General features: G+C 39.8%; 1 long non-coding RNA gene across 8 annotated transcripts; it reads left to right on the top strand.

The window, feature by feature from the left end:
- Nucleotides 1-34,075: 34,075 nt before the first annotated feature.
- On the top strand, nt 34,076-139,819 carry LOC110473198 (uncharacterized). Of its 8 annotated transcripts, XR_014951950.1 has the most exons (10): nt 34,076-48,814; nt 51,180-52,277; nt 57,303-57,332; nt 57,409-57,515; nt 71,075-74,961; nt 88,700-89,022; nt 90,638-90,907; nt 93,498-93,744; nt 100,532-100,607; nt 102,456-139,819. It is a non-coding gene; the product is annotated as an uncharacterized LOC110473198 (long non-coding RNA). The 8 variants fall into 8 exon arrangements; XR_014951951.1 differs by having other exon boundaries at nt 52,161-52,277; nt 57,303-57,515; XR_014951949.1 differs by having other exon boundaries at nt 57,303-57,515.
- The last annotated feature ends 4,360 nt before the right edge of the window (nt 139,820-144,179 follow it).

Raw genomic sequence — 144,179 nt, 5'->3', positions numbered from 1 at the left:
ACAGCACAGAGCTTCAAAACAGCAGGCTCTGAAATCACCAAGTGTCCAAACAGCTTTCCTTGCGCCTCTCATCCATTCCCCACGAAGTAAGAGCGGCGGGGGGAAGAAGCTGCCTCCGTGCATGAAACCAGAATAGCAAAGCACCTGCTGGGGCAGGAGCTGTACTTGTGAGGTGCATAAATGAGCTGACAACAGGAGGACCTTGCAGCTGGTCCTGCAGCACAAGCTCTGCTAACACAACTAACACAGCCCTCCCAAGATTCTGATAACAGCCGAAACCTGGCTATTAAGGAAGGACGCAAAATGGGTTGTGCACAAGGGGTACAAAATGCTGGAAAACTGGCCCCTGTCTCAGGGAGAACCAATAAAAAAGATGAAAGCAACAATTTTAGAGTATCCAGAAGGCCTAGGAGACTTGCAGATGTCCATCTATAGGAGCTATACTAAGTGCCCAAACCTGTGAAGACCATCCAGTCCCAGCTTTTCCCAGCCAAGGTCTGGTGGTTTATTTTACCCAGGTGTGTGGGGTTAGGTACCTGGGAGGAGACACTGCAGGGTCAGATGAGCAGTGTCTCCACCAGCACCTCCCTGTTCCTCTTCCCAAATGCTGGAATTAGAGAATGTCCCAGATCGAAAGGCAAGATTTATTCCATTACCATCTCTATGGCAGTTGTCTTCTGTTAAGTGGGCAGCTTTTCCTTATTTCTTTCACAACCAGTTCTCCCTCTGGGGAGATATCTGCTGATAATAGGACATTGAATGTCACAGCATGACTGATAAGAACTATAACATCCCACTGGGAGATTCTGTGTCCAGAGGGAGGAGCCAAGCATTCCCACCTGGATATAATCTTGAGTTTCTGGAACACCAGCACAGCTTTTTCTGCACTGGATTTCCCAGAGGAACAGCTGCCTCTTCAGAGGAAGACTGCACCCTTTTCTACAGGATCACTGCTCCAACAGAACCACACCTGGCACTGCAGGAGGACTGCAGCCACAATTCCCACTTGGACTGCTGCCATCACCCTGTCCAGTAGGGTGTCAGGTTGTATTCTGACTCTGTCAGTGTTGTTTTATTTCACTGCATTGTTTATTTTATCTTTTTGTTTTCTTCCCTAATAAAAAATTGTTATTCCTGCTCCCATATTTTTGCCTGAGAGCCCCCATTAATTTCAAATTTATAACAATTTGGAGTGAGGGGATTTACATTTTTTTTTTTCCATTTCAGGGGAGGCTCCTGCCTTCCTTAGCAGACACCTGTCTTTCCAAACCGAGACAGAAAATGAGTGAGGGAGAGGATGAGATGCCTCACCCAGCTCTGAATCAGGAGCAGTAGAGCCATATTAACAAAATATTCCTTTTCAGGGCTCATTCCACTCCCACCCCCTGGGTTAGATTAATCTTTGCCTGATCCTTTATCCTGTCAAAATGTGCCCTGAGATCTGCTGACCTCCTGAATTTCTCCATGATACTGTCAAACAACCTGTTTTGAATTCTGTTAATGACATTGCAAAGTTACTGCCTGATTTCCGCTGTGTTTTTCCCCCTGAAGAGAACATGTAAAGCCTTTATATCTAGAAGTTAGATATTTTTAATATACTGTAAACACATTGCCTCCACAGGGAATTAATGTTATTTTGGTGGGATTACTGAAGGAAATAATACTTATCCAGTGGAAGTAAGCATGGTTTTGACAATTAGTTTCAAAATGATTAAATGAAAAAAATCAAGTGATGGATCATATCAGCAAGATACAAGATACATATCAGCATATCAACAAAATGCTGCAGGATTTTATTTGCCAGAAGTAATTTTTGGTTCCAGCTGACTTTTTCCCCATCTTGCAATTTTTTTTTTTTTTTTGTGAATGTGAACTGGTATATTTATAATGAAAAGGGTCATTAGTCCTTTTCTAGGACATTCTTCAATTAAACTAAATGTAGCCATAAAGTCCTCTGTTAGATAAGTTAATAGAGCACTGCAGCAACTATTAACAAGATCATTTAACTTCTTGAGAGCATCAGAGGGGCTGGGACCTTTAAACCCTTCAAGGACAGTTATATATATATGGTCCAAATTAAAAGTGAGGCAAGAGTGATATAAAAGTATATGGTGCAACACCTGCACAAGCATTTAAAGGTGAATATATTTCAGGTGTGGCTTTTGAAAGCATAATGCTGATGAACAATTTTTTTTGTTACTGCTTGTATAGTGCTGAAATTATTTTTGTTTGTGCCGGTAGATTCCTGATTTGAGTTAAATGTTTGATTTAGATCACAGGAGATGCTGATTGTTTGCCTTTGGAAAAGTGTGAGCGTGGCTGACCAGACATTTTTTTCCTTGGGAATAGACCCAGATATGGTGGTGGAGCAGAGGGAGTGGGTGAACTCACAGCTCACAGACTATTATTAAAGCCTTGTCTGCTCAGCCAATGTTTCCTGTTGAACATTATAATTACACTGTTGTCATTGTATGGAATGATGCAGTATGTACACAAAATAGCCTGCACACAGCCTATTCATGCAGTCACAAGCACAGCATGAAAATGGCAAAAGGAAAAAAAAAAGAAAAAAAGAGGAAGAGAGAGAAAAAAGGAAAAAACTGAAAGGGGAAATGGAAGGGAGAGGAATGTTCCAGCACAGTGAGGATTACAGAGGTCTGTCCCTACTGGCTGTGTGTTTCTGAGCAGGCAAGAGTGAAGGCAGGTGTAGTTCAGGGGGGGCAATGATCAGTCCTGTCACTTGGCTGGACAGGGAAACACGTTCCCTCCCTTATCAATTCCAGCAGTATTTTAAGCCCCCAGCCTCTAATTTGTCCCCAGTGTAACTTCATCCACACCAATCCTGAACTGACAAACTCTGTCATTGGGATGAATTTGGGTAGGAAGCTTCTAACCCAGGAGGCAGAGCAGGCAAAAAGATTCAACACTGAGAATATAAAATTCTCCACCTTCTGAAAAGATGCCAGCTGACTGTGAAGCATTTCTTCCTCCAACATGAAGAGTTTGACTTGGTGGCTGCCACTGCCACACATGGATGAACTTTTGAGTCAGAATGGTCAGAACCTGACATTCCAGGTATCATGGGAGAAGATGGGAATGCTGCAGAGTTGAGGAGAGAAATTTGGAAAGAAGCTTACACAACCTGAGTGCTCAGGATATTTGCCAGCAGATAGAATGGGGGTGTGTGGATGAGTGTAGGAACAGAGAATGGATTGTGGTGCTTAGCTTGGAAAAAAACTCAATAGACTCATGGCTGTACCAACTTTTCTTTTTGTATTTGGATTGTTGCACTTATCTGGGCTCCCAAACAGGTAACTCTACATGTAAACAGGAAGGACAGTAGTAAGCTTTGTCTACAGAAGAAACAAGGAGAAGGTGGAGTACCTGGATATACATGGGATGAGCCAGTACAACAATTTGTGTAGCTGTGCTCTGCTATGCTGACAGATAAATGAGAGGCTTCAGCCTACTCACAGTTACTGCTATTATAGAATATACCACCTGCAAAGTGGCCTTCCTTTAATTTGGAAATTTGGAAATTCAGCTGCGATCCCTCCCTTCATGGGGAAAGTTGGATGAAGCAATGTGGGAGTGTTGGGTGTGCAACAGATGATTTATTTGGTAGCACTTTACTGTTTGTGGGCATAAGCTTATTCTGGGATGGGACTGCAGGTTGAACAAGCTGGAATACCTTTCTGGAGTGCATGGATCAAGTGCATCACCCTTGATTTATAGTCCACAGGGCCAGCACTTGCATTGCCCCTGTGTGCCAGGGGTCATATTTGGCCATATCTGCACAGTGTGGGCAGCACCCCAGTCTGGAATCACATCTCTAAAATTCTTTAAACAATGAGGTGGCTTTTTTTTCCTAAAAAGGGTAATGTGTAAAGATGAAGTACAGGTGTGTCAGAGATGTCGGGAAGAGGATGTGAGGAAGAGGAGCTGGAACAAAACAAGGATGAGGGATGGAAGAACAGGATGGCTGTGGGCTGCTGTGTCTGGCCAGTTTAAAACTAGAAAGCCTGAAGCACTCTAGCAATTCTCCTTGGAGAACCTTCCTTCTCTGGGTCTATATGGCCAGGGAAACCTCCCCACATCAAAGAAACCTTCATAGGGGGGCTGTAATGGCACAAAAGGACACCTTTGCCACCACCACTGTGGCCAGAAAAGGGGACTCTGCAGGCCTCACCTCTATTTGGTTTGGAAGTGCTTTGCCTCAGGGCTGTGACTTCAGGAACAGCTGCCCAAAGGCCTTTTAGGTGTTGATTGTCTAATGCTGGTTCTTCCCAGACTTTGGACACAACATGAGTCCTGCAGGTATCTTACTGGAGAATATATCACACCATGCATATGACAGATTTAAATTGCCTTCTTATAAAAATAAACCATTATATGTACAGTAGGGTTCAATTGTCTTGACTGAATGTCGGTCTCCTCATTTATTTGAATTTTGAGAAATCACACTTAGACACATTCCTGGCCTTTAACAGCCTTTGCAACACTTTAGATAGAAATTGCAATGAAACAGTCCTCAATTGTTATGTCATTGTCATTAAAAATAACAATGCCAATTTATGAATGCACTAAATGGTTACAAAGAGAGATGTGTACTATTTACAAAGCATTTTTGTAGATGTCTGATAGTTCAAGATACTAAAACACTTGAGTGTCTCTGGGAAGTAAAATTTAATTCAGTTTCTTGGCACGTGCAATTAGCTGGTTGCCTTAGCTACTCCTCAGATGAATCTGTTATATCCAAATTAAGCTGAACCAACACACTGGCATTGAATTGTTGGTTAAAAAGGAGATGGAGAGGCCTGCACATGTTTGGGTTTAAGCAAGATGAAAAAAATCCAGTAATTGTACTTACTTACTTTGTTTGGGTTAGTGAGAACATTATAATTGTGCTTAATACATTCAGCAGTATGAAAACTTCACTCTTCAGTGTTATTTGCACTCAGGGGTATCACTTTTTTTTTTCTTTCTGATGATCTATTACAAATGGATTTTTAAATGTGGGATATATTGAACACACGTGCTTGGACAGATTAAGGGATGCCAATTCACCCCATCCAAAGCAGTTTAAAGCTTATAGTGGAGAGCCTATTTCAAAGATTATGTTAAAAGAATGGGAGATTGCGCTTTTAAAATTCAATCTACTGTTGAAATACAGGAAGTTTAACCCAATGAAGTTCTTGGATTGCCCTCAGACCACCTGCCTCGGCACCAGCTGCCACCCCAGAAGAGTTCCTGAAATTATGATGTTCCAGGCAGCCTAGGGCATCACAAAGGCACCAGGGGATTGGGATGACACATGCCTTTTCCCCTTTTTTGACATATCTGTAGCTTTGCATATTTTAATTTATAGCTATATAGCTTCTAACTTTTTGTTGCTTTAGCATAGCAAGTGCACTTTCTGTTAATGTTATGCTATCTTTTGGAATTCTGTTTAGTTGTGGTTTTTAGCCAGCAAGGACACTTTATTTTCCATCATAAATCATAGACATAATAAAATGTAGGGCAAAGATGTAGGGGGGGTGAGCGCTCCAATGGAAAATTACCTAAATTACTCCAGAAATTACCCAACCAACTGCTCTCCTAACTGGACAGTATTTGCCAGATATGCTAATTAATTCACAATGTAAAAACTGTATGAACCTGAGACTGTCCTCAGAAGTGTGGGTGACTCTCCCCAGTTTAATGCGGGTCCTGTGTTCTAAATGTTGCCATGTTCATGGCTTGGCTGCTCTGCTGGAAAACAAGTGTGAGCTGCATTTCTCTCCTGACTCACCCCCCTGAAATCTGCAGGTCCTTGCCCATACTGCCTGTGCTCTCAGCTGGCTTCAGTGATGCAGAAAGACCTGTCTGTAACTGAGAATGAGGCTCAGATTTCTGCTGCTAATGTGATAAAAGAGGTACAATTTATATGTGGGCCTTTGTACCACTTCAGTTACCACACTTTATAAACTGTATATAATATATTTTAATAAATGCTTACATGTGCAAGGGTAGATAGAACAGCAGGAAAATATTAGGGCTTCAACTGACACTACTTATTTAAGTACACTTATCAATTTTATCAATAGAAATGCATTCATTTTAAAACACAGAGTAAATGTCTTGAATTATATGGTAGGAAAAGAAAGGTATTTAAAGTGACGCAAAAATTACACATAATTGTGGTCTAAAACAAGACAGGATTCAAATGAGTCTGAATGGCAGAACTCTTCCATCAGATCATGACTTTTCCCAAAGTCACCTCTCGGAATAAAATTGTACTTTAAGTACTCTTCAACCCACTTAGGTTTCACAGTTGTAAAACGCCTCTTATTTTTGTGAAGTTTTTTTTGTTGCTGTTTGTTTTATTGTATAAACATTTTTGTGCCTTCCAGCTTACATTACTCCTTGACAGGCTGAACTTAAATAAAAAAACCCAGATGCTTTTGTTTTTCTTTGGGAATCTTAGCAGTAATGTGTGCTTGTTTCTTAAGCTCTGCCTCTGACAATTACTGGCAAAAAAAACCCAGGAAAATGTTGACTAGACCAAAGCTCTTTTTCAAAACTACTGTTTGCAGTCAAGAGGTAATTAACTCCCTCTCTGGATTCAGAGCTCCTGGGTAGAGGGTGGGAAATTAAGTTATCAGTAAGGCTGTTAATGCAGATTTCTAATTTACCAGCATTGCTTGCTAAGAAGGACTGCATACTATTAGAGATCTGAAAAATATTTTGCCTATAAATTTGAAATATCTTTATTTAGCTTTGGCTTTAATGGCTCCTTAAATCTTAGCTGTACTATGAATATGCAAATAGGAAAGGAAGCTTATATAAGCAGTGACCACGATTTATACTAGGAATATAGGAATATTTTCCTATAGGAAATAGGAATAGGAATATTTTCCAGTAGGAACAACGGGATTTGTTAGAATTAAAAAAATAAGGTAAGTGGAGGTAAGGAAAGGAAGCCAGCAGGAAGAGGATATATTATAGTATTTTGAATATGTAGGGTTGAATATTCTGAAGTGATGAACAGCATAAAAGCTTTTTAAGAAACCACCCTGGAAGTTTCTCTGTCAGTTTAGGATTCTCCAGATTAATCTCTTTGCTGTCTCATGGATAGAGGCCTGCTCAGAAACAACTGGAATTTACATGTTCCTACTTATTGAGAGGTCCAGAACCTCTTTACTGACCCTGAGCTTCTAGAACACCATTTTGGTGAATGCCTGAAGTCTTAGTTAAGGCAAGGTCTTGCAGAAGCATGTAGGGCAAATTTAAATTTAGTTGCTGAAATGAGTGTCACTTATTGTGGTGAGAACTTTTGCTTTCCTATTAAACTCCGTGACTTTACACAGCAAAGGTAAATTTGTTATAACACATAACAGATAACAGACTGAAAGAAGCATTTCTTCTACTTCTCTAAACCCTGTTTAATATAAAAAACAAACGCTGGATGAAACCAAGAAACCTCAGGAGTCACATAATTATTGTGTGTCTGAACACTAGACTGCCACAGCACTTAGCACTTTGAGGAATAAAATACTTCCCAGATTTGGGGTAACTCTAAAAGAACTCATTTGAGAAAGCTGTAGCTGAAATCATTGTTCTTTTTTGGTGTCCAGACCCCCATTGCTGTGCTGGGATGCTGTGGGAGGCTCAGGGCATATTGGAGTGTCCCATTTGATGAAGCACTCACGGTGTTGGTTCTGCTGAGATGTAATCTTGGGTCTGAGCTCCTGACTCAGAGCACATTAAATGATCTGGAAATCATGAAAAAGCCTTCCTGAACTTGTCACAGAATTTCCAAGTCATGAGACAGACAGATTTTTGCTCTTCGAAACACAGAAATGGCTTTTCATTGAAAAGAAATTCTTCATTATGCTTAAAATATGTCTCAACACTATCCAGTTTCCTTTATTCTGAATAAGTACTGATATAAGAAAAATATGGAGGAGCAGTATATCTACAAGGAATAGAAAGCAGTCATAAATTGTGCTGTGTCAAAACAGAATGCAAGTCATCTATATCACTTAAAAAATATTTTTCAGTGAAGTACCACATTAAAAAAAAAGTGGCAAAGGAAATAACCCAAATAAAAAGATGGACTGATCCTCTCATATGCATGTTTCTGCTCACCCCTATCATGTTCTTTTGATCCTTTTCCTCATCTGACACATCCCAGACTTTGTCCTCTGTTCTGCCTTCCCAAAGCATTGCTTTTCCTTGCCATAATGCGAAACAATTTATTCCATGTGGCCTGAGTCCCTGGAGAGGGAAGGGAGATCCCCTGGAGTTTGTTTCATCTGCTGCAGTTTGAATTTTCTCCCTTTTCTTAATGGTATCAAAGCTTTTGCAGGTTTGAGTCCTCATAACTTCTCCCAACAATTTTTTCTAAACTTTTATACAACAAATAAATAATTTATTACATACTTCTGCCAAGAATGACCTGCCAAAGATTTTACATTGGTAACATTTATTCCTCCTTTCTCTTATCCTTCTCCCTTTTCGAAGTGTAAAAAATAGAGGTGGGGAAGGAAGAAACTGTTAAAAAGCAAAGCATTGAAAGCCAGACAAGGAAAATAATTTTTGTCACTTGTGTAGGAAAATGAAAAATGGTTACAAGGCTCCATTGAATGACACTGAATGCTTCAGTTAAAGTGCAGTTACCATTTGTCAAAAGCTCTGGCTTAGAAGTGTGGTTTTTTTTTTTTTTTTTTTTTTGTTGTTGTTTTGTTTTTTTCTATATGAACTGCAAAGATATTAATTTAAATAATATGAAAATTTCTAAGCAATGACAACAGAAGATTGGGTAAAAATCTAAATTTGAAATCCATCATTTTGCTGAGCATCATGCTGGTAGCTCAGTTTTGATTCTGGCCAGTGACCATTGGTGCTTTGCTTTTGCAGATTTTCTGGTGTTATGAGACACTTGCTGCCCCAAGGAGGGCTGGACTCATCACAAACAGGGTGTGGAAAATTGCTTTGCTGTGCTGAGCTGGCCAGAGAGGGAACAGGTACAAAGCATTGCTCCCCTGTAAAGAAAACAGTGATTTATTAGGTGAAGTATTGGCTTATTCTGCTGACAGCAAGCACCTCAGGGACTGCAGGCAGGGGAGAAAGCATTCATCATCAGGACAACGAGGTGCAGGCGTTTGCAGCTCTTGTGTACACAAAGGCAGAAGGTTTTGGCCAGGTACTGATTGGAGAAAACAGTCAGTTGTAGTTCTTGGCCTCCTGTCTTTTAGTTTAGCTGAGCTTCATGAAAAAAAAAAAAAACAACAACAAAAAAAAAAACAAACCCAAAAAACCAAACCAAAACAAAACAAAAATTCAAGTTTGGCCACTGTTTTAGGAAGTGCTGTTCCATGAAGTCATTTCAGCTCACTGATACAGCCACTGTAAACGAGATGCTGAGATACCAATCCAGCAGGTAAAAGCCCCTTGCTGATGGCCATTTCACATTTTTTTGATCTCTCCCACTTGGTTCAGTTCCTCAGAGCATAAGCAGAAGGTATGTCTGTCTTTCCTGTGGGGCTCCTTAACTGCATAAGATGGATCAACAGCACCAAATGAGATCACAGAATCATTAAGGTAGGAAAAGACCTCCAAGACCATCAAGCCTGAACAAACACCACCATGCTCACTGTGTAATATAGAAGGAAGAGGCTTTCTGAAGGGTGTCAGTCACAGATAATGCAAAGGTTTAAATGTAAACATGAACCATGCCATTGGGGGATCAATCCCCAGCTCCTTAAAGAAATCACTGTAAATACTGATAAAGAAGTGATGAGAAGGTGGGAAGCTTTGGGAGTGAAGCATATGGTTAATGTAAACACACTTGTTATTTAACCCTGCTCATGATAAACAACATTAAGTAGATAACAAGGGTTATCTTCTGCATGTAAGCAAAGCCTACTGTTCCTAGAGTGTTATCTCTCAACATTCTGCAGGGGGGGAACATATAAACGTTTCCATTTTAGAGACAGGAATGGGCACCTGGTGAGACGTATTTGTGCATCAAGCTGCTCAGCAGACAAGGAATTAGAGTTCATTCTTCTTAAGGTCAATTCAGCTTTATATCCACAAGGTATTTTATTTACCATTAAAATACATTTCTCTGTAAAACATATATTATAGAAAAAAAATCTGTATTAGGTCAGAATTCTGAACTAAGGGAAAACACTGTTAGGGGTGATATTGCTTCTTCTGCCACTTAATATACTGGAACTGCAATAAGCTTGTGAGGCACAGCATATATGTAAATGCCAATGGTTTTCATTAAACCCAGGCTCTGAGAGGCAGAGCCACAGCCCACCAAAATGTGTAGAAAAGGAAATTTTTGATTTTCACGGGCTTCTGAGGGGAGCTGGTCAGGCACAATCTCCTTTCTTCTCTGGCTGATGCACAGAGAGATCTGAGCTAAGGGGAACCACCGACATCATGAAGTCGTATCAGGCAAAGCATCATAAGGAACCAGGCAGAGCAGCCATGCCTGAAAGATTTCTTTTCCAACTATGAACCTTATTTCATTTGTGGAACTCGGTGTTTGCCTGTGCACAAAAATTATTCTAAAGGAAACACACAGCAAAGAGCAGGTGTGGCTTATGAGAAACCATTCCTGCAGTTCCTGTGTCTGATGTGATGAACTTTGCTTTAGGGGTTTGAAAATGCCCAGCTGCCACTGCTGCTTTGGTTTAAGCTGTGTAACCTGTGTCCTGCTCCGTCGGGTTATTTTGCTGCGAGGCAGATGCTTCAATACAAGGGCATTCTGCAAAAGGCTCCTTACCTCAGCATGGAGCAAAACTCTGTCCTCAGCAGTTCACTGCTCATAGCTCCTGCCAAGGGCAGAGGAAAAGCAGCTGCTGGATCAGGTTGCCCTGGCACAGTCCATCAGGGGTGGAGAGGCAGCACAACACTCATCATTTGGGTGTTACAGACCCGTTGCTGTTTCGTAGGAAATAAGAGATTTTTTTTCCTCCCTTGTGAGGGTTAAGAGGGGGATATGCATCAAAAGTACCCCAATGTTGGAGTCTGAGGTATTGATGATTCCGAGGTTGTAGAAAGTCTCTGTCTGTCAGCCCCCTGCCAAAGCAGAAGCCATAATTGGTCTGTGCTGGTTCCAAGGTTGTTTATTCTGTTTATCTCTAACATGTTCTGCTGTCCTGCCCAGCTCTGTCCTGCAGGGCAGCGTGTGGGGCTCTGCCCTCAGTGGGATGTTACAAACATTAAATACCAGAAACTCCCTGGGCTGGATTTACAATAACGTGCCAATATCTGTCACCTATGTTGGACAGTGTGTCCCCAGCCTAAACCAACAGAAAAATGCCAACACTATAGTGAAACATGGAGGGCATGGAGAAGGAGAAAAAGGACAGAACACACCCAATTTCCTCCATCTTGTCCCCTTTGGACCCCTCATATAGAATCCTAAAATTTTACTTTTGCACCTGTGCCACGCTTAATTATGACTTATATCAAACACTCAGAGCTGGTAATTCATCCTGTAAGACTGAAAACTCTTTTCTATGGACAGAGATCACAGACAGTGTCTCTGGGGGCTCTGTCCAGGGGGTTTCCTGACCCCTGCCAGGGTCCCAGACCTGCCAGGGTAGCCAGAGGGAAGCCCTGGATTCCCACACCCCCAGTCTGGTTACTGCTGAATGTCTTCAGAACAAGTCAAGCAGACATCCTGGCTGTAGCAATGTGGTGCCACTACAAAAGGCTGTAGGTATTTATGAACAAAAGAGAAAAGGGAGGCGGTTTCTGCACGGCAGACAGGTGACAATTAAATACTTTTAAACGCTACCTTAATGTGCTAGGGGAAGGCTAGAAGGCAGTTACCATGCTATTCCTACCATGCTAAATACTAATTAAAGACTTTTATCTCATATGGTTGTCTCATCCTGCAGCACTTCAATGTTTTCAGTTTTTCAACAAAAAATTTAACACCCTCACCCCAAGCTGTGGAAAATGATCTTCCACTGCAGCATCTGCTCCCAAGCTTGCTCTGTGTTTGTGGTATTAAAGCCATGCCTTTGTGCCCTGCTTTGTCAGGAGCTAAAGGACTCTGAGATCTCCCCTTTCCTCACCAGTTTTCAAATGAGAGGTGTTTGGTTGAGATAAATGTATGTTTGCAATATTTTAAAGAGAAGCCCCAGGGTAACAGTCCTCACTTGGCTCCTTGCAGGGAACACCATCTTTGGCTGCATGGAGGAGAATGAGAGCATGTGTTTATTCTGAGAGGGAAAAAATTTCAGCAGAAGAGCAGTGAGGTCCTTTTGCTTGCAGTTCTAATTTATTGTGCATGATATTCTGCTCTTCACTCACACTGATGTGTGAACATTTTGCTGAGGATACTTTTCAATTAGAGCTCTAAAACCAGGGCTGTATGCTCCACCTTAAATACTTTTTAAGCCTGGAATATCATCTCCCCGAAGTAACTAATAATGTTAGGTGTCCATCTGTTAGTGCCTTGAAAGAACATATTTTTTCCAAGGCTAGCAAGTCAGACTGTATTGGGATTGGCAGAGCTCCTGATCAGCTGTTTTTTCTCAGAGCACACAAACAAACCAGATGCACCTGTGGCTCCCGAGGAGGAACACCCACAGGAATGCTGTCAGAACATCTATTTATCCTCAGATAAGGAGCCTCACACTGACAAAGGGCTGAGCTGTGGCTTTCAGGTGAGATTAAAGGTTTTTTGTGTCCCCAGGGTGCACTCCAGGCCACTTTCACTTTCAGAGGCTCTCTTGAATAATTTCTTATTTCTTCTAATCATAGAGGTCTTCTAATCAGAGAGGTCTCTCTCTGAAAGGAAGCCTGTCTTGATCTATTTTGCTGTTAATTTCTGCAAATCTTACTATGTATGACCTCCTAAAAGAAAACTGTTGCATGTTAGGGAGATGTTTAATTGGGATTGAATGAACTATTCCTATGCTAATCAAGAAGTGCCCTAGCCAAGGGCAATGGCAGGAGTCAAAGCTTTTATGTGAAATTGCATCTGGATTTTGTAAGTCTGAGGTAGGATGGCCTTAACAACAACTGTGGCATTGTGGTCAACATTCCATGGATTTAATTTTTTAGCCTTTTTTAAACAAGGATGGCAAAAAAAGAGAGATAACTAAACTTCACACTATGCTTTCTATTAAATCTATATAAAATAGCTCACAGAGACCCTGTTCCTTCAAGAGAATTTCACGTGTAGATGATCTTGTAATAAATGATGTCCCATTATGAAGTTATTTTCTATATCTCTAGTCATTAGTAAAACACAGCTCTAAATAAATTAGAACTCTTTGTGCAAGCTTGAATGCTTCAATTAGAGAATTTCAATTTTGCAAAAGATAGATAAAAATCCTTAAATATTTTAAAACAAAATACCTTGGTGAGTAGTGAGTATCTGGTGAGCTGAAAGCAAAACTTCTGGAAACTCTGTCGCTTAAAAGAATTTATATTTTTTGGCTTTTCTTTCATCAGTTCAGGAAGTTGATGATTTATTTGTTTCTCAAAGACTTGCATTTTGATTCAAGATGTAATTCCAGAATTTTTCATCATCTTTAGTTTCAAGAGACCTCTTATGATTGGCTGATTTTCTTTACTCAGGATTTTATATAGTATTATTCATGTTGTTAAAAAAAATACTGAAAGCTGCTCACAAAAAAATCATTCTTCCCAAGATTTAGGAGTGTTTATAATATTCTCTACTTTCAAGTTCACTTTCAGGTTCACGTAACTGCCCAATTATACTAATTTCATTTACATTATAGCATTGTTCCTATGTTATGAAAACCTATTATTATATTTCATGATCTCATTTTAAAACTATTCCATGTATCTTTGCAGTTCTGTGTTGCTACCATGAATATGCTGCACCTGCAGCCTGTGATTAGCTCTTTTATACTCCTCATCATATTAAGAAGGTGATACAGAAATTTATATCACAAGAAAGCTTATGCCTCTAACATACATATGATTTTATTTTTAAGTTTATACATGTTTATGATTTAATGCATTTATAGCCTCTGTGGCTATAAAATTCCCTTGGTTTTGGGAATCCCACTAAGCTACCCTGAGTATTTGGAGTCTGGTTTCATACATCATCCAGAGCACTCAGGGTGGGTGAGGACCTTGATGATCAGAAGACATGGCACCTATGGGAGAGCTGCAGTTCTCCCTGTCTCCTCAGATGGTTTTTCCAATAGGAATTTTGGGGCACATATGGGAAGCATAGGTCATGCAGGTGCAGTTTGTGCTCACCTGACCATCCCAGGCATGTAATTCCACAACAAAGAGATGTTGCAGTCAAAGGACATCAAGTGAAATATATTCATTTTTTGTACCTACTGGCTATATACTTTCTTTGGCAAGAGCCTGTCTCATTGCTTATTAAACAACCTGTGTTCCCTTCTTTTTGTTGAAATCTTCCTCCCCTCTCAATTGCCCTAAGCACTAAATTTTTAAAGGACTCAGCCTGGCATCATCATGGTATTATTTTTAACCTGTTTCTTCTGTGTGGCTCAGGATTTTGCAAGGCAATGTGCTTGAGGAAGGTCATCTAAGCTGGACATATCCATTTTTCTCCTGTGCAATAACACCTTAGGAATGATTGTGCTCCATCTGACTTGGCTTCTGAAATCCATGACTTTGAAGAGCCACCCAGCTCATATGGGGAGAAACCACATTACTGGTGGCCAGCTCATCTCCTGCCTGGGGAAAAGCTCCTCGTGGTTCAGAGATCAGCAAGCTCCCCAGCTGGCCTGCAGGGGAATTTTCCTCCTGTAAAGCAGCATTGCTTTGTCTCATCTGCAACAACAGCTGCATGCTGGTGACAGCAGTTACTAAAAATCTGAAGTACCCTGTTTATTTGATACCAAAGTGTAAAGATAACAACCCAGCCATGCAGCAAATACAATGAAGGAATCTGTGGCATGTCAGAGCATTTAACTGTTGAAATACCACCAAGATTTTTTTTTCCCTTGGAATTGAAATTGATACAGACACTTGAAACATTAAAGATGGCAATAGCAATGAAATTTTGACAGGACTTGTATCTGAATTATCAGTAAGTCAAATGGTCATTTGCTTAGTGAGGCAAGTCTGATAAGGGTGGCAAGCAGATGAGGGTGGCAAGCACTAATTAGGAAGAGGGTTGAGAATGCCCTTAGAATTGGATATTGTTGCATGTTAATTTGATCACAGCATCATGACACAATTTTTTATTCCTTTAACAGTGGCAGGAGGCCCTGACTGGCAGCAGAGTTCCCTGAGCTCAGTCCTGCCTGGAAAGGGAAGTGCTCCAACTCAAGGGTTTGGAATTTAGCAACTGGAGGGACTCTCCCAGTATTGCATCCAATTTCCTGGTAAGTGAGGCACCAAATTTCATCTGGGAGTTGGTTCCAGGGCAGGCAAATGCCAAAATGGGTGTTGTTGTTCCAAGGCTTGGGCCAAAGTGGGTGACTGCAGATCTCTGGGCTGAGTGACACCTGCATCAATCTGTTGCACTGACGTGGCAATCATTTAGCCATTCTTGTATGTTTGCTGCCAGAAGTGATTTTCCCTCTGTGTTTTTACCTTCTCAGACGTTTGCATCGCATTATAGCCCCTTCACATTGTTTTCCCATTTACAGTAAACAAATGTAAATCTGACAGGTTCATCTCGTAAATCTGAGTTGAACATTTCTCCTGTCAAGCATTAATGCAAGTTCCCTTTCAGACATAATTCTCCAGGCCTTAAGCAGAAAGAGAGATGGTGGATGTTTCTCCTTTTAGTACACTATCATTATTATGACACCTTAATTTATTTTCTTATCATTTGTCTCTCTGTAGTGCCAGTTCCTATGTGCACAACTTGTTTTTCTCCAGTAGACATCACTGTGGGGATCATAATTTCCTTTATCCTGCACCCAGGGGCGCTTTTTTCACCCTGCTGGGCTCTATTCCCACAATCTATCCACCAGCTCCAGGTGGGAAAAGGACAGCACTTGTCCCCAGCACTTGAAACCCTTTAGGTTGTAGCTCAGCTGCCTTGCTCACAATGAATGGATAAGTAAATGAGCAGCCAGGCATATTTGTTTTACATCCTTAAATCCCTGCAAACAGGATTCTGGGCTCAGAGAGGGTCCTACACGCAGGCCCAGTGACTGCCAGGGACCCCACTGCCCATCCCACCCTGCTGGAACATGCTCCATCCTCCAGCTGAGTTAATTTGAGCTGCTCCTCAGCCAGCCCCTGAGCTGAGGCTGGTTTCAGCTTCTCTTATGATAAACTGAAATGAAAATACACTGGGGTGAATTTGGAACTTGGTGGTTCTTCCTCCCATGGCTCTGTCCAAGCTTCCCTGACATGAAGACAATGTGGAATAACCACAGGGAACCTTAACTGCATTTATTTCTATTTAGCATGAAGCACAGTCTTGCAATCATCACTCCTTAAGCAGCCACATAGATGAAGCAAGCACATTTCTCTCCCTCTCAGGATTTTTCATAGAGGTGCACAGAGAGAAATGAAAGAGAAAACAATTTCTATTTCTACTCCTTCTTTTTCCTATGTAGAATGTATTTAGAGAATTGTTTACCTGGGGTGAGTGCTTGATTAGATTCTGGTGAGGATTGTTTGAGCCTGATGGCCAATCCAACCCACCTGGGGCTGGGCTCTCAGAGAGGATCACGAGTTGTGTTAGAGTTAAAAATAGAGTCAGAGAAAGTAGTATATAGTTTTAGTATCCTCCTTTTACATAGTATATTAATGTATTTTAGCATAGTTATAATAAATAAATAATTCAGCCTTCTGAATTGAGTCAGACATCAGCATTTCTTCCCATTGGGTTCTCCTGAATTTACAATACATAGATAGGGATTTTGGCAGATGAAAAGCATGCAGATGTGTAAATATGTGATCCACTTGACTGACTTCATAGCTGCAAATCAGACTTTAAAACACCAAGGTGGTTTGGGGGAAGGCATTGCCAAATGTGATTTCTAACATGACAGACCATGTTTACTTTGTACATCTGCTGTTTCCTTGCTGTTGGGGCCACCAGAGGATTTATCCCAGCGCTGTTTAGCAAGCAGGAAATGCAGATTTTGCTGTGCCCCTCTGAAACAGAACTTCCCAAGCCAGCAGCACTCAGCTCCTTGTCCCCCTCCCACCTCCATTATCAGTTTCTTCTCATTTATAGGTGCTTTCAGCAGACCCTTTATCAATTTATTAGATTATTTAACTGGGTTTTGTATGACATCATGGAATTCTTCCACTTTGGATACAGCCCCAGTTCCCAAAAGGCACATTTCCAGGGGAGGGTTGTTAGTGCCAGGCTCCTCTCACTATTTGGGTCAAAACTGCTCAGTCCTTATAATTCTGTTTCTACAAAGTACAAATGTTCCCAGCTCTTACTTAAGTGAGCATTCCCTTGCTGTGTCTGTGGTCTTTAATTCCTTCTCTCCATGCACAGCAGCTTTAGGGGTGTGCAGCAAATGAAAAGATGCAGACATTTCAAGATACAACATATCAAAAGACAGATCTTTTAAAAAATAGAGGGCTCCATTAAGAGGGTAGAGACGCTAAATTCAATATATACACTGTAATTTTACCTTCCAGTCCTTTTTGCAAGTGTTTGGGAAAGGATGCTTTGCAGCTGTTTAAAAACATGTCAGATACGTATTCAGCTCTTGTTTTAGGGTGGAAAAAGAGGAACTCCTGGCACATCCTGCATGCATTTCATACCACTTGCAGCTGCTGCACAGCAGAGGGAAGGTGGGTACAGAAAAATGAGCCATAATTGCACCCCACACTGCTGGACAGTGGCAGCACTAAGCAACCCACCAGATGTATTTCAGTCTCAAAAGGTTCTTAGAGTGAAATTATCACCTCTACCAGGATGAGTAGTCTGAGGAATGACACACTAGAGGAATGTGTAGAGATGACGCTGCACAAGAGGTTGTGAAAGGTTTCCTTTAACACTGGGACAAAACTTGCATAAAAAGGATGGCTTCTCAGAAAAAGCTGCTTAATAGTAACTCTTGCTTCTGCCACACATCCATTTACAAGGCTTTTAAAGAAAGCTTGTAGTTTGTCACTCCCAGGCATGCTATTTATGACAGCAGTGGGCAGATACAGCCAGTCCTCTGTGCAGCTTGTTAAAAGCTTTTAAAAATACATGAAGAGCCAGGCAGAATAAAGGTCAAGTAAGTAACAGGAGTGTATAAAATACGTTGCATTAAAAATTAAACTAGTGGTTTTCCCAGTTTCTTTATTTCATGCCATTCCTTTATAATACTTTAGGAACAAATTTGCCTGGCGTTCTTCTAGGCAGACATTGCAGATGAGGTGAGAGTGGCTGAGCAGGATGGGCACAGTGGAAACCCTGGTGATCTGTCAGCTCACACTTCTCTCTTACCCAGCTTTTGTCATCTCCTGGTAGCACAGAGCTGCATCACAGCACTGCCACACACAGAGGCTGGCACTTTCAGTGACACAAAAAAAATAAAACAAAACAAAAAAACCCCCCAAAAAGCCCCAACAACAAAAAACAACCCCCAAAACAAACAAAAAAACCCAAAACCAACCAACCAAACAAACAAAAAAACCAAAAAAACCCACAAAAACAAAAAACCACAAAAAAAACCACACCAAAACCAAAAACAAGGAAAAAAAAAAAAAAAAAAAAGAAAACAAGTGCTTTGCAACCAAAAAGAGAATTTCCAGAGGCTAAGGGTGAAAGACAGTTTGATTTCTCTTAATTTCTGGCATTGTTTGCACTTTACAATTCCCCTTAAAACATTGAATGGCAAATAAGGAAATCTTGAGCAAAAAGGCCTTTGAATTCAATTACTGGGGTTTATTATTGTTTCCTCTTGTCACTATGGAACATCACTGAGTCGTGGTGACCATCTTCCCAGCTATTCCATAAAAATCCTAATATTTTCAAGGTAAAAACCTGCAATTCAAACTCTATGGGGAAATAACCAATTATAATCTGAAAATTTTGACTGTTCTATATCACCTCATGATCTGGATATCACAAATTGTGTTTGTTTCTTGTGTGTGTATCAAATTCTGCCTCATGGTACCCAGCATGGACAGAAATCTAACACTGCACCAGGAAAACAGGTTTAAAACAGGAGGAATTTATCAATTTTTAAACTCTTTCATGGCATATGGGGGTCAGGCATTCTGTTTAAATGGATGTTCAATATGCTGGTTGGTAGAAAAGGAAAATTGTGTAAAAAGAACCTAAGGAAATTTCTGAAAGGTCTGTCATAAAATATACATTGTCTTTAGCCCGTCATCATCTCCTCATCATCATTTTCAGGTAGGTTATTTTGGTTTTCCAGATCTATATTTCCATATAGGAATTCTGACACCTAAGTTTAATTACCTCAGCCAAAGCCTATGCCACTAGATAATCAGGTACAGCTGTATTTAATCTAACTTGCTTGTTGGGTTTTGAAGATATAAATATTATTGCCACAAAAAAGGAAAATGTCCAAAATCTACCATACAGGCCTCAAATGTTCAATAACTGTGAGTTTCCCAAAATTATCTTTCTTGCAAGTAGCAAAACCAGAAAATATGATTTGAGTTCTGACTGAGCCCTCCATTAATGACTAAAATTAACCAGTTTTGAGCCAAGCTCTTGAAATGTAGTTAACTATAATTCTGGCATACCTTAAAAATGTATTTGAATAGTATTATTTATATTTATAGAGAACTTCAGCAGAAAAAAATTACAGCACTGAAGAACAAATTGGTCAGATTAAACCCTTCCATACATAAGTGAGTATGGAAGCAGATACCCCAAATCCTGTTTCATTATTTGTTTGGATGTTCAAGTGACTGAGTCTCACTGAAAATTAGGTGGGACCCAGATTTCTCACAGTGTCCAAATATGCAGTTTCTTCTAGGAAGAATGAAGGAGGAAAATTATTGTTATTATTTTTGAAGAAGTTAGAAACAAAAAAGTAACAAAAAAAAAGAAAAACAAAACAAAACCCAAAAAAACCCAACAAACAAAAAAACACCAAAAAATACCACCCAAAAAATTACTCCAAACTCTCCTCACCAGAAAAAAAAAAAACAAGAAAAGCAAATTGCTTAAAATAGTTATGGGTTATATCTCATGATCCTGTTATGGGTAACATGCTGGGTTTGTCCTTGCTGCTTCCAGATGCGCTTCCATCAGTTGCTCACTGCAACAGAATTTGATAAATTTTTCTCTTTGTGAGGACAAACTGCCTTTAATTTTCTTTTCCCAATCTGGAAGGTCACAGGGATCACAATTAGGGATACATTAATTTTCTTAGCTCAAACAAGTCTCCCTGAATTTCTGTCCAGACTGCAATTAGAACTGAAATTTTGCTAGACATTCAGCCTTGGTTTTCCTTTTCTATCCCTTTTGTTCTGTTCTGTTTCTTCATGGTGGCAGAGCCTGTGGGTGTGCAAGAGAAAAGCAAGATGCAGATGCACACACAGCTTGGACAGGGATTTTTTCAGGTTACACTTAAATTGTCCCTGCTCCCTGCCCAGCCCTCTTTGTGGGAGTTGCTTAAAGTCACCAGAAAGGAACCAGTTGCTTCTGTAGAGAGCTTGGTTCTGTCATATCTGGTACTGGCTTCTGACAAAATGTTGTAATCTGTCTAGAACCTGCCTTGCTAAAGGTGCAGGTTCCTGTACTGGAAGGCTGCTGACCTCTGGTAGTGAGACTGGAGATAAGGCAGGATTACATTTTAAACCTCCACACTAAGATTTACCACAGCTCATCAGTAATTTTCCTTTCTTTTCCTCTTTTTTTTCTTTCTTTTTTCTTTTTTTTTTCCTGCACCGAATTGGAGGTTGGGAAAAAGGGGGATTGCTACTTTTATGCCAATAAATCCCATTCTTGTCTAACACAGCTGGATTAAATGCTCTTTGAGCTTTATGATCCAGAATTACTGTCTCCTAGCTATAGAATATATGCCTTGATAATTATTCCACAAATTTCATAAGCTTCCATCGAGCTGGGCCTCCAACCAGATTGGGAATTATAACCTCATCTGAAAAAAAGGGATTATGACTACATCCTCCCCTGCCATCACAGAGGAGTTGCTCCCTGAGGACCCACAAGACAGGGCTCACAGATGCTTAATTTCATGAAAGCACTAAGTCACAGTGACACAAGTGCCAAAAGGAAGAATTACACCCAGTTTTTTTAGCTGCCTGCAGAAGATATTTGAGATTCACAGAACAATATCAGCTTGCAAAGTCTTCCTTCACTGTCCCAGGGCTCTCACTGCCTCTCCTACCCCTGCAGACAATGCCCAGCTCATGTACCAGCTTGTGGAGGATCATTAACTCATTCCCAAGTGATGCATGCCTGAATTATTTTTCAAAAAGTAGAAATAAGGCCCTTCCTGTGACTGTGTTGCCCATAAATTTCTGGAGAGCCATGAAAACACTCTGCAGGGACAAAATAATTGCTGATGATTCAGTCAGAAAAGCGACAGTAAAGGTTAATTTCCTAGAAAAGAATATTGCTCTAATTGAGGTGCAGTATGAGGAAACTAAGGTCAGAATTCTACAGTTTCAGAATAGAATTAGACAACTTTCTAAAAAGGCCAATAGAAACCAAAACCTAATTTAAAACTTTTAGAAATAAAAGAATTTAAAGACAAGTATCCCTTTTCTACAGCAGGTATAACAAAAGACACTGGTGTATGGGGGTGGAAAAGGACTTCTTTAGTAACAACCTTGGGACCTTCATGAATAAGCATAAAGCTTTTTAAAAGAAGCTCTGTGCAAAAATCTACCCAAAGGTTAAGACCCATTTAACAATCATGTAGCAAGGGAAAAAAAAAACATTCAAGACCCATTTAACAATCAAGTAGCAAGGAAAAAAAAATATCCATTCTTTTCATCTGAGCGGACTGTCACATTCAGCAGCAAGGAATAATTTGGCCTGCAGCCTGCTTCCCGTTTGCCCTCTTTTTTCTCTTCCTCTCTTTTTCTCTTTTCCTTTAATTCATTTCTCCCTTTTCCATTAACCCCTCTAATGTCTCTATTCTCTTTACCCTGCCCCTTATCCAAAACCCATTGCCTATATAGTAGGGCAGGAACAAACATGCCAAGTGTCTAATTTACTAATAAAACCCTCTGACTGTTTGCAAACCCTCTGAATTTTGTCCTTCCTTTCCACCAGTGAGCATTTTGAATCTTCAGTGCTTAACCTTAAACCAATACCTGTGACAAGGCCGGAGTGACGTGCAAAAATCTATATACAGCTGTTACATTTCTGAGAAACCACTAGAAAACTATCAAGAACTGACAAGCCAACAACTTCTGACATTCCCCGAATAAGAAAATTGACTAAGGAACGACTGGAAAGGTCTGAGAGCAAAAAGATGCATTGGAAATACTGGAGAGAGGAGATGAACAGCAGTGTTCCAGAGCTGGGAGGGGAACCAAGAGCTTTGCAGTGAGGTGGCCCAACAAGATCCTCTGGGCTTCAGCACTTCAGAAACCATTCTGGCTCTGCAGGAAAACTGGGGATTGCTCTTGGCTCCTTCAACCCATCCCAGAGAAAGTTTCAGAAGGCAGAGATTATGCAAAAAGTACTGTGTGGGAATCCAGGGCTTCCCTCTGGCTGCCCTGGCAGGTCTGGGACCCTGGACAGAGCCCCCAGAGACACTGTCTGTGATCTCTGTCCATGGAAAAGAGTTTTCAATCTTACAGGATGAATTACCAGCTCTGAGTGTTTGATATAAGTCATAATTAAGTGTGGCACGCGTGCAGAAGTAAAATTTTAGGATTCTAGATGAGGGGTCCAAAGGGGAGAAGATGGAGGAAATTGGGTGTGTCTTGTCCTTTTTCTCCTTCTTCATGCCCTCCATGTTTTACTGTGGTGTTGGCATTTTTCTGTTGGCTCAGGCTGGGGACACACTGTCCAACGTAGGTGACAGATATTGGCACGTTATTGTAAATCCAGCCCAGGGAGTTTCTGGTATTTAATGTTTGTCACATCCCACTGAGGGCAGAGCCCCACACGCTGCCCTGCAGGACAGAGCTGGGCAGGGCAGCAGAACATGTTAGAGATAAACAGAATAAACAACCTTGAAACAGCACAGACCAATTATGGCTTCTGCTTTGGCAGCGGGGCTGACAGACAGAGACTTTCTGCAATCTGAGAATCATCAATACCTCAGATTCTGACAGCACTGCTCAGGTTTTGCATTTTGTGCACCTCAGAGAAAGCAGCAGTAGTCCTGCAGGAGAAATGTCGCATGTCCCAGGTCATCCATCTCTCTTCACCTTTTTGTCTCTGAGCTGGCATGTTCCAAGGGTTGTGTAACATCCCTGTGATCTCTTCCCTCCATGGAAATACTTAATTTAGAGTCTACTGTCCATGGAACATTAAGATTGCAGCCAGATAGATTTTATGGGATTATAGCCGCTTCAAAGATAATTCCCCAAGCAGAGGTGCTGACCAGAACTGTAACTATGTGCATCCCCTATTCAAATTAAACCATAATTGTTAAAACCACACTGATTTTGACACCTTTAACCTACTCATTACTCGAAATCAACCATCTGCTGGCAAGGATAAGTTCCAAACACCAATGGCACTGGAAGCAGACACTGATGCTCTTCATTGTCCTTCCCTGCACATACATTTGAATTTTGAATACTACTTTTTCCTCCCCAGCACACAAAATGCTGCAGAATAATGGGTAAATATTGAAGAATGGTTAGATAGACTAGAAGGCAGCAGGCAAAGCAACAAAGACAAAGCAAGTGAAGTGCGATGACAGAGAAAGTAAAAAAAAAATATTAGAATAAGGAATTGTAAACTTCATAATATAGACAAAGTGAGAGATTTAGGTCAATTAAAGCCTAATAAACCCCAGCATTGATAGCCTCTTTTAGATTTCAAAAATTTTGATTACAGTCACATATCTGGAACCAAAGACATGGGCTTCTTATGTGAACCCTAGCAAAAAAATGTATTTTTTCATGCCCTCTCTTATATGAACATGCTTGAACACTGCTACTTATTATTGCCATTTAAAATATGTATTACAGTTATTGACTTTAAATGCCTATATACACTGACAACTTAATTGACTAAAGTGAAATATAGCATCTATGTCTCTAGTTGCTAGGCATAGTCTCCATTAAATATAGTGAAGATTTTCAGTAGGAAGTAATATTTGCTGCTTAATAAAAGTGAGGTTGGGCAGTGATAATTTATGTTCTTTGTAAGCAAGGAATGCCATAGAACGTAATGCTTTGATGAAGCTCAAATGAGAAAAAAGGGACAGATTTCAAGTCAATTATACCAGCAGCTTCATTAAGGTACTAGAGAAATTGTGGACATCATTAATTAAGTTTATTTATACCTCCCTCCTTCCTTCCCTATCTTTTTCTCCCTCCTGCCACCTTCATCCCCAAACACCTCTATATTATACCAACATTCCGTGTTAGAATTAAAAAATAACTCTTCATCCCTGGTCAAAAAAGGAAAAGTAATTTTCCTGCTCATCTTCACTACCACAGTTTTGCTGTTATCACTGTGCACTGAGGTGCTGGGCTTCCATCAGCTTGGCCAGCAGAGATTTCCAATCTTCCCAGTAAAAAGCAAAAAAAAAAAAAAAAAAAAAAAAAAAAAAAAAAAAAAAATGGGAGCAGCAAGCAGAGACAGCTAGAATTTGTGCAAGAGATTGGCATCCTGCTCTTTTTTTGGTCTTCCCATGTTCAGATCCAAGGTTTTAATCTGATCCTTTCTCTGTTTCTAGGTCTCCAGGGGCTTTCCATCCTTTGTCTCTTTATTGAAGGACACCCGGTGTGGGACAGGGTGCAACAATTCTCTGGATGTTGACAGGGCTGGAGCTCCTCTCCACCCTCTTTTGGGTCAAGTTCTGACACCACCTGAAGGTCTGCACACAGAGGGGACCCAGAAGGTGAATCTCTGATTGTAAAAATGGGACCTGCACCCTCCCTCCGTGTAAGATTTCTGGAAAAGGCTTGGAGATCACACATCTTGTAATAATGCTGAAATAGCAGCATCGTTTTCTGAGGCTGAGGGAATCTGCTCTCTGTGCTGCCCAAAAGTGATGCTAAGCTCAGGGAGACACCTTACTTCAGATTTAGTTTTAGTGTTTTTAAGCTCACACTGCTCACCACTCTGCCACAAACGCTCTCCTTCACTGATAGCACCGCCATGTGCTTTGTCTAGTCAACACCTGGTATTCCATTGGAATGACCAAAAGGCTCAAAATCACACTTTAATGAAAAAAAAATGTCTCTGAATGGCTCTTCTTTTGGATCATGCAGGTGGTTGCTGGAGCCACCTGCTCCCATTTGCATTTTCCCTCGCAGCTGACCCACTTGAGCTAAGCAGCACCACATTCAACTAACACGATCCTTGGACCCCAGTGCAGGAAAAAGGGAGCACCTAATCCTCAGGAGAAGCAAATTTGCTTTTTTTCAGGAACAATTTCCAAGGAGGGGTTTGGAGTTAGGTGTCCAGTTCTGCCTGAGGGCTGTTTCCAAAGAAACAGGGAAGTTTTCTCCTTGCATTGCTTGAGCATCTGGCACATGCTCCTCCATACATTGAACTCTGCCTTAATTTGTCATTAACAGCAACCAAAGTCCCCAGGTGCCACCAATGCAAACTCCAGGACTGAAATATGAGGGTTAAAAAATGATCCTGCTGCTGCCTGCCACTGAAGTGCCTGTGTTTTATTTTCACCAATACTCAGCAGTATTGGTGAAACAGAAACCTCGTACAAACACAGCAGCTTTCACTTCCTTTGAGCCACAGGGATTATGTGATTTCTGGAGGCTGAGGCTGCACTGTTTATGTATTAAATTGATATTTTGAAGAGTTTTGAAGAGTTGAATAATTAGCCCTGCCTGGTCAGTGCTGGCAAGGAGTCACCAACTTCAGTAAGAGGAAAGATGAGCTAGCAGTGCATTGAAATAAAGCTCACAATACTTATATTTCAATTAATTTCTGACAACTTCTCTCTGCAACCAGAATATTTTAAGGTTGATGCAGCACACCTTTTTTATTTTAGGGGCTTTTTTTTTCACAGAGCCAACCAACATGGGAGATTTGGAAATCTCCACCTGAGTCTGTTAATCCACAGAAGGACAAATTCTGTATAGACTTGACATTAAATATTAAAATATTGAGACACGTGCTAGCATGAGAGAATAGAAAAATATTCATGCTTTTTTTCTTACAGCAATATTTATACCAAGTAAGTCACTAATCAAAAGCCTACATACTACTTCTGTAGAAAAAATGTTGCATATATTAGGACACACTGTTTATTTAGGCTAGATAGACTTTGAGGTTATTTAGATTTTAGTCTTTGATAATATCTCACTATACATTTTATGTCCTGATCTTGTATAGAAACCTCAGGTTGCTCAAGAAGAAAAAGCCATAAAAGATCTTTATGGGGCATGAACTGTTTCTAGTGTTTTCAATCCACTGAAATTGAGGAAGCTGTTTTGTTTGTCCAGAAAAGGATTAAAATTTCATTGCAATTTCACTTGCTCAGTAAACTTGGGGTGAAACTGGACACAGCTGTTTCTCTTATATTTTGAGGCCAATTCATGTGGTCACATCAGTCCTCAGAACAGGATAGAATCTCATAGATAAACTAGAATTAGCACAGTATGCTTTCACAGATTTTTTTTTTCAGTCAGTTAAATCGGTTTAATTTTTATTCCATGTAGAATGAGTGGGTATGTTAAAAAAACCTACCATATTTTCCAAAGCAAATTACCATCTCAGGCTAATACCAGACATTCTTATTATTTAAATGAAATGTTCAATATTGATGGTAGGTGATTGTTTGTCTTTGCATAGTGTCCTTAACACAAACAAATCTGCTAAGAAATCTTCTAAGAAAAGCTTTTCAGCAGAAAGTATTCAATCATCAAAGCCAAGGCTTTTAGAAAGGAGCAGACATGAACAAAAACATCTGGAAAATACATCTTCATGGCAAAATTTCAATTATACCTTGTTTTAACATTTTTCTAATTAATCTTTTTAATTTTGTTTCCAAATTTCAGCATCTATGACTTGTATATGGATTAAAAATGGGCAAAATGTGCAAATGGCTGTTCAATAATTTAGATTTGAAAGTAAATATTTGGATACTAGTAACGAAATCAGAGCATAAGCAGACAAGTTTTGAGATTGGTGAGGAACAAGGATTAGAGGTGAGAATCAGGCAGAAATGTGCTCTCATGCTGTCTGTGCTCAAGCAGTCATTGTGACTGCAGAATCCCAACAGGGAGGCTGGTCATTTTTACACATTAAACACAGCTCTTTTTTTTTTTTTTTTTTTTTTTTGGTGAAAATGTGCTACCTGATAAAAAGGATACCAACTTTTTGCTCAAAAGGCTGCATTTTTTACAGTATTTTTTTATCAATTTAAGGAATGTCTTTTTTCTTTCAGGTCTTTCTATGTATTCATTTGTCATTGTTTGCCTGTGAAACACCTCACCAAGTCCATTTTTTGAGTAAAGGCTGTGTACTCTTTTCATCCCTGCTAGCTTAAGAAAGAAGAAAAAAGGCAGGAAGAAAAAGGGAGGAAAAAAGGCAACACCTTCCCACATATTCCACCAGGAACCCCATCTGGAAACTCGCAGGAGATCCACGTTTGGCCTCCTCAGGAACAGGGTAGGAATAGCAACAACGGTGTCTTTGATGTGCTGGAACTTTTGTGCCACCAACATAAAAGCTCCAAAATTAGAAATTTCCTAATTTTGCATTGTATTTTCCTCCCCAAGAATTCCATGCCTCTGGAATCTGGGTTGGAGGGTGACTTCAGAGTTAGTGCAGAACATGTTGAATAATAGGAGGAGGAGGAGGAGGAGCTGCCCACCAACCCTTCCTCTCCTGTCCTGACACAGAGCGCGAGGGAACCCAGCTCTGAATGCTAAATGACTCCACACTGTAATTAGGGCTTTGGGTTTTAATTCCAGTTTGCACACTTAACTCCTTAGCAGCCTCAGGGGGTGAGTCAGGTGTAAAACAGAGATGCCCTGTGTCATTTTAGGGTGCCCCAGAATTCTGCAAAAGGCTGCCAGATCCTGAAGGGAGCTGTAGAAAGCACAACTCTTTCTGGAGTTGCAGTTTGGAGCCTGATGCACCAAAAAATGGAAATATCAATGCAAGACTGGGCACCAGAATCCCTCTTCTCTATTTAAAAAGGCAGACTAATGAACCCATTGAAATAAGTCAACTTTCCTGGGTAGTCAGGCTGTTTTCTGCTGCCTATTGCTGGCCATGCATTGGCAACTAAGTTTTCATCCAGACTTCCCACAGTACTTTTGGGAATTGCTGTACATGTGGAGTAGGGGGACAAAGGAGGAAGCTGCAGCTTTATGGATGTCACACAGTGGTGATGATGATAATAGAATAACTACAGATATTAATGATAGCATCATTTTTATACAGCAGTTAATGCCATAGCACAAGTAAATGAAATGCCAATATTTTACATAACTATCAGATTATGTTCCCCAAAATCAAAAATACACATCTGCCCCTCCAGCTTTGTGGAGAGGTATGAAGCACAAGCTCAGCACTAATCCCAGTGTCCTCATCCCTGCAATACCTGCCATTCCTTACTCCATAAATTCCCTAGAATAATGAGGCCCATCATCTTTTGATGGGACTGTGGGAGTTGATATTCCCAAAATACAAGATTACTCTATCACATAATCACTAGTAGTTAATATTGCTCTGGGAAGGCTATTTCTGTGAAAGCTGCTGGGAATACAATAGCAACATGGGGAAGTCAATACAAGGCAGCATGGCTCCATTTCTGCAGGGGATAAAAAAGCCAGTTAGAAACACTAAATAATTATAAACCTGCTTCTATGAGACTTTATAAACCTACAGAGTTGGACTAGGATTAGAATACAAGACAAAAAATATCTCACTACATGTGCCACAAAAACACCTGCTGGCAAAGGGCCTCCATTTGGACAAGGATTGGCATCTGTGGACAAATTAGGCATTCCAGCAGTAGTAAAAAATACACTTGAGCATCTTCTAGCAGCACAGAAATGAGAGCAACACTGTTTCTTGCTGAGAAAAGAGGTAGCTTACAACAGATATGGAGAAAAATGCAAATAATCAAAAAGTACTCCTCCTTTCTTGAATTATCATAGTTATTTTTCTAGCACCAGGAAAATATAATCAATAAGAAGTTTTAGAGATCACTTGAAGAGGTAAAAATGAGTTTCAAGTTCTCCTGGCAAGATTTTATTCAGCTTGTCACATACCATTACTGACCTAGGCTGTTCTGCAGACAAACAGAGATGGAAAAGATGCAAACACAGAATCCTCCAAGTTTCCATTGGGAGAAGGAAGAGACTTCAGAGTTCACTGTGCTAATGCATTATAGAAAACAACTAAGCATGTTTAATTAAATTTTCATGAACTGCCAAGCTCTTAGGTTTTGATATAATCTTCTGGTAAGAAATTTAGGGAGGGTTTGTTGAATATCTCTCTATCTTTTAGCTAGAGAAATATTCAACACCCAAAACAATCCCTCCAACTGCTCTAAACTTCTTGCAAATCCATATCACTTTGATGAAAGGTTGATACTTATTTGGTAAGTTTTGTGGTTTTGCAGAGACCCACGTGGTACAACATCTGTGTATGAAGGAGGTAGAAATGTTTGCACAGCAGCAGAGTTTAAGATTAATTTTAGGCTGAGCAACCCTGAGGGAAGGACCTGTTGAGCCCAGAGGGGGGAAAGAGGAACAAAGAATTTTGGATTTATTTTTGTTGTCCCATAATTTTTAGTTATTACTCCACATGAGCTCAATGAAACAGATAGTTACAAAACATGGACAGTGGGAAGAGGTTCTGGGAGGGACTGGAGAGCAGCAAGGGCAGCAAAAGGTCTCAGCACTGCTGTCAGCACTGATCCCAGCCACAGAGGTAGCAGTTATCATCATTAGGGCTGTCCAAATCTCCCAGGGCACTTTAAGAATTCCAGGACCCCTTGTTTGAAGGGGTGGAGAAGGGATATCCATCCTTCTCAAAAGGGTAGTTCCTTAGTACTTGGTGTGCAAGGTCAAGCCTGGCCTCTTCAGTGGCTCAGACAAGCTCATTCAAGTAGAAAATAATAGGTGGAGGGTGATGCATTAAGTTTTAGCTTTCATATTTTCCAGATTCTGTACTGCATTTGTGTGTGACTCTGGACTTCATATAAAGTGTTAGCAAGTTCTCTTCACAGCTGAATTAGACAAACCAGTCCTTTTCCAGCCTGAGAACCAAGGACACTGTTACAGCTTCAGGCCCCACAAGTACAAACAGCAGCAAATTGAGGAGAGCAGCATGAGAGAACTGGACTTCATGTCCTGAAGCTGTAATTGGACAATTAACCCCAATATGTAAATGGAGAAAAACTTATAAAAGTGTGAAAACTCATGACCTGGAGTCCATCTTCAGTGCAGCCATGGCTGGGCTCTTCTACTGCCCAAAGTGTATCCTTTGAAGGCCTTTTTAATAAATACCTTCTTTATTCCTTGAACTGTGTTTAGCCTCTGTTCAAGGTTAGCCTCTCTAGGCATCAAGAAGAGATGGATCTGGGTCAGCTTTTACTGAACTCTCTGTCCCTGCAGCCCACCACAGATCCCTCTTCCACCTTCTGTCCCTGAGTTTTTGGTCTAACCATGGATAGTTATACAGGGAAGCATAAAATGAAAGAATCATCCAGAGCCTCCCATGCTCAGACAACTTGCAGCTATGAATTCTGGAAAATCAGGAAAAAAAAATAAAGGGATCCCTCTGCAGGACTCACATCTGTGATGTCAAGCAGCCCCCTCCAATTTTTTCCACAGAACAAAAGCATCAGGGCAGGAACCACAGGCAGCCTTTGAGCCTAATGACTTTACAGAGCAGAACCACAGATTATGAACCAGGGAAAATGGTTTATTCTTGCCTGTTTTCTCAAGCTCTGCATAACACAGAGTCAAATGATTTGCTGGGGTTTTGTAAAGATTCAGTTTCAATAAAATGCTGTTGTTTAAAAACAGCAAAACAGAATCCACTGCGAGTTCCAGTACCTTTCGGAAGCCTGCTGAAGTACAGACCTAATAGAACAGACTGTGTCTTAACACATGGAAGCAAAATTACAAACACAACTAAATCCTATCAGAATTTAATATCAGCTTTGATACAGTCTTAGTCTCATCTCTTTATATATTTATGCAAATCCAAAAAGTATTTTTAAAAATTTTTAAACCATTGATAAACCTGTACATTTTGGTTGGTTTTTTTTTGTTGTTGTTGTTTTTGTTTGTTTGTTTGTTTTTGTTTGTTTGTTTGTTTTGAGAAGGGAGGTGCCTTAAATTCCTTCAATATTTACATGTGTAGAAGGCATGGAGCTTTGAGCATCTTGGTTTTACTCAAGTCCTTGAACGAAACTCATCTGACAAAGAAATCATCTTAATCTCACAGCAGAGCCTTAGATTACCCTAATGCAATCATGACTCACTTGATCAGGCAATTTGTAAATTTTAATCTTATTGTCATAAATCCCTATAGCCCTGGAATATTCTTTCATATTTTGGCTGGCATTTGCTTCTTTATAAAGAAAGAAATCTACCTTTCTGCTTTCCAATTTGAAGAAATCAACTTTCCATTTTAAAGGTTGAATTATAAAACCCTATTCTCAAACACACACAAAACCGCCCCAGTAATCCTTAGCTCCCTTCAGTCATTCTCTAAAAGAAGTATAATGAATTATTATCCCTACTTTATCTATAAACTCAGCACTTGAATTGGCCAAGAGCATTAGACAGAAACATTTGAAGAAATCTGAAATTTCAAAGTGTTCATCTCCCTAAAGGCCAGGTTTTTTTTTTCTCTGTCTGTTGAAGCAAGCTAGTGCAAGGTGTTTCACTTTAAGATACATTTATATTTTATTGCTTGTAATTTTATTGCTCATGGCTTGCCTCTGAAGTAGAAGAAATATTGCTTTCCAGGTAATTTCATTTCTAATGCTGACTATAAACGGGCCATGACAAAGATTGTGCTAGGAAAATGTTCTGCTAAAAGCCAATGTCATTTAGAAAAGATCAAGTGCTTCAGGTGAAACTTAGAAGAAATGGGACTTAAGAGTCAGGCTAGTTCATGTAGAACATTATTTTAAAAATTATCTGTACAGCAACTCTATTGAAATGGGGCAGAGAAGCTGCAAAGGTCACCAATTTCATCATGAGATTTAGAAGACAACTCTTCTAAACAAAGCACACACATTAATTTAAGGCCACTTTTTCCCCTCATAAAGGCTGGTTCTCACCCAGGCTGCAGCAAAGAAGAAGAAACCAAGGTGTGCAGGATGATTTTCAAACCCATCAGTGTGGTGGGAACTGAGGACCAAGTTCATCTGTCGAGTAATTAGTGCTTGTGATGGCAGGGAAGTCTATCCCAAAGGTGCATCAACAGCCTCTTCTGCCTTAGACAGCTAATGAGGCATCCCCCAGTGACCACTGGAAACTGCAGCTGGAGGGGAAGAGGGAGAATTCAGCTCTTCTTTGCAGCAAAGCCTTTCACTGAGCCCTTGGAATGGCTGTTTCTGAAGCCACTAAATGCAGTGCTGTTTGATGGCACTTAGTTATGCTCCTGCTAAGAGACAGGAGCTCCCTGGTTTGTTCTGTGGGCAAGGGGAGGAGGATAACAGTGATGTATGGGTAGGACTTGAATAAAGGAGATAAAAAGACAATGAACTGTGAACCAGCTAGATGAGGAAATGCAGGAAGGAGGTACTGCTCTTCCCGAGTAATTAATTGCTGTAATTGCTGTCTCCCTGCATAAATCCTCCCAGGTCAGTTTTATTACAAAACTAGTGCAATTTAACACCTTGGAGAAAACCATTTTCTTCAGGGAAGAAGGTTTATTTATAAGTGAAGGAATATCAACTAATTATAAATTATTTTAACCAACATGTATCAGTGCACTTAGGAGAACTCTCAAGCTCCCAGAACATAAAATGGTGGGATGTAACCACAGCTGTGCTGCAGTTGATTTGCCTTTCTCTGACCCTACTCAGAGGCTGTAAAACTGCCTTAGCTTGGGCTGGTGTAATTTTACAGCTCTCATGCATCACCAAGTCTGCACAAAACAAGTGAACGCTGCTAAATTCAGTATATTGGCTTGAAAGCATAATAAAAGGAACGTGGAAATGATAAGGCTGTGATGCAAAGCTTTAAAGAGGGGGAGACAAGGACAATAATCAGGTTTTGCTTCAAGGTCAGCTTGTTAAGCCAGGCAAGTATCAGAAGGAAGTTTTATTCCCTTTACCATTCCAGTGATTTAAAAGCACCAGGGATGTATGGGAACCAAATGCTGCAGCCACAGCAGTGTGGATGAGATGTTTCGTTCTCCTACTTCTGTCCCATTTTGTCAGAAATACCAGCCTGAGGAGCAACTGGCATTGCACCTTACTGGCACTTATTTCAAAATCATATACACAGGAAAACTTCATAGGTTTTTGTCCATCCTTCAAGAATTCTTTCAGAAACATTACATTCAGTACCTCTGTAGTAGGTTGCTGGTAAGTAGGTGCTTGTCTCTGAGTCCTCTCTTAGTCAGGTCCAGAACTTATTAAACCTTCATTTCAAAACCTGTGCTCTAAGCTCATACCAAGGGTATAAGAGATTAATTCTCCTTCTCCTTTATTTTTTACATCTTGCTAATAAATTTCAAAGTCAGGAGAGCATTAAAACGACTCTAAAAAGCAACTTTTCTGTTGTTTTTTTCTAAACCCAAAAAACCAAACAAACAAAAAAACCCTCAAAACAAATCTGCAGCTACATAAAACATTGGAGTCTTTCTAATACAAAATTATTGAGGAAAACACTCCCTGTATTTTTACCACACACAAAGACCACACACAAAGAAAGAGAAGTATTTAGACTGAGTTGCAATTCTTAAAGGGAAGGTCTTAACTGTGAAATTGAACTTTTCTTGCTGTAACACAATCCTATTAATTGGTGAGTGTCCAGAGCCAGTCAATATGATGACCCATACATATGGTAGAAGAAAATTTGGCCACTGTGATGGTTTCCTGCCAGCAGGTAAATGTTAAATTCTCTCTAATATCCTGTGAGCAGCATCATGTTCCTGATAAAACTGATGCAGGCAGAAAGGAGGCTGTAGAATGATTGAAAAAGACCTCAAAGTTTTGGAATCTGTGGAATTGATGATTCTGAGATTGTAGAAAGTCTCTGTCTGTCAGCCCCACTGCCAAAGCAGAAGCCATAATTGGTCTGTGCTGGTTTCAAGGTTGTTTATTCTGTTCATCTCTAACATGTTCTGCTGCCCTGCCCAGCTCTGTCCTGCAGGGCAGCGTGTGGGGCTCTGCCCTCAGTGGGATGTGACAAACATTAAATACCAGAAACTCCCTGGGCTGGATTTACAATAACGTGCCAATATCTGTCACCTACATTGGACAGTGTGTCCCCAGCCTGAACCAACAGGAAAATGCCAACACCACAGTGACACATGGAGGGCATGAAGAAGGAGAAAAAGGACAAGACACACCCAATTTTCTCCATCTTGTCCCCTTTGAACCCCTAATCTAGAGTCCTAAAATTTTACTTCTGCACGCGTGCCACACTTAATTATGACTTATATCAAACACTCAGAGCTTGTAATTCATCCTGTAAGATTGAAAACTCTTTTCCATGGCCAGTGTCTCTGGGGGCTCTGTCCAGGGGGGTTCCTGACCCTCTGCCAGGGTCCCAGACCTGCCAGGGCAGTCAGAGGGAAGCCCTGGACTCCCACACTTCTGAGCCCCTCACCATTTAATAAAAGAAGGAATGGAAAATAGGGCAGTCAACAGCTGCTTGAGCATTGTCACCTTGTGATTTCGTGTTGAACAATGCTTAATTCCCCTCAGTGCCTCAGCTTCAGAAAAGACCTAACAAAGAGCCTTTGCTGATTCCTTTGCTTACCCTAAAATACCTTGGCCTCCTGCAGGTTTGAAGAGCAGGTGAGTATTTTACAAACATATGTTTTATGTCAGACAATATTTGAGCTAACACAGGCTGTTAGTATCAGGCAAATGAAAAGATTCACCTCTGCAGGCAACAAGGAATAAAACTTGTTCTTTTTAATTGGCAAAGTATGCAATAAAAAAATAGTAACATGGCTTTAGGAACAGCAAATCTTTTGACAGTACTGTTTTTACGTGGTAAAAAGGACTGAGATGGGCTTTAATGCATGAGGCTATCAGTCTTTTGTTCTATCTAGAACTGCCTTACCATTCTCAATAACCCCCTACCTGCTTGTCTTTCTAAGATGCACAAAGGAAAAAGGGTTTGTGAGAAACTAATCCATATCTAAATTTCAAAAAGCCTTTCACTGAGGATTTTCTGTGGTCCAAGGTAGAAGCTGTGCTTGAACCAAGAGTAGGGTAGGACTAGCTCTCCAGCTTGAGAGTATAATGTCTAAAGGCAGTTGTGTTTTCATCGTATTGTTGTTTGGTTTTGATCTTTTTATGGGCTGAGGCAGGGGGAGTTATAAGCCAGATCGCTCAATAATCATTGTAGCTAAAAAAATGTATCAACTTTTATCTTTTATTACTTGTAGAAAGGAAGCTTTAAGGTACATTTTTTTGACTCTGGAATTTTTGGTACCATCCATCCACATGGGCTCAATATGGGGGGCTTCTGCAGTTCTTGACTGTCTGGCCACACATGAAATCACACTTCCTAAACTGGAAAAATCAAGATGATGCACTCCTTTCTGATATCAGGATCCCAGCCTCAGGAACAGCATCAAATCAAAGCTGTCAGGGTCCACTATAATGTCCAAATTATTTTCAACAACTGCCTTGATGTCACATTTTAAGGGAACTTTATAAAATTCATATCCAAATATTCAGCTTCTAGAGCTGTGTCAGATTGATTTTAATTTTTTTATTCCTTCAGTTGTTGATGTTATTTTAAGAGCATGTCTGAAGGAGTCACTTTGCCACACCAGAACATTTTCCTATATATTTTCATGTGGTATTCCAAATGTTTAAAAGATAATTCTAGTTCTTGTTGGAAAGTTCTTTGAAATTCCAAATCCTATAAAGTATTTATTTTTTAACTGTTGCTCAATATATAATTTCTATTTCCCAGCTCTTCCACACTTTTTGATCTCTTCCCCTGGGCAGCAACTGGCAGAACAAGAGGACACAGTCCCAAGCCACGTCAGGGAAGGTTTAGGTTGGATATTAGGAAAAAAATTTTCACTGAAAGAATAATAAAATACTGGAATTGTCTTCCTAGAGAGGTGGTGGAATCACCATCTCTGGATATGTTTAAAAAAGACTGGACTTGACACTTGGTGCTATAGTCTGGTTATGGTGTTAGGGCATAGGTTGGACTTGATGATCTTAGAGGTCTCTTCCAACCTCATTATTCTGTGATTCTGTGATTTCACAAGTTCAAGCCTTCATCTGCCTGGCCAGTCTTGCAGAAATGTTGTAGCTCAAAGGACACATGGTCCAAACTTGGAATACACATAAAATTTCAGCTCTTAAGCTTTCAAAATTTAAGAAATGCTTCCAGATTTTATCCAGGGCCTGCTAATGTAGCCAGAAGAAACTTGTATTTGGTATCCCCAGTGCTTGAGACAGACCATATGTACAGTGGTCCTGTTCCCTTCCAGGATGGGTTGACAGAGCAGGGCAGAATTAGCACTCTATTAATCCTCTGCTCTGCTCGTAGGCAGCTCGAGTCCTGGCACAGCAGGATCCACCAAGCAGCAATTCTGGAGCCAATTGTCCATCTGCAAACATCAGAGGACCTTTGCAGAAGTTCTTGTCACTGGCTTAATAGTCAGAAAACTGTCTCGTCCTCGGAATACACTTCTTCAGAGCAGAGGTTTTCTTCCTTTTCCCAGGGTGGTCACACTTACAGTAAAAAATGTGTCAGACCCCAGCTCAGGGAAGAAATTATGATGTCTGGCTACAGATCAGAAAGCTGAAGGATCTGCTTTATTAAAACTATACTATATTACATTAATATAGTATTTAAAGAGATACTTCACTATTCTACACACCTACTTGCCTATCTAACTAATTAACAAACCTGTGACTCTCTGCTGAGAGTCCCAGACACAGCTGGATCCAATTGGTCACTGAACCCAAACAACCTTCACCAGAATCCAATCCAGCAATCACTTCAGGTAAATAAATTCCATACCAAATGCCACATGGGAGGAGCAATGGAGCAGGGATGAAGATTGGGTTCTCTTCCCTCTGTGCTTCTCCTGAGGGAGAGAATTATGTCTCTCTGTCTAGAGAATGTGGATGCTGCACATTCGCCATGGAAGAAAGCAGAGGCATGGAAATTCTTCAGACTGCCAGGTTAGTTCTCAGTTTCTCAATTCCTTCCTTGAGCTCTCTCTGGGCAAAATCTCTCCAGGTTTATCTCCAGTGTCAGCAAATCCTGTGGTAACAATAGCTTCAGTATTCACTCATTAATAATCTACAGGCAAAAGAAGCTTTGCAAATTCATCAGCCCTAAACCTGCTTCAGCTTTTGGATATCACATAAATGGCCATGTTTATTTACTAAAATAAGGAAAATCAGCTCTGATTCTTTGATCTCACCAACTGCCCTGTCCAGTCACACCAGAGGCCACTTTTCATCACCAGCAGGGACATTTGCTGATGCTTTCCAAGGCAAAACACTCAAAGAGCAATTATTGTAGAGTATTCCCAAGGTGGAGTTTCACTGTGATCTCCTCCTAGCTCATGGCTGAGCCAATTTCTGGCAGCATGGTTGGGTTGTAGAGGTATGTTTGTCATGAAAAACAGTTTAATCTCTGTTTCTGCTTATTGTTTCAGTACTCATTTTGATCTGCTTTTAGGACTCAATAATTATTTCAGATGGGGCAGACTTTATCTGGTCTGTATTTGTTAGACAATGATAGATTTATGTTTCAGTGCTAGAAGTTTTATTATTAAAGGTTTCATCCAAAGGCCACTGCTCTTTTCTTTGGAACACATCGAGGCAAAAATGTTCACATTCATAATGAAACTCCTGTGCAAATGTGCTCTTTTCCTAGAAAATGGTGCTTCCTTAATATCAATATCCAGGAAGTGAGTGCTATTTAGCTATTTAATCCTTAACCATAAATTTCAAGCCACTGAAGGAATACATGACTTATCCAGTGCAGTCAATATTTTTAAGACTTTAACCTGGAATCATTTTCCATTGATAGTTGCACTCAGGCAAAGCCAGACTGACTTTTTACTTGCTTCTCTTGGCATTGCATGCACTGTGTTTCCTTAGCACTGTGAGAGGCAGTTCTGGTTGGGTTTTATGTTGTTGTCAGTTTTGGTTTGGTTTTTATCTTGTTTGTGGGGTTTTTTTTCTGTTGCTGTTCTGGATGGATTTTATTTGTTAGAGTGTTGGGTTTTTTTTGGTTTTTTTTTGAAACTAGAGTACTCTAAGTTTGTATTTAATTTGGACATGTAGAAATGAAGCAGTGTTATTTACATAAAAATATAAAAAGAAATACAAATTTTAGATTCCATGGCCCAGAATCAAATGCAAATATATTCCTGCTCCCTTGCCCCTAGACAAAGTATTGCTGCAACAACAAAAATCACAAGAAAACGATGATTCCTTATATGCAAAAATCGAAGACTGCAGGTCAAACTTGGAGTCCAAGTGCCAAAGAAGTTTCTAGTTTATATGAAATATTCATTCTGTGCTCTGAGCAATGCAGCTCAAGACCTGCTCTCTGGTAAAATGCAGCATTTTTGACTCTGCACGAAGTTGCTCAGGCTGATTTTACTGGTTTGTTTCCAGCCAATTAACATCAATGGGATGGTCAAACATTGTCAGCACCCACTGGTGGGTCTGGCTCTAACTCTCAATAAAGAAGTTAGACTTGATGAAGTCCAAGTTTTTTGGAAACCATAGATTTGCACGGGATAGAAAGCAAAACATGTCAAAACTAAATTGTGGGTAAGCTTCACCAAAAAAAATCCTATTCAAGATGCAATAATTAGAACAATCAATGCATTTTGATTAACTGATTACCAGCCTTCACCGGTTGTAGAAACAACCTTCTTCTGTAAAATCAGAAATGTATTCAGATTAAATTGGGAGCAGATGGAAAGTTGTTTGTATTACTGACATTTCAGTTCTGAATATCCTTCAAAAATGTGTGGTACTGCTACACTGCAGTGTAATTAAAATAAAGCAACAAAATCAGTCTCTCTTCACTCCACAAATACAAAGATTATCATCCAAAAGGTCGGCCTGGCATACAACAAATATTGTCAACACTTTCTAGATGTCACTTTGCAGTGTTCTCAACACATGTAATCGTGACAGGATGCAATTTCATTCAGAAAATAATACTTAGGAAGGAGAGACCTACAAGGATTTTATATGAGAAAACAAACTGAAATCAGACTGTAAACTCATGAATCCCAAATTAGTTTCAGCAGGCTTTCAGCTACGCTTTACAGCACAATATGGACCACAAACAAATGGTTTTTTTGTGAAGCAAAAGACAGCTACCATGCACTTATGTTTCTGTAAGTTGTTCTGGATAGATCATTCAGCCTTCAACAGGCTGACTTTGGATTATTTGATGTTGACCTAGTCTGCTTTCACTGAAATGGCAACATCGTTTTGTTTTAAGAAATTAACATGAGCATAATATGTATTGGATTTAAATGTTTCTCTGGCATACAGAGGAAGAAAATTGACACATCTTACAGAACAACTTATGTTACTTGGAAGGCAAAGTTTTCAGCAGAACCACCTGCTGCCCAGTTTCACAAACTTCTCAAAAGTCAAGCTGAGTTTTAAGTGGCACTGAGCACATGGGTTTGGTCATGAACTCTAGTTTCAAAAAAAAAAAAAACTCTAACAAACAAAATCCATCCAAAACAACAACATAAAAAAACCAAACAAGATAAAAACCAGACCAAAACTGACAACAACATAAAACCCAACCAGAACTGCCTCTCACAGTGCTAAGGAAACACAATGCATGCAATGCCAAGAGAAACAAGTAAAAAGTCAGTCAGGCTTTGCCTGAGTGCAACTATCAGCCCAAAGGAAACTGATTCCAGGTTAAAATCTTAAAAATATTGACTGCACTGGATAAGCAAGTACATGAACACAAAATAATAAATGGTCATGTATTCCTTCAATGGCTTCAAATCTATGGTTAAGGATTAAATAGCTAAATATCACTCACTTTCTGGGTATTGATATTAAGGAAGCACCATTTTCTAGGAAAAGAGCACATTTGCGCAGTAGTTTCATTATGAATGTGAACATTTCTGCTTGGATGTGTTCCAAAGAAAAGAGCAGTGGCCTTTGGATGAAACCTTTAATGATAAACCTTGATTGCAGGTTATCCTAACCCTACTTAATGTGGTTTCTGTATTTTCCTTTAGATCCAGAGTTCTGACTCTGGCAGGGATGTGTGAGGCAGCTGCAGTGTGGATAGTTCTCCCAAAAAATTGACAAAAGGGAGCATCCTGAACTCTGTGCCATGTTCAGCATAACAGGGCTGTTAAAATGATGATTGTGTAGAGGATTCTGCATTGTAATGAACCCACGGAAGTATTTGGTATTAATTGTAAAAATCTTTCTAAAAAGGCTAAAATGTAAGGATTTTAAGTGACAGAATTGTGTGTTAGAGACATCCTGGGTGAAAAATTCTGTTTTCTGGCATACAGTCTCATTTAAGTCTGTGCAGTGTCACTTGGACTCAATGAGGCAAGTGGGGAAGGCAGAGATTATGTTAAATTCTGAATAAAACCCAGCCCTGAAGAATTGAGATGAAGTGTAATGTTCAAAATACTGCAGTGCAAAACAAGTTAACTAGAATTTTAAGAGTGTAAGAAAAAAATTAGTTCAAATCTATATTTAGAATATAATTTAGAAAATTTAATAAAATATACTCCATTATAACAATCTTCTGACTGGTAGTTTTTAAAATCTCTTGATTAATCCAAGAGGATTGTTACTCTTTTCTGGATTTTGAGAGTTCTTTCCGAGAGACCTTTATAACATGTTGCTTTAAGATGCTTTCTACAATAAAGTCTCAAAAGGTAAATATTTAATCAAGGGATTGCTCTTCTTGTCAACCCTCTGATAATATCTATTAAATACAGTACTTTGTTTGAGCAGGAAAACAGATTTTCCCTAAGCACCCTTGCATCTATAACCTTGCTTTAAAGGAATCCAAACTCCTGCAGAGTTTGCTGTATAAGAAACAGGTACATTAATCAAACTGACAAACCATTTTCAGAGTTACTGTTCTGCGCAGCACAAATTCAAGCTGATATGAAAGATTTGCATTTATTAGCATCCATATTACATCCATTACTCCAGCACCTTGGCATTAGTACAGGACTTACTTACTGCGATTTATTTACCCAGCTGTGGCTTTTAAAAGACTTTTACAGGTTCCAGTAATTGAGAGGCAAGAAACCCTGACTTGTGGTCACTCTGAACTTGTTTTTGGAGGTGTAAAGAGGGGATGGCCAAGAGAGCCAGGGCACACTTGGCAGGGCCAGACACATCCTCAAAGTGCCCTGGCACAGATTTTGCATTTTCTCCAGCATTTCCAGAGTGCTGCAGAATTAAACCTTGGCTTGGCTCAATGTCAGGAGATGGTGCTGTGCTCATGTGGTCACTGGGTGTTCAGAACAGCACCTCTACATGTGTTTTACACAGAAAATTTCTGCAGGCTTTCAGAGGCTGGAACAAAACCTCAGGAGTCCTAAAGGACCCCTTTGGTCTCCACATCCTGGTCGAGCAGAGGAGGCTGTCCCAGCTGGGACAACAAATACCAAACCAACCACTCTGGAGGTCTTGTCCTGGAAGATAAGGAGAAAATATTGATTAATAAGAGGGAATCCAAAGTTTTACTGCTAATTGCAGTTTCCAAGGAAAGCCTATAAAGAGGAGCCATTTGGAAAAAGGGAGGTTGGCTCCATCCTTGCAGTAGCTCCCTTCACCTCTGCAGGATGCAGAAGTGAGCTGTGCAGTGTTCCTGCACTGCCAGGACCTCCTCAGAGCTGTCACCAGGCATCCTGCAGGGGTGAGGAGCCAGGTTCCTCTCACCCTCCCCAAACCTTGGGCAGGGGGAGTAAGGGATGCAAATAGAAAACTCAGTGAAGCATCTTCCAGGTGAAACTGGGAAGTTTCTGCTCCAAAACCCAGTGCCTTGTCCTTGTGAGGTTTGCATGGGAAAACTCACACTGCTGTGAGCTGCTGGGACAGCAGAGAGGCAGGGGAGCTGTGGAAACTCCATGGGTTGGGCAGCAAAGGCCCTAAGGCACAGCTGAATTTGGGCACAGGGCGAGGAGCATTTCTGAACCAGGTGCACCAGCCAAGGACTGGAGCAGAACTTCTAGCAATGAGAATGACATCAAAGTTCTGACAGAGCTTTCCCACTGGTTTACAGACCTCCCAGTCCTGTGGGATTGGAGCTGAGCATTAAATAGTTTAACAGCTTTAAATCTGAAGAACTTTTTTTGCTCATTCTGCAAAAGCTCGCTAATAGGCACCACTGTAAAATCAGGAACAAATGCCAGGGAATCCCTTCCCCGTGCTCCAGTAACACCCATTAATTTCAATAAGTAATCCTTTCACACCAAACAGTACTTCTGCTTCTGGTTTTAGATTGGGCAATTTGAAATTTTCCTCACTAGGTGTCAGAATAATTTGTTTTCTATAAAAACCAAAAGAGGCAGGAGTAGAGATGGACTCGTTCACTGCCTCAACAACATAGGGTTTTTATTTTTTAAATTTCTACACCAGTCTCCTTTCTGCAAAGCCACTTACAATTGACTAAAAATTTGCATACTCAGAAAAGCTATTAGTGAAAGCAATGTAATTTTTTCTTCTCCAGTGCCCTAGCTGAGTGCCTAATTCAGTCTTTGAATAAATTGAACATTGGGTTGATTTATGAATCTAGGGAACATTTTTCCTTTTTTAATCAACTACCACTAAACTGAATTGTCTGCCAGAGAATTTAAATTAAAATGACAAAAGTCCTATTTAAATTTTATCCACACCTAATTGTGTTGAATTAAATAAATATTGCATTTTATGGGATGTGTTATTACAGTTAAAGTGTCTAAACCAGAGACGAGTGGTAAAGACTGATTATAATTCAGAGATTTGTGCTATGAATACTAAAGTCTTTTCATAGAAAAAAGACTCCTGGATGTACCAATAAATTGTTTTCCTCATCTTTCTTCCTGAAGAACAAAAAGAAAGAATTCTTACTGATGCCAGCACGGTGAGATACCAAACTGCCACTTTCCCCAGGTCTTTTTTTGCCTATTATTTTGGAAAATGATGCAGGTATAGTTGGAGACCTAGAGACCACTTTCCCTTAATGGCAGATTGAACTTTGAATATCTGTTTGAATATGGATGCCTTAAATTAAATTACCCTTAAATTAAAAATAAAGGGAGCCCATTATGCCCCTACCCCTGCATCATAACAGCTTTTTATTGGAAAGAGAATGTTCACACTGGAGCCATGTAATGATTTATTTTGGAAATGGCTAGTATTAAAGCTAAAATACTTCCCATGTGGATGAATCCTAGAACAACTAATGGTTTTAGCTGGGATATTTGACAGTTTTAGTTGTAGTTTTTGTAGGTGCATAAGGAATTCACATGGAATTTGTAGGTGCATTCATTCAGGTGATATTCTCTTAGTATCCACTATTATCTATCTGAACTGCTTGCATTTGATTCACATTTTCCAGCCTTTCTATACAATCTTAAGAGCCAGAGACATAAATAACCTAAATATTAGGGTCGAGATGATAGGAAACAAAAAGTAGCTTCAATTTAATTATAAGCACCCAGCATCTGTTTGAGGCTTGCTGCTTGAAGGTTACAAAAGTGGCTGGGCAGAGCAATTATTGGGTGGTTCTCTGGAATGTTAAAAGGGCTCCTTAAGGCTGGGACTTCTCCATGGCATTTGTACACCACTTGACAAGACACCGCGCAAAAATAGTACTGCTTTAGACTGAGCAAGGGAAGCAGGCTGATGTTCCAAACAACAAAAAAACATGAAAGCAACACGGTGCACTACTTAAAACTCACATTACAGACTGAACACAGGGATGGAAAAACACAAACTAGCTAGAGAACAAGTCACATATTACTCATTTCATTCAAGTTATGTCAATATATCAATTTTCCACTGTTCCAAGCAAAGCTATTTCCAATAATTAATGTAGTGTCTCTCAGAAAATGCTGCAGGAGTGGTTTGGTTTTTTTCTTTCTGTGCTTTGTGCTGCTCTGGAGACAATGAAGCCTACAGTTCAGGGGTTAAAAGGTAGGCAAGGACTACTCTCAGCTTGGCTGCACAAGCCTAAATGAAACCACGTTACAGATCAGCTCATCCACCTGAGAGTTATTTGGAATGAAATAAAGGTTTAGAGTGACTGGGCCAAAGGACTTGCACAAGAAAAAAAGGCATGGTAAAAATTAAAGTACAAATGGTGCCAGTCCTCCTCCCCCCACAGTTAACTTGTGACACAGGTGAGATGCTGATGGGAGAAGAAAAATCCTTCTCTTATTCTCTCCTCAGGTCTCTGCTGGATAATGCCTCCCATCCCCCTGCCAAAACACAGCCAAGAGCTCCCAAACCAGCATGGCTCCACTGCAAAATGTGGTAAGTCACATTGCCTGAAGCCTCACATCATCTTAGAACATCATCTGCAGTTTTTACTGCTGTCTTTCAGGGGTCATCTGCCTTGTGAGTAATCAAATATTTCCTTCTGCTTCATCATCTGTCCCTGCCATACTATTTTATTGGTTATAAAACTTCAGTTTTCTGCTGGGTGTCAGTAAATAGCTGTTATGCAAGTGTACAATATAGAAGCAAGATGACCCCTTAAGTGATATCTGATGTCACTAAGCATTTAATAGAGCCTGGTCAGTTCCCCCATGCCATCACTTCCTTCTGTTCTCTACAGCATCATGTGCAGAACAATTTGTCACAGGGGTGTCTGTCAGAAAGGAGTTTGATTTTACCATTAGGAAATTCAGACTGCAATAGCCTTAATTACTAAAGAGAAATCTTTAGGCCTTTCAATGTAATAAAGGTGTTTGAGGGATAAAAAGATGATGAAATAAAGCCCTGCAGAAGTTTAAATGGTTCTGGAAACAGAGTTCGCTCCTCACAGAAACCCACTTAAAGCAGAAATCAAACCAGCAAAACCGCTTGTGATGGCATAAAGCTGAGGAGCTGTGAACACTCATAGCCATGTTTCTTTAATAGGCACTGTAAGCCCTGATTTAATCCCCCAGCAGAGGCCAGGACCAGCCACGACCTCTGCAAGCCGTGAGCCCTGGGCAGGCAGCGAGTTCCTGCAGGCAGCTCACCCCTGTTCCATCCCAGCTCCACTTCCCTGCTGCTGCTGATTTTCAGCCTCTCCAATACAACCCACAGTGTTCTGAAATTCACCTTGCAGCAGTGCAGAAATATTTTTTTTTTCTTCCCAGGCCATGCTGGAGAAGCGTTTTCACACAGTGCAATGTTCCTTTCAGACAGATTCCCGTGAGCACTTTTAAAAGAAGAGGCAAGGGTGGAAAGTTGTTTAAATACACCCTAAAAATGCTGGTGTATGCATCTGTCTATCAGGAACTCATTATTCACAGCCTCCCACTCTCTTCAGGACCAGCATCTGTATTTCCATCCCTGCAGAGGAGAGCTTTAATTTACACCCTCTTCTCACTACATCCCTTTGTATGGCAAATGTCTCCAAGTGCTGTCCTTAAAGCATTAGGATAACTTCCTGATCAGAACATGGAGACACTTGCCCGTGGTTGAGTCACATGAATTTTGGTCCTTTATGAACTAAATATAATTATTGATACAAACTTCAGACTGTATAGTCTTCGTAGACTTTCAAGATCTGACTGGATTAAGCCCCATAGTGTTTCGAGCAGGAGTTTGGGCTGGAGTTCTCATGAGTTCTCTTTCATTCTGAATTATTCTAGGTTGCAAGATCAGCAAAAGATTTAGCATTCAAGATAGGATTTATGGTTTATTAGGGCATTTCATGCTGGGATAGCACAGGTTTTGTAAGCCTGGGTGTAATACAGCTGAGCCAAGCTGTAGGCTAGGAAGAAGACCTGTGGATAAACACTTGTATTGCTCCAGCATTTCTGTGGCTATCACCCTGGACATCTCAGTCTGATATTTTGGAAATACAGCTAACAGCTTAACACATTCCAGGATAAATTTAAAGAAGAAATTCCAGCAGTTTGCTAAAACCCACTTCTACCTCATTACAATCTCATCTCTCCTATGTCCCCTGCTGAGGTTGCTGAAGGATCACTTCCCTCTATCAGTGATTAATAAAACATCCAATTTTCCATTTTTTCCCCTCACAAAGTTGCAAACAGTACCAGGGAGAAGGGGTTACTAATTTCCTTGAACCCTGGAGCTCTCCACATTTGAGGGCAATGCTCATCATTCCTTTAGTACAGGAAATCTCTACTTGAACAAAAATTTTAAGAAATTTACTTGGCACTTATTTCTGATCTCTGCAGGAAAAGAATCCTCTGCTTCCCAGATCTGGATGTTTATGTTCATAATATTTTAGAAGAGCAATATCATGAGGAAAGCTTTTCATAGAATACTGCCTCTTCCAATTAAATTTTGTGAATATCATTCTGTCAAATGTCTTTTTTCAGTAACATACCCATGAGGATGGTAAAAACAGTAGTGACTCTTAAACATCTAGTACTTCCTCAAACAGATGAAAAGAGACTGGAAGATAAGAAAAAATAATTTTCCTCTAAGTGAAATAATTTTAGAGACAAAACATGACTGTAGTAAGTTTATCCTACTTCTATTTTATATTAGGCACAAGAAACAGAAGTCTTCAGAGTGAACTACTCATTATAATCAACTTAAATGGGAGTTTAAAGGGCTTATCTTCAATTAATTATTCAAGAGTTTCATGGATTAACTGCTGAACTTTTCATGCTTTCTCACCACAATATCAGACCTCCCAGTCAGGTAAAAGAATATTACTAGCAAAGAGTTATAGTGCCCAATTGTTTTTGGTGAAACCATAAAATATCAGCTTTCTAAAAGCATGATATTCTGCCAGATAAATAAGGGACAGAGAAGTAAAACTCATAGAAATTGTGGTTATTTGTATAGAGTTGTGTAACTCTATACAAATGCACTAAAAGCAACAGGGGAAGAGAGCTGTTGTTGCATTGGAGTTGGGGAAAAAAATGAGAAAAATCTTAAATGCAAAATCCTGAGAAGTTTCTTCCCATCTAAAAGATGTCCCTTCACAATTTGCTCTCAAAAAAAAAAAACAAAACATGTATGAAGCAGCCATCAGACACAATCAAAGGGGAAAAAGCTTGTGTTTTTTTTTTTTTTCAGGAAACAATTAGACTTCAAATAATTATAGAGGTATTGGAATAAACTTAATAAAATTAGTTTTATGACTTAGAAATTAAAAAGGAGCAGCAGTTTGCTCTAGTGAAGGCAATATTAGACGTGTGTTTTCACTGGTGTTTTCCTACCTTTTTCTGTCAAAGTTCATTACTGACAAATATCAGTTAGGTGACAGCTATTGGGAATTTTACAGGCTGTATTCCACTTAGGAGTAGGCATTTCTAACATAATACCACGTGGGAAAAGCAGAAGTTTGAAGGTCCTTGCATTCCTTTGCCTTGCTGGTGGTGGACTTCCCTGTGTTATATGCTCCTCCATGAACACCTCTTCACTACCACCAGAAGAAAGAAATTGTTTTTCATTCTTCTTTTTGGCCTGAAGCTAGGGAATAATTTTTTCAGCATGTAAATACTTACTTGGAGTAAATACTCTAGTTATTGCTCCTAAATCCACGATCCTCATGCACTTCTAGATCTCTGCAAGCGTGGAGTGAAAACCCAAACCCAGCTGGACAGTGCAATCCCAGCAGGCATCTTCCTTATGCACAGGACTATTTTCCTTTTCTGCAGACTCCAAGGCATGCAGCACTGGTCAAAAAGGGAAAAAGGAACATTAGAAAATATGGATTTTCTTGATTTACCAAAGCAGCCTGGCTTCAACACTCTAATCAAGATGCTGGGCATCATGTAAAGGCTTTAATTTAATTTCTTTCTTTCAGTTAATAGAGAAGGAACTTAGAGTACTTATATATAGCAATTACACATTGAATTAATGAGCTAGCAACAGGGAATGAGACTTTTCCTTTACTATAACAAACTAGCAAATTTGTAGCTTACAAAACCTTTAAATCCCCTTTCAGGTAGGCTACTGATGGCACAGGATATTATGTAATATATGTGGACACAAATATTATTATTGTTTGCAGTGTAAGCCTCTCATACAGTACAGCTGTTGAGCAAACTACAGCAGACATTTAACCCCTGTTTACCACCAAAGCATTTTATTGGCAGAGATTTACAACCCTAATTCTCCCCTTTTAAATGCAACATACCCCATTCCTTAAACCTCAGTTACTAGCAAGGCAAGCAATCCAGTGGCTTTGTCAAGAGAAATTGTCATAGAGAGGAAGGGAGAGGTTTTTAGGTGGAGAAAAACATGCCAAATATTGTGTCCAAAATTGTTCACATCCAGGTTTTTCATATGAGAAGGAATTGGCTGCTTCAAAGAGATGGTGCAAAATGAAGTTTGGGCTAAATATAAAGGAACACCTGTTCTTGTTATCATTGTGTGTCCAACACCACTAGAAAACTTCCTAGGGGTGAGGTACTGTGCCACTGATACTGCAATGCAGGCTTCAGACTGCATGTCAAAAGGTAGGTGTTTTAGTGCTTATGATTTTGCAATTTGGAAAAATATATGTTTTGTTGAAAATTGAGTTAACGAAACTTCATTGGAGCTGTCTCACTCAGAGCCTGTACAAAGCAAGGTAGGCTGGTAGATAATACTTAGAAAACTGGTGAGAAACTTTGCCTTAGGGGCAAGGAGATGGGATTTTAAAGTAAATTATATAAGTTTACTTAAACTCTGGAATTGGATTGCTTTGAAATTAAATAATCCAGCTGCTTGGATTTACCATATCGACTAAAATGACTCTCATTATAAGGGTGGTTGCTGTATAATAGCCAAGAAGCCACAGAAAGGGATGAAAGATGATTAATTTTTTTAAAATTCAGTGAAAAAGTCACTTATAAGACTGTTTTTTAGCAAAGTAAGGCTGTTGTTGTAGACTTTGTCAGTATTTGAACAGCTTTGATCCATGTTCTGTTACATGGGAAAATGCAACACACCCATAAGCACTGTATTTAACACTTATTTAATGCCTGACGAATAGTCCTGCTTAAATTAGCCACTCCATACTATTTAAATCATGCTGTAGATAAATGCCAGGACCAAAAGAGGCTGCTACCACATGGGTACAGGAAAAAGGACACAGCATATTTAGGTAATAAGATCATGTAAGCATTATTCAACATACTAATCAAATCAGATGACTCTGCATGGCTTATAGCAGATGCACATCTCCTGCTAATATCCATAAAAGCCTCATTTGTCTGATGAAAGAATAATTCTAATAGATGGAGCTGAAAGATAAACAGCAAAAAGCTGAGTGCCACGTTTGTACCACATTTCTTCAGACACAGCCTGCTTATTGTAACTTACCTGTTATGCAACAGAAAAGGATTCCCTTTTTGCATTAATGGATGAGATGCTGCCTTAAATTGATAATGTGTCATTTGAGACCTGATTTATTGTTTTCTATTCAGCGCATGCAGATTCAGGGAGAAAAAGGTGTTTGAGTATATGGAAAATGTCACAGATGAGAGCAGCATAAACCAAAGATGAGATCAAGGCTCTTAGCAGTTTTTAGGAATTTTAGTTTTTAGGACCTTCTTTTTTTTTTTTTTTTCCCCCATGAAATCCAGGCATCCAGGCTCCCAGCAGCTCTTTGGGAATCATGGTGCAAGTGGGCTGATCACTGAAAATGGGCTCTACAATTCCATTTTTAGGCATGCTTGAGTAGACAAGTCCTGTAAGAGGAATCTGCATGCTGGAATTATATGGATATATGATTAACCTGAGTAACAAGAAATGTTAGGAGGAGAGAGTATCGGAAAGGTTCTAAGCTAGCAACTATACTAAAATGAGATAAAGCCATTTGAAATACAAATCCCTGTAGAATTATTTTTCAGATCACCTTTAAAAAATCTGCAAGATAGGGGAAAAAAATTTGAAGTATCCAGTAACATTTTTAAGGAATTGTAGAAGACTTAGCACTAGTCTAGAAAGATGGATAGTTCTTTTTTGAATAAGGTCTTTCTACATTAACAATAAAATCACATGTAGCAGCAGCTGCCTAATAATCCACTCTAGTGTTTGGTTATCTGAACTTGCTTTAAGTGTCACATTCTAACAACTAAGATGCATCTCTGGGGTTTTTTTTTCCTTTTCCTTGGCCAAAAAAGCGAGGAGATTTGAAGGTGTTCCTGATGTTTAGAGCTAGTAACTAAACAGAGAAATTGGAAGGTATAGACCTTCTCTTTAGAGCTACTCCAGCAAATTCTTGCAGCTGAGGTTTCCATTCCAGCACTTAAGGCCAAAAAAAGGTAGCACAACCACTTGGTTGTTATTATTCATGTAAGTGACAGCAGTGATGGAAAGCATCAAGAAAGAATTTGAGAGCTAATTCAGTTTCAATTGAAAAAGATAAAGAATTGTGCATCACTCTATCTGGGAAAGGAGAAAGTGGTAAAAGAGACAGTGAGAAACCTTTATGCAGGAAGGGAATCAAGACTAGGAAGAGTGCCTTTATGTGAGAAAGGTCACAGCCTTCAGGCACTTTTTTTGCAGACCTTGTGCTTTCACACAACCACTAAAAGTTAGAGAGAAGCACAATGGAATGGTTCTTTTAAAAAGGAGGAGTTTCTCCAAGCAGTCCCACTCAGTTACTTTGATTTTGCATTTGTTTTGGATAGAAACCAGGTACACAGAGAGCTGGTAAAGAGAGTTTCAGAAAACATTAGTGATTCACTGGATTTTTTTAAACTTGTTTCCAATGGGGTGGAAAACAACATTTTGCTTGGTCAGAAAATTCGCCTTGTCCAGGTTAAACACAAGCAGGGGTGAGGTCAATGATGTATACCAGAATTTCTCTGGATTTAGTGGATTTTTCACTGACAGCACCCATCTTCTGCAACAATGACAACAACAAAATGTCAATAAAGCTGAGATGAATCACCATGAGAACTGATATGACCAGAGGTGTGGACAAACCTTTTCTGACATGACACTGGAAGTTGGTATGTGAGCTCTGCAAACCTGGATGAATGGTGAAGTTTTGAATTTGTATCTCACTCGGATTAATTTCACTTCACTGCTGCTCAGAGCAAAGGTAACCTTGACGTTTTATGTGGCATATCAGCTAAAAGAAATAAGTTATCTTCAGAGTATTCAGAAAGCTACACTGGAAACAAAGAAAGGTAATTTCCAACCAGAAAAAAAATGTTTTGCTCCCCATTGTGGAACAAGTGTAAGTGAAGCCAATGGTATTATGTTAGCAATTTACCCGACCTCCATATCATCTCAGGTATCTGGAGCATCAAAAATAATGTACCATGGGCTAGAATTACTGCACCTTGGCATTTTTGTGGCTGAAATAATGTACTACAATGATCTGCAGCTCCACAATTAAAACCTAGGCTTCAGAGGCTCTGTGAATGTTAGTGTATCTTCAAAGCACTTTACAGATCAATCCTTTTCAGCATCACTCCAAAAGTGGAAAGAATTACCTTTATCTAATTGAGAAGCAAGCTGCAGCACAAAGACACAGTGAGTCATCTGCCAGTTAAATGCCTGGATACCAGGGGATGATACAAGAACAGAGAACAGAGTGTCCAGAGCACATCACATCATCTGCAGCTGGTTTCCAGAACATTAATCTCATCTCCTTTCTATATTTAGTTTTATGTATACTTGTTCTGTAAACCATTTCCCATACCTGTCCTACGCAGCTATTCAGCCACTTCCCAAAAATGCATTTTCCATCTGCTTCTCTTCTTTTTACATGACCCTTTATTTCCTCTGCTGCACGCAGCCACTACCTGAAAGCTGCAACCATTTCCAGCTCCCTGCATCCCCCTGAGCTTCTTTTTTTTTTTTCAGGGAATCCAAGATCCCAGCAGCTCTTTGGAAATCATGGTGCAAGTGGGCTGATCACTGAAAATGGGCTCTGCAATTCCTTTAATCCCAAAGGGTGTTGCTTTCCACTGAGCCTACAAGGTCAGAGTCCAAAACCTCTTTTCTTCATCAGTTTATATCTAATTCTTCAAGCCTTTCCCATACATTAGCAATATTTAGAATGCTTTCTTTTGGGTAGCCAGGAAGTCAGCATTTTCTAAGCACTCCTGCTAAAGTCACTGTTCACTTCAAATAACATTTCTCCTTAGCCACTGAAATTTGCACCAGTTATATGCAACCCCTAAATTTTGTAGTCATGCACCTCTGTTTAATGGCACAGGGTGACACTGAATACCATCAAAATCAATGTGACCTTCACATGCAAACAACCACCAATATTTATTTCTGTTCTCGAGGATGCATTTCAGAATCTAAATTTAGGCACTTAGGAAGGACAAAGGACAGACAGAATCTTTATTGGAAAACATAGACAATATCCAATGTTTCTCATGCTTTACCAAGACTAATCTGCTTGAGCAACTTTAGCTGCCACCTATTCTACTCAGATCTAGCCAAGATTGCTGTGTTTAGGTTCAGGACAGTTTGGAGGATAATCAGGAAGATTCCCAAGCCTTTTTCAGCCCCTGGTCTGTAAAAGCCCTTTTGTTCTGGTGGATAAGCAGATCTAAGCTTCACATACTTCCTACATGAAATTGCTTTCCATTCCCCAGTTCTCTATCTGTTTAAATCCTATTAAACACCTTGGCACCCACAGAATATGGGGATAAATATATACTGAATGTTATTTCCTCCTCCTCAGATGCCTTACTTCCTGGTCTGCAAAGTACTGTGGTATCAGTAAGATCACAACAAATCTGTTTAAAATTACTGTGTCCTTGTATCTTTTTTGAAGGGCTCTTCCTGCAGGATATTAAGTTCTGTAAAACTCTGCAAGACATATTTCTTTCTCAGGATAAGGTGACCCTAAGGTTTAATGGGCTGAAAATGTTACTGTAACCTGTGGTTTTATCTAGCAGCTGTTATCTAGACCTTCGATAATAGTTTAAAACTATTTTGAGCATACGTTTTTAGTCCTGGTCAACTTCAGAAAAACAGGTATATTAAATGCTTATTAACATTACAAGTGCTGTTCTTGGACACTTCTCCTAAGCCTCTGGTCCAGCTCTGTCTGCCTGCACTGACCTTTGCTATGTCTTTGTTCTTAGGACAGTTCCTTGGGTTTCAGTCAGATTATAACCCTGGCAGAGGAACAGATCAAAAACTGGGCTGGTTCCCTGTGCTGTAGGATACCTCAGTAAAAGCTGGCACAACATAAATTTAGATCAGGTGATGGTGTCTAAGGTCTCTGAAAACAGCCTATCCACCCAGAAATACATTCTGGTAGCAGCATCATTCACTTGCTCCTAAGCTTTATCTTAAAATGATGGCAGCAAAAAAAATTCCATATATTAGGAACAGTTATAAACCCATGGACAAAACCATGCATTGTACCACTGTGGAAATGTCAAATGTCTTCTGGTTTTAAAATATTTCCCTGCAGATTTACATTTCATTGTGGTGCGGTGAAGAAACCCCTCCTTCAGGAAATGCAATGGTTATGTTATTTGGGCAGCTACTCCAATGGTGCCATGATTCTTAAATTAGGCTTCTGACAACACATAGCAATAATATTTACAGCCTCTCTCAGCTCAGTTATAGGAAAATTAACAAAGATATGTGGAAGTGAACTGGTTTTGGTCAGTGGTGGCTTCAGTATTTAAGTGTTTGCACTACCTGCAGAAGGCAGGTCTGAGATCCTCAGCAACTGATAAGAAAAATCATCATCAAACACATGAAAGGATTAAATCCCCAAAACTCCTTATTCAAGAATAATATTTCCTCCCTGGCTAAAGTAATGCAAGACCATTTCCTTTAGGATAAACTAGCAAATTATCTCATCAGCATGAAAAAAGAAGGTAGATTAATGCTGACACAGAAATGGAAGTCTATCTTCCATAAGTATTTTCTCATGGAGCTGAATTACATGCAACCAACTAATCACTTCCTGCAGCATTAAAGCCATCATCAGTTCAGGGAGTAGTTCAGCTGAGAAGGATGCCACACTTGCACCCTAGGTATAGAAATGATCCTGGGTGCCCCAAGTAGTTCAATTAAACAACTTGCTTTTTCACAAGGTAATTTGGATCAAAAATAATCCTTTTGCCTTACATAGCATTTGTGCAGGTAAAGGATCAATTTAGACAGTAAATCATTTTCAGATATGTCCCTATTCCATAGGATGAAGATGGTCTCAAAGCATGAAGTGAATAATTTCTATCAACAAAGACAAAAAGATATTTAACAGAATAATTGTGCCAGCTTACAGTTCATGCAGAATATGAGTGTCAGAGGTCTCTGCAGGCAAGGCATAAACTGCATCTGTCTGTGCATTGCTTTTGTCAGCTGAGCACTGGTCCTCTGGGAGCTAAAGCTACATAAGGGCTCACATTTGGGATTCTGAGTATTCTCCTTTTAACAACTTAACCTTTCAACATCTGATTTGTCAGGCTGGAAATTTGTCACTTCACATGTTCGATTTCCATTGTTTTCTGAACAGTACAGCTTAAACTAGCAGCAGTTTCTTAAATATACATAGAATTATTGTGTGGATTGGAAATATATTACAGTAGAAATCCCGTGGAAGTGGCAATTTACAAAGTTTTTTTCTGAAAAGACAGAAGAATTTGAGATCGTGCAGATGGCATGCTGACAGAAAAATCTAGATTAATTTGCCAGCCAGATTAAAAAAAATAAATCTGCATACCAGCAATTTTTCTGTATATGCTTTAGAAGTTTTCTTTTTTGGCATGTATTAAATCTTCCATGAAAAACCACTAAGAACTCAACCAATTTTATTTTAATGCAAATTCCAAAGTTCTGTCAGAAGGCTTCTCTTTGGCAACAACCAAGAGGGTATAAATAATTGCTAGAGTATTACACATTGAATAGTTGCTGAGAAACCAAAAGAAAATTATTTGCCAGGTATTTAAGAATGAGCAATATTAGCACCTTTACTAAGGACAAAATTAGAGCCAAGCAATTTATACCTACAAGAAGGTCTATAAATAGGATTGCCTTTCAGCAAATCAGTTGTCACCACTGATGGGGCTGAAAAAACGTAATAATGGGTTTCAAAGTGGCTGCCTACTGATCAATTTATTCCAAACTCCAGGTACATTTAGGAGAACTGCAGCTCTGAATGAGCATGGGAGAGAAGGTCCCCTTGGATGCCATTCCTGTAACACAGTCCAAAATAAAGTCCTTCTCCACCCTCACCCCACCAAAAGTGAGGTGTTGTACATCCTCTAGAGTCACCTAAAGCTCCATTCCAGCTCAAAATCAGATTAAATCTGAAATCCAGGTGGAACATTGGGTAATCTGCCATCAGATTGTCAGTTCATATGGTTTTCATTTTTATGGTTTGGATTTTCCTGACTAAGAGCACTCTGTTTCCATTATTAGGTTGTCTGAAAATGTTTCTATTTAGCACACGACCCCTTTCTCCAAAGGAATTACAGGAGAGCTTTACGAAGATTTTCAAATGCAGAATTGCAGCCTGTCACTTTTTCTTCACACAGCTCCTAGCCCAGCTGTGAATTCGTGGGGGTGGATGTGTGGGGGAGTTGCAGTCTTCTTTCTTCTTCTTCTTCTTCTTCTTTCTTCTTTCTTCTTCTTCTTGCTGATGGGAAAAGGCAGCAGAGGAAAAGCAGAGAGAAAAGGCAGCTCCAACACCCATGTCACCACGGAGCACAGCAGCAGAGGGTGACAGCTCCAAGGGAGATCCTGGACATCCCAGTGACATCACTCAGCAACCCCTGCTGCCTCAAATTCCATGCAATTTTAAAAACACCACTGCTGGCAAGTACAGGATATGCTTATTTTTTTAAAGCAAGAAGCGGGTCACAGCTCATCAGCTCGGGGGAATTTTGACAATTGATCCAACCAGGAGCTCTGAAAGCAGAAGAGCTTCTCCCAAGCACACAATAGCAAGGAGCATGAACCTTTAAGTATGCTTCAAAAAAGCCTGCATGTATTGAAGATCAATGTCTAAGAGGCACTTAAAAAGATGCCTGTTTTTCAGGAATATATCTAAATTAGTGAATTTGCACTGAGAAACTTAGCTAAAACCTATCTAAACCTAGAAACTTAGCTAAAATAATTTTCTCTGTATTAGTTATTCAGACTACATTTTCAACACCTATCTCTGACTCTGAAGTGCCAGGGCCAGCTGAAGCCAATTGAGAGAAACACAGTTGGCCAGGGCCAATCTGATCATAAAGAACCCAGATTTTCTATCAGTGATTATGTACCCACAAACAATATATCTCAAGTGCAAACCTGTATTAGTTCATAGGGGATAATTCTGAAAATATTGTCAACATTTATGACAGTACTAATTGACTATATCATCTATAGGCAGAAGTAAACAACAGATATTTTCCTAGAATCCACATTTGTTCTAATGAGAAAGAACATGGCTGGATTTAGTCAACAATCAGCTAACTGAGAAAGCTTAATCCATCACTAAAAGCTGGCTCTGATTTTCTGATCAATGTCCTAATATGGATAGAGTTTACACCAGGCTTGAGGGAATCAGGAATCCTTAGGAAAAAGTGTTACAGGCTCTGCTCTGTACAGAAGTGTCCCCTAAAAAAAGTCCAGATGAATGAAATGTTAGCATTGCTCAAAAAAAGGGCTGATTGCTCACTATTCTTCTTCAGTGAAAAGGTAGAGGAAATCCACTACTTGAAAGCTCCACTCATGTCTAGAATTGGGTCAATCACCCAGATAATCACTTCTTTCTTAAACCATGTCTCCACCAGAAATATTCTCAGGATGAATCCTTATGAAGGAACCACTGAATCTACCCTTCTATGTCCAACAGGATATAGTCATTTGATACTAACTTAAGAATACCTGTCAAGAATAACATTGGGCTTTATCTCCCCTGGAAACAAACTGCAAACTTGCAGGAAATGCACCTTAAATGGCAGCTGTTAATCATGGGCTGATAGAAGTGCTGTGCTGGGACTTGGTAATCAAGGTTCATTTTCTGTTTTTTCACAGGGTCAGCTGGACTCTGCCCACACTTCTTCAGTAAGAAGGCTTAAAAATCCATCCTTCACCTGCCCTTTTGCCTTATCCAAGAGACCTTCCAGGATTCTGTTTAAAGTTTTGCTATTCACTTTTATTATGACAGCTAAAAAAAAGAAAAAAAGATGGGAGACCTGATCTTTCTGGACTACAGCAATAGAAGATGAACCTTCCATTCATTTAAAGGTGAGATTTTCTCAGTTTGTTTTTTGGCTTTGTGTGCTCAGAGGTATGTGTGCAGATTGTAGTACTCCTATTGCCTTGGAAACATTTTTGCACTGATTTGAAACATGCATCAAACAAAAATTCACGTTCATAGTTAGTCTGAACTAACTTCAGCAGTTTCCCTTATGACATGCAATAGGGATGGAAAAGCCACAAGTCTGTCACAATGCAGTGTTGTTAGTGCTGCCTTCATTAGAAGCTGAAACTACAAACTTGGAAGCCTCACTTTCAGTATGTAAAAACCCAGCATTTATTTAAGAGTCACTTTTTAAAGAAATACGGTCCCAACTGTCATTCCCAGCTATTTAATCACAAGGGGCTTCTTAGGAATATAAAGCAGGAAGTGATTAAGTTAAATTAGAGTCAGTATCTACAAGCCTCCCCTTAAAAAATCAGTATATTTATATCTATATTTATAGTTATAGTTTAGTTATAGTTGTTATATTTATAGTTATAGTTATGGTTATGGTTATTTATAGTTATGGTTATAGTCATATACATATATTTATATATATTCCTGAGGGCTGTTCAAACATTGTATCTGAATGAGTGAGACTGTTAATGGATGAAAATTACAGTATGCACTTGCTATCCACATTGAACTAATCTATGATACAAAGAAGATTTAAAGAAAATTTGAAGATTACAAACAGTAGTGTGCAGCAAAGCAAAACCTTAGAGTGAACTCTTAATACCTCACTTATTTTCCTAATTTTTTCATAACAATCTTGCAATGTATGTGAAGACTCCAAGCCATCATTTCACTTCTGCTCCTTTCCACCAAAATTATCCTCTACCTCTTGAATCATCCCTACAAGCAATATTCTGCTTATACTGGATAAAACAGTAGACGAAGATGCTTGTTTTAAAACTAGATACTTGCAGTATTTCTTTTCCATGCTCTGTTACATTCTCCATTACTGTGTGTGTTGCACACCCCGTGATGGGGAGGTGTAGATCATCTTGACTGCTGTGGCAGAGCCAAGGGAAAAGATGGTGCTCAGCAGCTTTTCCTTCAAACCCACCCCTCTTCTTCCTGAACAGGCCAGATTCTTCCAAATGTCTCACAGTCTTCCCTTTTTTTTTATTGCTTTGGGTTTTGTATAAGTGCTCAATACTCTCTTTTTCATGACATTAAACAGCATATGGTCCCGGGTACCTTGAGCATGCTCCTGAGAGAATCCCTGTTTTCAGAGAGTTTGCTGCCAAACTGGCAAGCAGCTTTTTAGTTCCCCAAGCCCAGCGACATTTCCTCAGTATTTATGATCTTTTTTGTGACAGAGAACTCGGGGATGTTCTCGGAGCCTGAATGCCCAGCTTGCCTGTTGTTTCTGACAGCTGGAGGACAGATGTGCAGAGAGGCTGGCAGGGCACAGCTGGGTTTGACACTGCTCAGATTACTCACAGGACTGCATGCTGCCACAGGTGAGCAGGCTGTGTGCTGGCAGCAGTGGCATGAAGCCAGAGGCTTGGGATCCTTCCTTTTTGATTTTCAAAGTTACAATACCAATTCTTAATTCCTTCTGATGATTTCTACAAGAGCTCTGTATAGGTCACTACAATATCCACATCACACTCTTCCCTGACAACAATGATTTTATAATTTCTCCTGATTTGAACAAAACCCAGATCCCGTCATTGATACTTGCCAAGTTTGTTAAGCATCTTCATTTAAAAGGCTGTGAATCACTTGAGGTAATTTAGGTCCTATATCCTACTTCATAAAGGAAGTTCTTCAGCTTGAAATGTAACATGTATCTCTCCAAATCAAAAGAGGTTCTAAAGAAGATAATTACACGCACAGAATAAGGAAACACGAAAGCTACAATTATATATTCAGCTACAGCTCTGGTTATGATTATTTTGCCGTGTGATCTCTTGAAAAATGCCATCCCATTCTCCACTTCCAAGCAGGCTGCAGTGAGAGCTTCTCTGATGTCTCTTCTTCTTCTGTGGAGACAGACCCTCTCTCCTCTACCAAGCCAAGGTTCATGGAACAAAGTTTCTTCCCCAAGACATGCATAAGTAATGACCTTGATGTGCCACAAGAAGTTAGTTCTGTCTCAAAAAGAGGTGAAATCTCTCCAAGCCACAATTTTTTAGCCATGTAGGGTTTGGCTGACTTCGCCTTACCCTTGATACATAACATCCATGTCAGGTGTCCACCTGACTTTCAGCAAGGCATTAATGCCAAAAATTTAAATCCATTCTTAATTTGCCCTTCTGCCTCTGCCTGTCCAAATTTTTGCCTGAAGACATCTTGACAGGGAAGGTCGAGGCTCTGAAACACGCTCACACATCAATGATCCACCTTCCAAACAGAACTTCCTCTCCACTTATGTTTTTATCCATAAAGCCTCCCAAAAGCTTCATTCTCTTGTGCAATCCTACCAGTGCCCCCACCTTTCTGCTTTAGAGATCAATTTCTCCCTGTTTTCATCCTATTTAGTTACTACTCCCTGTGGCATATTTTCATAGCAAACAGAGATAAAATACTTACACGTTGTTATAAATTTAGTGGAGTCAAACACTCTTTCTGCTTTCTTTCATTTAAGGGATTGGTGAGAGAGGGTGTTTTGTTTTTTCAATACAAATATCCTTGGGGTATAAAGCAGTCCAGATGGCCTCTGCTCACCACTGCTGACAGTAAGACAAAACATTGACAAAATAGTCAATCTTACCTGCACCTTCTGTTGAGAGGACTGAAAAGGGAACTAATTAATGAAATTAGCATAAAGCAGATCTTGAGCTGGACTATTCAGTCCTGAGGCAGGACAGGTATTCTTTGTTCTCACAGCTTTTCTGGTGGGGAGAAGGGTGGCAGTCAGGAGATAATTGCAGTGTGCTGGGGCAGCATTCATAGGCAGCAGGGATCCTTTCAGCCAGGGCTGCCAAGACAAGACAGGCAGGGCACTGAGCTTTCCCCACCTGCAAGGCCTTTTGCCATTTTTAGAGCAATTTTTAGAGCTTTTCCTTGGTGCATGGGGAGGGCTGGGGAGTCCAAATCATTTGTTTTCCTTCCCTCAGTTCTGCTGAGCATCCAGGCTTTTCGCTGCTGCTTTCAGAGATAAAGGCTTGCCCATCCTCTTCCCCATTTTCAATCTGGGAAGCAAATTTTAGGAGGAAGAAAGTAAATCATCATTTTCCAGGCTTCTCTTTTTCTGAGTTAGAAGCAGGAAATGCTTTCCTGGCAGGGCAACTCTGAGCTTGCAGCAGCAAAGAAAGCAGAGGCAAAAACTAAGTGCAGGCCAATGAAAAGAATATGGATAGGTTGTGGTATGAAATTTGTTTACTTTTCTGGTATCTGTTGATTGTCCAAAGCCTCAGTATTGCAATATCTACCTCCAAACCCTCCTTCTGTAACCCCAGAGATGGGAATGTCATGAGCTGTCCTGAAGCACAGCAGTGCCAGGAAGCAGAATCACATGAGGGACCTCGTTAGGAGAGCAAGGTGCTTCAATATTTCCTTATTTTCTGTAAAAAGGGCCATGCATGCAGGGGAATTGCTTGTAGCCAAACCATCTGAGTCAGAATGAGCTGCTGGAATTGCAGTTTCTCTGTGGAAGGGGAAGGGCAACTATTTGGAGCAAAGCTTTGGTTGCCCTGGTGTTGGTTTTACATCTGACCCAAAGGGTCACTTCTTAATAAGCCTCTAGCAGGATAAAACAAGATAACAAATGTTTTGATGCCACTTAGCTTGTGTTGATGCATGGGAGACAAAAGCAATCCATTTCAGGGAACAGCTACAGCAGAGGAAACTGATGTTCATATAACCCCTTGCTCTCTTACCACTGAATAAACACACACAGAACTCAAAAAAGAAAGTTTTCTCTTACAGTAGAGTTTGTGCCTGCCCAAGTCTCGGAGAGAGCTGACAAAAATGGACTCACAGATGGTGCAGTGCAGGGCCAGGAGCTGGACTCAGTGCTTCTTGATCCCTTCCAGCTCTGCCTGTTCTGTGACCTCCTTCCTGTAGCTGCAGTTTTAAATACACCTCTGAATACAAGGCATTAATCTTGTTTAATCTGAAGGCAGGACAGGCACACACCTCGGGCTGCTCAGGATGACTGCATACACTTAGACTGTGTTTAAAATTCATATATTCATTATTTATAATGATAATTCATATATTTTCATATATAATTCATAAATTCATTTATTTGTCTGAACACAGCCACGGACACTGTTCCTTCTCAGTAGTCTGTTTCCATTTTTTGCTTGAGAGGATTCCCAGGGAATACATGAAAGCTGAGCACACTGTTCAGCCATCGTAGCAAAGAGACATATGGAGAGAAGGAGTGTTACTTCAGAATCTGCTTTTTTAACCAGGCAAATATGCCAGCTGCTTTTAAACTCTTCGCAGGTTTTCAGTGCTGCAAATAATCTTGAGATGCAGCCCTAAAAGGGAGTGTGAGCAGGTGGTCAAAGTTCAGGAAAAACTCCACTTGATGCTTCAGCATGTATCATCTATTTCCATTGAGGTGAATATTACAGCATGCCCAATATCATAAATAATTGAAAGTGCAACACATTTATAGTTCTTCAGTGGTTGGGCTACAAAAGGGTTTACGAGTTAGGTTGGAATTACTCAAAAGAGAACAAATTTCTACTATTTAGAAGAGTTGTGACGTGCAGAGAGCTTTTAGAAACAGAACAGGGTTCTGCAGAAAGAGAAATTTCCACATAACAGATGACATTATCACCTAATGTGCTTCTGCAAGGCACTTGGCTGAGGGATATGGATATAAATAAAATAGGAACTGGGCACAGATAAATACAAAATCTCCTAGCACAGATAAACTAAGGCTGTGGACCAGTGAGAAAAACACCCCAAGTTCAGAGCCCAGAGTTCACCTTCACAGGTACAGGAGCCATTTGTGGTATCTAGAACCTCAGAAAGGGGATAAAACAAACCAGAAAACTTTGTAATAATTCAGGTAGCAAATAGCAATAACTTCCCAAACACAATGATGTAGCTGTGTCCAAATACCCTTTTGAGAAAATGAGATCTAAAGATGATTGTCACAATCACACGAAGTTTCTATTTAGACAGAACAAAGATAGTTTGCATGAAAAATCTTTAAGCTCTAATTAGAAGAGAGAAGTTTCAGAAAGAAAAAAAAATTCAGATTACCAGATTGCAACTCATTAAAAACCATCCTTGTCACTTCCCATAATAAAGCTTCCTTGGACCACACCATACTTAAAATAACCTTAATGAATTTTCTACTGCAGTAATTTTATGAACAAGCTACTACTTTACAAGTTACATAATTTTATAAATTATAATTGAGTTTCCGGGCTTTTTTCAGCTTTAATCTGTGTCACAAAACTGTTTGGTAAACATACTTTGAAAGTTTATGACACTACCAGCTGGAACAAATGGACCCAGACAATGGGAGCATTTTCTATGTAGCCAGGAGTAAAATCAGCATTCCTGCCTTTTACATTTTGGTTTAATTTATGCTCCTCAGCAGCAGACACATTAACATGAAGTCAACAAAATTTGATTTCACAGAAATTTAAGCCACTGAAAGACAGGCTTACTAAACCAGCAAAAGGTCAAAGGATTCTGAAAAAGTAAACAAAAAAACCCCAAAAAAACCAAAAACAACTACTTGCACGTGGTTGGTAGAAGAAATTTAGAAAGGGGTGCATGGGACAGGATTTGGTACCCATTTGAGGCACTTAGGAGGTGTTTTGCATTTTAAGAAGATGGGTAGTGGTGGGCCATGCATGGGCTGGGATGTGCATCATACTTGTAACCATCTGTCACACAAAAATGCATGTACTTAGTCCAAAATGTAGAAAGTCTGAAAGGAAACCCTTAATTTCTTGACTGAAAAACATTTTCTCTCAGAAATAGATCAGTGGTTTGGGTTGAAGCATTCTGGGTCCTCATCCTTTCCTTCCCCTGCTCATGAACTTAGTCTAGGCTGGTAATTTTGGCACAAAAAGTCAAAACGTTTGAAGCATTTGAGCAACTGGAAACAATATGTTAATGGAAGGAATCACCTTAAACTCTTAGCCCCACCTGTATCAAAAGCATTTCCTGTGTGCTCTGACATCAGAATAAGCTCCCCACACACAGTGACTGCTTCTGGTGGAGTTTCTTCTCATAAATATATGAAATATGCACCTAGAGATGTTCTCTCTCAGCACACCACAGAGAGGCAGTTTCAGATTATAAAGAAGAGGAATAGCAACTGAGCTCCTTTTTCTGTCAATTTCTAATTTTGTACCCTTCTGCTAACTTGGGCAGCTTTATTCTCACTGAAATTAGATGTGCACTGGGTTAATGAAAAGAGCACTCTCTGTCTCTGCTGTAAGCACTTTCATTCCCATACTCTCACATGGAGGAATGAAATACTTGTGGGATTTTTTTGTTTGTTTGTTTGTTTAAACCAATAATAGATACAATTTTTTTTTCCCCTGAAATCCCACATTTTTGTGTATACAGCCTGGATCACTGTGCAGTTGTGTGTCTTTAAGCACACCTATGACCACAGTGTCTGAAAACCTTGAGTATTTAAAAAGTAAGCACAAATGATTGTCTTGTTTAACCAGCTGCTGCATAAAGTCAGGAGCACCCAGATTTTTCCTCATATATTCTTTTCTTTTTCTGGTATATATTTTTATTTCATTTTCAGCTGTATGGTTATTCTTTAGGGTATTGAGTCAAAATATTAAAAATCTCTCTTTTTTAGTTTAAAAGAGAAAAAAAAGTATTAAAAGAGAAGCCTGTTAAGAATGGTGTTTCCATGCTCTCTGAAATCCACTATTGTACTTTATTAAAGGTGCAAGCAGCAAGATCCAGAGAAGAGCTTATTAATTATGTTTTCACAGGAGGTGACAAACCAAATGAAAGGGAACACTTCATTTCACAGCCAAACTCTGAGGCACCACGTTCACCATGGGTTATGAATTTACTGCTAATGAAGTAAAAAACAGTATTTGTGTCACCACCCCGTTTAGGACATATCTGTGAGCAGATATGGGAGTGATCTGCTGCAGATCACTTCCATTATGACTTCTTTAATTTGGAATGCTATTTGACCAAAATTAACTTTTCAGCTGAAGCAAATAATTTTCCTAAGATGGGTGATTACCCTTATAAACAACACCAGCAACTATAAAACATGACTCCAGTAGAGACCTTCCTGACTGATTGATTATAAACTATTAAAAAAATAGTTATTTACCATTTTGCTTGGCTCTCTCCTAAGTGTAATTAAAAATAATCAGGAAATTGGTACTTCATATCTGTTGTTCGCATCACTTCATTTCCTTGCTGGGTGGTGCACAGTCATCATTTGGAGTGTGGAACTATTTTTAATGGGGCAGAGTATGCAAATATTCCATCAAAGCTTTTGAAACAGATTAAGCTTTCATGGCATCTTTGCAGCCAGTGACTACGTGAATTTTTTTGGAAAAAGTTTCTCCTTCAGTGTTAGGAATGTTGAAGACACAACATTCACCACTGCTGGCAGCTATTTTTTTTCCTGTTTTGAAACCCTTTTGTTATCTTTATGTTGTTTATGCCTTGGGAGCATCTTGTGTTAAAAAACAGAAGGGTGGCTTGGGCTCACGGGCTGCTGACCTTTTAAAAGGCAAGTTGAAGAACCGAGATCACTCAGGAAATAAAAATGACAAGAATATCTTCCTGAGCTACAGGACAGCTCTTTTTTCAGAAAATTCCTAGAAAAAATGTCAAAAATGTCATAAAACAAGCAATCTTTCCTTCTTGGAAGTCATCTCTGTGATTATTCATTACCAGGAGACAGGTCAGAAACAACTACCAAAGTTCTCAGAGTCTTGGAGAACATAACTGACAGACCCTTAATAAAATAACAAGAGAGGGGGGAAAGAAAATCCAAGCCTATTCTTCCTAGCAGTGTGAGGTGGGCATATGCCAAATCTAGCACTAGGCTAAAATCCAATATTTAGATTTTTATGAGCTTACCAAATTGGTCAAGATGGAATTGGAGGAGCTGGAAATAATCTAGAATTTAAATAGCTAAAGTTCTTTGGAGATTTCATCAATATCTGAAGCCATTTTTTTTTGAGAAATACTAATTAAATTGCCGTGCCTCATCCTGGGGAGGGATACTATTTTCCTTTTTTCCAATTATATTTCCAAAGTTTACATTGACTGCTTTTGTCCTTTGCTTGGAAATCTGTTACTCCACAGTAAACAACAGAAAATTGGTGCTTTGGCTGCTACTCACACTTAAGTGCATCCTAGACTTGTTACAGAAGGAATTTGATAGATTATTCTTGGCAGCTGCAGAGAAAGACAAACTTGTTGAATTTATTTCTGACTTTCCTATTCTTCTTAGTTCCATCCAATCTAGGTCAGTCAAAATACTTAGCAGAAGTAATACCTCAGTTTCCTATGACACATTTGTCTTTCAAAGCCACAGCATTAAAATATCTATGTATATATGAAGCAAAAATTAAACTATTTCACCAAGGTCACAGTGGGGATCACTGCCAGGCTAAGGAAAAGGATTTTTGAGTCTCAGAGCATCACACATTTTGGAGGAGAGATGGAAATCATCAGTTCAAAAGAAAATATCTGTCACCCAGTGCTTAAAGAGGAAGTCCCAGCAGTTTCTGATGTAGATTTGTTAAATCTCCCAGACTTTACATTATGAGATATTTTCACTTACTTTTTACTTTGTCCACTATATTAATATATATGTAGTCTCAAAGGAAATAGTGATGGTGAAAGGTAAAGTTCATTAAGGTCATAAAATTCACCAGAATCCCTAGGCATAAGCACAGTGTTAATGTAATATTTTAGAAACAAAGCAAAATGTACAATTCCCTTCAGATTTGTTTTTCATTACCTGGACTAATACCTCAACTTCACTGCCACCCCCTGGGAAAATCTCACAGATTTCAGACAGATTTTAAGGCCTTTGTCTGGGACAATTTGAGGATTTAAGCAAAGGAGAGTCTCAATTTAAAAAAAGGGTCTAATATAGTTTAGGAGGCACTACAAATAATATAATAAAGTGTATTGGATGTGCATGGCCTGGTTTTGGAAGCCCAGTTCACAGGGAGCTGGTGCCCATGAGATGGACTCACAGCAGGGAAGTTAATGGAAAGCTGTGTCCCATGGGAGACTCCCTGAGCAGTGGGAGAAACCATGAGATTTTACTGATGACCTGACCAAAACCCACATTCCCTGTCTCCCTGCAGCACTGGGGGAGGAGGTGGAGCTGGGAAGCAGAGAGGGGCAGGGGGAAGGTGTTTCTAAGGGTTTGTTTCACTTATTGTCCTGCTCTGATTGTGCCAGTGTGATAAATTCAGTGCATGTCTCAAAGCTGAACCTGTTTTGCCTCTGACAGGATTTGATGAGAGATCTCTCTCCCAGGGTGGCACTATTTTTAATGGGGCAAAGTGTAAACATTCCATCAAAGCTTCTGCCACAGATGAAAGGTTTTATGAACCTTAAATTATCTCAGCTCATGAACCCTTGGTTGTATTTCTTTTCCACTGCCCAGCTGTGCAGGGCAGTGAGAGAGGGGCTTTGGTGGGGGCCTGGCATTGAGACAGAGACAAGCAGTGACAGAAAGATTTCAGCAGGAAAATTAAGACAAACCAAGCCATGGTTCTTCTTTTTCCTTCTGTTAAATTTTCTCTTTAACTTGACTGCTACTGAGGGCAGAGACAGTTCCTTTTTCCTGCAGAACACCAAACCCAACAGGACCTTCAGAGTCAGTCCAAAGGTAACTGGAGATCCAAACCAAACAGATATGCCTGGATGGTTTTTTTGGAGTGTGTCACAGGGTGAAACTTGTGAATGCATTGAGCATTTTGTAACCCAGACATCACAGTATGAGAGAGTCCCATAAACACAGCTGTTTCATTGGGATAATCATTAGGAGCAGCTGGAAGTACCAGAGATTGAAGAAGCCAGGGGGAAAGCGTGCTCTGGCAAATGAGAAAATTATCTTTAACATTTTCTATAAGCACATCGTCTCATTAAGTTCTTTTAAAATAGATACACACAGACACTTCCCATCCATGTGAAGCCTCCACAGAAATCTTTCTGCGTAATTATGCCTGAACAAATTTTTCTTAACATTTATTCAATGATGTTTTACACCTTATACAACACAGTAGAGAAATATTAGACAATCAATTATTTTACTGGCAGCCATTATATTGTCATTCAACTCAATTGGAATGTCCCTCTTGCTGGAAATAGGCACAAGGGCAAGGATCCTTTTGTAGGTGTGGTACCTATTGTATATTTTAATTTAATTTTTGGAATGAGCTAAAACCCTTTTATGAAGAAAGTTGTAAGGATTTGGGTAAAATTTGAATACTGTGGAGACAAGCTTTGCTATGAAATGTTGGGATTATTTTAAAAGCCTTCAGCTTGGGAGTTTGTCACATGGCCTGGTTGATTTAACTACATATACATTATCATATTAGCAATTGTTTATCATATCTTCCCTTCTGAAGATAAGAGTCAGAAATTCTACGAACTTTTTGAGTCTGCTTTTGTGATGTTAATTTCTCTGAGCAGCAAATGTTTATAACTGTACAATAAACTTAAGAGTTGAATATGGAGATAAAGTCAAACATAACAAGAAAAGGGACTGGGAGGTGGGGAAGTGTCTGGGAGATGGTTAAAGTGACATGGAGATCATACATTAACCCAGCTCAGATTTCTGGCTTTTTATGGATCTCTCTGGGCAAGGAAGCAGCTTCATCTTCTTTCAGAGATAAGATTTGGCTGATAATTAATTCTCTTACCTTGCTCACATAGCTCTTTTCTCCTTCAGGTAGGTTCACTGCTATCATTCTTTAAGTACTTACAAACTCGCTTGGCCTGAAATGAGACACACTGTTCTGTGCAGCTTGGAATTTGAATAGGTAGACTACAAAAATCTTGTATAAAGTGCAAGAAAATATCTGGGAGAGGATAGGAGAGGAGAGGAGAGGAGAGGAGAGGAGAGGAGAGGGGAGGGGAGGGGAGGGGAGGGGAGGGGAGGGGAGGGGAGGGAGAGGGAGAGGGATCACCTTACAAAAGCTTCCTGTCAAAATAGACCCTATTCACACTGAGAACAAATCTAATTTCAGAAGCAGAGCTGTCAGACCTCACTGGACTAAGTGATGATCAAAAGCAGATTCTAGTGTTGCTATAGGGCACGTGAAAGCATAACACGAATCACTTGCTATTTGTAAGGTAAAGAAGAAGGTTTATTTTCTGACTCTTTTATACTTTTCCAAAGGTGACAGTGGATTGGAGAGTGAATGGGCCACGTCTCCAAAGACATTGGACAAACCAGTAGTATATCATGTTTCTCTACTCCTATGAAGGAATGTAAAACAATATGTTGTTTATAGAAATTGTGTGGGAAAGTTTTCTAACAGAATGTAAACTCAGAAGGCTTTAGAAAATCTTAAGAATCAGGGCGACATTCTAGCATCAAGTGGAAGTAAGATTCTGCTGAAACACCTGAGAGTGACACTCCACTGCCTGTTTTGTGCAGCTCCATGTTATTCTGGGATTGCATTTTCCTCATGTGGAACAGACCTGCCCACCCACAGGTCTGGGAGCTTCCTAAGTGCTCTCAGGTGCTCAGCCTGTTCTCTCCTCTGTCTTTGCTTTCTCCATTAGGTCCTGATGGTTTTGGTTCCATCTTGTCCGTGTTTGGTAGGTTTTATGGAATGTACTGCACCTTATCATGTGTCCTATCTCAAAGCAAGCACATTCATTTTGGATTAGGCATTATTCAAATAAACCCACCCCAGCAGCTTTCCTCCAAAGTAATCAGAAGAAGGAAAAGCAGCTGACAAAATGAAAACCACGGAATGTTCCCTGAAATGAGTAGATGGGGAACAGATGTCATTGCTGAAAATGAGAGGTTAACCTGACATAAATAACGAAAGGAAAGCAGTGGGGAGCCCAATCAAGGCTGAATCAATGCTCTGATCTTGCACAGTCGGACGAATCTTTCTTGCTATTTATGGCTTCATTTCTCCTTCACTCTCTGGGATTGCAGGTGGCAATTATGGGAGAAATTATCGGCCTTCTTTTTCCCCCCCCACCATGTTTATCATTGTCCAGCTTGTGAAACCTGTTGGAAGTTGATGCTGGATGAGGAGATGTAGTTAATGAGCTGAACAGAATGTGAACAGCTGCACAACATAGGCTTTGCATTGCTTTGACATGTTTATTCCCTATTGGCTCCTAAAAAGGGCAAAAGGCATTTACACCCATTTTAGAGGACAAGACTAGTATCATCCTGAAACTTTATTCTGGCTGCTTAATAGATCACCTCCTTGTGATTTCACTACCATGTAAAAATAAGAAAGCTGAATGCAGGCAAAGTTTTTATTTCTATTTGTATGTTAGTACTTGTGGTGTATTCTGTACGCATATCCACATCAAAACCCAAAGGGAGCAAAAAAAATAAAAATAAATTTTATAAAAATAAAATAAATTTTATGAGACCATCTAGTCCACCATCCCATAAATGGGAGTGCAGATAAGGTCTGATTCTATAAATAGAAAAGCAAAGGAAAGCACAAATGACAAATTTTACCAAGAGCAAAAAAGCCTTTTAGCATATCAGCCTAGAGAACAAAGTGTTTCCTTGACCCTGTTAGGAGACAATGAATTCAAGTATCATCCTCAAGGAACCTTTTCCTCTCCTAGAAGGTATCTGAATAATGTTATCCTGTTCAGCCTCACTGACCCTCAGGGAAAATTCCTGGGACTCATTCATGATTCCCAAATATCCCAATGCTTTCTCTGAACACACAGACACAGGCTCTGCACATAATTTTCAAGAAGTACACAGACAGGGTGTCACTGCATCATCTCCTGCGGGGAAAAACACCTTTACAGAGTGGGACATTTATCACTAATCACTAATAACTCACAATTTCCACCTGAATATGTCTACATCCTTAGCAGAAATATATCTTTTAAGGGGTAAGCACTTGTATGCTGCTTTCAGGGAACAGCAGTGAGCAGCAAAAGGTAAAAATTATAATGCAACAAACTGAATATGCTTTCAGGTGTCAGAACTGTTTTAGTGTCAGTTCTGAAAGTACACAGATAAGTAAAGCCTTCAAAGGTCTGTGGAAGCCTGGAAGGGAGAGAATGAGTGTGTTCATGTGTGTTCATGTGGAAGGGGACAGAAAGCAGGAAAGCTCTCAGATGTCTCTGGCAGAAAGAAAAACTGAATTTGGCATGGAGGACCAAATAAGGCTCCTGTTCTATGTCTCTCCCCAGAGCTTTTACACCTGTAAAACTGCTCAGAGCAAAAAGCATTTCCTATCTCCTCTCACCAGCTGCTGACCTACAGCTCCTCCATAGGCACAGACCCTCTCCCTTAATTTGGTTTGTCTGAAAATACAACTATGATCACCTCCCTCACTGAGCCATACCATCAATGCAGCAGACATTCTTCAATATTTTAAACAGATATTTCTGTGCAGCCCAAAAGTCCTGACCCATTTCTAACATACTCCTTCCTCTTCCCCATCAGGGGTCTCAGTGAAGTCTTAGCAAGGGGATGCCCCCATGTGCCTGCTGCAGGGTTCTTCTGTGTACAGAACTGCAGGTATGTAAGAATAAATTGGGCAAGGTATTCCTCATGATATTCCCCAAGGTTTTGTCTTTTCCCACATTTCCTTTGAAGTAACCTCCCTTTAGATACCTTTGTTCTACAGGTCTCAGGAATTCCCCATCCACTTACTTTCTGACTCCCCTTATGCTAGACCACTTATGCAACAGAAAAAAATAACTGAATGCCTTGAAAGAACCTTTTCTAATGCTATTTACAACCCTTCTACAAATCAACATTTAAAACCAAGTCTAAACCAAATTAGACTGAGAGAAAAATCAAAGCAGAATCTTTAAATTCTTCTGATTTGAATGATCAAAATAACACTGGGATGATGCTGGAGTGTGGATAAAAGGAAGATCTGATTGCAATCTGAGGTGAGTGAGATGGGTTAAAGCACACATTGGGGAAATTGAGAGAAAGAACAGGAAAAAAGTTTAAAAAAAAACTGAAAAGGGAAGTGGGGATGAATGGAAAGCTAAAATGGCTGGCATGGTATCAAGAAGAAAACCTCAGAGTGTAGAGACATATTTAAACATTTTTTAGGGTTGCTGAAAGCTAAACATCCAAGCCCACTGAGTTAAGTATTCTCATAGAATTCATCTTCCCCGTGTCATTGCAAGGGACACTTGGGAGAAACATGACTTTCAAAGTAATAGCTCCTGTAAGCCTTTTAATCTTTGCTTTATGAAAGGCAAAAAGGGGAAGCAGAAGGGCTGCCAGATCAGGAGCTCTGTTGTATGTGGCATTTAAGCATCACGAGCCTCATGGATAAGTGATGAGCATATTCTCAAACTGGCTGCTGAATGTGGAACAGGTTCTATTTTACACTGCTGTGCCCATTTTGCCAGGGAGCTGCTAGTTTATTTCTCAATAATGAGATTTCTTTAGTGCTTAGAAATTCAGATTGAATGGGGAAAGCCACAGGAACCTGATGTGAGGTGTTTTTACAGAAGGAATTATCTCGCATTTTATAAGCGGAAGAGTAACAATTTTTGCTTTTACAGCTTTTGCATTGAAAGAATGATGCTGTTTCTTTGCAGCAGGCTATCACTTCATATCCCCTAAATCAATATTTTACCATCAGGAGGATGCTGTAAAAGCAAACTGGAAAAAAAAAAAAATCCCCAAATGACCCTTGGTTGTTTTACCTTTCCAGCAAATAAGTGAAAGAAATTTATTTCACCCAAGAAATAAACTATGGTCAAAAGGGAACACTGACTCAATTTCTGCCTCTACAGCTTCAGCCTTGACATGAACAAACAAAACCACCTGGAAGCACGAAATGATGCCCATGGATCCCCACTGGACACATGCTGCCATCTGAAAATGCCAACAGGCATCTCTGGTACCTTTGTTGACAGACTGGAGTGGGAATGTGCTCTTTTCCTGATTCTGGGATAGAAGCACACAGACAAAATCATGTGTGGAGCTGTGTATTGTGTCTTCACACTCATTATGTGATCTCCTGGTGCCTCTATGATGCACTGGTCTCAAAGAGATGCTTCAATAACAATGTTAGTGAAAATAACATCCATTGCTGCATGATTTTGAGGTAATTTGCTGTAGGGAATTTAGAATTAACCTACTGTGTTTCTCATCTGTACAAAATGCATTACACTATCTCAATTCTCACAGGCTTTGTTGAGATTTGGTTCTGTAGGGATTGGGTAGTATTCAGGTATCCTTATGAGAAGACTCATGGATATTCCAAAACAGACTACATTTGATACACTCCTGATGCTTGCTGTGCAGAAAAGCATCCATCCCTGGAATGGTTCAGAGTCAGCTTGGATGGGGCTCTGAGCAACCTGGGATAGTGGAAGGTGTCCCTGTCCATATCAGTGGGTGGGATTGGATGACCTTTAAGGTCCCTCCCAACCCAAACCAGTCTGTGATTCTAGGATTCCAGGAATTTATTTAAAACTGCCTTTTGTGGTTTTGTACAAGAGGCTTCAGGAATTTGTGGGAATGACAACAACTACTCTGTCCATCCTGCATCCCTGCTCCCTCCCAGTGCACTCTGGTGAGGATGAGGACATCCCCACCCATGGAGAACCTGGGAAGCACAGCAGCAAGGCCAACCTGCTGCCCCTGTATCACAAGACAAAATCTCCTACAAACAGTATCAACACAAGATTTGGTTAAAGAGGGTCTGCATCTGCCCAAACCACATTGAGGACAAGGTGCAGGAGCCAATTACAGAGCAACCCCAGGAAAGAGAGTTCCCCAAAATGCCATTACATCTGTGATGGAGGCAGCCATGTTACAGGTGATAACCACTAAAACGTGTGCAATGTGCTTTAATTTAAATCTCTGTTGGGCTCTCCTGAATATTTTATGAAGGCCGCTGAAAAGTTTTAATTATCTTTGAAAAGCAACATTAATTTTCTGACTTTCTAACAGCTCCTGCTACAAGGGATTCCTGAAGCTCCTGGCAGCTTGAATTATCTGCTGGATTTGTAAAACCATAAGCTCAGATAGTTAACAACTGGTACAGAAAGTACTTAGAGATGCACCTGAATGTTATGCTTAATATGGAATTTGCCTTGGTATGCCTAATCAGGAGTAGAGTCAAACCAGATCTCAACTCTTGTGGAATTCATCCATCCTGTGTGATGCTTTGTGTGGTGAGCTAATGACTGCAGGCAGGTTTGGAGCCTGACCTCACCACTGACGCACAGAGCTGACCCAGGAAGGAGAAATTAATGCCCCAAATCAGAACATGAACCTGAGAGTCTGGGACAAGATCCACGTGAGACTGTTCAACATTTTTGCTGGTGACATGGACAGCGGGATTGAGGCAATCCTCTGCAAGTTCACTGATGACATCGAGCTGTGGGGTGCAACAACAGGCTGGAGGGAAGGGATGGATCCAGAGGGACCTGGACAGGGAAATCCTGAGAGAACTTGGGGTGATGATAGATGAAAACCACCCCATGAGCTGTGAGGACCTGTGAATTATCATTCCTTTCCTTCTCAGCATTTCACTGCTTTTTAGAAATGCTGCTGCTACAGTGCTGTGGCCAAAGCAAAGGAAAAAGGATTCATTTCTTTCTGAGCATATGGATGCCCTTTATTACCAGAATGCTAGGATTCACAAATGCCAATTGCCCTTTACAAAACACATAAGAAAAAATTGTTGGTTTGATTACAAAATTAAAAAAAAAAATAAAAAAAAAAAAAAAGCAGGGTAAAAGAATCTACTCCAGTGCTCAGGATCCACTCTCAATGGCACAGGTAAATAATTGACCATGATAGGTTTTGGGTGCAACAAAACCCTTTGGGTAAAAAGTCTCATTGCCATGGATTTGGCACATTACACAGGGGAAGGATGCCCAAATGCTGAGAGAGCCTTTGTCATCCCTTCAGACATGCAGAAGAGAAACATCCTAGGGAAAACTCCCTTATCAATGATCTGGGAGCACACCTGACACAGAGGCCAGTGCTGAACTACCAAGTGAAGGGAAGCCAGTCTTTTTAAAACTGCATGAGGTGAAGGTGGTAAAGCAGCAGACAGGCTCAGATGTACAGTCAGGAATTTTCAGTGGGATAAATTTCTGACTCCAAGCAGCTGGAGCCACCACCCAGGTGGATTCAATCACTGCCACCTGACACTGGCACTGCAGGACACCTGGGAACCTTTAACAACTCTTCCACTGGCCTTTACTCACTCTACTTTTCTCTTTTCACTTTCAGAAATCCCAATATTTTGCATAGCAGCATCAAACCTAGATCCAGACATGATTCTCCTGTGATATGAAGGCACTCTGAACAAAGGATGAAATCACAGTGCTGGTGACATCGATGTAAGTATTTAAATTTCATTTCAGACAGGGTTTTTTGTCACTGTCTGGGACCTTGGCAAACTTCACAAGTGAACAGTTATTTAATGGAATACACCTCCATGAGCAACAGAGAAATTAAATGCAGACACTAAAAGAAGTTCTGTTAATCTGGAGGAATAAAGCAATTTCCATTAAATAGCCTCCTAGTTGGAAAATAAGGTCGATATAATGATGGGTATGGGTCTTCTGTATTAATTTTCCAGTTATTGAAATGGTTTTGCTTTAATGCCAAATATATTGTGTTCAAATGTTCGGGTAGTTTCCAGCTATTATTCTATTGTCATGATGTTTTCAGTTCTAAAAATTTTAATTCACAGTGTTTTGTCTGGACTCACAAATAATCTAATTAGAGAAACATAAACAATCCCAATGACTTCTATAACTTAGCAACCATCACCATGGCTGAAGCTCAACATTTCACAATGAATTACTCACAGGACATTCACATGGAAAAATGTCTACCAGAAATATATAAATTATTTCAGACATCCAGTCTTAGCATTTCATCCTCAGCTCATAACAGAAGCTGACACTATTAGACTAATTGTTCATTATAAATTATCCACTCATCTCTACACTTGCTAATCTAATTTGAAGTGATGTTTATGTGTGAAAGAAGGAAGAATCTGCACTTGGTAGGCTGATTAGCTTTCAGACATTTTAGAGTTGTGATATTTGACAGCTTCACATCAGCAGTTGCCTGAACTATAAACTGACAGGAATCCCCCCTCGCAGTCACCTGCAGGTGACACAGCTGTGACACACCAGCTCTCAGATACATCATAGGTACAGAAAACGTGCATTAGTCTGTGAATTAAAGGATAAATTGTCTTCAAAGGATGTTCTCTCTCCTTCCTGCCAGTTATTAATGGCTACTTTTTTTTTTTCTGGCAAGTTGCTACTATTTTTTATAATCTGATTTGAATTAAGCACTGCCTCCCAGGAGATGAAAAGCGAAGCTGCCTTCTCAAGGCAGACTGTTCCTAGAGATCAAATAACAAGCCTTGCAGCCTTCAAAACAGAGAAAACAACAGATCAGCTGGCAAGTACTGTGTGTAAATAAACAGAGTGAGTTATTTGTTTTATTTGTGCATATAAATGAATATGCATATGGAAATGAAAACAGTGGTCAGATCCCTCTGCAACAAGAATTTCAGAGTCTTTCCCCAAACAAACTGGGCTCTGTGAGTTGTGATTCCAGTCACAGGTTTTCCTCAGTCTTCCTCAGGATTTTGAAGGTGGTTATTGAAGACTGAGCCTTTGAATTCTAAAGTTTTCTTGTAGTACAAAAAACCCATGAAAGAGCCAAGACTACCTCAGACATATCACAGTACCTGTGGCTGAACCAGGGAGTGGTGGGCAGCTGGTAAGAGAATCCTCGTCCAAGTTCAAAGTAACCTGGGCAGCTGAGAAAAGAAAATGTGAAATGTCCTAAAACTTTTGATTTATCAGTTTAATGGCTGTTCCACCACCTAGAAAGTCACCCCCTTGCTCAGGAGATTAACAACAGACAGAAACCACGGTTTGTTAAATAGAAAATATTCTTCAAAAAAAATTTGCTCGATTTGTTATCTGCCACAAACAGAGAGTGAAGCAAGCCTGGAGGGTGCTGATAAAAAGGATTGTGCTAGAGGAGTGAATGGAAAGGTGCTCTGCCCAGCCTCTAAAACTTGTCACTTGGGCTAAGCAATTCATTGTGCAGATAAGTGATTTCTATGGAGGCCACTGAAAGGGGCAATGCCTGAATAATCTCATTTTTCAGCAAAGGTAGAGAAGAGAATTGAGGCACATTTGAGGAAGATGAGGACTGAATAAAAACTGTGTGGCCGAAAGTCAAGATAGTGTTTGCATCACCATTAGTCCCGTTTCAGCATAGACATCATCAAAAAAAATTAATGACTTTACAAGTCATCTCAGATTGTTGTGTTTTATCACATGAGTCACCCGATCCTCAGCAGGGCAAGTCTGAGCACCACCTACCCCTAGAAAGGGTCTGACCAAAAATATCAGCAACAGCACCAGGAGTAAGTAATACTTAAACCATCTATAGGATCTCTTTTAAATACAGTCCCCCAGCAGATCCCTAAAGACATTTTCACTGTGCTGAAGCTACCCAGGTTGCCTACAAAATAAGGGATTGTGCACATCCAGGTGTATTAAAGGTCTCATTGCTACGTATTTCATTATTTTCTTGGCCATTCTTGGCACTGCCTGTTCTGAATCTGCAAGAACCATGACCACCTTCACTCAACCCCTGCTATTTACAGGTAACCAAACTGCAGCCTTGCTCAATCCCCTTAAAGTCAATGTCAAAACACTGAATATTTTTTCTTGCTTGTCTCCTACAATCTGCAAAGCATAATCTGTTTTTTCTCATTTGCTGTTAGCTCCACTTTCTCGTTCATATGGAAGAACTCCTTTATCCATTCTTATCGTTCCTGCTTTGTGCAGAGAAATAAGTATAGTCTAGGAACCTGAACTGACTCAGTTATGTTATTTCTTCTACATTTTCTTTTTGCTTCTAAACTCTCTAACTCCTTACAAGGAAAAATATTTCAATCTTCTTTATTTTTTTCCTGTGAAAAGCGAGAAATGTTTAAATTTAGCAGTTCTAGTATCCTAATAGCTGTTAGACACAACAACAAAAACTTCATTTTAGATGCTGAAAAGCAAATAAGCAGCAATATATTATACAAATATTTTGTATATAGAGCTGTATTTTAGTGGTCCTACCATGAATTTATATGGGTACCTCCTAGTCTATTCTCTGTGAAGAAAATGAGCATTAATTCCTATTTCAGAAGTAGGGATACAGGACCCACAGGAGATAGAACAGTGTTTGTATGATGGGGTTTGGCTTTCTTAGTCCTCCTAAATGCTTAGCAGAGAGAGACAGATTTTCTTCCACGGAGCAGAGAAACACTCAAGCTTAGGATCCTTTTCTTCACTACCACTGGAGAAACTTCTGTCTTTCCTCATTGATTATATAACAAAATTTCTGGTACAGAATTGGAGGTGTGGAGAATATGAAAATGCCAAAACCCATCAATGTCAGATCTGGCAAGTAAAAGATGAAACCAAAATTCCTTTCTGAGTTTCCTGTACATTCTGGCTTGGCTTCCTGGCTCCTCTTCTAGGCAACCACTCAGTGCTTTATGAGACCTGGTTCATGTTCTGCAGCAGCACAAATAATAAATAGTGGGCCTATCAATGCATAAAATTGGAGTTTTTAGAGAGGCAAGAGAGACAGATGTATCTAAGGATACTTCAGCCATCCCAGGCAGATTAGCCCTAGTCCAAATAGATTTTCAAATGGAGAGATTTCTTCAAAAACAGGTGTGTCTCCTTTCTAGAACAAGAATTTATTTCCTGCTGCTCTGGTGTTTCTGTCCCTACAGAATAATGCAGAAGCAGGGTATCATTCCCATGTATCCTGAAGCCTCCCAGCCCTTTGGGAAGGCTCTAGATTGTGGACAGATGGTGGATGATGACAGTGAAAATGTTGAAAAAAAACATTTTCCAAGCTCTGCACACAAAGTACAAATACAGAAATGTTCTGCCTCAGAGGTTTGCAACGTTGTGATCATTTAAGAACAGCCATCCACTTTCAGGCAATTATACCAATCATTCTATTGTTTAGTGTGCATTACTTTACACTGTGATTACTTTACATCTCTGTTTGTAAGAAACTGTCTAAGTGACAAAAAATGTCTCTGCAGGGCATTTTGCTTGAAGGCCTGTTCACAGACAGAACCTGTAGACAGCCTTATAATCTCATGAGCAACTCCAGTCTTTAATTATTTTACTGCTAAACAGGAAATTAATTTTCAGAGCCTCAGTAATTTTATCTTCAAGAAGTGTGGCTGGATTGGTTTTTTCTCAACTTACAATAACACATTAATTCTACTGTGCATCATGGAACACTGGGGTTTGGTTTTGTTGTTTTTTTTTTTTTTACTGGCATGAATCTACTAAGGAAATTTCATGGGAATGTGTGTTGAATGTGTGCCTTACAGTGGATGAATTAGAAACCCTGCAGCATCCAAGTCTGTGGGCTAAATGATTGCTTGAGAAAATGAAAATTGGGGGGAAAAGCTGAGGAAATGCTGAGATTTTCTAACATGGTCTAAATAAGCTACTGTAACTCATCCACTTGGGGCTAAATGAGGGTATTCTACATAAAAGAGAGCAGAAGAACCTCATGTTTAAAGGGCTTTTCATGAAGAATCTCACTAGTGGTTCCTCAGTAGGTCCTCCACGGGCAGGCACAAAAGGTTTATGTGGCTATGTGACACATTCTATAACTTTCACAGTTTTTGACAGCAGCAACGTGCTTTCTCCCAAGGATAAAGCAAATCCTCTAAAGACTTGTAGAATTTTTTTCCCCAGGATCAAAATGCTGTTCCCACCCTCCCCACACAGAATACTTTTCCCAGAGAAGGAGTCACACAAGCTACTGTCTTTCCAGATTGAAGGAAGGGGATATCAAAACCACTTGGCTTTCTGGCAAAGTGCTTGCTTTCTTTATGTTGTGTTGCATGTGACTGGCAGGGCCAGACTGAAAATGCTGATGCTTGAATGCCAAAATGCAAAGCAGAACCATTCAAATCAAGGGGGGTTTTGCAGATTTTTCAGAACTGAACCAAATCTTGAAACCAAGTGAAGAAACGCTGCCAGTTAAAGGTGAGAGACTTCGTCATACCTGGCAAGATGCAGAGGAGAAAAGAAAATCAGAAATCTGGTAGCTGCACTGTGCCTTTTGAAAAGTTCCTACTTCTCCTTTCTTTGGAGGGCTCTTCCCTCCTGCTGACCTCAAACAGGACAGCCAATCTCCCTGTCTCTCAACCAAGGCGTTTTCTATGCCCATGCTTCATTCCTTCCTATCCATATGAAGACACTTCCAAGAAATACCAAACCAAACCAAGCAGCCCTTTCACACCATCTCAGAATCTAAACTCTATGCAGGGAGCATAATTCCTTCCCACTTCCCTCTCTTTCCAGACTAGAGCCAGGCATGACAAACCCTCTGACAACTTCTGAATGTGTTCCCCTACCCCAATATCTGACAGGTTTTTAAATGTTGAATCACATTGCTGATTTTACTCTAGATATTTTTGTTCCTACTTCTCTGGCCAAACTGATGGTCATTGCTTGCAAAGAAAAACAGCTGAAACCTGAGAGGAAATGGCCTTTGAATATACCATACCTGGCCTGAAAACACCTGTGGTCCGTTCTTTCTGTCTGTTTGCATAAGAGAAGGCTGACAGAACACACCTGAGCTGAGTCTCTTTTTTGTCTTTTTTGCCAAAGAAATGAAGCAAAGCTTACATTTCTGCTAGTTGGGCAAGGACTGTATTAATGGGCCCGGAAAAATGAAGTGCTTTGAGGGAAGTCTATGAGCTTTTAGGCCCTGGCTGTGCCTAAAATGGACACATCATTAGAGGAACATTAGATATTTAGCTGACTTTCGGACAGAAGAGGGTGGGGATCCAAACTTTGTTATATGCTCAGCATTATTTTTACATTTGAGAGCGCTATGTGGAATGGAAAAGGCAAAATTTCAGCTGCTAATGGACATGATTGAGAGACATTTCTTTGGTGGGTTTTTTTTTTTTTGCCTCATACTTGCTCTGCTTTTTCACCATGTTCTGAGGAAATGTTTTTTTGGGATTTTTTTTTTGGCATTTGTAAGCATAACTTCAAAATTCTCTTTCTTATAATGCAGTATCTGAGGACATGATTCAATTTCTTCATTATAATAAATCTCCATCTAAATGACAAGCCTGGCAGGAATATGTGGTATTTCTCTGTTCTAAACAAAGTGGGTGATTTGGAGCTCACCTGTCCTCATTATTTTCTTCTTATTATTCATCTATATTATCAAGAGGAGAGGGCTCTGAAAAAAGCAATTTCAAGATCTTAAGATACCTTGCACATAAAAACAATTTAATCCATCTGCAAACCATGGTTCTATCTTCCCAGTATTCCATCTTCCTGGCTGATAATTAGAAAGTCAATCCCTTAATATTTTTACCTAATTGTACTCTCTTAGTCTGTGAGGACAGACTGAGTACTAGGGGCTAATCTGTGCTGTGTTTAAAACTGATATTCCTCCTCCTCCTCCTCCTCAGGATGTCAGGGCTTGGATCATGTAGGTTTGAGATCTCTCTGCCAGTGATGGGTGGGAGTCCAGCCTGGGCAGAGCTGCTGCAGAGAGCAGAGGGATCTATTAAAGACAACCAATTGTAGAGTTAGGGGGTAGACCTTAACCCAAATGGGTTAAGCAGTGGGAGATGTTCACCTTAATGCAAAGAGAATATGAGTTTCTCTGTAAGTCTAACATAATTCTACATGTAACTCAAGCTCTAGAAGAGGGGGGAAAATCCTCCTTTGTTATTTCTCCTTCAGGATATTTTTTTTTTTTTTTTTTTTTTTTTTTTTTTTTTTTTTTTTGTGCTAAGGAGGCAGTTATTTTCCTGGAAAATCATAGAATGTGAAGTTGAAAGTAATCTCAAGGATCACAGAATAGTAAAATCATGGAATGGTTTGGGTTGGAAGAGACCTTAATGCTCATTCTCTCCCTCCCAGGTTGCTCAGAGCCCCATCCAGCCTGGCCTTGGGCACTGCCAGGGATGGGGCAGCCACAGCTGCTCTGGAAAACCTGTGCCAGGGCCTCAGCATCCTTACAGGGAACAATTTCTTTCCAATGCACGATCTAACCTTGTCCTTTTTCATTTTGAAGCTATTACTTCGTGTCCTGTCATTCCAGGCCCCTGTCAGGAAAGATGAGTGGAAAGATGTGGAAAGATGGAAAAGACTAAAGATGAGTGAAAAGTGGAAAGATGAGGAAAGACTATTGAGTCTCTCTCCACCTTTCCTGTGGGCTCTCTTCAGGCACTGGAAGGCCATATTGAAAGTTTTGGAGAAATCCAGGTAGACAATGGCCACATGAGCTGAGCAGGATCCATTGTGATGGGTGGCAACTGGGTTTGTCAAGCAAGACAAAGCCTTGTGCTGGCTTTTGCTTCAGTTAACTAATTCTAGGAGAATTCCTTTCATAATTTCCCCACAGAATGAAGCAAGACTGATGAGCCTGTAATTTCCTGGATTCTCCTTTAAGAGGTCCTTTTACATCACAAGAGTGACATTAGCTAGTTACAAACATCCAGGATGTCCCCTGGGTGTCTCCTTGATCTCTCCCTAAAGATTACGCGGAGAGGCCTCACAATGATGTCACACAGCTCTCATAACCCTCTGGGAGAACACCAAGGCCTATTGATATTTTCTGCAAGGAATGACACTTGAAGTGAGTTATGAACTATTTTCCCCCAAAAACTTAGGGCTCAAGCATCTGTAACACTTTATATGCCAACTCTTCCTTCATTGCTGCTGGGTCTGTGTTTGCATCAACCTGGATTTTTGTTCCACAGGGCAGGGCACCCCAGCTCAGATACTGGCTGTGGTTTTATTCAGCTCTGATTTTAGTACTTCATGTCTGTGAATTGCTGCCCTGAGAGCAAAGAGAGGTGGTAACCCAATACTGACAGTTAGATCTAGGCATTCTGTTTCCCAGAATCAAGGCTTTATCACATATTAGGCTACAATATTGGGGTTTTGTCAGAATTATAATTGCTAAAAATGCATGAAGTTTATTAAAAACCATATCCTGATGTCTATTAGGAATGTGGTGAGACAATCTGCTGCTCATACTACACTTGCTACAGCAAAAGTGTTCATCATCTTAAGGTCATCATCTTAAGGCAGAGATACAATCTTGTAGGAAAAGAGGAATGGGCACATTTTCAGTTTTTAGCCATTGGCGGCTGAAAAATGAATTTAATATAAAGTTCCTCTCTCTGTGTTTGCTCTTTGGCTGTGGGAATAATTTTATTTCATTTTTACAAAATATGCTGGCTGACATTGTTTAGAAAGGATTTTATGTGATCATATTCTTACCCATAACTTTCTCATTAACTGCCTGAGGCTGGAGTTGCTTTTGTCATTCTTTACTTATAATTTGCTGTTTATACAGTGCTGTTACCATCTTAAATCCCAGGGTATTCATTTGGTTGTCTCCACCATCCAATCCCACTTAAAAGGGCAAGAAAAAGGACTTGAGTAAGTTTTATAAATAGGAAAACTCATGCAAACAGAGTCATCTGAGAATTCACAATACTTTCAGGGCAAAAACATTGGCATGATTCATTTGAAGTTTTTAAATGAATGTTATTGCTAAAAAAAATGTAGCTTGCATGAATATTCATGGGAGAAAATAAACTTTCAAACACCGAACTAAACTAATTTCATTAGAATGTGTTTCATAATGGTATTTTGAAGTAGTCTCACAGCTCTTACTTGAATTATTTAATTTTTTAAGCATTGCTAGCTCCTTCCCCATCTGCTAGTACAATGATCTATCACTGGTACTCTGAATTATACTGAATAAAGTTAAGTTACCATAACAACTCTTAAAATACATATAAATAGGAGATCTGCATATATTCCACAAGATTAGGTATAGATAAGAGAATCACAGAATCATCAAGGTTGCAAATGACCTTCCAAATCATTGAGTCAACCTAGAAATCTTTTTCTCCAAGTGATAATTTGACCAAAATAAAAATACACAACAGCCTACAAAAGGGATAAGATCCTGCTTGTTTTAATTCATATTTAACCAGATTTCTATAATATTTGCAGGAACATGATTACAAAAACTTACTTCTGCAAGCTAGGAGCCAAAAAATATTTATTATTGAGAAAGACGAGATGGTGAATCATTTAATCCAAGACAAAACTGGAGCTGTTGGGGAGCATCTCCCTTTACACCAAAGTTTTGTTTGTGGGGTCTGAACTGGTTGACTGAGGCAAACCAGCTGACTGTTCTTCAGCACTTCTCAGGGCAGACACACTCTTCTCTGCCAGCAGACCCATGGGGTAGCAGTCTCACAGGGATAAAAACTCCATCTTGGAGCTCCCACCTCCACAAGCATATCTGAATTCAGAGGACAATATCTGCTGAGAGGCCAAGATGGTTTTCAGTGGAGATCTGAATTAGGGCTGGAGCTGATTCAACAGTTCTGGCAGAGCATTCACAGAATCACAGAGTAGCTGGGCTTGGAAGGATATCTGGAGATCACCAGACCATGGCAGGGCCACCCAGAGCAGGTGACACAGGAATATGTCCAGATGAGTTTGGAATGCCCCCAGAGAGGGAGACTCCATTCCCTCCCTGGGCAGCTGTTCCAGTGCTCTGCCACCCTCTGTGGAAAAATGTTCTTCTTTATGTTAAGTTTCTTGTGTTTTAGTTCATGGCTATTGCTTCTCATCCTGTCACTGGCCACCACTGAAAAAGTCTGGCACCATCCTCTTAACACTCCTTTTGAGATATTTCTCTGCAGGAAAAGTTTTCCAAGTCAGATGGGTCGCTCTATTCAGTCCTGATCAAGCGTAGAAATAAAAACCTTGGCTGATTCTCACAAAAGTTATTTTAATTTAATTTTGGGATGTTTTGAGCTGGTATAAAGGCATCCCCTAACCACGTGTATGAGACAGCCAGTATAAATTTTGAACCCCCTCTGTAGTTACATGTGATTCCCTCTCTAGTCCTCTCTTTACATTCCCCTTGTTGGCCGGGCAGCTCCCTTCAGCAGTATCTGTGTTCTCTGCTATTGACTCCAGATTTGAAACTGTGCCACTCTTTAGTGCTTCTTTATTCCTTACCCTCTGAAAAATATATTTCTGACTCTCCTGAGTCCTGTTTTCACTAAACCCTCATTGAAGTGATTAGAGTCAAATAATTCTAGAAACATATATGAATGATACTATGGAAAATAAGGTGAGATGGTTTCCCTCTTCAGCAGTCCACTCAACACTTTTGTACTTAAGACCAAGTATCTGACTGAAATATCTTTGACTTTTTTTCATTTTGAGCTGTCATATTATTTAATCAGGCAGAAATGCAGTTCTGACAGTGGACTTGATAAAAACAGCATCCCAGGTTTCCATTTATGTTGTGGCTCCAGTTCACATATGCTGTTTAGAAAAGAAATATCCTATTACAGATATATTTTTGAAGCTTGAATGTGCAAGCCAAGCTATTGTCTCTCCTCATTTCTCTTCATCAATTAATGGTTGTGCAAGTCACCTTTGGAAACCCTTTGTTGTCTTCTCCTGTGTGATATCTCTATTACCATGAAATGTGTTCATCAGCTTCCTCTTTTTCTCTAACTGGCTGACTTTGCCAATGTACCTGCCAAAATCAATCTGGTGTTTCTCCTCACAGCCTCACTGCCCTTCAGAGACAGATTCAGTGTGGTATTTTTGGTATTTTTGCACCGGGGGTTTGTAAGAGAGAGAAGGCAGTGCTTGCCAACCCTGCTGCTCCAGCATGGAATTAATGCTGGCTTAGGTGAGTTGGGGAAATGCACCAGCAAATATCAGAAGAGAATTCTTCTGCAGTTGGAAGCAAAAATAGTTTAAATCTGAAACTCAGGTTCCTCTTTGCAGCCATCTAGATCCACATAACAAGTGGAAAGTGCCTACATTATTCAAGTGACAGGCTAAATATTTATGATGTAGCAGTGACATTTCCACTCATGTAAGTTGGACAGTTTCATTCCAACCTCTTCGTATATTAAATGAATACCCATTGCAGTCATCCCATGTTTTTTCTCCTGTTATGAGTTTAACACATTTTTACCTCTCCAAAAAAAAAAAAAAAAAAAAAAAAAAAAAATTCCAGTCAGCAGTCAGCATACAACTTCTGTTTGAATTGCTCACTGCTTCCTGACATAGAATTTCCATAAGATTTTCAAAGACCCATGGTCTAACTTTGTTGAAAGCACAAAATGAGTGTAGAAATTTTAAGAAGAATTCTAATAAGATTTTTTCATTCTAAGAAGGCTTTTGAAAAACTGCAAAAACCACTTCTTTCTGCAAGTTAGCACATTCATAACCCAAAAACTTTGCCTGCTTCAGAGTTTAGTCTCTGTGATTGAGAATTTAATTTTTTTAAGTAATCCCATTTATTTTTCAGTGGTTGCTCTGGGGGCAAGAAGTATGGGGAATTCTTTACCCAATATGTTCCATTGAAAATACAATCAAGAAAATGTCATGTGCTACATCATTCAATCTAAACATTGCAAGCATCCTCTGCTTTCCATGACCACAATGAAAATTAAGAATATGCTTTATCCCTCATTAGCTGCTTGGTGTCTTTCTCTAAGCTAAAAGAAATATGCACTCTAAAGTAGACTTTAATTTGCATTAAATATCAGATGACTTTCTGACCTAGGCAGCCTGCTCCAGGCTGAATAGGGGGGTGGACCAGGCAGCCTCTCAGATCCCTTCCAACCCCATATTCTCTGTGAGCTTGTGAAAAAAAAAAAAAATCCCAATTACTCCCCAGGAAGGCCTCATGGAGTGGCTGGCACACTGGCACACCCTGAATGAAGACTCTAGTCCTGGTGGTTTAGTGGAAAGCACAAGGGAGGATGTCTCCTGACGAGCTCCTCTCAGATCAATTTGTTCCCTGCTTTCCTTGGGTGGCTGTAAAGCCCAAGCTGCTGTTTGCTTTAGGCTGTCCCACTGTTTATTCACATTCAATGGTCTGTGCATTGCTGAATGATTACAGTCTCAGGGCTCCACTTCCCACAGGCTCATACTGGCTGCAATAACAGCTTTGGGGAAGGTAATGTGAGTTCAGAGCAAGGAAATCCAGTTTCTTTTTCTTGCTGCCTAAATAAGATGTTATATTTTAAAAAGCATGTATTGGCTTTGAAGAAAAAAAATAAATACACCAAGGAGAATTTTCCAGCTGTCCTGACTATTCAGGTATTATATTCTTCTCAGAAGCTGAGAACATTTAACCTCCTTGCAATACCAGTATGCCCTAATAATATGTGCCACTCGTCTGTTTTGCAATTGAAGCAAACTGTGTCTTGCCTGTTCTGCTCCAAACCCCATTCTTCTCTTTCCTTTACAACAGCCTCTTGTATATCTCAGATTTCATTATATCCTTTCTTCAGTCCTTGTTCAGGTTACCTGATCTCATTCCCACTTTCCCTGCAAACCACCCTTTCCAACTGCTGGTTGATCAAACTGCTCTGTACTAGACTGTCTCTGTGAAACTACATTTCCTTGAGGTATCATGTCCAAAAGTGGGCACTTTTCCATGTGAAACCTGCCTAGTTGGGAACAAAAGTAAAGACGCTATCTATTTTTCAGGCTCTAGTTTTGTTCCTGCAACACCAGACCATATTTGCCCCCTTCTGAATAACTTATTTTCATCGATGGAGCTCCTGCTTGGAATCTACTGCAGCCCCCAGATCCACTTTTACATAACTGCTTCATACCAGAAGTTTGCCAACCTAAATTTCTGAGGGACATTGTTTCTGCCCAACTATAATACTTTCCACTTCTCCTTCCTCTTTTTCTTATCACACTTGATCAAGTCTTGCTTTTTATCATTGATGGGTGTGCAGTGCCAAGTCTGTGGAGCCTAAAGCCAGAAAAAAAGCAAGAATTATAAAGGAAATTGGTGACTATATAAGTTGTCATGCTCCTCTCTAAGGAGTTGGGACTCAAAAAAACAGAGCTATGTAATTCAGGTTGGAATGGCACTGAATGCTTTGGAACAGGCCATGCCATGTGAAAAAGACCCAGCTTTTGATAATGGCTTTGCATGGACCATATTATCCTGGGGGTTATTGATACTTGTAGCTGTGAGGAATAGTTGTGAATTCTGGCCAAGCCAGTAAGAATTGAAAAGTCCTTGAACAGGGAGAACCAAACCTATCAAGCACCCTATTAAGTGTTCTTCGAGCAATCTTCCACTTTGGAGAAGGTTTCTCACTTCAGTGGCATTTCCCTCTTGAAAGTTACCAGAATATATAGGGTTTACTCTGTTTCTACAACTATTTCCTCCATCAAGCCCACTTTGCTGACTCTGTTCTTCTCCCTAGTTTGCTTCAGAGATGGATCAAGGGACTCCAGTAACATTTCTTCATGCAGAATCTGACATAACAGGGCTCACCTGCTTGGCATGTAGGTATTGTGGGACTAAAATGTTAAATAAAGGGCTGAGACTTTCCTCAGACTCATAAACACTTTGAAAAATGACTTAAAAATATGGCTGCTGTAAATATCTTTTATATGTCTAACACAAGCAAAATGAACCTGCTTGTCAATAAAAGGATTGCGAAGTAGCAGAAGAAATCAGAGAGGGATGAACAAGTTATTTTTAAAAGGAAAATAAATCATGTCCTATGAAAATGCTGTGATATAAACATGCCAAAAGCAAGGAGGAATCTGATGAAATATGTTCAGGACACAGGAGAAGTCTATCAAGGGGGAAGGAAGACTGAATCAGGACTGTTTATCAACATCATCTGAGAAACTATGTTACAGGAAAATTACAAGTTATCATTTCAAAATAAGGCAACTAATTTCAATGCATACCTATAAGTCATCATAAAAAAAGATATCTTGCTTTCAGATATGCAACAAATCAGGAGATGAACTCAATTGTTTCTTAAACAAAGATTGTCTCCCTCTCTGTCATTCAGTATTTTTCATCCCAAGGCTTTAAGAAAGATCTGACTGATACTGCTGTCTCACCTGGCAGTGATGTTAAGGGACAGCAGAGATATCTCTGGGGAATTTTAAACTTCCAAAATAATTTTTTGTGTTTTTACAGAGCAGAATTGCTGATTCTGAGGATACCCTCCTGTTGGTAGAAATACAACATGCCAAACCAGAGGACGGAGCTCCAGCAATAATCATTGATTGGGACCAAAGGGACCAAAAAAAAAAAATCTTCCCAAAAAAACCCCAAACACCAGGAAAAGAAAAGCATGAAAAAGCTCATATATTTTAAATAGAAAAGAGATTCTAAAGTATCATTTCCTAGACTTGAGGAAACAGGAAGATGTTTCCAGCTTTCTGTCCCAGTGATGGCATCAGTCCTTGGGCAGACATGAGGAGCTCTGATATTTTTTAGCTCTCTGATTACAGCTACATGTAAGTAATTATTGTTCTTAATTAATGTTCTGGATTTCTTGAACACTGATGGGTGAAATCCTGGCCATAAGTTCAATGGGAAACTTCCCTAAACCACTTATTTTCACTATACCTTCCAACCATGTGGCTATGCCAGCTGCTGGAGGAACTTCCCAGCCACATTTCCTACACACTTTCCCTGTCCTCACATCCATTTATTAAGCTTTGAGAAGACTTTTTTTTATGCAAATCTTTAGATCCCATAATGACTAAGAGAAAAATTAGGACATGAGTGCAAATTCTTCTGTCCTAATGAATTAGAATAGGAAGAGGTGGTAAAGATTATAGTATATTCTAGTAAGGATTTGTTTGATTTATAAGATGTAGCAGGAGAAACAGTTTAAAATGTATTTAGGAGTTTTCTCTCTATTGGCGATTAGGTTCCCCCATGCAGCATGTTTAAATAAAATATAAACATATCTAAAAAACAACATAAAACAAAGTCATCTTTCAATCCTATCTATATGAGCTAGAGCTAGGTGGCAGGTCTCACACCTCAAGAGAAATTTAAACTCTGTTATCTTGACAGCCAAATGTTACCAGTGAGACAAATTAGCTGTATATCCCAAAAATGTACATGCACACATGTTTTTTCTGTACTCAGTGGCTTGCAGAAATGTGTCTGCACTAACACTTTTGAACAGCAAGGAAAATTTAAAAAAAAAAAAAAGCTTTTGAGATAGGCCTTCCAAATTCCTGCTGTTTCATTTGTGTAGTAAATTCTTCTGCTCTGAAGGTTACTGATTTCTCTAAGAAGTAAAAAGAAAGGAAGGTGGTAAGAAACATTAATTAGACTGCTGCTTCATTACAATCCTATTTGTTATAAGATCATATTTGAAGAATGAAGCTTATTACTGAATAGCATTTATTAATTGTACAGCACAGAGTTGAACCCTTTTCTAACTGGGACAGTCTGAAAAATGGAGGCTAAAAGGGAGACAATGCATTTAAACTGTGTCAAAACAAAGTCAGGTACACCAGGATCCTAAAGGAAAGTTATAAAATCAAATTATTTTCAGATTCAGCTGGTTCTTTGTAGAAATTCAATACACAAGTGCTTGATAATACCTGACATTAAAAAGAGGCTTATGCTGTAAAATTTAAAGAAGGCTTTCCCAAAAATGCACTCCACCACCATGAGCCCACCAGGCAGGGACTGTGCTCGGAGAGACTCTCCTGTATTGCAAATGCAAGCGAACCCAATGGGAAGAAATGACCATGTCTGACTCAATTCAGAAGGCTGAATTATTTCTTTATTATAACTATGCTAAAATACATTAATATGCTATATAAAAGGAGGATACTAAAACTACATACTACTTTCTCTGACTCCAACACAACTCATGACCCTCTGAGAGCCGAGCCCCAGGTGGGTTGGATTGGCCATCAGGCTCAAACAATCCTCACCTGAAGTGAGTTCTTATCATTAAAAGCTGGGAAAAGGACATTACACAGAAGCCCTAGTCATATTTGAGGTCTCTGCAAGGATGATTAATGGTGATACAAGTCAAAATTTAAGGCAAAAGGGGAGAGATCAGAGCCAATTTCTGTATGCTGGAGTACCGTGTTTTCTCAGGACTGGATCTCTGCGGTACACAGAAGATGACTTAAAATGTGAATGCTGACAGGCAGCTGATAATGGTCTGTACGTGAGAGAATTTCTGAAACTGAACTTGTGCACTCCCTGGCACAACCCTGCTACTGGCTGGCAGCAACCAGGAAGGTCTGGTTGTAAATTTTGACAGCATCTGGACAAAACGAAGGTGACACATCCTGAATCCTTTGAGTCATTCTGCCGGTGAAAGTACCAGGAGCAAGCAAGGCTTCAATCTGCCTGAGGCACAAGGTAACAAAGCTGTCCCTGAGCCAGCAGTGTGTCCTGGGGGGACAAATGGGATCCTGGGGGCCATCAGGAAGAGCAGTGCCAGCAGCTGAGGGGCGATGCTGCCCCTCTGCCCAGCCTGTGTGCACATCTGCAGGGCTGTGTCCAGCCCCGGGCCCCTCAGCACAGCAGGGCCATGGAGCTCCTGCAGCGGGGCCAGCGGAGGCTGCCGAGAGGATTCGGGGCCTGGAGCAGCTCTGGCAGGGAAAGGCTGAGGGAGCTGGGGCTGTGCAGCTGGAGAGGAGCCCCAGCTGAGAGGGGCCCTCAGCCCTGGGTGTCCCTGGCTGCAGGGAGGGCTCCGAGCAGGGCCCAGGCTCTGCTCTGGGGCCCAGCAATGGCACCAGAGCCACGGGCAGGGACTGAGCCCAGGAGGCTCCACCTGGGCAGGAGGCACAGCTTCTGTCCTGGGCAGGGACCCAGCCTGAGCAGATTGTCCAGAGAGGCTGGGGAGTCTCCTCACTGGGGATATCCCCGACCCCTCTGGACACAATCCTGTGCCCTGTGCTCTGGGATGGCCCTGCTGGAGCGGGGAGTGGGACCATGACCCACCGTGGTCCCTTCCAGCCTGAGCCATCCTGGGATTCTGTGATATCCTTTCCAAGGCTGCAAAACCATGAAAATTACCCATAATTTTCATACAAGCATTTGGATATCAGAATGTCTACTTTGCTGACCAAAAAGGGAGGGAAAGATGCAGAAATCTCTGTTTCCCTGCAGAAGAGCAGGAAAAAACATGGATAAACTCACCTCCCACCAAAAAGACACAAACTAATGCTTTCCTTCGTGATGCTTAAAGGAGCTAACTGACTAGAAATGGAATGAAGTGAAATGAAATGACATGAAATGAAATGATGAAATCTTGCTACTGCCTCTGAATTATTTTCACTGTTGTTGTTGGACACGCTCTTAAAGCTAGATCTGATCTGTTCTTCCAGATTAGAATTTCCTGTGATAATTTATTGCTCGTTTAAAAATGCAGGTGTATATTTTTTACTGTCACTGGGCTTTATGCTGCCAAATTTTACCAAGGGTAAAATAATAGGTCAGTTTGCAAGCAGACACTACCTCAGTGGCACACGGTTGGTCTTCCTCCTCATTTTCATCTGGCTCAGGTAACATGGTCATCCTTGCCTTAGAGCACTAAAACAGTCAATTTATAAGGAAAACCAAAGGCATGTTCCTTAATGTTATTTAACTGACAAAAGAGCTGGAGTTTTGGCACTTTTTGCTGCTCCCTCTTCATAAGTGGCATTTTGCCAGCTGAAATATTAAATTCACCATTTGCAAAGGTGTAAGATCAAAAGGACAATTGTCAGTATGCAATAAGATGTCTAGCTGTTTTTTTAATATTCACAGATCCAATCAGCATCAATTCTTTGCAAAAAAAAAATCTCTTCTGGCAATAGGTCTAGTTAGTTTAAAATGATACACAGATAATTAATTTTAAGGATCAGAGTTTGGGTCATGGAAACTTGGGAGCAAATTCTTTGGGAAGAACAAGTTTTCCTACAGATTCATTTTAAAAATTTATTAAAGAATCCCTGACATCTGTGTTGGTTAAATGATAAAACAGATTGCAAGAATAAGAGTGTTTAAAAAACATGTCCTGAGGACACCCTAGGGCAGGGCAGTGACAGCATAATATACTTACTGTCACTGAAAATATCTGAGTAGGATGTTAATTCCTTGAAACATTGTGTACTTAATTAGTGCCCTGGGTCTTCAGGAACTGGCTTTTGTCTATAAGTCTGCAAGCTACTGCATGAACAAAGTGAACTGAACAGTTAATTACAGCTCTAATTAATGGATTCTGTACAAAAACTTGGATTATGGTCCCGAGAGATGACAAATAAGCACAGACCCACTATGTCATCTCCCAGGCTGGCTTCTTTTCCTTGGAGTTTTCCAACTATCCTCTCAGCCCTGGAGCACTGACAGTCACAAGGCTACAACAAAATTAAATTGGCAATTTTAATAACCTTATTTTAGAATGCTGATGAGGCCCTGGCACAGGTTGCCCAGAGAAGCTGTGGCTGCCCCATCCATGGCAGTGTCCAAGGCCAGGTTGGATGGGGCTCTGAGCAACCTGGGATAGTGGAAGATATCCCTGCCCATGGCAGAGATGGGATGGGAAGGGCATTAATGTCCCTTCCAACCCAAACCATTCCACAATTCAAAGTCAAGTTTGGTGTGTGCCACTGAGCATGCATGCTCTGTTCAGATGCAGTAAACAAAAATATATAAGAAAATCTCTGCACCAAAATTTACAGCTGTCTTGAGAAAATTCAATGCCCTATATAAAATAGTATCCAGTATACTAGAAGAAGAAAGTAAGCATATTGTTTTTTTTTTAATATAAGGCATGGAAGAAACAAACACTATAGGGATCAGATTATTTAAAAGTTTTGAAAATGTGAATTGATGAAATTTGTGTTTCAGTTCTCCTGATTTAACATCAATTTGAAATGGAGATGATGTGAATTTATCTGAACCCATTTTGGTTCTACAATAACTATACAGACTTTAACTGAATTTTTTTCTGATTGTTTTTCAGCAGAACTTTTGCCAGTCCCATCCACAGCAGGAAAAACATGCACATGGGCTTACATTTGATGGTGGATATCCTGGGCAACATTTTCTGAGATTATAAAGCCTTTTTACCTTTCAAAGTCTCACAGCAATGCTGGAAAGACAGCAGTGAGCTGGAGGAGAATTGAAGAAGAGAAATCAACATGCAGTGGTTACATCCCAGAGAATTAACTGTCTTATTAGGTACTATTAACAGTATTCTCCAAAGAAAGGTAAGTTTATGAGTCATATCATATAGTTTTTTGAACTTTTGATATTTGATTAAATACTCTGTGTAAGCCAAAGGAATTGCACATTTTCTTTGGAGACCACAGAATAATATACCCCTTGCATTATGCGTATATGCTGTGTTTATATACTAAAACATTTTCCAGAAGTACAGCTAATCTTGGGATTAGGATTATTTGAATGAACAATTTGGTTGATATGAAATCTGAAATACCTGCAATTATGCTTAAATTCTTAAACACCCTTGGATGATGAGAGTTTATTCTTGGGAGTATCTATGACTACAGAGAAAATGAACAAAGTGAGCAACACGACAAAGAAATACTGTAGAGCTGGTAACTAATGCTTAGTGCTATTCTGCTGATTAGCTGGAAGTTTAGAGAGTGGAATTAAGTGATTGATTTCCTCCACAATAACATTAGTACTTCCAGTGGACAGTGATGTACCATGCAATCTACTTATGTCAGGAAGGGAGAAGATAATAACCTTCAACCCTCAAATATTGATATTTGTATTGTAATTTAAGGCAGTTAATGAGATGGGGAATCGGGTTTATGCAACAGCTGTAAGAGGAAGAGAGAAAAAGGTTCCTGCATTAATTTTTATCTTTTCAATTGAAGTCTGATCCAGTAGAAGGCACAAAAAGATTTGCTTCTGTCTAGAGTCTAGGGAAACTTTAAAGCTGTGCCAGGTTGGGCACCAGGAGGAATTTCTTCATGGAAAGGGTGCTCAGGCATTGGAAGGGGCTGCCCAGGGAGGGGGTGGGATCTCCATCTCTGGAAGGGTCCAAGGAACAACTGGATGTGGCACTCAGTGCTCTGGCTGGGTGTCAAGGTGGGCATTGATCGGTCCCAGGGTGGACTCAGTGATCTTGGAGGTCTTTTCCAAGCCAGTGGTTCTGTGATTCTATGCCCTTGAGATAAGTGAAGCTCAGTAAAATTCAGTGCATTTCACTGAAGTGCTAAAAGCATTGCTGAGTAATATCTCCTGATGACCCAGAACATGCCAAATTACCTTTATGTTTACAGTGGTTCATGTTTGTGACAGCATTAAGGAGAAAGTAAGCTTTTTGTAATTAATTACTAAAGTTGACAGCAAAAGGCCTGATAGCTGCATAGTTCTGTCACATTCTTTCACTTGAGTCTTTTCCTCAGAGTTATTTAAATTGCCCCAAATCAAGTTGCCTGTAAAAATTTCCTCTGTAAACCACGCAATTTTCTTCTGCTAAATCCCTTTACAACAAAAGGATTTATGTGCATCACTATTTACTGTGGCATCCACCAAAGCCATACAAACTCCAAGAATGCGAAGCATAGCACTTAATTTCCCATGCACAGGTATTTTGATGGATAGGGGAAAAAATGGGAGAGGCAGTTTTGCTTTTACCTCAATGAAGCTTAGCCAGAAACAATTATTTTCATGATTCAGAATAAATGTGTAAAAAAGGTAGCAGCTAAATGGCATCAACTTCATTCAGTTGCTGAATCTTTCAATTTATGGCAAACAATTGAAAAGTTCATTCACTGATCCTGTTCAAAGACAGAACTGTAATGTTCAATTGTGTAGTGCATTTGCTAAGGGGATCCAGTGTTTTATGGCAACAATATGGGTAGTCTTTGCCTTCAATTTATCCATATAATTTATTTTATGGAAAGCTAAATTGTGCAGTGAGAACTTTTAAATCAAATAATCCTGCAATAACTCTGTGCTTAATGATATCACACAGTAGATGTCAAACTCATCCAGTTTAGACATTCCAAAGTGCTTCATGGCAAGCTATTAACCCTCTTTCTCTTCTGTGTGATGATACCCTTGATTTGTTTCTATATTTAAATGGGATAGTTTACAGTTCTACAATTCAGCTGCAGAAGAGCTTTGCAGTTTAGGCAAATGCTCAACTTCTCTCTAACAGAGGAACAAACAACATATTCTCAAAATTACAAATTTTTTTCTTTCAGTAAAAATTAGTTTTATGAGAATTGAAAACTGATCTGAGTTGTTTAAAGGTGAATACTAAAATGTTTCTTCTATCAAAATAAAAATCTTTTCTAGAACTATATTCCTATGAGTAAGGAGAGATTTTGCACAGCTGTAGATCAGTGCTGTCTTAGGTAATACTTATGTTGAAATTTTTTCAGGATAATGAGGAATGTTTTTATGGCATTTCCTGAAATTATTTCCTTCAGATGGACATATAAACAATGCACTATGTTTTAAATACAACTCAAGAACTTTCTCTTAAAAATAAACAAGCAAACCTAGGGAACTTCTTGCTCCTGCTAGTGCCATGAGAAGGCTTCAGTAAAAAAATATTCAGTTGATTCTGAGTTGAATTCCATTAAAATTGAAGTAGATACAACTTTACAGTGAATTAATTCATGCTAAAATCATCTGACTTAGCAGCAGTGTGATTTATTAGTCAGTGTTCAAATTTGTACTTAATGAACAGGAAAATCATAAAATTATTATAAAGGTGAACTTCTCTTCTTAATCTATCACTTCCTTGTCTTTCAATTTATCTATTTGGTTTTTCAAAATTGTCCTTAGAGCACTATAGCACTAACCCAGTTCCTGAATCTATGAAGGAAATGCAGAATGCCCATACCAGCCCTTCAATTACCTCCAGGGATGGCTGTTTAATTCTTATCAATCTGATAAGACTTATCAATCTGATTTGCACTCAGTTTTTACAATAGCACAACACTGAGCACTGTGGATGAAGTCATGGAGCAGGCAGGTCACCAGGCTTTCAAGGTGTGCTAAATTATTTGGACACAGTTGCCACATCTGTGAAATGAATTTGGGAGACAGTCTCACTCATGAATACTTAGAAATCTTTCTGTTTCTCACTCCAAGGTATTGGTATGTTTGTTCGTTGTGTGTTTTCTATAAAAAAATGTTATTTTTCAGTGAAGTTATGCTCTTACTTCTTGGGTGAGGTGAACATACTTTTGTGTTATGAGATGCATCATGGGGAAGATCTGGGCAGACTGGGGCTCCCAGCAACACTGTGGTCTAAAGATAAAACAGCAATCAGGTTTCTCAGTGGACTCAAAATCTAGATAAGAAGGACAGGTGGATGAAGATTAAAGATAGAAAGTAAAAATACTTCTGTGGGTGGCCACTCCTTAACATCTGTCTGTAAATATCTGGTTTCTTTGGCATCAAAATCATACTTGGGTGTTCAGTCAGAGGCTGGAGTGGTAGGATTTTCTTTAACACAGCACAACTGCCTTCATAAAACTTTAGGGGGTGCAGCATCTTTCCAGTCTCCTCTCTGTCACTGTGCTGGAAAATGGCCAAGGAAATTCCTGAGGTATCAGGCAAAGGGAACAGAGGTGTGAACACTTAATTTTCTTAGGAAATCCATTTGGTAAAAAGGTAAAGGACTTACTTCATCTCTCCCAAAAAACCAACAGCAGCTCCAGGAGGTTTTGCCAGTGTCTTCTCTTGCCCAATTCCATGTCCTTTCCTGCCAAACTCTGTGGTAGAAGGCCAAAGTCATAATCTGACCCTTACTTTTCAAGTTCTATTGTTGTTTGCTTTCTCTAGATTAGAGCAACATAATCATATTTTACAAGGTCTAGTACCCTCATTATTCCTCTTTCTGAATTTTGCAATTATCCCTTGCAGTTGTGAAGCTTCTTTTTTACTCCTATTTGTCATCCATTAATTAAGTGAATTTATGCTTCTTTCTTTCACTTTCTTGTTCTGCCTCTCATCATTCACTTTCCTTCACTTCATTTAACATCACTTTGAAGGAATGAAGGTGATGCAGCAGTGCTAGTGGGGATGATCAAAAGAGCATGTTAAACAATCATTATATAAGCAGCAGAATAAGGAATATGTGGTTTCTGTGTGTATTACTTGACTTGTCAATATTCTGATAGGCTGGAATCAATGGAGGGGCCCTGATTTCTCTTGGGATTTTAGGTTCTCCTAAATCACAGCTGCTACCAGGATGGGATGGAGCAGAACTGAACCTGCCAGAAGCTCCAAATAATGTGATAAACAGAATGTGAAGTTTGCTTCTTCACATTTATTTTTATTGTAGATTTCACATCTGTAAAAATGCTATCAAATCAAGATCTTTGAAACCATTTAATGACAGTATTTTGCTCTCTGAAAGTGATTGAGAGTCACAAGTGTCAGGTGTGAGACCACAGAGGCTCCAAATAATGACTTGGAGTCATCAGTGCTCTAGTGGGCAGATTTGAGTGCAATCACAAATCCAGTCCTTGAAATCAACTCCACATAAACAAGCTTTTGAGCAAAGTTCTAGCTCTGTATTTAACCAGTGCAGGTTTTTTACAGAAAGTGGTGGGGCTAAATGGATCATAAGGAAAATAAACTCTTGCACAACAAGTAAGAAGGAAAGATCATCAGTTGCAAGTAGGTAGTTATTATCACCAGGGTACTCTGACCTTTCAAAGCCTTTGCCAGCTCTCTGAGGCTGTCCTCACACTTAACAGACAAAAGAGACCCTGAGAACATTACATCCCCAGCCTGCAAACATTTGCATCAGTTATTAGTTCTGATTCTCTGTGGCATGGAGCCTGATTACATCTGAATATATTCTCAAAATAAGAGTTACTGATACTATGTCAAAACCACCACTGTGTTCTGATTACATTTGGATATTTTTTCAGTTGCCCTTCCCCACCCCTTCTTTTCATGCAACATTTACACAGCACACTTGAGCACCTTTTCTTTCATTGCTTATGGCAGTCTGCTCATCAGGGAGCTGTAAATTATATGAATAACAAAAGCAGAAAACTTTGCTCATGAGGACAATGTATCAAAATCATGTATCACAGAATATCCTGAGCTAGAAAGGGCCCACAAGGATCATCCAGTCCATCTCCTCTCCCTGCACAAAGGACCCCAACAATCCCAACCCATGCCTGATAGCATTGTCCAAACTATCCTGGAGCTCTGGTAGCCTTGGGGCTGTGACCATTCCCTGGGGAGCCTGTTCAGTGCCCCATGAACCCTGTGGGGAAAGAAATTTTTCCTGATATCCACCCTATCCCTCCCCTGACCCAGCTTCAGTCATTCCCTCAGGTCCTGTCCCTGGTCACACAGAGCAGAGATCAGGGCCTGCCCCTCTGCTTCTGGCTTATTGCACTGTAAAAAAAAAAAAAAAAAAAAAAAAACTTTCCTTAGCTGATATTTATTCAGAATTTTCAGGACAGGAAGAACCATGAAGTTGCTATACTACAAAAGATCTGTGACCACTCAACAAATCTTGCCTGCCTTTTGATAATTCTGTGGCACACTGGTTTGCACTGTGCTCAGACAAAGCTCGGAAAGGGGAACAAACCCAGCTATCTCTGTGTAAGGAAAAATGCAGGAAGGCATAAGCAATGTGCTAATGGCCACTGCTGATCTGACATTATTCTTGTTTGCATCCTGTCTGTAAAGAGGTAATGAAGCTTAGGGGTGTTACCGTCACTTGCAAGAACCATGGAATTCAGGTTCAGAGCAGAAAGTGGCAGATAAACACCTAAAATACACCATGGTTTCCAGCAAATCCTGGACCATCCTACCCTGCTCACTTCACTACAGGTGTAGCTCCTGGCTTTACTGCAGCTGCTCTGTCATGCAGCACATCTCCATGAGCAGATACTTGGAGGTGTGTCTCCCTCCAAGGCACAACCACAGCAGTTCAAGGCAGAAGCTGCCCACATCAAAGTTGGAGTAAAAAGTCCCTTTGGGGTTCAAAGTGTAAGGAGCTTTGTCAGGACTAGGTTGATCCCACAAAGTGGGTGTTGTCAAAGTCCAGGAACCTCTGAAGGCAGTGCAATCCTTCAGGTTTACGAACACAAGCCTTTTAAGGAGGTCTGAAGATTGACTTTTCCATAAATATGGATCAGACAGGAAGTACCTGTTTATGCTGCTCTAATTATTCAGTCTGCTGCAGCAGCTGCTGATTTGGTGTCTCACGAGTCAATACAAATAGTGGGGATGTTGCTGAGGAAAGAGGAATTAGCACTCAGCAAAACTGATGGCTAGAGATGAAGAAGATATTGCAGAGAGAATCCTAGACTGTGGGAGTCTAGGGCATCCCTATGGCTGCTTTGGACTTTGACAGGGGTTCAGGAACCCCCTTGTACAGAGCCCTGAGAGACACTGTCTGTGATCTCTGTCCATGGAAACGAGTTTTCAATCTTAAAGGATGAATTACCAGCTCTGAGTGTTTGATATAAGTAATAATTAAGTGTGGCACGGGTGCAAAAGTAAAATTTTAGGATTCTAGATAAAATTTTAGGATTCTAGATTCTATATATATATATAGGTGTATATATAGAATATATATATTTTATATATATATCTATAGATATACAGCTATCTATAATCTAATATCTAGATCTAGATTGTAGATATCTAGATATTTTATCTATATCTAGATATCTAGATATAGATAAAATTTTAGGATTCTAAGAAAGGGGATAAGATAGAGGAAATTGGGTGTGCCTTGTCCTTTTTCTCCTTCTTCATGCCCTCCATGTTTCACTGTGGTGTTGCATTTTTCTGTTGGTTCAGGCTGGGGACACACTGTCCAACGTAGGTGACAGATATTGGCACATTATTGTAAATCCAGCCCAGGGAGTTTCTGGTATTTAATGTTTGTAACATCCCACTGAGGGCAGAGCCCCACACGCTGCCCTGCAGGACAGAGCTGTGGCAGGGCAGCAGAACATGTTAGAGATAAACAGAATAAACAACCTTGGAACCAGCACAGACTAATTATGTCTTCTTCTTTGGCAGGGGGCTGACAGACAGAGACTTTCAACAATTTCAGAATCATCAATACCACAGATTATGACACTGGACTACCTCAACAGTAAGGCCTCTTGCAAAATGTTTTTCTATTTCTTTGTGAAACACCTCCGAGATTTGGACATTTTTACCTCAAGTTTCTTTGTGTTCTTCTATTCAGTCAGAGACAAATATTCCACTTTTTTTTTTCCATTAGCCACCAGCTGAAAGAATAAATTCCATTTTCCTGTGCTCAGACATGTGTGATGCCCTTTTGCACCCCATGCACTCTGCTCCATACACATCCTCTCTGCAGCCCCCGTGCTGTGCTGCTGCCTGATATGAAAAGAACGAGGGACTGGGGACTAAACTGAAAGCCTGACATTGTGCTGAGGGAATCGATTAGCAGATAACACCTTCAGGAACTGATGCACACACAATTTGTCTTGTGCTAAAGGGTCTGAGTGACAGTAATGACTTCTGTGGCTGTACCTGCCCAAAGCTTTCAGACACGGTTATTGCAGTTAGACACATAGCGGTAGTGGTGGTGGGGCCTGAAGAAATTGTCAAAGTTCTTGGGGTTACTTATTTTTCTAAGAACCTGTGTTTTTCTAATCCCTGACAATTTGCCTCACTGGAATAAAAATCAAACCTTATCTATGACTCAACAGTAAACTGAATAAATTAAAAATAATAGGCATCCTTATCACTGAGTTGCAGTGACTCTGGAAGAGTGCAGAAACACACTAGGAGTAGCACATCTCACATACAGTGTTCTCTTTTTGGGTGATACTGGAAGCAAAATTATTTAAAGAAAATAACATATTTTGTTTACTGTGATGGGAGGTTAACAAGGTTTTTAAGCATATTAGGGTACTAAAGGAACTATTTAGGAGACTAATTTCCTAAGGCACAAATACACATCTACAAATAAATATGTAACAATATATATAAATATGAATAAGGACTCTTGGTACTCAACCCAAAAACTTTTTTATCTCTGCCAAAAGAAAAAGAATTGTGGAAAGTTTGCACTTAAGCATATCTTTTAAGTAGATAAATGGAAATATTTCTGTTTTGGAGCATAAAGTCATTGTAGGAAAGGGATTGCCATAAGAATATGTCTGAGGCATATTGTGTGATGAAGTTTTTCTTTATAAACAAACAAACAAAGAAGTAAATAATTACAGTACAAAGGAGCTCTTGTAAACTACCAGAAAATTGTGTAATAGAGCAATAAGTTAATAGTGCTTCAGAGCTCAATCTGATTTGTTTTCTTCATTACACAGCCAGATAGATACTTCTGTTTTTTCTGTTTGTTTCAGAAGGATTTCAAAATCAGTAATCAAGGAGATGATATTGAATTAGGGCTGATTCTGAATTTAGTACCTGAGGCAAACAGTCTCTCAGATGAAATCAGCTCACAATCACAGGCTTACCTTTTTTCCTCATTTAACTGAACTGACAAGAAATGACATGAAAGTTAATGTTAAGCATAATCTGCATGGCCTGGCTCCTAGAGAATGAGAATACTCTGAAAAACACAAGATGACCCTGCAAATTTCCTCCAAGGAGATGAGACCATGTAGTCAGCCCTGGTGGCTGCAGCTGCCCATGGTCTCAGCTACCCATGTGATCAGGGCTGAGAGAGTTTTGAAGGGATAAACTGAAAATTAAGTGAACTCTTCCTTTCTTCCACCTGCCTGTTCAAATCTGGGATCTTATCCCTTTACAAGAAGATTCTTTACAAGAAGATTTCCAGTGCTTGGCTTCTCTCTCTAACTACACACTGAGTGATGCTTGGTGGTGATGGTAGGGTGGTTGTTTCCCAGACTGGAAAGGTGCCTTGCCCTGCTGCTGCCTTTTTTCACTCCCATTTTCTTAGCTGCTGCTTCTTTCCTTAAGCTAAACCATTTTTTCTCCCATTTCTCAGGGCCAAGCTTTTTCTCTGAAGACCAGTGAATTATGGGGCATCAGTTTTCAAGAACTTTGCTGTTCTCCTATGGCTAAACTGAGTATCATAAAGAAAACCAGCTTGTATCAAGCTCTGGGCCACACATTTATGTTTCTACAAAGAACTGGTAGCCAGTGTAACAGGTCAGGACTGGGACTTCACGCTGGGGGTAAGTGGCACAGTGGGATTATAGGCACGGGTGCAACAGCCTCTTCTTTGACCATACTTCTATGGGAAGTGTAAATCACCTTGTAAATCACCTTCTAATTCACCTTGTCCCCGAGGCTTCAAAATTCTTGGGCCTTCATTACTGCCATGCTTTTATTGAATACTTACCCTGAGTTAGGGTCTCTGTGGAGATGTGAAAACAACTTAATTACTTAATCCCTAAGCAACAGCCAAACAAAAACCCAGGAGTTAGGGATGAAATGCAGAAGGCATCTTTTATCTCTGTTCAGAATCCTAACTTACTAATGGGGCCCTTGAGAGTTTTTTTTCTGGTTTTTTACCTATTAATTAATGAACAGAGAGAGAGCGAGAGAAAGCAAGGGGGCCTTTTCTATGCTTTGTGGAGGTTTTTGTATAAATAGAAGAAATACAGATATTAAGCTGAATTTTTGAGTATTTTGCTGGGATCCAAAAGATTTGTAGGTGCCTAACTACCACTTTATCTTTGTATTGTTCATAAAATGGCAATAGCACTCACAGGTTTGAGCATTCCTCAGATCTCAGCCAGGATCTTTCGCTGTACCCCTCTTATTCTTTAGGTTGAGTTCTTTTTAGCATGGGAAAGAAATACCTGCCAGAAGCAAGGCAGAATATGTGCTGGAGGCTAAAAATATGGTCAAGAAAGATATTGCAGATTGGTACCTTTGAGACAAAGCAGAGACATCCACATCCCAAATTTTGCAGCATATAAGTTTAAAGCTGGCTCTGAGCAGGGATTTTTGGTGCCTGGCTGCAGAAGGAATTACCAAGGCTGTGTTAAGAGATGAACTTCCCTGTGTAAGGGCTCAGGAGAATGAAGCAAATGCATGCCTGTGATTCAGGATAAACAGCACATTCTGTGACAGGCCCTGCAGAAAACTAATTGGCAACACCTTCAAGAGGGACATGTGTAAAATGCTTTTTCTCCTAAGATATGGGCACAGATGAGTATTCAGATATAAGTACCTGGGTAAGGGCAGGATACACAACATATAATTTTCTCCAGTGCCTCTCACTTTTCCTTTGAATGTTGATAAAGGGTTTGACCTTTCTTTGAAGGCACAGAGTCTGGGTGCAGCTCCATCACACTACAGGTGAAGCACTCACTCACAGCAGGACCTGTACTCCTGCTCCTTTCCAGTTAAAAGACATAAAATCATTATTCCACTTTCCATATCTTCACTGCCATGCTGAAAAAAACACTAAACTAGAAGGACTTAGGGTCTCCTATGACAGCCCATGGATAAAACATCCCTCATGTGAGCAGAGGGGATCAGATCCTACAGCCCCTATGGGCAAGCTCTGATTCCCCTTATGCTGGAGCTGGTGGTATCACAGCAACCAACCCACCAAGCATGGTTTAGGCAATAACACTGGAAAAGGGATACAAACTCATTCCTTTGAGTTTAAAATTCACAGCGAGAAATATCCAAACAAGCTTTTGAGGCACAGATTTTGAGCCTTGCTATTTTCTTTAGCCAAACCGTGTTTGAGCGCTTTCCCTCTGGAGTGTTCTGATAACCCTTTGTGTGACTGACCAGAGGTTTATGTCTGTAATTCTAATTTCACTTCTTGTCTGCAGCTTTTTTAGAAGGAGTCTATGGAAATAGGTATCTGACTGATCCTTCACTTTTTAAAATTATTTTGTTCCAAAATAAGGACTTTATTCTGCAAAGCAGCACAGTTTGTTTTCTCTAGCAGAGGAAGGAAATTCCCTAAATACACTGAGGTGTTGCAAGGATTGTGCTTGATCACAGTCAAAAAAAAAAAAAAAAAAGCTGGAAGCTGAGGTATAGACCAGAGGTTTAGCTATAAACCCATTTTTTCTTGGACAAGCTAGCAGACTTGCCAAGATCTCTGGAAATATTTCTGTGCTTTGAATGAAGTCCTTTGTGAAGGTAATCATGCTCAAGGGAATGGGTAAAACTGGAAGACTGTTGAGGACTATAGTAGATTTTCTGAGTTACCTTGCAGCTGGGAATGCCAAGACCTTGAGGATAACAGTGTGGGAAGCCCCATCCATTGTGCTGATTGCTGTTCAGCACTCTGTTCTGGCTGCTTTGAGAAGCAGAATCTCTGGGTAGACCTAATGTCGGTGTTTGGAGAGGCTCAGGGGCCCTCTCACAGATATGCCCAAGCTCCCTGTTTCAGAAGAGTGGGGATCAAACCTCAGGGATCATAACAAGAACAGGGAGGTCACCACGTGGTGGAAAACAACTCCTTGGTAAATGGGTGCCAACAGCTGGGATGGACTAAACCCAACAGTGCCAGCATTGACACTTGTGTGTCTCCACTCAGGTGCTGCTTTGGGCTTCTCTGGTGACAGAGGTAATGAAATAAATTGACTTTTGCATTTGAGATGCAGCTTTGTGGTTGTTCTGGCTGGCTACCTGTATTGACTCACATGCTTGGGTAGTACTTGCAACAAGAAGTTCCAGTTATTCCCTTAGATCCCCAGTTGCATCTTTCAAAATCTTCCCTACTTGATTCCTCTGCTCAGAGGAGTGAAGGACCCACCAAGTCCCTGGTGCAAGGAAGGAAGGGTCACGAGGGAGGAGCAGCTGGCAGTGTGGGCTCTGTAAATGTCTGTAGAGTACAACTGCAAAGGCTCAAGACAGATTTTCCTGTCCAGGTACAGCTCTGGCTGCATGAAATGCTGTCATGGCTCTGACGCAGCCGCAGATGGCAGTGACTGCAGCAGTCATTCCAAATAAGTGGCCATTTTCCTGAAGCCCTTGACAATAAAGACTTGGTTTACAAACAGAAATAATAATTAGTAATTTCTAGCTAGTGGAGAATCTGCTGAGAGTTTTTGGTGTCTCCCTCTACTTGCTTGTGCTGAAATCAGATCCAGAGCACCTGCTCCGGGTCCAACCTCCCAACTCTTGCGTGAGCGAAGAGCTGGCTGGCTTTGATCTCTCACCAATAAATAAACACAAGAAAGGCTTTTTCAGTGGATGGGAGCAGTCCTGTTTCCAGGTAACCATGTCCTTTCCTCATGAATCACTATGGAAACCCAATTCCCTCCTTCTGTTTCCTCTAAATGAGAAAGCATGTTTCCCTGCTAGCAGAGAGGGAAACTCTTTAATTTCCTATTCCAGTCCTTGACTCCTCAATAATGGAGGGTCACTTTTAATTCTAATGTGAGGCACTGAAATTTCAGCAGTGTTGAAACAGACACCCCAGGCAATCTCACAGCTGCTTCAAAATAACCTGCTCAAAATGCCTTGAAAAGAAATTAAAGCTTTTTCTCTTTTATTTTCTTTTTTTTTTTTTTTCTCTCAGAGAATAGTGCTGTTATGTGCAAACAAAGATGTAGAACACAACTCAGCTCCCATGTCTGACACCTCCCGTGGTTGGTAAGGTGTTTCCACCTACACATTAATTTCCATCATGTTTAGCTGATGCACAGGAGTTTCAGAGGAGTCAGTCATGAACTTGAACAGGTCTAAGGCCAGCATAAAGCTTTCTGAGAACATGGTTCCCATCTTAAAGGGTGTTTTCCAAGCTGCCTTCTGTCTGCATTAGTTCAGGTTTTCCCCTTACCAATTTGTGAGATTGTACTGGATGACATGGAGAAGTGGCATTATGAAAACAGATATATTGAACCTTGGTTATGGTCAAAACCCCACCAGGCAGTACTGATCCCACCTATACTCCCACATTCATTTAGAAAGTTCCCATTTTCAACAAAAAATTAAGGCAGTAGTGTGTCCCTGAGCCCTGGACATGATCAGATACTTAACTTTTATTGAAATGCTTTTGACCAGAGAAAATGTGTTTTTTTTTTTGGTTTATTGGCTTCCAAAAGTTTCAAGAATTCTGTCACTTGATGTTATTGAAGCCCTGTGATATTCAGTGGTTTTGATACCAAAGATCTGTGGTTTTCTTTCTTGGTAATCTTACCATGTGCACAGAGTTTTTAAAATATAAGTTGGTGTATCCTACTCGTACCCCAGATGGGTTTATCAGCATGCTTCCTTTCCCAGCTTGCAAACTGAGATCTTACCATCTCCCACATTTCCACTTGTTTATTTATGTGTCTTTATCCTGGGAGCTTTGCAGCTCTACAGCCATGAGTGATATTATCCATTCACCCTCAAATTACCATTATTGCTTCCTTTAGAGCTATAAAGATGTCTGAAGGCATCTGCAGTTTCAGATGACCAAGGAAAACAAAACAGCCCTTTCCTGTTATTAGCTTCCATGGCAATCAGACAATTAGTTTCCACTCTAATAGACTACTTCCCAAAAAATTCCTTTATTTTTTCTTAAATTGCTGCCACTGAAGTTGAGGTAGGGAGAACCATGGGCAGGCAGCATTTTACAGCTCTCTTTCATGGTGCATTAGCATGTTTTTTCATATTGGAATTCTTAATTTCAAGACAAGAAGAGTCTTCCAGTGGAAAAGACTGAGAGCCAAAGGTTTCAATAATTTTGAATACAGTTATGAAAATGAAATAACTTGTTCTACCTGGAAATTTTATTTTTTAATTTTTGAATGATCTTAACAAAAAAAAAAAAAAAAAGGATTATTTTCCCTCAGGATATTTTAAGATCACTTTTTATGCCCCTCCAAGGATGCTGCAGTTGAAATTGTCAGAGATCATACATTATATGTGCAGTATTGCTCCAATTCTATATGCAGATACACCCAAGTGGAAGCAGAAGCAAAAAAAAAACAAACAAAAAAAAAACAACCCAGAGAGATGCTCCTAAAAGATTTTTGGAGGTTCTCTCTCAGCAAGTGAAGCCAACCTTGCAGGTCTTGGGAGAGCTATCTGTAGAACAGATTTGTTATAGATTTTGCTGGAAATGAAAACCTTGGAGAAGAGCCTCACTATGGCCAATGCATCAGAGGAATGGAGTGATGTCAAGCAAAAGCTAAAATGCTCTTTCCTGGTACAGAGTATGATTCCCTCCAGCAGAGATAGCACATAAACCAGCACACAGCCTCACTCCAGATCCATCACTTGCCTTTGATGGATGCCCATCCCAGATTAAAAAGAGAAAACTCTACTCTTTGAAATTACTTCATCGTGAGACTGAATCCCTTGTCTCTTCCCAGTACAATGGTCTAGTCCTCAGAACAGTACAAGCTTCCAATTAATAGTATAGAAAAATATGCTTTTGTCTTGCATAGCTGCACAAAGTACATAAAACAAGTCTAAAAAGATATTCTAGAACTATATTGTCAGATGCTGATTGCTTTGCATCATTGGAAGAGCTCTTGCTGCAGTAACCCAAATATTTAATGTATTATAATAATTAACTATGTGAAAAAAAAAACTTTCCAATTGCCATTTAACTGTCCTTTTTGACATGCAGTTAAATTCTCCTTTGTGATAAATCCACCAACCAGCTGGATAAGAAATTAAAGAGGGGTTTCTAAGTCTTTTAAGAAGATCTCTGTTCCTGGACCCTCAGCCCCAGGGGGAAATGGGGAAGGCTGTGGTCCCAAAAATGAAAAACTGAACAGTTGCTTTTTCCCTCTTGGCAAAGCATCCTTGAAAAGAAAAATCCTAAAAGCAGTCTGTCCATCCATGCATTGGTGATGAGAGCACTGTGCATGGAAAGGAGAGCTGTCACCACGGCAAGTTCTTCTCCAGGCAGTGCCATGTGTGACATGGAAACATAGGCAGCTGTGTTTCTTGGGGGTCTGTGGCACGGGAGAGACTCCTCTCTCCCTCGATGGATTGAGTATTGATCCTCTGAAGGGTGGACACCTAATTGGGGGTCCAAGTTGTGTCTCATTGCGGTTTTTTGGAATTGAGGGGGGGAGGAGGAATCTTTTGGAAGGTTTTCATTTTGGCTTTAGTGTGTGGTTTTTTCATCCTTTTTTTTTTCCTCTTATGGTAGTAGTAGCTTAATAATGTTTCTGCTTTGTTATTAAGCTTGGGCCTGCTCTGCTCTGTTCCTGATCACATTTGACAGCATTCAATTGACAGGTTGCATTTTCATGGGGGCGCTGGCATTGTGCCAGTGTCAAATCATGACACCCCATTTCCATTTCAGATCAGATTTAGTTCCTGGGTTTATGCTGCAATAGCAACACATGCAGGAGCAGCAGCTCTGAAGGATTCTTGGGGTTGTTGCCATCTCCTAAGGAGGAGAAGCTGTGTGGGTCATTTGGGCTGGATAAACCTGGGCTGGGGCTTTGCCAACTGAAGCCCATTGGGATCCTGGGGTCCATCAGGAAGAGCAGTGCCAGCAGCTGAGGGGCGATGCTGCCCCTCTGCCCAGCCTGTGTGCACATCTGCAGGGCTGTGTCCAGCTCCGGGCCCCTCAGCACAGCAGGGCCATGGAGCTCCTGCAGCGGGGCCAGCGGAGGCTGCCGAGAGGATTCGGGGCCTGGAGCAGCTCTGGCAGGGAAAGGCTGAGGGAGCTGGGGCTGTGCAGCTGGAGAGGAGCCCCAGCTGAGAGGGGCCCTCAGCCCTGGGTGTCCCTGGCTGCAGGGAGGGCTCCGAGCAGGGCCCAGGCTCTGCTCTGGGGCCCAGCAATGGCACCAGAGCCACGGGCAGGGACTGAGCCCAGGAGGCTCCACCTGGGCAGGAGGCACAGCTTCTGTCCTGGGCAGGGACCCAGCCTGAGCAGATTGTCCAGAGAGGCTGGGGAGTCTCCTCACTGGGGATATCCCAGACCCCTCTGGACACAATCCTGTGTCCTGTGCTCTGGAATGGCCCCGCTGGAGCGGGGAGTAGGACCATGACCCACTGTGGTCCCTTCTAGCCTGGCCCATTCTGTAGGCTTGGAGAGTTCTTGTTCCATGTTCAGCCTTGGAGAGGTATCAGAAATCTCTTGACTGCTACATTTTTTGTGTGTGGACAAAGACGCATGCACACCTCTGTGTTCTGGTATCTTACAGGCACAATTTCATGTCATATTGGGTGGAAAAAAAAATAAAATCTATGGATCTATGGTTGGGTTCTTGAAGAAGTCCCTTACGAGAGGTGATTGGCAGGATGCCTCTGCTGGCCGTTCACACCTGCCTTGTGTCCAGCCAAGTTCCAGGACCTGTACAACCTCACCCTAGTAGAATTCCTGTTGAGTATCCAGGAGGAAAGCACTGCACTGACACCAGGGGAAGGCACAAAGGTGCTGCCTCTTGGTGTGTTGAGCTCAGCACTGTCACAGTGACCCGGTCACTCTGCCCACTGCTGCATGGACCAGGCAACCATTCCCTCTTCTGCTCTTCACAAAGCATATGTCACAACACAAATGAGGATCTTTAAATGGTTTTGTTCATAGATGCTCCCCTTCTTGTCTTTTTAAACATTTTCTCAAATTCTAGTTGTAATGTTACAGTTGTTTTGATAAAGGACAAAATAGGAAGAGCAGCAGCAAATTAATTTCTGTTTCTTTCAAGAAATATAAACCAGAAAGTGTCCTATTAAAGATCTCCTGCACTCTCATAAATGATGTTGATTACAAATATAAGCATTTGGAACAGAAAATAAGTTTGTAGAACCAAAATATATTTTAACAAAACCACACAAATTACTTGAAGATATTTTTAAAATCTATTTTCTCATCAGTTCTTTGTGAAATAACTGACTGGTTTTGGCCAGCTCTAGAAGATATTGCTAGTGATCTGTGCAACAGAAAGAGGATAATAGAAATGATTGCATCAACAGTATGGCTTAGCTTGTTAATGTTACAAAGCAGAACTGAGAATATTAGATGTAAGTGCTATAGAAATAAAAAATATAGCATAAATCCTGGAGAAAAGTCACTCTATAATAGGGCTAAATTTAACCTGACTGATATGAAGTACAAAGCTTTTCCAAAAACCATGCACAAACAAAATCAAAACAAATCAACAAAATATTAAACAACCACTGTAAATCAGTGTACTCTATAAACCTCCATGGGTTCACTTTGACTCTTGGCTGTTGTTGCCTTCACAGAAACTTTGTGGTGCTGCATGCAGTGTTCAGAAGTGCCTAACTCACCTGGGTGCTCCTGAAAATGTTATCCATGAGCCACCACCCCATTTTTTTTAAGTTTATTATTCATCAGAAAATAGGCCATTGACTAAGCTCATCTTAATCAGCCAGTACCAGAGACTTCAGAGGAGATTAAAACCAGAGCAGGTCATGTTATTAATTAACTGGTGCCCCCATTTAGTTATCTTGAGAAAGGCCAGTTTATAGCCCAGCACACAAATTTTCTGCCATTACAGAGAGAAGCTAAATTGTGGATCCTGGATGGAAATACATGATACAAAGGAGGATGTTTCTCCAAGCAGCCTTTTGGTGCAGTGTCATTTCCCACTGTTCCAGCAGGTAGAGCCATGGTTTCAAATATTTTCCAGGAAAGCAGGTGGTCTGATCATTTGGGTTGAGTACTCTCTCCCCAGCTGCACTGTGTTTTAGATTAGAGCTCTGGAAATAAATCCAAAACAGCCCCAACCATTCCTCTTACCCTTTAATAACTGGTAGGAAGCTAAAACTGGGATGCCATCAGCTGGGCAAACCTTAATCTTGCTGTGACAACTGTAAGACTGCCCACAAATAAATATTTAGTTCTATGGGCTGAGAAGCTGAGTTAAAAGGCTGGCTGTCCCAATGAAGGGGGTGCCCTGTGAGGCAGCAGGAGGTGATATAACTTCCTGGCATAAACACAGTGATGGAACATGCACTCCTTTGACCTCCTGAAGCACCACCAGCAAAGGCAAAAGCACTGATTTTCCCACTGCTCCCCACCAGGCATGGACAGAGAGGAATCTTCAAGATGGATGGTATGGATTAATGTGGGGTTTTGTTTGGCTTTTGGTTTTCTTTGTGGTTTTTGTTTGGTTTTTTTTTTTGTTTTTTGTTTTTTTTGGGGGGGGGGATGGGGGTTTTTTTGGTTTGTTTTTCTTTTTTGGTTTTTGGTTTTTTTAAACTAACACTTCAAGCATACAGTGACTTTGGAAAACTTTCAGATTTTTAAAATCATAGTTTATTTAAGCAGTATTTAAACATTTTTAATGTGTGTATATTATATTTCCTTGGTAAACCAGAACTGGTTGTTTTAGATAAAGAATATAGCACTGCTGGTGTTTGTGAATTATCAGGGATAGTTTGTAACCTCAAAATATGAAGTTTTCTTGACTGAGCCTTTTCTGAACCTGGACCATTGAATTTAGATAGACTGGCTGGAGGAACTTAGATTTCTGGTTCTGTTTCAGTTTCTGGTGAACAGCTCTCTGTACAAAAAAAGAGAAACACCCCTCCTTCACATTGAACAGGAAATCTGAATCTCCAGACATTGTCTCTGCAGCCCAGCCCTGAGATGTGGCTCCAGACAAGTGCAGGGGTTGTTTCTGTATCCAGGGTGTCATTGCATGAAGGTGCACACTGCTGGAGGCACATCTTTGTGAGCTGAATCAATAAAATAGCTTGGGATATTAAATTAGCCTCTAAACACAATAAGACAATTATTTGCATTTTATTACCCTCTCTGGATGTAATTGATAGCCTTATCATAACTCATTTATTCCTTTTGAAAAATATCAGTCCCACCCAAGGCATAATAGTTCTGTAGCATAACTGTAATTATTGAGCTGTTTGAAATAGCTTACAAGTCACAGTGAGAGGCCGTGCAGGCAAATATGAATATTGGTTATTATAAAGAGAAAGAATACCACTCAGAGTGTCTCCAGTTCTAGGGTAATGAGAAATTGAATTAATGTTTTCTGGCATCAATGAACAGTGGTGTTTTCAATGCAGGCAATGTTAATTATGTTGCTTCTCATGGAATTACTGTGACTAGTGCAATTTGTTGGGGCTGAGTTCTCAAACAGTGGAAATTAGTGTAGTTCCAACAAAATCAATGAAACTATGTTTGCAGAGGATCAGAGAAGCAGCATTTTGCTTTCTGTTTCCCGGCAGCCCGCCAATATTATATAATCTTTTGTTATTGACACCAGTGATGATAGTTTTTAGCACTTCTGTGTCGTTCACACACAGCAGATCTGTACATGCTGCCTTCAGCCAGACCAGAGAGCCAGACTCCCCTCAGCATCATGTCTTCCTTAACCCAATATTAGGGTTGCCATGGAAACCTCTTAGCAACATGGAAGATAAAATGGATTGAGAAAAGGAAAGATGCAGTCAACTCAAATGATACTTTTATGGCCAGAAAACCCAAATCACAGAAACTTACTAGCTTTGGGAAAACACCAGAAACTGAACTAAAAAGGGGTGTTTTGAGATTCCTGGGTGGATTATCTCCTCATGTCTTTCACATCAGACAAGTGAAAGACTCATTCCTGGTCTGTGGTTGGCCACACAAGCTGTGGTTCAGCCACCCAGCCTATCTTTTGGTTTTAACAACAACCAGTTTTACAAGAAGCTCAGCTTCAGATCTCAAGCCTTTTTATTTCAATGATGGGAATTCCACTCTCAAAGTCTGCATTATCCTATCCAACACCCTGAACAGTGAGCAATACGCATTTATTTGGTTATTAACAAATTCCCCCTCTGTGGTTTGATGGATTTTGGCTGCATGGGTAAGACTTAAAGGATGATAAATGACACTGGATAGCTGGACTCACATGTGTTGAAGGTACCTACAACACAGGTGCAAATAAACCTTACCTCTGCATTGGTTAGACATGAATCATCTCCAGTCTTGGGACCATGGAGACAAAAAGATGAGCTGGTTAAACAAAGAGTTTTGGCTAGAACTCTGGAAGAAGAGAATTTATCACTTTTGGAAGAAGGGACAGGCAATTCAGGAGGATTAAAAGTGTGTTGTGATATTACGCATGAAGAAAATGCATTTACAATAGGTGTTAATATCCCATTCCACCTTGCTGTAAGAAACACCTCCTTTTTCCATCTACTTCACCAATTTTCAAGTCAAGGGAGGAAGAACACTCTTGGTCTTTTTATTTTTTGGGTACTGGGAAGCACAAGCTCATTTCTGGGAGCATTGAAGTGTATATTCCACCTGCTCACTTTGCAGTGGTGAAACAGCACCTCAGTCTCCAGCTGTAAAAGGGAATACAAATGCCAGTCCTAAATACTCCAGCCTTTCACAAAAGATAATGGATGAAAGATAATGGCCTCTGCTGTGCCAGAAAGTCTTACCATGATTTCTGACCATTCCTCTGAGAACAGCTTCTGGTAGGGACACTACTGCGCTACCTCTCATCAGTTCAGGCAGGTGTAATAGCCTTTGCACCCAGCTCAGCACTTGTGCAAAGAAACTTGAATGTGCCCTTTCTAGCTGAATTTCAGAGGCCTGGTGCTCAGTGTTGTCTGAGAAACCAGTGGCTGGTTTTGAGCCTTACCATTAAAAATCCTTCTAACTCCATTGCACCAGTACAGACACACATCACCCTCCCCACGTCTTTGCCGAGTGCACTTAGAGGACATGCACAGCTGCTTCTCCTGCATGATCTTTGAAAAGCTTGTCTAGCAGCCACAAAAAGTAAGCTATGTAAATGACTCAAAAGTTAGGATTTTTACAGGACTGACAGCTGACATCATGAATTACTGTATAAATAAGTTCCCCTTCGACAGGAATTCATAAAAGAGACTCATACAGTGATTGGTGTTGCCTTCAGCAAGGCCAATATAAATGCTACATAAATGCCTGAGACAAGCCAAACTAATCATTGCTCATAGATGTCAGATGTCTAAATGCAATGCTGGAAATCACAACTAAGTGCTCTCTTTACTGCAAACAAGGAAAACACATTTTATAGGTCTTGTTTGGACTTTGAGACTTTGCGTTTCTTTCCAGGAGTGGTAAAATAAAATAGTCCGTGTCCTAAAAGCAGAAGGAGTAATGTCTTTAAAGATCAAATACAAATGTCAAATTAGATAAAAAGAGAATATTGCCATTGCAAGATGAAAAATAGAATATCCCACTAGATATCCAGAAGCTCCAAAAACATCAGTGTGAATACTGAAAGTTAGGTATTTTAAATTTTCGACAGGCTTCTAATATTCTTCGGTTTTATCAGTAGAATTTATTAATGCATAGGTAAAAGTAGTTTTTTGCAGATTCATTAAGAAACACCAAAACAATGTTTGGGAAAATCAATAAAATTTTACCTGGTTATATACTTCAAATATTTACTGTCATGTTAAATCTTTGAATATCTGCATGGAGTCATCAAAAAACCTGAGGTCCATTATCCACTCATACTGGCAGGTAAAAAATGCTGTCCTTACAAGTCATTGCAAATTCCACTTTTATATATTTAGAAATTATTTCATCACTTTCATTCAGTCATAATACAGTCTCATCTCTCAAAGGGTAAGACGCTTTGATTGCCTGACTCTACAAATACACTGCTCAGAACTTTACTTGCTGGTCTAGAAAGCAGCAAGATAATAAACTTCTAACATGATATTTGTGCAAAATCCAGGTGTTCTGCTACAGTAGTTTACAAACCAACATATTACACACTGATTTATTTCTCTTGCTCTCTCATGACTTCTTCATTCACAAGGCAGTCTCAATTTTTAAGTATGTGAGTGCTGCTTCTAGTAAAGCTAATAAACAGAAATTGATTCCAGAAAGGTTCATAAAATGGAGAAGTACAGATAGAGAATAGACCATAATAAGTTTTTTTAAGGGAAACAGGAGCTAAATGGTGGCTGAATTATTATGGCCTTTCAAAACCATTTTCAAAAGTCCAGTGGAAAATCAAACCCTCTAGAAATGTTTTTGAACAGCTATATTTGAATATTATCTCACTGCATTTATGCCTGTGGCAGTAGAATTAGACCAAATGAGATGGCAGTGATTGGTTTTATTGGCAGGGAGGTGTTGCACTCTTCCATGTAATGTGTTCCATTTTCAACTTATTTCAATTTGCACATAAAGAAAACTATTTCAATTTGCAGGAAACAAGTTCCCTAAGTGCAAGCAGAAGTAAAGACTAAGAGGGCAGTTTACAGGGTGGAAAGCTTACAACTTGAAGACAATATAACCAATTGTTATAACAATTAATTTCCCCTCTCTTTATTCCACATACATAAAAAAGAGCTGCTCTTAATCCACCAGACCTTGTATACAACCCCACTAAGGCCAAAATAGCTTTTCTAGCTGGCAGTTCAGTGCCTCCAGGTGTGGTGTTCATGACAGTGAGAAGGAGGGATAGTCTGGTAATGGAAACTCTTTAGAAAGGTAGAACAGTTGAAAATAGCAAATTCTGGCTATTTCCTCTGCCTGCATCTGATCCTACCTTCAAATAATCCAGTGGGAGAATAAATTGGACTAATTTAATTAAACACAGAAAATTAGCCCTTAATTACACTGCAGAGTATGGTTGTATGGAGACTGCTTTCTGAAATTTAAACTTCCACAAAAGTCTAAAGGAAAAACTTGGTGAAAACTGTCCATGAAATTATTTATATGTGGAATTAAAATGGCAGTTCTGCATCTGTTAACCTATGACAGCAACTGGATTATGAGACAGCACAAATCAGCAAAGATTCTGGTTATGTGTGGCAACAGGAACTCAGTGCTCTTTGGGAGGAAAATAATAGTATCTCTTCACACAATGTTTTAAGAAACTCTGTATAGAAACAAGCACTTCAGGGGTGAAATGTCAGAAAACAAACACAGGATGGAACAACAACAGAATGGAGATTTTCATTCAGCCAAGGCTGGAACTCAGGCTGAGGCCATACAGCTCTACATTGTATGAGGATGCAGGGAAAAGCAGCTGTGCTCCAAAACTGACCAAAACTTTCCTGGAGCTGGCAAATTGTATGAAATTTGAATGACGTGCCCCAGAGGGTCAATATGTAAAAGCAGAGCTGAAAACAAGGGCTGAGGAATTCCTAAATGCACTTTTACTCTCTCTTTTGCATAATCCTGGAACTAAATTTAATGAACAGGAAAGCATTTGAAGCACAGCTTGCATTGCATTGTTTTTAGTGATGAAAAAGGAAGTAATTTCCAAGAAAATCACAGAGTGGAAAAGAGGGTTAAAGCAAAAGCAAAAGGAATGGAATTTGAAGCATTCCTGATTTCCAAATGTTTCTATTGTCACTGTATTTTATCAGCATGTTCCCCATCTGGTTAAAAGAATATTCCATGGAAATGGGCTCCTGATCTAAAAACATGACATTGTTTCTATTCTTTTACATTTGCTTTCCATTTCTAACTGCTCAAAACATTTGAATGTAACAAGAAAAATGTACCTAAATCACACTTGCACACCAGGGAGATTGTCTGATGAGGGAATCTGGGTAGGGGAGATATCACTGGCAATTCTTCTCCCAGCACGCTCAACATTGTCAGGTGTAAAGCACAGCCCTGACAGACTCAGAAGTGCTTCTCCACTGGTGGGACAATCACTGTGGTGAAAGTTATAAACAATAAAAGCAGGGTAACCTGTAGGATCAGTGTTCACTTTGATCTCTTCTATGAATTTCTGAACATAGGAACCAGCAATTCTGGTCCCTGGTGCTCCATTTGTGGCTAGAGGGTTTGGCACAAGGATTTTAAAATGGTCCCCCATCATGGATTCTATTTAAAAAGCAAGGCAGTGTAGCAAACAACAAGGTGCCTCATTAGTTCTGCAGAGATGCTCAGCAGGGGAGACCCTTTCCTGCTCTGGAATAGCAGGAATTTGAGCATAACAGAAAAAAGGGGCTTTCTCTTTAAACAGCACCCAGGTACTTCCTTTCTATCACCACTTGTCATTTCAGATCTCTTTGCTCCTCTCAGGAGCATGTCCTTTCACTTCCCTAAACTTCTTAGCTATCTTTTGAAAATGTGATGAAAGAATGAATGAATTTTGTTTAATCTTTAGCTTTAAAATGGCCAGACATCCAGGGAGAGCTGACATAGCCTTGCTATTGCACCACAGTAAATTCAGCATAATGTTCCTGGGCAAAAAGGGATATAATATATATATATGTATTTCTTTTAGATATATAAATATATAAAATATATAATATACATATTATATTCATAACTGAAAACTACCTTGTCTGCTACAAGCTCACACCACAAAATTCTACACTTCACATACCTGTGTCTACAATGTGACAACACAGAGTAGCAGAGTTATGTTACCTGGTATAGCAAAAGTTAATAAAATCAAATAGTTGTATTGTTTTTACAGGGGGTAAGAATTATTTTAATCTGTATCAAAAAAGTATTTATTTTAGATTTACAGCAGATTCCATCTTTTAAATTTGCCTCTTGGTGAATCTACCAGGGAAGAGCCCGAGTGACTGGTGACATGCCAAATCTCTTGTGCACCCTTCCTATTACAGGGGTAGCACAAAGGGACAAGTGGCCACATTCCCCTGCTGTGTTAAGCAGTATTCATAAAGAAAAAAAAAGTGACAGATGCCTAGCAATGTATTTTATACACACACTCATTATGATTCTGGGAAACATTTTAGATTTTGTACTTTCTTGAAAACATTTGCCCCAAACAGAAAGAAAAGAGAAAAAGCCTATTTTTGGGTGACTTTAAAAAGTACTCAGGAATTTTGAATATTTCCACTAAAGTAGATTAGAAGAAAAGCATCGTTGCCATCTACTAATCCCTTTCAGTTTAATATTGCAAAGAATAAGCCTTTCCTTATTTAACACTTAAATCATGCTGCTGTGTAATCCTTGTCCCCAGCACGGAACCAGCAGGACATTTCTCCTTGCAGCACATTTACTGAATTTTTGTTATGCATTCGAGGCTCACTCACTCACTCACTCACTCACTCACTCACTCACTCACTCACTCACTTCCTGAGTTCCTGCTGCCTAGAAATGCTCTAGAGGAGTTCCTGGAGTGTTTCCTTTTCCAGAGCACATTTATCAAACAGGGAAAGGGAGCTATCAACAGCAGAACGGATATTTTTCAGGAAAGGAAATAAATGGATGCTCTTCCCTCCACCCCCAATTTGGCATTTTCTGGTCAAAGCAAATGCAGAGGGTTAGAATTGATTATTTCAGCTGAATGCAACCAAAATCACTGAGGAAAATGTTGACATTTAGATGAAAGGACTGAGAATAGAAGTGGGCAGAAAAGGGGAAGCAAACTAAAGACTATGTCTGCAGCCTCTCTATTACCTCTTGGTCTCTCTTACTGTGCAGCTTCACTATAAAATACAATCTCTACTGGACCTCAGCTAATACTTGCAGATGTTTTCAGCTCCTGAAGAAAATATATTTATTTAGTAAATACAAAATTATACAGCATACCTCTGTGAACCTGATTAAAATAAATATTTATGCATATATCTACCCTTCCCATGGCAGGCGTGACACAAACCAGTGCCAGCCTTGCATGTGAGAGTTCTGCTTTATAGCTAACTGAAAATAGTCAAAATTGGTGAATTGGCATTTGCTAAGCTCCATACTATGCTCTCTGCACCTGAGCTATCTCATTTAAAGTTACCCCAGACATGTCTATGCAGACAGAGACTGCTGTGCATTTATCATATTGTCTCAGTAATACTGTGACATTTTGACTAGTCTAATTTGCTCCCATGTGACCTCCTGCAAAATGAATTGTCACTATTAGGAAGAGTAAGACAGGTCAAATGTGGGATAACTGGATGCAGGTACAGCAGTCACTAAATTAGCAACATATAGAAAAAAAAAATGTTGGCAGCAATCAGCTGTGGTCCTTTCTACTCTTGTGAACATGAGAAAACATATTGAGAAGGTAGCCTGCTGATCTGCTTGAATGCCTTACACACTTAGGAAACAAATAGATATGCCAAGTCTCACCATCCATATCTCTTTCTTTTAGAGCTTCTTTCCCAAGGATAAATTTCAGCACTTGGCTGAAATAAGCCTGAAAATTAAATCCGTACTTGATAAGAACTGAAAGGTGTTTTTATTCTGCTGGTTTTTACTCTCAAGTGGATCAAAAAGTTTTTACTGCTAATTGTGCCCAGACAAATTAACTTTGAGATCAAAGTTTTTAAATGGGATTTTCAAAAAGGGCAGTAAGCAAAGTCTTGGCAGCTTGATCCTGTTAAGAAATATTCTCTTTGCTCTTCTGGGCAGAATATCCTTTACACTGTGGAAGTGTTTTAGCAAGGATGTTTGTCTGTCCTATTGTTGCTCTTAGAACGCTAAACAGAAAATTGAGATTACTTGGCACCTTCCAGTCCATCTATAGAATTAGTATATGGAACAATGTAACATCCATTAATTTTGTCATTCTATCCATTTTCCTGTACAAAGTTCTGAGCTATGTTAAACAGATTACAGGAATCTTATCAAAATGAACTTATCAGTGTGCATTAAATATCCAGCATGAATGAGTGCCTCATAGTTTTCTAACCGTTCACTCACTAGGGTATACTTCTGGAGTTTGTTTTGGTTCAGAGGCATTAACACAGGGACGAGTATCACCAAAATTACCTTTTCTGCCTTCCAGTCTGCATCTCTCTCAAGAACACAGTGTGACTTCTTGCTTCCACCCTGTGCTAACTCCAAAATGACACCTGGGTCTCTGCCTTACTAGTAGAATCCTTAGGAAAGTCTAGGAACAAACAACAATAGGGCTTGAGCTAAGTCCTAGCCAGATGGGTTACATGACTTCTAGAGCAGATTCAGTCTTTGCGAGTCCCTTGATAATGCCAAAATCTGAGTCCTGTTAAAAATTGCAAAACTAAAAATGCACAGGTGTTTACAGAAATAATACACACAGCAAAAATTGAAGTCCAGAATCTATCAATGTCAATGAGAAAACCCATTTTTATTGTGCTGGAGATAGGGTTTTAGCCTGTGAAGCCTATAATTTGAAACTTTAGCTGATTGAAAAATTGATTTATTGCTGAGATATTTGAAGATCCTCACTAATCTCATAATTCTGCTAATAATTTATAAGTATAAAAATATTTACACTTTGCTAACTGCACCTCCAAGAAAATAAGACAGATTTGAAAGAAAACTGGGCCCCCCTCTGCCAGCATCTCTTGTCTCACCAGCAATGCATTTGCAGCAGCACAAGTTCTGTTAATTCGTAACTCTCCTTCTTGCTTTAAGATAGTGATGCCTCAGGTTTTAGCTTTTATATTTTTCAAATTCTGTGCTGGTTTGGTGTGTAGATCTGAGCTTCATATTAGGGAATAGTGAGCTCTCTTTACAGAGTAGGGATAGAAAACAATTCCTTCTCTAGCTGGTGACCAAGGACAAATAATCTAAATTTCAGGCCCAGGAGCATAAATTAGGGTGGACTGAAGAGGGAAAAACAAGAAAGATGGGACTTCATAATCTAAAAATACAATTGCACTATTAACTCCAATATGCAAATGGACCACAACTTCTGAGAGACCTTATGACCGGTCGTCCATTTTGTGACCATTTTGGGTCCATCTTGGGTGTGGCTCTGGCCAGGCTCCTGTGCTGCCCAAGGTGTATCCATTGAAGCTTTCAGATAAATCCTTACTTTGTTCTTTAGCTCTGTCTAGCCTCTGTTCTAGGTCAGCCTTCATGAGGCATCAATAGAATTGAGCACTGTCCTATCTTGCTGCAGCTTGACAACTCTGTTGATAAACAAGCTATAAAAGAGTATCTGTAGATTTGCAAAGGAAAAAGAAATATTGAAGAAGTAGGAGAAGCACACTTGCAGTGAGTTATGTTTAGAACTGGATGTGGAAAAATCCAATTTTATGCGTAAGATTTCGCTTATGGAGAATTACATCAAGCCAAATGCTGGAAAGATACTTTGTGATCTAACTCAAGTCCTTTCCCTTTCTCTGTGGAAGAAGTGAGATGCATTGGCTCACTTCTCAGTACATATTTGCATCTTTCTTTCCTTTGACTGCTCTAAAGTTGCTTTCCCAGCTCAACTTTCCAGCGCTCAGCCTGAAAGGCAGCAGTCTAATGGTCAGAAACTTTCACCCTTCACACAGAGTTTAGGCAGGTGGGCAGAGCAGCTTTTCCTTGCTTTGGAGTAGGAATGCAGCTTTTCATAGCTTATCTCAAAGGTCACTCCACCTTTTTCTGCTCCCTGTTAGGAGAAGGAGCTTTGAACTCAGGTAACACTGGAAAGATGCATTTGCAGGGGAAGGTGTTTACCTTCACCTGATCTGACCATCTCACCTCAATAAAATCGAGGGGTTCTTGAGTGATTTTGACCCCCCTTTTCTATCAGTCAGCTTATCAAAGGCACATTGAGGAACTGATTTCCACATGCAACTCTTTAAGGCTTCTCTGTCACAGAAAGGAAGGTAACAAGAGGAATGATCATGAAGCTATGGGCAAGCAGGCACAGTGAGCGGCTCATGCAAATGCTTTCCTTCAGATGCTGCCTTTCATCATCTTTGTCTAAAATTGAGTATCTCTGCTGTAGTCTGTTTCAAGGGGAAAAGGAATGTAAAGCTCTACTATTAAAAAAAAAAAAAAAAAACCACAGAAAAAACAAACAAAACAAAACAAAACAAAAAAACCAACAAAAAAAACCTGCCTGAACTTCATTGAAATGGAGAACCCAAAGTAGGAGTTCCTTGCCCATGTTTCCAATTCCTGTCAGCTGTAAAAAAGGTTTATGTGGTGACTGGATCTGTTACATCTCCTTTTGAGAAGCACTGTACAGGAAAGAAGAGCTGCTGGTACAACTTCTCCCTCAGCTCTGCTCATGCTTTGTCAGAACAGAAAGTAAGCAGGATGCAGAGGGTGTTTTTAATGATGTGAGTAGCACAGCTCACAAATAGGACTCCTCCTGAAGATGGGATGGGTTTTGTGCCACGAGATGAAAAGGGAATCAAAGTCAGGAATGTTTTTTAGTGAAAAAGATTGATACAGCCATCCTGAGGCAAACTGTCACTGGTGTAATCAGAAGGAGCAGCTGTCAGAGAATAGGAATAGTCATCAATTGCTTGACAGAACATGACAGCTTGGTTCATAAATAGCTTCTTCTTTGAAAACAGATCCTAACCACAGAGGGAAAAACATATTGTAAAGAGAATCAACTTTCTGCTGTGCTAGCCTCATTCTAATTAGTACACCAGACCTGAGGCAAGAGAAACCCTTTTCTACAGCCCACACTGCAGACTCCTGGTGTTTTGTATCTTTAAAATGAAAAATAGACCCATTTTCTGGATGGGACTCATCTACCAAATCTACCAAATAGTCAAAATTACTACATGAGGCCACTCTGGTTCTGACCCTGACTGAGCAGGAATTTCGATGGAGGCTATTTTTCTCTCACTTACTGTTTTTTTAAAAAAAATTAGTATAACATGCAAGGATATTTCAGAGAAATGCAAGACACTGCTGGGAACATGGTCTATAAAAAGTTAGTATGAATAAAAAATTCCACTGTATTAAAATGAATATGCACATGCGACATAAATATATCCATTTTTAATTATGCTTTTTATAACTGTCAGTTATAAAAAGGAGGGGAAGGTTATGGATTTCTAATTCTGAGAGTGATAATAGGAAATTATGTCTTCTTCAAACAAGGTCATGTTTACAGAGTGGGCATATGGCCCAGACAGAGTTAGTGGAGAGCACTCAGTGCTCACAGTGCAGGAAAACACTGCTAGTTCATAAGAGCTGTGTAAAGTAAATTGGCAATTATTTAAGGAGAAATGATTCATTTTTATGCATGCCAGGCTATGTTGTCACAACTGAAGCTCTTCATAGAGCTGTGGCTTCTAGAATGACACAGTCACATTCCAGTCTATTTAATCCTAATTTTTCTTTGATTTTACTGCAGGTGAAATGCAAGAAAGTAATAGTTAAAATTCCTACAGTGTTAAGTAACAGACCCAAGTTATTTTGACATTTTATGCAAGAGAGATACCAATTCAAAATAATTATTCCAGCAATTTGTAGCTCCAATAACTTGTGTTTTTGCTGACAACTTTGTCTTTAATGATGTCAAATTTAGTGGCAAGCTTTAAGATTGCAGTGCGTCTAAGACTACAAAAGCTTAACCTACTTTTCATTCCCTGCCTGAATCCATATGTATGTCTTTATTCCTCCGTGATCACAAACAAATCTAAGGCACGTCTTGATGCACTTTAGATCTTTATTCTTAATCATAGAATCAGAGAACCATTTAGGTTGGAAAGGAGCCCCAAGATCATCGAGTCCAACTTGTGACTGAGGGCCACATCCAGTCCTTCTGTGGACACCTCCAGGTATGGGGACTCCACCAGCCCCTTCCAAAGCTTAAAAACCATTTTAATGAAGAAATTCCTCCTGATGTCCAACCTGAACCTCCCCTAGCACAGCTCAAGGCTGTTTCCTTGTGTTCTGTCACCTGGGAGAAGAGCCCAAACTCCTCCTGGCTGTAACCTCCTTGTCACTTCACTGTGGAGAACCTTGAGGCCCCTCTCAGGGCTTGGCCCCAGGATTTCTGGGACAGCTCCAAAGTGTTCTTGGTGGGGTGAAGAGGGGTCAACCCCATGGGCTGTAAGAGAAGCGTGTGAGCAGCTCAGGGAGAGGGCAAGGAAGGTCCTGAGAGAGGGATGATGGTGACCCTGGTGACCTGTGGGGACCAACTAGTTTCTGTTGGGAAAACCAGTCCTGTTTTCCCCAGCACTGCAAGGGGGATCTTGGAGAGGGTGAAAGCAGCTGGGATGTGAGGAGGGGATGTACCCTGTGTGAGGAGATGCTGGAGGCAGCCCAGTGTGGGCAAGCTGAAAGGGTTTTGTGTAAAGTTATTTAATGATAATTTTGTTCCTACCATGAACGCCCAGTGGGGTTTGGGCAGAGTGGCTCTGAGCAGACCAGTGCCTGTCCCACCCCAGGAGCCCCAAAGAGCAGCTTGAACCATTGCTCTCCTGGATTTTGGAGGGCAGACCTCTCCTGCAAACTGAACTAATTTCACCTCAAGTGAAGTTTTTAAAGTTTAAAAAAGTTTAACCTCTGGTTAGCAGCACTGTCTGGCTATTTTACACAAGTTGTGGCTGTTCTGATGTGGGGCACAAGCAGAGATGCTAAAATAGAGCTGCTCAGGTGACATCTGTAGGCTCAGCTCTTTGGTAGATATTTATACTAAAGATAAACTGACAAGCTTATGTGAAGGAATCTCTGATTTATCTATTTTTACAATCTTTCAAAAACTTTGGCTATAAGCTCTTCTTTCTTTCCATTTTTTTCTCTTACCACTGTGAGTCCAGTGCAAAAAAGATATATCTGCTTTCCCATACTTGTTTAGGTTGTTATGTAAGCATATTTTATACAAAATCTGTGCTAGTGCTGCTTGACTTGGCAGAACATGACACTTTCTGGATGTGCTTTGGAATCTTAAGGGCATAGACAAAATGTCACGATTTTCTTTTACATCAGGGTTTAAAAGAACCCCAGGGCCACTACTGCAGGACTGTTTCACCATTTAACATCTTGTTTTCTCTGTGACTTGGATTTCTGTCTGCAACTCAGCTCGTGGGAAAGTTTTGGGGTCATTTCTCTTCAGTCTGTGCCTTGAGAGGCTCCTACTTTTTGTTAGAGTAGGAGAGAAGATTGGCAGTGCTAGTGATCATGTCTGGGGTAAGAAAGATTTTGGTTTACTTAAAAGGTGTTGTCAAATGAAAGAGCAACTGCAAGAGAAAATAATGATTTTCAAACTTAGAAATACTCAAAACCGTCTTATTAAAATCTGAATTTTGGTGTTTTGTTTGTTTGGTGTTTTGGTTTGGTGTGGTGTTTTTATGGGGGAAAAACCTGGAAGCTTGGGACTAGTGATTATAGAGATGAATAATTGCATAATAAATACCAATCTGGGCCTTGGTAATTAGACACTGCAGCATTTTGATTTTCTAAATGATAATCTGGTGCTGAATAGATTGCAAAAAAGGCAAGCAAAGTATAAAAGATGTAAAGAAGTAGTTTGCAGTCATATTTGTGCCGGACTGGTGTAGGTGTGTTATGCCCCAGTACAGAATTCATGCTGTGTTTTGCCACAGAGGGGACTTGATAATTTGTACTCAGCTATAACCTAAAGGCCCAAATATAACAGGTAGGGCCAGGATGTGACAGATAAGCAAAGTATGGCCTAAATACAACAGAAAATAATTTCAAAACTTGGCCTAAAAAGTTTCATCCCTCAGGTCACGTTGTGTGCAGGACTGGCCATTTAATATGGCCAGTAATTCTATTTTCTACTACATATTGCACCAGATTCATATCCACAATAGGATTCTTGCTAGATTTTCTTTTAAAGCACAATTTTAATTTCCTAGACTTCAAGCTCATTCACACTTTAATGCTTAAAGAAGCACATCCCCATCTGAATTTCTTTAATTTTTAATCCTAGAATTTCAGGACTAAGTATAAGAATTCACTGAAGTATAAAATGATTATTCTCTATTATACTGCTTGTAATACAGATATGTGAGGGAATATTCTCTGAGAGATCTGTTGAAGATTATTAGATATAAACTTCCTCCAGCTGGTTGTTCACATAATAGCCCCTGAGTTGATTAAATGAACCTCACCAAATGACTGCCTGGAGGATAAGAAAAATCCACAAACCTGAGTTAAATTCTGCATAGAAGATTTTGTTTGCGGCATGGATAGCTCCATTTTCACAGCTTTTATTGAAATCAATTACACTCTCAAGGAGAACAAAAAGAAGTGTAATGGAGAATTTAATTTACTGGTGTGTGATAAGCATTTAAAGAAAAGATTTAAAGACAGAAAAAAAAAATGAAGAAGAAAAAATAAAACCTAAATTGTTTTCTGTTCTGAAGTGATGTCCAGAAATTCAATTCAATTCAATTCAATTTAATTCAAGGGTTTAAAACTGCACGAGCCTTCAATTGTCCAACCTATGATGTTTTTTCCCCATTTAATATAGTGCAATTTTACAGCATATCTAAGTACAAAATAACTTATTTGACCTAATTTTATATGTGATTTTTCTTATTTCAGCTTATTTTTGCTTTCTTCTTTGAAATTAGGATGAAGGTTCCTGTTCTGTGTACAGAAGCCAGCCTCAGATATTTCAGTATTCATGTCTTTCCTTTGACCTCTGTTATTCCATTTGCAAGCGAATCAGGCATCATTTATTAACAGAGTGCAGCAACTGCTGCAGCACTGAATCTTTATTTTCTTGTACTTTTCCCACTTGTAGCCACGTGCAGAGATTTGATTTGTGGACTGCAGAGACTAGAAGTGTGTTTGGCAGGACAGTCTGGTGCTTGCATTCTCCCTTGAAGGTCAGAGATCCAACCCCCTGCAAACTGCTGTGGGACAAATACCGCTGCACATCTTAAATCCCAGTTCATTTAAGAGGAAATGCCTGCATGAGGTTTGATGTATGGCTTGGCTGAGAATTAAATGCTTACGATTCAAGAGCAGAGAGGTTTCACTCAGTCTCTTTAATCAGAGATCTGTGGAGACACCTGAATATTGGCTCATGTTGGATGTACTTTGAATTTTGCAAGCCTTGTTTTGGTGAAGGCTTTGTTGACTCATGGAAATACTGGGTGTTGACATATGGGAATTTACTCATTGAAATGGCTGCATTTAGTGCTTCTAGACTCGAGAAAAAATGTTGTTTATGCCAGTTCTGATCCACCATCTGATTTGTATAACTCGTATTTCCATTCCTTATTTGAAAGGAGAACAATCAAATTATAAGTTCAACCTTTTTTTTTATTATTTTTTGCTCCTGTTTCTTGCAGCAGGTAACAGCTTCAGAGAGAAGAGTTCCTCGTTTCTGACCTACTCCTTTACCTGTGTTTGGTGCCCCTTCCTCTTGACTCTATGCTCCCACCACTTTCCTTCTTCAGACCACATCCTCTTGAGCTGATTCAGATTTTTCTCTTCAGACAGGCAGTCTCCAAATTCTCCTCTGTACCTTCAAGTTACTCCAATGTCCTTGAAGGGCCATAAATTTAAGATCCCAGATGTCTATTCTTCAATTTCATCTGTTCATTGAAGCTTGTCAGGGTTAGTTTTAGCAAATTTGATGTTTTGGTGATGTAATGATCAAATAACAATATGATTTCATGAAGAAACTTAACTAGTCTTGGATAAAAGTGGGCACTGCTTACAATTAATGAAAATAACTAATTAAAATTGTTTATGAAAATTAAATAATTTCCAGCCATAGTGAAGGTGGAGGGAGGGAGAAAGAGAGGGGTGGAGATAGGGGACAGACCTCTCAGTTCACTTTTTGGATGTGAAAATATGCCTAGTAATGGCAGATAACAGAGATAACAGTGTAATAACTTGCCCTGTTCTCTGCCATCTGTGTTGGTTCTTTGGTTTTGGTTACTTAATTAAATTCATTAGTTGGGAACCAACCAGGCAGACCTAATACCTCCTTTTTTCCCTTTTAAAGCTTAGAGCCTGAATTGACTTTGATGGATAATGCAACTGAAAGTTTAAGAACAGAAAATTAAATCCTGGGGATAGTCAAAATATTTATTACAGCAATGGAGCTATTTAAGACACTGAAATTTAATAAGATAATTGGAATGCATTTATTTGCATTTCTATCTGGCTCTGTTCTTCCACCTCTAGCATTGCCAAAAGTGTTTTCCATGATACTTTTTATTATGGTAAATTTTTACTTTTATTTTATACTTTTTATTTCTGGTACCACAAGCATTTAAATCTAGACACTTTACCCTTTTCTCTTGCAATCCCATCCTTTCATCCTGGCATTTCTTGTAGGCCTTTTGGCCATAATCATTTAAGTATCCAGCACTTTCCTTGTTTATTTTTTTTCAGATTTATAAGCTGAACCAATAGGTTTGCTCATTTTAGACTAAAATACTGAATTACTGTCAAATTAAGCTGATTTATTTGCACTCAGTGTTGCATTAACTAGTAGTATAAGATAACTAACTGGCATGTGAGTAAGATTATGGGGTTTTAGTTGTAGGATAATTAAATTTTACTGAGTAATCTGAGGCTTTGGAATGTTACAGAGCAGTAAAAATATATTCAAAGATTATTTGCTGTCTTCAGATCAAAGGAATGGTAAGAAAAAATCAGGAATGACAGACTAGGAGGTGATTATTTGTCTTAGGGTGTTCCCTGTAGCTAAACACATATCTGAAAAAGTTCTCTCTATTTTTAAAGCTTTCTTCTATTGTTTCCAGGAGAGGAATAAGACTGGGCAGCATTCCTCAGGAAATCAATCATTTCAGGCTGGCTCCGAAGCCACAGGAAAAAGATAAAAATTGCTTTGGCTGTGAAAGGAGATAATTCCCTGAGCTTGGTGTGTCATCTTGGTGATGGAACATTTCCTTGCTGAGCTTCATTTGAACACTGCTGTCATTGTCATACCTGGCCTAGAAGCTTCAGAACTGCAATCATGAGCAAACAGACCTGCCTTGCTGTCAGTGTAGTCACACTTCCTGAAGCATAATTAATTCAGGTATTTGTTTCACAGCTTGTTGCTTCTCCATCTCCTTCACTGCTTATTTGTTTTTTTCCTTTGTTACCCTTCTTTCATAATCAGTGGTTTTTCTTTCTGGTCTTTTAATTATGTTGCCACAGATGTGGGGAAGTACTTTGTTAATACACCTTTATCAAACAAAATCACTGCAAACTTTTGCCAACAGCATAAGTCCCCTGCCTTTCCTTGAGAGTCATGTAATATGCAATAACCCTTGTGCATTTCAGAAAGCAATGCTGGTATATTTTAAGTGGGATGAAATGCAGTGATTTCCACTTTGAAGCTGCACAGCTACAGCTCGACAGCTAAAATTAGCCCTGACATGAAGTTTAAAGAGTTATTCCATTTCTGATTGCTTTAAATAGATGTATTCTCCCCACCAGCATCAGAAACACCCTGATAAATTGTGATTTCCACAGCTTTGAACAATTTTACTCCAGTTCAACCAGTTCTGCTGACAGCCCCCCATAAAGCTGTGTGGATACTGGAAGTTGTTGCTGGTGGCTCTTGGGGTATTTCAGCACAGAATGCAGTATTTCTGAGAGTGTGCACCCCATATATACCAAGTATGTTGGTAAGAATTCATACTGAATTGGCATAGCAAGGATAAGAAAGTGCTTATCAGAATATTACATGACTAATCCAATTCATGATGAGGCCTTCCTTAGTTTAAAAGTAGAAGTGCTCAGAAAACCCATATAATTTCAGTTAAATTCAGAAACAGAAAATGGATAGCATATTTAGCCTAAGGGAAAATTCTTTATTTATTTTAACTTGTATCTGATAGTGAAAACCATACTTTTTCCATGATTGGAACTATGAAGACCTTAAATACATATTTTCTTCTCTCATATTTCCAATCTAAGATAGAGACTTCCAGAAGAAGCTGATGCTTCTTAGCTGATAAAGTTATCAGCTCTCACCTAATAATATATTTAATTCCAAGAAAGTCAGATGTTACATCTCATCTCTGTCCAAAGACAGATAAAGCTGTTTGTGTCCAATGAGACATTCTTGGTGTATGAAGGTATCGACATCTATTACCTTGTGAAAATTAAGTTTAGACAGATCAGATCCTTCCTGTGAAAATGAGATGTTCAAATTCCCAATAAGGCCTAGCCTTTTTACTATTTACAGCTGAGTACAAGGTGGAAATTACATCCACAGAAATGGACTGATGCCTCCACAGCTTTTATTTGCATGCTTCAGTGTGGATTACCAACACTGGGAGGGCCAGGGAGAAGTTGTATAAAGGAATATATATGAGCTGTATATAAGAATTTGGCAAAAGTGCCATTTAAGGCAACTCACCCAAGCCATATGAAGATATTGTTGCCATCCAGGCAGCAAGCAGCTGTTTACTGAGGAGATTTCCCATGTCAGTCTTGCTGTTTGCAAAAGATCCCAGTAAATGAGGGTTTTTAGCAAGCACTCTGTGTCTGTACAACACCAGGGAAAAGTTCTACCACGATATGAGGTTATATGAAAATTGGAGGTCTTTCTTTCAGATAGAGAAATGATCAGAGGACTGATGCACCTCTGCTATGGAGAGAGGTTGAGAGTTGGGGTTGGTCAGCCTGAAGAAGATTGAGAATCCAGGGGACCTTAGGGTGGCTTTCCAATCTTTAAAAAGGGTGTGTAAGAAAGATGGGAAGAGACTTTTTAGCAGGGTCTGTGTCCACCCTAAAATATTTGGTGACTCTATGCTGAACTCTAAGCATTCATCACTGACACTTTTCTGTAGTTCATTTCCTCTTAAATTTTGAGAAAGGTGAGGTTCAAGCCTTGGCATAGCACAAGGTTTTGTATTGAAAAAAGATGAGCTGTGGTGACTAGCTCATGTTCCTGCTAACAAATAGTGTCATTGTACAGGGGAGTGAAGAAAAGGTGCTCAGGACCACATCACTAACTTATATGGAACCACTGAGTCACAGAATGCCTGAAGGGGGAAGGGACCTCTACAGGTCCTCTGGTCCAAGTCCTCTGCTCAAGCAGGGATGCTGGATCCCATTGCCTTGAGCTATGCCCAAGGATGGAGACTCCCCAGCCTCAGGCTCAGTCACCCACACGAAACAAAAAGTGTTTCCTGATGGTCAGACAGCCCCTGCTCTGATTTACTCTGTGCCCCTTTCTTCTGCCACCAGTGAAAAAAGCCTGACTCCACCTTTTTGCATCCTCCCTTCAGTTATTTATGTTCACTGACAAGTTTGCCCCTGATTCTTCTTCAGGCTAAACAGCCCCAGTTCTCTCAGCACTCCCTCTTACAAAAGAGGCTCCAGTCCCATCATTAGGAGTGGTGTGACTCTTTCCAGTAAATCCATATTCCTCCTGCACTGGGGAGCCCAGAAATGAAAATAATACTTAGGTATGACCTGGGTTCTGCCTAGAGAACTCCTGATCTTCTGGGGATAAGGCTCAGAATTATCAAGGAACTCCTGGGCAGAGGAATGTCCCAAAGGGCAGCCAAGAGAGGTGTCAGTCTTTGTTTTGAGCTTAGGGAACTCTTCTTCCAGGGTAAAAGTGACTTTTAACTACTTAACTAATTTTGGCAGGATGAAATTACCTATCAGTGTGTTTTCTTGGATCTTTCTTGGCAGATAAGGCCATTTTGTCTAATACATTTATTCCTGTTTTCTGGGAGAGGATGGTGGCAGCACAAAACTGCTCCAGCAAGGGACCTTAAACAGGATCAAGGCAGGAACAGTGGCACTGTCAGGAGCAGACTCGTGGGTAGGAAATGACAGATGATCCAAGAGCAGGTTTACAGGCACAGAAATTTGTTGCCCACTGTGCTTTGTCCAAGCTTTAAAAGCAGCTCAGCTGCTTCTGTGCTAGCAGACATTAAACATATGATATTTACTCATCAGTTTTCTGTGCTATCACTCAAGTTTTCTTGCTGCAGGCATTGACTAGTTTCACCACAAGTTCTGCTGCTTCTCCAGCACTTCTGGGTGTCAAGTGAAGCTCATGACTTTGTTTTTCACATGAGCACTGACAGAGTCACAGAGGGTATGCTGAAGAATTGTTCCCTAAATATGACCAGAAGGGTCTTTTTAATGATGCTTTTCAAAAAATGGTGCCCTTCATATTTCTGCACCTAATTGGATATTTTTTTTAACATGGTTTTGTTTTTTCCTCAGAGAAACAACTTTTTTTGTCTGTTCTCAGTTCAAAGGTCTTGACTGTAGTATATTAGTGTATATTTCTGAAACACTTTACACACTGTATTAAAAAAGCAGTTTAAAAGTGGCTGACAAGAAAATATCTCAGTAATGTGCATGTAAATTCCTGTGCTGGCTGTGAGCAGGCAGTCAAACCTTAAGGGTGTGAATTACTTACAATTTTAGACCAAACAAAGGCTCTAATTACCAAACTCCGAATGTTAAAATCCCCTTAAAATAATTGCACCAGTGAAAGAAAGGTGGGTAAATTCTACTCGGTTATCTTCTCAGGCAGCAGCCTCATGAGTATTGCAGGCAAGTTTTAAATCTAATAAGGCAGCTGCCTAAAAACTATGTGGGAGAGGATCATTTTGTTGGAAAACCACAGCAGTTAAGGAACCTTAAAGGTTGTGATTCAGCAATCATTAGATGTTGCATAGCCAAAGTAGGATCACAAAGTATTTTACTCTTTGGTCTTCCAACAGGCAGGAGCTCAGGGGCTTCCAAAAGTGCTTTTCTTTCTGTTTAATAGTTGCTGACCTAAGGCCTCACCACATCTGCAGCTGTGTCCTTTCTTGGTAGGTACTGTTAGAGCCTTCTCCTGGAAAATCTTTCTTGACGCTTAAAACTCTCAGTTGCACTTTTTGAGCCAGGAAATCCTTCAGAGTCACAGATGCTCAATGGTTTGGAGACTCAGGGCACTTTTATTTGAATTCCAGCCTTGTGTTGAGCAGCCTTGCCTGAAATTTTGGATGCAAACCTTAATGTCAGTGGGTAAAGACAAAGAAACCTGCCAGATTTAATGATCTGCAGCAATATAACCCCACTGAGGGAAATGCTCTGACCTCCTCCTCCTAATCTCCAGTACGTGGTAAAATAGAAAGGCTGAGTTTCTTTCATAAAGTGCCTGAAGCTTAAAATCATGGGAAGCCTGTCACCCATGATTAAATAGCAATGTAAATCTGCTTCAGGAATAATTGGAAAATGTATGTAGGTAACAAGATTGCATTGCACCTCATGTTTCTCATATTGGCCATAAACACAGAGCTTGCTTTCAGATGCATAACTCTTGTCATGCCTGCTGCTTCTAAAAAAAATCTAGATTTATTTTTTTTTAATAAGCCATAATGGGAATCATGAAATTTATATAGAGTTACTTCTTTCTGCCAGTACTTTCCCTTGAAATGTTTATTTTTTTAAATACAAAACCACTTTTTATTGCCCCCCACCAGTGCACATACTGTAATATAAAAAAATGCAATAATGAAAGACTTTATGGTTTGAAATAACCTTTTTAAGAAACTAATGCGAAGGAAGGACAAAAAGGGAATAGGTAATCCTTTTGGAATAGTGTTATCACCTCTGAATAATTGCTAAGCAATGCAATTATTCACAAGTGTAGAATTGACTGAGTAAAAATCAGTGCCCCTTTTGTACCTGTTTTTTGTTAGTAGGACACCCAGCTCGGATGGAGCTGTGATTTCACATTAAGAGGACATGACTAAGCTGCTGAAAGGCTTCTCAGTATTCTGAATGGTTTCCCCTGTAATGCACCGAGCCCCAGCCAATCCTAAACACAAATCTGATAAAGATTCAAGAATCAGTTCATGAGCATTCAGAGGAATAAGCTATTCACCAACCCTGTAAACACTTATCAGGCTTCACCCTAAACACACCAGTGGCTGCTTTACCACATGTGTAAGGGAGTGGGAAAACCAAAAGTCAAAGGGGAACCTAAAGAAGGATGTTTTACACCTTCATGGTTTTTACATGCAAATTACTTTATAAAATCCAGGTTGATTTTGTTTCTTTTGCACATGAGCCTTTAGAACTCACCTAGACCTTCCAAAATACATGGTCTGTTGAAGAATCAAGAGAAGCCACTGTTGGCTGTAAATCTCTCTGAAGATATTGTCAAGTTTTTTTCTGTTTGCATCAGATTTTAGACCAAATAAGAAACAAACTCCAGGGTTTCCATACACCTTGATTCCAGTTTGGATTGGCAACTGCTTTTAAAAGCAGACTTCCCAAGGAAAACCTGGCACCTCAGACATCTAAAGTGGGAACTGCCTGGAGAAGGGACATTAGTTAATGGCAGATTGGGTCATTACAGAAGCAGATGTCACTTTGACATTGTTCTGACTCACTTGGTGCCTGTGCCAGCTGCCTTTGCAAGCCCAAAGGCCAAGACTTGCTTCATTACCATAGAGGGAATTTCAGGTATCTAATTAGCAGGTGCTGTGTTGGCCTGGTAACCACTGGAGTACTAAATTAAGAATCAGTAGAAAATTGAATTATTCAGATGTATAATGATTACAAGCATCGCTTTTCTCACCTGTCAATTGCAATCTGTTCCACTGGCAAAACCAAAGTTCGCTGGCAGAAGAGCGCAACCCTTGCTGTAAACTGTTAGATGACATTGCAGGAATTTCTTGGAAGTGGCACCAAATAGAGGAGTCTGCCCCTTGTTTGTTTTTCATGGCAGCCCAGTGCGTGTATTGGTAGCAGTGTACTAACTCCAGTTCTCAAGGACAGGTTGGTGCTGTGCTGTTTCAGCTCCCTGTTAACACTTTCAGGCTCTGGTCATTTGCTGCATAACAATTTTGGTGATAGAAACTGGTGAGTGCTCACTCAGCCTGTTAAGGCTGTTTAGATCAACACTTCCATATTTACTGAGATATTTATTTAGATATTCTTCATCAATGAAGCACAAAGGTGGAATTCTGCCCCACTTTGATTTCTGGGTGCTGCATGAAGAAAAGGAGGCTCAGGGGGAACTTTCTGGTTCTGTACAGCTCCTGACAGGAGGGGACAGCCAGGGGGATTGGGCTCTGGTCCCAGGGAACAGGGACAGGAAAGAGGAAATGGCCTCAAGATGTGCCAGGGGAGGTTTAGATTGAAAATTAGGGACCATTTCTTCAGCAAAATGTTGTTAAGCCATGGAATAGGCTGACCAGGGTAGTCCTTGAGTCATCATCCCTGGAGGGATTTGAAAGATGTGTAGGTGTTATGCTTAGGGATGTGGTTTAGTGGTGGACTTGACAGTGATGGGAGAACAGTTGGACTTGATCTTAAAAGCCTTTTCCAACCTAAATGATTCTATGACTCTAAAAGAAAGCTCATCTCTATTTTTTTCAAAGACTGACTCCCTTTCCATTGGGCCATTGTGGGATTTAATGCTTCTAATGACCTGTGTTTTCTTCCTTCAGGAAGGGAAAATTGAATTAAAAGCAAACTCAGATTAAAGCGAACAGTCTGAACAACAAACTGAATTGCTCTAATATAGAGTGTGAAAATTTTGCTGGAGGTTCGACAATCACTTGTTGGAAAATGAAGGAAGGAATTGGAATTAGTTCCCATAGCAGATGCCTAACTCTGAAAAGGATCTCAGGTACTCTTGTGCAAGTAATTACACGATAACAATTAAAATCCTAGTAATGAGCTCAGTATAGATAGCTCTGTGTATATAAACAGAAGAATTTTTTGTGTATATACAGATGAATGTATAGATGTGAGACAGGGCCTCGTGCTTTCTTCTTCAAAATTTCTTAATCTCCTTTGTCTTTAGCCATAGATTTCCATGGGAGAAACACAGAGGTGTGGTTTCTGTTACTAATTTATTATATTCACACCCATATTTATAATAATAATCTCCCAGAGTGAGGAAATATATTCTACTCAAGGTCACAAGAAAAAAGCTGGACTACCAGAAATTTAATAAATGAAAACATCAGATGTACTTTGAAAGGTTAAGATGTCTTTTTAGTTTGCTTTTTCTTACAGGAGGACTCATATTTAGATGAGATTTGCCAAGTAATAAAGGAGTTGACAAGTCAAAAAAATTACTATTGGTAGTCTGACTCGTATATATAGATATGAAATATGATGTTTAATCAACATGGATTTTAAGTTTAACCCTTAACATGTGGCTTCAGAAAAAGATGAAGAAAACTTCAGGTCATTCAGGGTCCTGGCTTACTCTGAATTTATTTCAAATCAGTGCTCTTAATTCCACTGAAATTTGTCACACAACCTTTTTAAAAAAGATCTTTTTCAATTTTGGAACCAGTGTTTGACTGGGATAGAGCAACAAAAGTCCCAGTCAAAATGGAAGTGGGTTTTGGCTTTTCTGTTTAAAAGGAAGGGATGAGGACATTGTGATGGCTTTTATAAATACAAAGAAAATGCAACTCACAGCAGTTTAATGTGTACAGCCTTAAACTGACTCCTCAGGTACCCAAAAGTACCAAGGGAACAAAGCACCGATATTCCCCTGGTTTTAAATTTTCCATGATTACTTCATTATAAACTTGTTTAAATGTAGATTGCTTTGGTTTTGTGTTGTTTTACCACACTTTATTGAGAGTTTTAAAACACCCAAAATTAGAAATAGAAATTGTATTTGTGCAGCCACCCTACATTGTCTGTATTTTGGGTCCATGTGACAGGTTATGTAATCTTAATTTCATCATAAAAAAACTCAAACCTCTTTGTCAGTATCTTGCATTTTCATGAGACTTGCCATACTGGAAGGTAAAGTTGTGTGAAGTTTAAGAAACTCAAGCTTGGTAGAAGTCAAACTACAGAGTTGCAATTCCTTATGCATAAAAAAAAAAAAAAAAATAAAAAATTACTATGAAATCTTCACCAAACAACCTTAATGGAAAATCTGCAACAGTGGAGATGATGTCCAAAGTGAAGCCCAGCTTGCTCAGATAAAAAAAAAAGAAGCATGAAGTAAGTTCATGTTTTGACATTCCTGTGAAAAAATTTTATGGATAAACTGTGTCGATTCCGGGGAGAGGGTGCATGTTATGTTTAGAAAGTTGCATTCAGCAAAAACTGGTTTTAAACATTAAAAGAAAGACTATATGGACTATCCCAAACCACATACACCAAATTTAAAAATAGAGAAACATTCTAGTTTTGGTAAACCACTCTCTTTTAAAGACAGTTGGAAAGGCAAAAAATGAGTTCCAGTCACTCCCCTTGATATTCATTTTCAGTCTAATGAAGTTTGATTTTTTTTTCCCCCAAACTGTAGCAGAGCAAAATTACAATTAATGCTCAGTGAGTGAATTGAGTTTCACTTGCAATTACATTACCTTGGTAATGCAGAAGGATTCTTCACAAGACTGATTTTGCATTTTAAATGGATTTTTCAATGAGAAAAAACACTCCTTATCAAAAAATGTGCTGAGGAAAATTCTGTATGGCTGCCTTGGGCATAATGAGCACTTAAGAGCAGCCAGGTTCACATTCAGCTCTGGCATTGCTTCAGTGTGTGACTTGGAAGAGTTGTTTGGCTTCTTTATCATTTGACTTCCTGAAAAGTGACAATAAGAAATTCATGTGCTGGAGTCTCAGAAAGCAAATCAAGATTTTTTTTTTTTCTTAAATGTGGCAGTGACTGGCAGCCTATGCCATGCTACTGGGGAGTTTTACAAAGAAACAATAACGTTTGCAGAGCAGTTTTATTTCCTAGAAAGTTAAAGCCTTTAAAGTTGTCCCTGTCTCTACCATCTTTTGAAAATCTTGGTCTATACAGCCACTTCTCGTATTTGCAATCCACAATCTTAAATGAATATTTTTGTCACTGGAGGTCATGTAAAATTCAGGTATTTAAGGCTTTCATCTTCTGAAATAGCTTGCTAAGGTGTATGGTGGGAAAGTCAAACAAATAATTTCACAGTTTTCTTCAGTTTGCTTGTAAAATACATGTAAAATTGGGTTTTAAAAAATTATAGTTGCCATCGTTTGCAGTAAAACTTGGTGGGAAAAAAATATCTTGGAATCCTGAACCAAATATCTCAAATAATAATTGTGCCTGGGGTTTCTCACAGAAACAAGAATGTTGTGGGATGATTTACTTAGAAAAATCTCCCAGGTGTCAAGGGCAAAGAGGTGTTTTTAAAGGTATGTTTTTCTTCCTCCAGTAATTCTGCACTAATTACCAATTGGTTTCTTCTGTGATGTGAGTCCAGAAGATTTATTCTATGCTAGCACAATAACAATGAATCAGAAGTTGTCTGTAAATCATATCCAGATAAATGGATCTTGAGGTGATTTTGGCTGTTAAGGAATTGAAAGGAGGAAATGGTGGTGGTGTTGATGGCCTTCCCTTGTACTCTAAAACACTGAGTAATTGCTGATGTCCATTTTCAGCAGAATCCTATAGATTTTTTAATCCATATAATTTTCCTGATTTTAGTGGAAACAGTTCACTCCAACCCATAGTCTCTGTGTCCATAAGGAATGAAGAGGGACTTTAAGAAATAATTGCAGCTGTTATGATCCAGGATTTACCCGAATTCACTGAAATGCAATAATCTCTGTCAGTCTTAAAACTAAAAACCTTTACAAGCTTCCTTCACTTCAAAATAAAGTGGCTTTGCTGGGCATGAAGCATCAAGTGTTTTAGGAGTACAGCAAATACTGGTACAGCCAAATCCCAGATGTTCACATTTTCCTTTGAGAAATCTATTCAATTAAATAAATAAATTTTTAAAATTACTTCAAGTTACACAGCTTTCAAAGCTCGATCTCAGGCTTTTTGTGGCAGCTGTGAACACTCAGAGGACTCTCTCTTCTCTCTGAGTCTGTGCCATCCTTGTGACTTTTGGGTGAATTTTAACAGGAGGTGAAGAAACAGGGTGGGATTGGAACAGCATCCCCTCTGAAGGTGGATGGCAACCCTCCAGCTGGCTGCAGTAGGAATGGAGAGTTTAAAGAGGTTTTGCATAAAGACCAGAGTGCAGGGATGCTCTAGAGGATTCCTGGGAATTCATGGGGACCTGAGAGCCACCACATTTTTTTCTTGTCTCCCTCTATTTTTCTTTGTTCAGAAGTAAGGTTACCTTTGTCTCTTTTACATGAAATTGTTTCTTGGATTAAAAACTTACAATTTGAGCTTTCCCAGCTATAGAGGCTTGCATCTGTGATTGTTTTAGGTGTGCAATACTGTAAATAGCCAAAGAGTTGGAAAGAATAAATGTTGCATTTCTGTACTGCTGCAGTTCCCTCAAGCAGTACCTGTGCAGGGAGAGAGACTCAATTACCAGTCAAGCACAGGCATTTAGGAGCTCTGTTTTCAAGGTCTGTATAAATAACTGAGGTTTTAAACAATGGGGATGATAGGAAGTGAGGGTCTTTAGGCTACACTCTGCTGCTATTGTTCTTTACAAAGAAACTCAATTACAAGGTGACTTCACCAACACAGGATAGAGAACGAGTCTGTTCATGTTACACAGGAACTACAATCCTGCCTAATATGTTTAATCTAAATTAATTTTGCAAATGAAAGAGGATATATAATTTATTAGGTAAAGAATTATAATTATGTGAAAATCTCCTTAAACATTTCCTGAACACATCACAATACATATTATATAAATGCAAAACTCCTTCAGTCACTGAGACAAGTAGAGATATGACACTTCACATACCATAAAATACTACCCTGACCTACATGCTTTGAATGTGAACTTCATTTGTAAAAACTGAGATTTCTGTTTACTGGAGTTAGCATTTTGCCTATTTTTAGATGTAAGATTATGATCTGGAAGTATTTGGCCAAGTCTGTTAGTCTTTTATTGCCATTTCATGTAACACTGCAAGCTGTTGTTGGAAAGAGTGTATTGTGATAATATTTATTAAAGTACTGTTCAATAGTTTCACAGAAATTCTTTTGTATCTGACTACTCTTATGGTTATTTCTTATAGTAGAAAAATACTGAGTCCACAAACATAGCAGGACAGAGTTTAAATGTAAAGAGGATTTATCCAGGTGTGAGAACTGATGCTACAAAGAGCTGTAGAATAAGTCTGGGCCATCATGTCAGGGAAATGCTTCCTGACAGCTTTGCTCAGCTTCTCACCTTTGGGACACCACAGAACTGGCTTCCTTAGGGTCATTCTGCACTAGGGTGCCCTTCTAAGTGCAATAGAAATAATTTCTTCTGTATTGAGACCTGCTGGTGCAGCCCTGCTCCACTCAAGGATCACACTAGAGCATAATGGGCTGCAGCTGCTGAGGAGTGTGACAAAGAGCTTCAAATTATTACCTTCTCCTCAGATCATCAGGGAAAATGTTCACTCCTGACATTTCAGAGTCATGCCACTGGGAACCCTGCTTCTGAAAGGTAAAGAAGTTTGAGGGATTTTTCTTCTTTTTACAAATTGACATTTGTGAAGTAATGCTTTTGTCTACAAGCTTTTGTTGAGCTCAGCTTGAATGCTGAACCTTTCAATGACATGAGGTTGCTTTCCATTGCTTAAACACTTAAAACCTAGGTTTGGTGTGCCAACCTCAAGGCAAATTCATGCCATATGGGAATTGAGTCATAATGGTAAAAGCATTCCAGGTTTTGTCCAAATTTTAGCTGTGTCACATCTGTCTGAACCAGGGTCTTAGGAATAGGAATGAAAACTGAAGCAAGTAAAGCAGTGATTGCTGTACAGTACATTGCAAGTACAGATTTTTGCAGTGCTTCATCAATTCTCTGAGATAAGTGCCTTTTAAAATCTCACCTCTGTGAGATCTTTATTTGATTCTGTACCTTCTTTTGGTTGATGTCAAGTGAAATGGTACTGGGACTGTTTTGTTCTATTTTGCCATGTGCTACCTGTAAAATATGGAGACTGACCTAGGAAAAGAACCAAGTCATTGTATTTTTAGTCTTATCACTGACAGTTTTCTTGCTAAAAACTCCATGTGGATAATCCAACTTAGTATTATCAGAGCAAGGTTTTCAAACTAAAGTCTGACACATTAATTACACTTGATAAATGGTCTGGTCTGAATGTAAAATCTTCAACAATGATATCCAGCAACCCATGTACAAATAATGAGCACAGTCAGTTAAACTCTGGTTATAAAATGAGGGTTTCATGGTGTTTTCCCCAGCCTGGAGGTGTTTTTCTGAGCCTCAGTGCTGTCTAGATGCACAGATGTTCTTGAAGAAAACCTCTCTGATTCTGAAATTGGAGCTATTCTCTTCCATTCTCTCCCTTATGAACTTACTCTCCTATCTACCTAATGGATATTCATAGCTGCTTTTGTGCTTTCCTATTATCCCTTGATGTTTGTGTAAGTCTGATATTAGAAAGGCACAGGAACATACTGTAAGGGACAGTTTATAACTATATTAATTATGTTGTGAAAAGCAAAAAAAATGTAATTGCATAATGCCCATAGGATCAGAACTATCAGTGAATATACACTCTTTTTATTTTAAATAATATACAATTCTTATGAGTAGACACTTCATTTTGAGGGTTTGGTGGGGGTTTTTTTCCTGTTTTTCCCTTTTTATTTCTCCTTGAAGTCACACTTACTGTCTTGGCCTTTTTGTTCAGAGAAATAAAAAAGCAAATTTTTTTCCTTTCCTTTTATAGTTTGCTGTTCTTACTGTAGAAAAATCATATTCTTAATACACTTACTGCTGTAAAACACAAAGTGCTTATAGGGCAAATGTATCCTCTGCCAGTTAGATGGGATAATGTGCAATTGACCTTCCCTGGATTTTTCAATTGGCACTGAACACTAGAAGTACTTACAGTTATTCTTTCATTTTCTCTGCTTTGTGGTTACACTGTGTATTTTTTTTTTTTCCTGGTGATGCCATAAATTTAACAATGCTTTTACTGCATATTTTTTGTCCCAGTGTTCTGGCATCATCAAGTCCCAGGGATTCCCAGTGCTGGGTGTTTTCTGGATCACTGGAAAGCACATCCCTAAAAAAGTCTTTAATATTAAACAGTTTCTTAGTGAGAAGAGACTTTTGATCTGTCTTTAAAAAATCATGAGTGTCCTCTGGCATGAATTTTCTGCTGATCTGCTAATTCAGTAAATATTTTTAATGCATAAATACAAAGTCTGCCATTCTGTGGCAATATCCACAGGGGTAGCTCATAACTTCAAAGGTGGGCAGTGATACCTGAGACTTGAGAATTTGGAAAGTCTCTGGGGATGAAGTGAACAGTACAAAATGGCCATGGAAACCTGCTCTGCCTGAAAAGCCCCTCCATAAATAAATAAAAAAGCACCTTCTGCTGCTGGGGGCAGCAGGGCAATCTGTCATCAGTGTGAAGAAAAAAATCCATAGTGAAAACATGGGATTTGTTATTCCATTTTATGGAAAGCACCCACAATCTCAGGCAAGAATAGCAACCACCAACCATCCTAGAGGGAACAAAAGTTTGCATTGGGTAATTGGCTCCCAAAATTTCTCTTGGTGGCAGAGCTTGCAGGACACAGGAGGAGAGTGAGCTAAGTGCTCTCCTGCTTGGACCTGAGGATTTTTCCAGCCAGAAGCCTTGGAATGATCACTGGTGGATTTAAGGAGGAGCAGTTCTGCTCTCTGCTCTTGTTTTTGGTGGAAGATCAGCACACACACACTTGTTCTGCCTGTGTTTGTAGCATGAGTAACTCAGTAGTTACTCTTCTTAATGCTGCTTTACAACACACTTAAGCTGTGCACAGACACAGGGTACAGGGTGAGAAGATCTGATCCAGTCTGAAAATCCCCATCTTTTCATTGGTATGGCACTATCCTACCACACCAGTCATTTATCAGCCACATAAGAACTTAACCTGAATGACATCTGGAAATGGACTGGGCAGAAAATCCACTTTAATTCAATATATTCTCCAAAACTCCTCAACTTCTACTGTCAAGTGAGCCTTCTGAAAATTCTTATTCTGACTTTCATTGTGTTTTCTAGCAATTTTAAGCATTTATCTTAAACGCAATTTTTCCTCCACTTAGAGTTCTTTCAAAACCTTTGGGGTTGTTGACCCTCCCAGATGTTTTTCTCCAAACCTCTCACTTCCAGGTCTGCTCAGCTAACTGCAGAATCATAGCTTGGACCTATGAAAGGATCTCAGTCTGTTTGAATCCACAGAGAGGGACTGTATTTTTTCCTCAGTAAACTCAGCTCCAGAGAGAAAATCATTTTTCTGGCAAATCTATTTTGATCCCTGCTTAAGATCAAGAGGTGAAATTAAGAAGTGCAATTCATGGAGCAGTGTCCACCTGGAGGAGAGGGAAGGGTTCTTGCTTCTCATAAGAGGGAGATACAGCTGGGTGGTAGAAGGAGGCAAATTACTAAAAACTGCTTGGGGAAACCACGGGGCATTGTGGCCTGCTCAATGTGCAACCATTTTAAACTTTACATGAAAAAGAAATTAAAAATATATTCACTAATAAGGAAGGCTGAGAGCTGAGGTAAAACCAGAAGAGTTGTCAGGTATTTAAAAAAACCACAAACATAAGTCAGCACAGCATATCATCCCTGTGTTTTTCTTCCAGGTGCACTTCCTCCTGTTTATGATCCTTAGTTCTTTCCTGGGATAATCCTGATTTTTCTGCTTAATAATTTCCACAAATTACTTTTCACTCCTTCAGTCATGTCCTTTATTATTTTACACCTAGGTGTCCCCACCTTGCATTGCTAACCTGTATGATCCAAGAATGGTAAATGTGAATAAGCATGTTTTTATTTGTGATGAGTATGGGATATTCTGCAAAATGACAGCAATGTTTTATATTGACAAAGAATGAATTGTTTGTGGGGTCAGGCAGGTTGGTGATACCTGATCTAAGTATTGGAAATTGTATAATGTAATGGTTTGCTAAGTCGAATTTGGAGTTTTTCATCTTAGACACTGAAAAAATGAAGTTCTCTGTAATTCATTTGCACCATTTAGGTGCAAAGAGAATTTTCATTAAAAACAACCATTTATCTTGGTGGAGAGACTTCAATGGGAAACTTTCATCCTAATCATAGTGTTTTATTGAATGTTTAAAGAAAGAAATGCTTTTTGTTTTCAATTTAATTTCTCTGTGAATTATATGCATGGTCGAAAAGTAGCTGATGCAGGAACAAATGATGAGTGTCATCCCTTCCACTACATCAATTCTGACAGCTGGATGTGGGAGGAAGATGCATTGTCTGTTTTCCTTTCCTTGTTAGCTTCCTTTTATAAATAAGGAATGAGGAGCAGCCTTCCTTCTTTTGATGTATGTTATAAGACATTTC

This window comes from Lonchura striata, chromosome 1A (genome assembly GCF_050655825.1).
Source record: "Lonchura striata isolate lonStrDom1 chromosome 1A, ASM5065582v1, whole genome shotgun sequence".
NCBI classification, from domain to species: Eukaryota; Metazoa; Chordata; class Aves; order Passeriformes; family Estrildidae; genus Lonchura; species Lonchura striata.
The sequence above is the reverse complement of the archived record's forward strand: the minus strand, read 5'-3'. Positions and strand labels throughout refer to the sequence as shown.